At 43.5% G+C, this 144,179-nt stretch overlaps 6 protein-coding genes across 39 annotated transcripts in view; 1 reads left to right on the top strand and 5 right to left on the bottom strand.

Annotated features, from left to right (window-relative positions):
• The window catches only part of LOC118393744 (phosphoglucomutase-1), a 14,051-nt gene extending 4,103 nt beyond the window's left edge, over positions 1-9,948 (bottom strand). The window contains exons 1-9 of one of the 5 annotated variants that reach the window (XM_052462526.1): positions 9,806-9,948; positions 9,057-9,418; positions 6,702-6,864; positions 5,107-5,250; positions 4,493-4,618; positions 3,595-3,785; positions 3,171-3,325; positions 2,864-2,979; positions 769-904 (exon numbers count right to left, since the gene is read on the bottom strand). In XM_052462526.1, coding sequence (XP_052318486.1) covers positions 769-904; positions 2,864-2,979; positions 3,171-3,325; positions 3,595-3,785; positions 4,493-4,618; positions 5,107-5,250; positions 6,702-6,864; positions 9,057-9,302 — 1,277 coding nt within the window. In that variant the 5' untranslated portion in view covers positions 9,303-9,418; positions 9,806-9,948. Of the gene's footprint in view, positions 1-768; positions 905-2,863; positions 2,980-3,170; positions 3,326-3,594; positions 3,786-4,492; positions 4,619-5,106; positions 5,251-6,701; positions 6,865-9,056; positions 9,741-9,770 lie in introns of those variants that run through there. The other 4 variants (XM_052462527.1, XM_052462528.1, XM_052462530.1 and 1 more) reach the window with 4 other exon arrangements.
• Positions 9,949-15,751: 5,803 nt separating this feature from the next.
• Positions 15,752-35,533, bottom strand: efcab7 (EF-hand calcium binding domain 7). Its single transcript, XM_035786804.2, has 14 exons — positions 35,397-35,533; positions 35,025-35,170; positions 34,511-34,722; positions 32,167-32,253; positions 31,814-32,006; positions 30,211-30,332; positions 27,581-27,722; positions 25,772-25,881; positions 24,784-24,944; positions 24,160-24,293; positions 23,725-23,873; positions 23,288-23,497; positions 17,583-17,690; positions 15,752-16,349 (listed from the first exon to the last, which is right to left on the bottom strand). Exons 2-14 carry the CDS (start codon positions 35,167-35,169, stop codon positions 16,269-16,271), a joined length of 1,854 nt encoding a protein of 617 aa, XP_035642697.1. The 5' UTR covers position 35,170; positions 35,397-35,533; the 3' UTR covers positions 15,752-16,268.
• A 73-nt stretch (positions 35,534-35,606) lies between these two features.
• itgb3bp (integrin subunit beta 3 binding protein) lies at positions 35,607-49,161 on the top strand. Of its 4 annotated transcripts, XM_035786855.2 has the most exons (9): positions 35,607-35,801; positions 36,058-36,094; positions 36,285-36,375; positions 36,558-36,627; positions 38,813-38,891; positions 39,122-39,209; positions 40,442-40,498; positions 47,408-47,465; positions 47,694-49,161. In XM_035786855.2, the coding sequence occupies exons 1-8, from the start codon at positions 35,740-35,742 to the stop codon at positions 47,461-47,463; spliced, it is 540 nt and encodes a 179-aa protein (XP_035642748.1). In that variant the 5' UTR covers positions 35,607-35,739; the 3' UTR covers positions 47,464-47,465; positions 47,694-49,161. The 4 variants fall into 4 exon arrangements, with proteins under 4 accessions (XP_035642748.1, XP_035642756.1, XP_035642730.1 ...); XM_035786863.2 differs by lacking the exons at positions 47,408-47,465; positions 47,694-49,161 and adding an exon at positions 44,226-44,310; XM_035786837.2 differs by lacking the exons at positions 38,813-38,891; positions 39,122-39,209; positions 47,408-47,465; positions 47,694-49,161 and adding an exon at positions 44,226-47,399.
• Positions 49,162-49,316: 155 nt separating this feature from the next.
• Positions 49,317-76,782, bottom strand: alg6 (ALG6 alpha-1,3-glucosyltransferase). Of its 2 annotated transcripts, XM_052462544.1 has the most exons (15): positions 76,576-76,782; positions 76,164-76,248; positions 75,971-76,060; positions 75,737-75,825; positions 71,629-71,711; positions 71,405-71,469; positions 67,925-68,110; positions 60,636-60,771; positions 57,945-58,030; positions 55,068-55,152; positions 54,914-54,984; positions 53,468-53,536; positions 51,532-51,724; positions 49,697-49,915; positions 49,317-49,659 (listed from the first exon to the last, which is right to left on the bottom strand). In XM_052462544.1, the coding sequence occupies exons 1-14, from the start codon at positions 76,655-76,657 to the stop codon at positions 49,712-49,714; spliced, it is 1,524 nt and encodes a 507-aa protein (XP_052318504.1). In that variant the 5' UTR covers positions 76,658-76,782; the 3' UTR covers positions 49,317-49,659; positions 49,697-49,711. The 2 variants fall into 2 exon arrangements, with proteins under 2 accessions (XP_052318504.1, XP_035642710.1); XM_035786817.2 differs by having other exon boundaries at positions 49,317-49,915.
• On the bottom strand, positions 64,157-67,904 carry LOC127907366 (toxin B-like). 26 transcript variants are annotated; one of them, XM_052462601.1, is made up of 6 exons: positions 66,512-67,904; positions 65,854-66,153; positions 65,255-65,374; positions 64,722-64,781; positions 64,483-64,602; positions 64,157-64,308 (listed from the first exon to the last, which is right to left on the bottom strand). In XM_052462601.1, exons 1-6 carry the CDS (start codon positions 66,790-66,792, stop codon positions 64,200-64,202), a joined length of 990 nt encoding a protein of 329 aa, XP_052318561.1. In that variant the 5' UTR covers positions 66,793-67,904; the 3' UTR covers positions 64,157-64,199. The 26 variants fall into 26 exon arrangements, 12 of the variants coding, with proteins under 12 accessions (XP_052318561.1, XP_052318567.1, XP_052318576.1 ...); XM_052462607.1 differs by lacking the exon at positions 64,722-64,781 and adding an exon at positions 64,842-64,901; XM_052462616.1 differs by lacking the exons at positions 64,483-64,602; positions 64,722-64,781 and adding an exon at positions 65,614-65,853 and having other exon boundaries at positions 64,157-64,382; positions 65,149-65,314; positions 66,094-66,153.
• A 10,427-nt stretch (positions 76,783-87,209) lies between the features above and the next one.
• Positions 87,210-89,077, bottom strand: foxd3 (forkhead box D3). The gene has a single exon (XM_035786888.2). It carries the CDS (start codon positions 88,774-88,776, stop codon positions 87,682-87,684), a length of 1,095 nt encoding a protein of 364 aa, XP_035642781.1. The 5' UTR covers positions 88,777-89,077; the 3' UTR covers positions 87,210-87,681.
• Between the last annotated feature and the right edge of the window lie 55,102 nt (positions 89,078-144,179).

Raw genomic sequence — 144,179 nt, forward strand, 5'->3', positions numbered from 1 at the left:
GTTTTTCAGTCTCTCGGTCCCAGCTTTGATGCACCTGTACTGACCTCGCCTTCTGGATGATAGCGGGGTGAACAGGCAGTGGTTCGGGTGGTTGATGTCCTTGATGATCTTTATGGCCTTCCTGTAACATCAGGTGGTGTAGGTGTCCTGGAGGGCAGGTAGTTTGCCCCCGGTGATGGGTTGTGCAGACCTCACTACCCTCTGGAGAGCCGTACGGTTGAGGGCGGAGCAGTTGCCGTACCAGGCGGTGATACAGCCCGCCAGGATGCTCTCGATTGTGCATCTGTAGAAGTTTGTGAGTGCTTTTGGTGACAAGCCAAATTTCTTCAGCCTCCTGAGGTTGAAGAGGCGCTGCTGCGCCTTTTTCACGACGCTGTCAGTGTGAGTGGACCAATTCAGTTTGTCTGCGATGTGTATGCCGAGGAACTTAAAACTTGCTACCCTTTCCACTACTGTTCCATCGATGTGGATAGGGGGGTGTTCCCTCTGCTGTTTCCTGAAGTCCACAATCATCTCCTTAGTTTTGTTGACGTTGAGTGCCGTCTGACCATCGCTCATCCATATATTTATATGTACATATTCTTATTCATTCCTTTACACTTGTGTATGAGGGAGTTGTTGTGAAATTGTTAGATTTTACTGCACGCTCAGAACTAGAAGCACAAGCATTACACTACACTCGCATTAACATCTACTAACCATGTGTATTTGACCAATCTGCTTTGATTTGACTGCACCACTGGAGGGCAGCAGAGTTCAACCACTAACCTGGTGAAGAAGTTCCTGCCAAATTTGTTCCAGTGGTCTTTCATGATCTCTTCCACACTCTGCTTCCTGTGGGCTAGGATGGACATCCAGGCCAGCACCGCCCACAAGCCGTCCTTCTCACGGATGTGATCAGAGCCTTTGGTAAACAATGAAGAGAGGAGGGGAAGATATGTACAAACACAATGCCTTGCCCAACTGACTGAAACCATGTACAGTGCCTTGCGAAAGTATTCGGCCCCCTTGAACTTTGCGACCTTTTGCCACATTTCAGGCTTCAAACAAAGATATAAAACTATTTTTTTGTGAAGAATCAACAACAAGTGGGACACAATCATGAAGTGGAACGACATTTATTGGATATTTCAAACTTTTTTAACAAATCAAAAACTGAAAAATTGGGTGTGCAAAATTATTCAGCCCCTTAAGTGCTGCGATTACAGCTGTAAGTCGCTTGGGGTATGTCTATCAGTTTTGCACATCGAGAGACTGAAATTTTTTCCCATTCCTCCTTGCAAAACAGCTCGAGCTCAGTGAGGTTGGATGGAGAGCATTTGTGAACAGCAGTTTTCAGTTCTTTCCACAGATTCTCGATTGGATTCAGGTCTGGACTTTGACATTCTAACACCTGGATATGTTTATTTTTGAACCATTCCATTGTAGATTTTGCTTTGGATCATTGTCTTGTTGGAAGACAAATCTCCGTCCCAGTCTCAGGTCTTTTGCAGACTCCATCAGGTTTTCTTCCAGAATGGTCCTGTATTTGGCTCCATCCATCTTCCCATCAATTTTAACCATCTTCCCTGTCCCTGCTGAAGAAAAGCAGGCCCAAACCATGATGCTGCCACCACCATGTTTGACAGTGGGGATGGTGTGTTCAAGGTGATGAGCTGTGTTGCTTTTACGCCAAACATAACGTTTTGCATTGTTGCCAAAAAGTTCAATTTTGGTTTCATCTGACCAGAGCACCTTCTTCCACATGTTTGGTGTGTCTCCCAGGTGGCTTGTGGCAAACTAAACAACACTTTTTATGGATATCTTTAAGAAATGGCTTTCTTCTTGCCACTCTTCCATAAAGGCCAGATTTGTGCAATATACGACTGATTGTTGTCCTATGGACAGAGTCTCCCACCTCAGCTGTAGATCTCTGCAGTTCATCCAGAGTGATCATGGGCCTCTTGGCTGCATCTCTGATCAGTCTTCTCCTTGTATGAGCTGAAAGTTTAGAGGGACGGCCAGGTCTTGGTAGATTTGCAGTGGTCTGATACTCCTTCCATTTCAATATTATCGCTTGCACAGTGCTCCTTGGCATGTTTAAAGCTTGGGAAATCTTTTTGTATCCAAATCCGGCTTTAAACTTCTTCACAACAGTATCTCGGACCTGCCGGTGTGTTCCTTGTTCTTCATGATGCTCTCTGCGCTTTTAACGGACCTCTGAGACTATCACAGTGCAGGTGCATTTATACGGAGACTTGATTACACACAGGTGGATTGTATTTATCATCATTAGTCATTTAGGTCAACATTGGATCATTCAGAGATCCTCACTGAACTTCTGGAGAGAGTTTGCTGCACTGAAAGTAAAGGGGCTGAATAATTTTGCACACCCAATTTTTCAGTTTTTGATTTGTTAAAAAAGTTTGAAATATCCAATAAATGTCGTTCCACTTCATGATTGTGTCCCACTTGTTGTTGATTCTTCACAAAAAAAATACAGTTTTATATCTTTATGTTTGAAGCCTGAAATGTGGCAAAAGGTCGCAAAGTTCAAGGGGGCCGAATACTTTCGCAAGGCACTGTAACACCACTGACTCTCTTTATCAAACTACTAGAGCTGATATAATGCATACAAAGCTACATTATGCTGTACAACTAGAATGCTGGTCTTTGGAGAAGAGAGCAATGCTCACTATGTAGGCTGCTAAGCTTAACAAAAATCATGCCATGTGGCTGGAGGCTGGTAATAACAAAGTTCATAACACAACTGACAATGTAAACATATGTGTGTGTTAATTTAGTGAATGTCTACCGTCTTTTGTTCTGCCATGGCCCTGGTCAGCTAACGTTAAGATCCCAGTCCTCCTAACTCCGAACTCACCTGTGCCGAAGCTCTCCTCTCCGCACAGAGACAGCTTGCCAGCGTCCATCAGGTTGCCAAAGAACTTCCAGCCAGTAGGAGTCTCATACAGATTCATCTTCAAGGCTTTAGCCACACTGAGGCACAGCGATAGGATATTCAAATGAACTATTTAGCTAACTCCGCCAGTTAAACATTAATGAGGAATCTGAAATGCTGATTAATGTGCACTGTCCCAGTAAAATAAATATCATAAACAAACTAAATTAAAAAGGTACAATCAAGAAGAAGCTAGGAATGGACTGCGTGGAGTGGACGTTAGGCTCACTTGTCCAGAGCTCCGCTGGTGGGCATGCTGCGGGCCAGACCTTTGACCCCAGTCTTCTGGAAGTAGGGGATGCAAGTGATGTTGGCTGCAATGATGGCCACAGAGTCAGAAGGGTTGACAAAGAAGCCATGCTTTCCAAGGACCATGTTACGATCCTGAGGAGAGGGTAGGAGTAGAGAGCAGAGGGTAGGAGAACAGAGGAGTGTTCAGCATCTGAACAGACTGCAGGAGATATAGAGGTTAGGATTGTGGGATGATTCAAGGACTGGTACTATGGACACGGGTCATGCATGGAATAGCCTCGATTCCAAGCTGCCTTCAGCCGAGTGATGAACGAGACCTGGAGCCTATATTTGAACTATGGGTGAGATGGGGATGAGATCGGGATGAAATCTTCAACTGGTTCCCCCGACTGTCAACTTACACCGTCACCATCAAAGGCGGCTCCGAGGTCGTAATCTCCCCCCTTCATGGCGTTGACCAGGTCAGAGGCGTAGGTCAGATTGGGGTCAGGGTGATGACCACCAAAGTCCTCCTTGGGGACACAGTTGAAGGCACCGTCGGCAGCAGCGCCCAACTCCTCACAGACAATCTTCTTCACGTAGGGTCCAACCACTGAAGGGGGTAAAGGTTATCATGAAGGGAGGCGTGGCTGTACAGGGCATTGCGTGGCTGTACAGGGCATTGCGTGGCTGTACAGGGCATTGCGTGGCTGTACAGGGCATTGCGTGGCTGTACAGGGCATTGCGTGGCTGTACAGGGCATTGCGTGGCTGTACAGGGCATTGCGTGGCTGTACAGGGCATTGCGTGGCTGTACAGGGCATTGCGTGGCTGTACAGGGCATTGCGTGGCTGTACAGGGCATTGTGTGGCTGTACAGGGCATTGCGTGGCTGTACAGAGCATTGTGTCTCTGCTGGGAATCTATCTGAAAACAGCATTGTTGAGAAATCAGACTATTGGACAATAAGTCACGCAGCACTGAAGGTACAAACATTACTGAGAGCAGGAATCTAATTCATTACATTTTAGTCAATTAGCAGACGCTCTTATCCAGAGTGACTTACAGGAACAATTAGGGTTAATTGCCTTGTTCAAGGGCACAGACAGATTGTTCACCTAGTCGGCTCTGGGATTCGATTACTGGCCCAACGCTTGTAATCGTCAGGCTACCTACCACCATCTCTACCTTGTAGCTAATGCTATAGCACAAACATGTAGACAAGGCATTACAAGCACACTGAGCATTGTCAATAGAGGGACCTGTGGTATCATACAGCAGTCAGCTGAGCAGATCAGTGATCTACAGTATATGTAGAGTACCTCCGTGCATGGCATCCAGACGGACTTTAATGTGACTGGCTCCAGACACAAGCTGTTTTAGGGCATTGAAGTCGAAGATTCCCCTCAGCATCTCAGCGTAGGACTCCACAGAGTCCACGATCTCCACTGTAGAGGACAAACAGCAGTTATAATAGTTAGTACATCTAATCTATCCTAAACTGGGTGGTTCGAGCCCTGAATGTTGATTGGCCGAAAGCCGTGGTATATCAGACCATACACCAGGTGTATGACAAAACATTGGTAACCAGTTTATAATAGCAAGAGGGCACCTCGGGGGTTTGTGGTATATGGCTAATATACCATTGCTAAGGGCTGTATACAGGCACTACGCATTGTACCTAAGAACAGCCCTTAGCTGTGGTATATTGGCCTTATACCACACCCTGTTGTGCCTTATTGCTTATGTAGCCTGTTTCTAGACTTAGGAGAAGACATACAACTAGAAGACATACACATACTTTACTGATTGCAATAATACACCTGAACTTGGGTGCCTTGCCCAAGGATTTGTACCAGTGAGCTTCTCCCAGGTTTGGTCTCCAAGCTAACCCATCCCTGTCAGTTGAGAATAATTCCTGCCCATCCTGCTGTACCTGTCAAGGGCTTGAATGTGTCCACCTCAAAGGTCTGCTTGCCGATCTTGGAGATGTCAACCTTGAGGTCGGGGCAGATGTGGTACTCTGTTAGGCTCTTGCTGATCTGGAATATTTTGTCTGTGAATCCCTCGGGCGCAGGACCTGGAGACAGACACATACAATAAGGAGAGGAGAATAAAGAAGAGGCTAGAGAAATATTATGTAAAACAGCCACGCTCCATCACTAGGCATCCTAAACCTTGTCATAAAATTACTGATTGGATTGTGTGCTTATTCTATCCTGAAACGTCCTCCATCTTCATTACAAAGGCAGGCTAAGTAAAGTTTAAATGTTACCCCATCGCTCCCTGGCCTTTCTCCCCCTATGGCTTTCCCCTTTTTCCCCCCCTTCCTTGCCTCCCTGGCCTTCCCCCTATGGCTTTCCCCTTCCTTGTCTCCCTCCTCTTCCCCATGTCTCCCTGGCCTTTCTCCCCCTATGGCTTTCCCCTTCCTTGTCTCCCTCCTCTTCCCCATGTCTCCCTGGCCTTTCTCCCCCTATGGCTTTCCCCTTCCTTGTCTCCCTCCTCTTCCCCATGTCTCCCTGGCCTTTCTCCCCCTATGGCGTTCCCCTTCCTTGCCTCCCTCCTCTTCCCCATGTCTCCCTGGCCTTTCTCCCCCTATGGCTTTCCCCTTCCTTGTCTCCCTCCTCTTCCCCATGTCTCCCTGGCCTTTCTCCCCCTATGGCTTTCCCCTTCCTTGTCTCCCTCCTCTTCCCCATGTCTCCCTGGCCTTTCTCCCCCTATGGCGTTCCCCTTCCTTGTCTCCCTCCTCTTCCCCATGTCTCCCTGGCCTTTCTCCCCCTATGGCTTTCCCCTTCCTTGTCTCCCTCCTCTTCCCCATGTCTCCCTGGCCTTTCTCCCCCTATGGCTTTCCCCTTTCTTGCCTCCCTCTTCCCCATGTCTCCCTGGCCTTTCTCCCCCTATGGCTTTCCCCTTCCTTGTCTCCCTCCTCTTCCCCATGTCTCCCTGGCCTTTCTCCCCTATGGCTTTCCCCTTTCTTGCCTCCCTCTTCCCCATGTCTCCCTGGCCTTTCTCCCCCTATGGCGTTCCCCTTCCTTGTCTCCCTCCTCTTCCCCATGTCTCCCTGGCCTTTCTCCCCCTATGGCGTTCCCCTTCCTTGTCTCCCTCCTCTTCCCCATGTCTCCCTGGCCTTTCTCCCCCTATGGCGTTCCCCTTCCTTGTCTCCCTCCTCTTCCCCATGTCTCCCTGGCCTTTCTCCCCCTATGGCTTTCCCCTTCCTTGTCTCCCTCCTCTTCCCCATGTCTCCCTGGCCTTTCTCCCCCTATGGCGTTCCCCTTTCTTGTCTCCCTCCTCTTCCCCATGTCTCCCTGGCCTTTCTCCCCCTATGGCGTTCCCCTTTCTTGTCTCCCTCCTCTTCCCCATGTCTCCCTGGCCTTTCTCCCCCTATGGCTTTCCCCTTCCTTGCCTCCATCCCTCCCTCTCCTGTCACTATTTCCAGTCTCTCTCCTCCCTTCTCCATTTATCCCCTTCCTGTCTTCAACCTCTTCAATTCATCTCTCTCCCTCTCCTCTCCCCCCTCCTGTCCCATCTCACCTCCGGAGGAGATGTTGTACTTGATGCCAAAGTCTCCTTTAGGGCCACCGGGGTTGTGGCTGGCCGTGAGGATGATTCCTCCCACGGCTTTGAGCTTGCGGATCACACAGGACACAGCGGGGGTGGACATGATGCCATTCTGACCAATGACCAGGTGGCCTATCTGCATGGAGACAGGAGAGAGAGGGAGGAAGGGATGGAGAGAACAATGGGTAAATTATCATTCTCCGATGTCATGTTTTATATATTAAACTGTAAGTCATATTACATTAACCTATCCAGTCGACACAGGTAAGGATGAAAATAGAAGAGGAGTGCACAGATTCAAAACAATTCGCCATTGGTGAGGTCAGGCTGCTATGTGGGCGCTAAACAAGCAGCTGAGTGACATGGGAGAGTATGGAGGGTAAACCATGTCTAGGGCAGGGTTTTCCTAAACCCCCCAGGTGCATGTTTAGTTTTTTGCCCTAGCACTAAAACAGCTGATTCAAATAACTAACTCACCATCAAGCTTTGATTATTTGAATCAGTTGTGTAGTGCTAGGGCAAAAACTAAAACATGCACCCAACAGGGGCCCCAGGACTGAGTTTGGGGGGGGGGCAGCCAACCAGTGCACAGCATATGTGGGAACTCCCTGGAAAAGCATTCCAGGCGAAGCTAGTTGAGAGAATGCCAAGAGTATGTCATTAAGGCAAAGGGTCGCTACTTCGAATAATCTCATATAAAATACATTTTGATTTGTTTAACACTCTTCTGGTTACTATATGATGCCATGTGTTATTTCATAGTTGATGTCTTCACTATTATTCTACAATGTAGAAAACAGTAAAAAGAAAAAACCCTTAAAGGAGTAGGCGTGTCCAAACGTTAGACTGGTACTGTAGGTCGCAAATAAAAGAAGCAATATGTTATACATCATGAATAAGATGAGAATAAGAAGAGTTCTGATGATCATGTTCCTTTTGTGCAGGATTATATGGGACAGATCATAGTGGCGCTATATGGTGTGATAATGACCTTGGTCTGTCTGAACATTGTGTTCAGCCCGGAGGTCAGTGTCGCGAGTGCTCATGTCATGCCTGGGCTCCGTGACAGAATACCACCACACCGACCTTTCCTCTTAAAGTTGCAGAGGGAATGAACAGAACCCGGCTGTGCCACTGACAGTCTCCTTATGAAACAAGCCCTCAATGCTGCACTTTTTCCAATTATTACAACCTTGCAGAGAACCGCTGTCTTTGTTCGTATACTAAACATGCATGGCAAGGAAGTGTCCACTGACTGTTTAGGCTACATAATGGGAAAGGAATGGTGGCGTTTTTCGTAAACGTGGGAAAGGGCACCAAGCCATCTCCACTCTGTGCACTTCATCAAAAGATCAGCAAGGTCAGTAAGCACAACTTTTATTTGGAAACTATCAGACCAGGGTTGAAATAACCTAAGGTAACAGGGCTTAAAAGAAACGCCAGAGCGGAGTTCCCACGTCCGGTTTTCAGCGAGAAGGGCGCAATTGTGGCCCGCTATTCAGGGCGCTCCTGCTAATGGGCCTTCCTGCAGCTACCCCTCATTATACTTAAGATTGGACTCCGGTACACAGACAGGAGGCGGGGAGGGCTCCAGTAAATTAGATGGAAGTAATGCACCATAACTTTGAATGCCAACTGCTGATAAACCCCACAGAAGAAGAAGCGGGGGTGACAACGGAAGCTAGCAAGGACAACGGTAGACAGCGTTCTTCACCCACAGCGTGTCGGACAATGCATTCCCACAGTTCTGTTAACGAAGGAGAGACCAGGTCAGCCCCCCATCTAGCATATGATAGCAACATTTGTAGAATTGCTGGAAATGTGTTTTGAATCTGCTAAATGTTCTCTCAGCCTCATGGCAAACTGTGAATAAAAACATGAGCTCAGCTATAAAACAACAAAACAAATGCACTATACCATGAAAAAAAAAAAGTGTGAAATTGTAGGAAATTAGCATTAAAATGGCGAAACTCTCAGCCTCATGACAAAATGTGTAGAATAGCATTATAAAACTGCACATTTCTCTGCACCATGGCAAAAATGTGTTATTGCAGTAAATTCGCTAATTTCGTATTTTTTTTTGTATCCTACAAAATTATTTAGGGTGGTGGGGCCCCAACTGTGGTAGTCCGACAATGGCAATAAGTTAAATGTCATTTTATTATAAAATGGAATTGCCATCTGTATCCAACATAAAATAACGTATCGGCATTGGCAACAATGTATCCGCCAAACTTCAAAAATGATGAAGCGCTACAATGTACCACTGATTGCGGCTAGCTGCTAATGGTATACGTGTTTGGGGGGGGCATGGTAGTTATTACTGACCCCATTAGCAGCGGCGATCTGGATGATCAACTTAATGGCATCTTTCATGAAAAACCTTCCATCGCCTCCCACTACGAGCAGTCCAGGCTGACGCTCCGCTGGTTCGATGCAAGAGATAATGCTTTGAATGAAGTTCTCCGCATAGTGCTCATTCGTTTGAAAGACTGTCACTCTTTTCCTCAGTCCACTCGTGCCAGGCTTCTGGTCGGGATAAGCCTTGGTTTTGACTACTGTGATTTTCGTCATTTTCCACAAAAGGTTGACAGCCCGTGTGATCCGCGTATTCGGTTGAGCCGAATGCACCGCACAGCTGCCACACGTACACACTCGCAAGCTCCCCCTTGGTTAGGTACTTCCCACCTCTAGATTTAAACGGACAGTACTGGACTGTGATTCAAGGCCTGGCACATAAACTAAACAATATTCAAAAGAAGTCTGATGCCACAATGTATTTGTGCCTCAAGCCAAGCATGGCATCATGGCAACATTAGGACCAAAATAAAACTGTAAGATGCAGTATCTAATGGTTTGGCTAATTTCAGTTTGTGACAAAACAAGCAAGTATAGTGTAGAGAGAATCATTGTACCATCTAAATCGCTGTTAAATATATTCTCTATAACCAATATTGTATTTTCAGATTTTTGAAGCTTGTGTAAAAAGCAAAAGCCAAAATTAAGAAATAACAAACAGAACAGATTTACCGCTTCTTATACCTGCTTTCAATGAGAATGACAGATCTATAACTCACACTTCTATGTGAATTTGGTCAGTCTCCCAAAAAGTTAGATATTGCCGCTTTAAATGAATAAACAACTTTTTTGTCTCAGATACAACGGTAGGCAACCCTAGTCTTGAAGTTAATGTTTTTTGATTTAACCGACATGGAAGACCAGGTGTGTTGAATTTAGGCAATCAGTGAATAGATCAATTAACTCAGTTGGTCAGGTGTCAAATCAAATGTGATTGGTCACATACACGTGTTTAGCAGATATTATTGCGGGTGTAGTGGAATCATTGTGCTTCGATCCAGGTGTTGTCCCAAGTTGGAACAAAATCCTGCAGTCCCTGTGGCACTCCAGGAACAGGGTTGGCTACCGCTGCCCTAGGACCATTCTGTTTTTTATTTTATATGTAACCTTTATTTAACCAGGCAAGTCAGTTAAGAACAAATTCTTATTTACAATGATGGCCTACACCGGCCAAACCCGGACGTGTGCACTGCCCTATGGGACTCCCAACCACAGCCAGATGTGATACAGCTTGGATTTGAACCAGGGATTGTAGTGACGCCTCTTGCACTGAGATGCAGTGCCTTAGACTGCTGTGCCACTCGTGTGTCTGTCTACAACACATGGGTTCATTGACACTGTAGGTTGTGTTTTCTCAATGAGGATTTTATTGATTCTGTACAGCACATATGTCAGAGTCAAGGCCCGCGGGCCACATCCGGCCCGCGAGAAGGTTTTTTACGGCCCCTGGGATGATCTTGATTTATTATTAGAACCGGCCCGCAGACCGCAGCAAGCCGGCAGCCCGCAGATCTTTTACACGCACCAATACTACATTTCCCACAATGCAACGGTGACGCACCGAGCAGTAGGCTGCTTCATTTCAATATTTATTGGCACAGCAGTTGTCAGCATCACAGTAAAATTAACTTTCAGATACCCATCAAAAATGGCAAAACGGAAGGTGGACACTGAGAACCGGGGTTTCAAACAAGGTGGGAGTCGGAGTATTTGTTCACGGAGGTAGCTGGAAAACCTGTGTGTCTTCTGTGTGGAGAAAGTGTGGCGGTACTGAAAGAGTATAATCTGAGACGACATTATGAAACGAAACACGCGGACAAAAACAAGAATATGGACATGGAACAAAGGCTACAAAAGGCAGAGGAATTAAAACGAGGCCTCAAATCTCGACAGGCTCTGTTCAAAAAAGCCAAATCACAAGGCCAGGCTGCTGTCAAGGCCAGTTTTATTTTGGCAGAAGAGATCGCTAAATCAGCCCGGCCATTTACGGAGGGGGATTTCATCAAAAACTGCATGATTAAAGTTTGTGACGAAGTTTGCCCAGAAAAAAGGCAACTCTTTTTAAATGTGAGTCTGAGCAGAAACACCATTGCCGAGAGAGTAGACCAGTTGTCCATCAATCTAAAAGAGCAGCTTGTGAAAAAGGGAAAAGATTTCATTGCATATTCCTTGGCTGTGGATGAGAGCACCGACATTTCTGACATTGCCCAGTTGTCAATTTTCATCCGCGGAGTGGACTCCAGCCTAAGCGTGACAGAGGAGTTTTTGGCTTTACGTCCTATGCATGGCACAACTACGGGGCATGATTTGTATGAAGAGGTGTCAAGATGTGTAAATGAGATGGAGCTGCCTTGGGAAAAACTCGTGGGTTTGACAACCGACGGAGCACCTGCGATGTGTGGACACAGGAGCGGACTGGTGGCGAAGATACGGGAAAAGATGCAAGAGGAAAACGCGACAGGTGAGCTGACAGCTTATCATTGTATCATACACCAGGAAGCGTTGTGCGGTAAAGCCTTGAAAATGGAGCATGTAATGAGCATCATCACGCGCACAGTTAACTTTATCAGAGCCAAAGGTTTGAATCACCGCCAGTTCAAGGCATTTCTGACGGAGTTAGAAACGGAGCATGGTGATTTGCCTTATCACACAGAGGTGCGATGGCTAAGCCAGGGAAAGGTGCTTCAAAGATGTTTCGAGCTTCGTGAGGAGATTTGTCTGTTCTTGGACAGCAAAGGGAAAGACACAACACAACTCCGAGACGAAATGTTTCTGTGTGAAATGGCTTTTCTGTGTGACATTACGAGTCATCTGAATGCAATGAACTTGCAGCTGCAGGGTCGGGATCGTGTCATCTCTGATATGTACAGTACAGTGAAGGCATTTAAAACCAAACTGACTCTGTGGGAGACGCAGATGCGGAAAGAAAATTTGAGCCACTTTCCCAGCTGCCAGACCATGAAAGAGAAGCTCTCTACCAGTGCGTTCCCGAGCGCACAGTTGGCTGATAAAATAGGTATGCTTGCCGCTGACTTTCGACGCCGATTTGCTGACTTTGAAGCACAAAAAGCAGGTTGGAACTGCTCGGTAACCCATTTGCTGTTGACGTGGAAAGCTCACCACCAAACCTCCAAATGGAGTTGATTGACCTCCAATGCAATGATGCACTGAGGGCAAAATATGCGGCAGTGGGTGCTGCGGAGTTCGCCCGTTTCCTCCCGACACAATGCCCCAGCTGCGCATCCAGGCTGCTCAAACGTTGTCTATGTTTGGCAGCACATACCTGTGTGAACAACTGTTTTCTTTGATGAACTTGAACAAAACATCACACAGAAGTCGACTTACTGCTGAACACCTCCACTCAATTCTGAGGATTTCCTCAGCTCAGAGCCTTACCCCGAACATTGATGAACTTGTGGAAAAGATGGGACACCACCAAGTATCACCCTCAACCTCAAACAAGTGAACATTACTGTGCAATCACATATTTAGAGTTTTTACTCAGTTCAAGTTTAAAAGTTAAAGTTTAATATTTGTTTTCACTGCATGTTACTTCTCCTTAAACAAAGTGTTGTTTTTGATTAATAGATTTTTGCACTTTATTTTATTGTATTTCAATCCAATTATATTTTAAAAATATTTCAGTTGAGTGGATGATAGAAAATTGCTATTATTGTTTTTTTCTTTGAAGTAAATTTAGCCCACTTTTGCTAAAATAGAAAATATAGGCTACTGATGGTGCCTTGAATACCGGTTTCTTTCATTTAATGTTCATGTTATGGGGATTTTTATATAAAGGAAATTTGTCTTTTGTGTCTGTTGAAAATTAAAGATTACTGACAGAGCCATAAGAAAATATTGCTTTATTTATCTGATCATATTGGAATATATTTGTTAGGTTTTCAGTAGGTTCAATTAGGTTCACTAGACTATATGCGTCATTTAAAAAATTTTCAATGAACATTGAACAGTCCGGCCCTCGGCTTGTAGCTAAATTTTTATTTGGCCCTCCGTCCATTTGACTTTGACACCCCTGCTGTACAGCATCAAATAATGAGATGGAATTAGACAAAACATTTCCATGCATCTCCTAGAGCATATAAATCAAATCAAATTTATTTATATAGCCCTTCATACATCAGCTGATATCTCAAAGTGCTGTACAGAAACCCAGCCTAAAACTCCAAACAGCAAGCAATGCAGGTGTAGAAGCACGGTGGCTCGGAAAAACTCCCTAGAAAGGCCAAAACCTAGGAAGAAACCTAGAGGAACCAGGCTATGTGGGGTGGCCAGTCCTCTTCTGGCTGTGCCGGGTGGAGATAACAGAACATGGCCAAGATGTTCAAATGTTCATAAATGACCAGCATGGTCGAATAATAATAAGGCAGAACAGTTGAAACTGGAGCAGCAGCACAGTCAGGTGGACTGGGGACAGCAATGAGTCATCATGTCATAACAGGTTGGGACAAATTTAACAGATATATAAAACATGTTTAACCTTTGACTTTGCGGTGAACCACTCTTAAAACTGCAAGTCAGTAAAGCAATGAGCAAACATGCCATAGCACTTGAGTCAGCCCATGTTCCGAAGAGACAACACCCCCCCCCAAAAAAAAACATGCACAAAAAAATAAAAGCAAGCTACTGAGATTCTTGGGGGAATGTTTCAGCTACTTCTTGCCCAGGAATTGTGTTACAACCAGCCCAACAATCAGAAGCACATGGGGTATGCGGTTGTTGTGACAGAGGCCAGGCGAGGTCACCGTCTAGTTTCTCTAATGCATCAATCACTGTTTGAACACCACATCAAGTAAAAGCAGTGCAGTTTATCAACAGGGCCTGGCTGTCATCGTGACGCAGCGCTCTTATTTGATAAATCGAAAAAATAACATGCAAGAGGACAGTGGTGAGGTCATCGAAAGTTGCAATCAATCGTTGAAACACTTGAAAAACATGTCTATGTCAAGTGTCCATGTGCAGCGGTTAGGACAGAATCAGGCGCAGGATACAGAACTGAGTAAAATACGTACTTTACTCGAAAATAAACAATTTCCACGCAGGGAAAACACACCAGCTCACAGAAGTCTTGAACACTAAACAAAGAACAAACACACACAAAACCATGTGGGAACTAGAGGGTTAAATAGGGAATAAATATTAACGTAATGGGAACCAGGTGTGTACAATCAAGACAAAACAAATGGGGAAAAAAACATAGATCGGTGGCAGCTAGAAAGTCGGTGACGACGATCGCCGCCCGAACAAGGAGAGGCACCAACTTCGGGCGGAAGTCGTGACAGTCTAAATGAACATGTATGTAGAAGGAATTAGCCCATTGTGACATTTAACTGCTCAGAGTAGTTGCTACACTTTCTGAAACTCTTTCATTCACAGCCCATTATTAACAAGGTATTACCTAAGACATTACCCATTAGTAATGACATAATTGCTTTCTTGGGGATTAACTGAAACCAGAGCCACTTGGTTAAGGTTTGATACCAGGCAAGAAGGCCTACCAGAGAGCATGCATTACTACCGCAGTACCATCACTGTTCCAGCTAAAAGAGGACTGTGAGGTAAAACGTTACTAAACATTTGATAGTGAGAAAGGAAGAGTGGAGTGGCACTCAGCAGATTAAATACAGCTCACATCATGTGACATTTACCGGTGAGTTCTACGGTTACGGTAGAAAAAAAGTCAAAGGGCAAAGTAATGGCCTGCAAGCTATTAATAGGAGGTCAAGAAGACTGTGCTCAGCGCTAAAGGAGAATAAAGTGCAGGCCTCAGTGAGGAGCACAGGAATGTAGCCGACTGCTAGGCAGGCCAGGCAGCAGCAGGGCTCTCGCAGCCACCCGTGTCAAATTATCATCCAAACCTGAACTGTACCGTGCTGGCCTTTCCAGCATGATTACAGCAACTAGGCCAGTGCAGTACAACTCTGATCAGCAGTGTCAAACGTTGAGGCCTAAGGGGAGAGCATACAGGCGTGTCTGACTGCCAGGCAACTCTCACAGGGCTCTCACACCCTTGTTGCACTATCAAGACAACCTGAACCGTTCTGTGCTATTTTCTTTTCACATTATTCTTTGAAACATGGTTCCAGCAGCTATGGTGGATGTGTAACCAGGCCAGTGCTCAGTAGTGTGAAAATGGTGCAAGAACAAGTCTCCAGAGCAGTGTGGTGAACAAGGCTCCAGAGCAGTGTGGTGAACAAGTCTCCAGAGCAGTGTGGTGAACAAGTCTCCAGAGCAGTGTGGTGAACAAGTCTCCAGAGCAGTGTGGTGAACAAGGCTCCAGAGCAGTGTGGTGAACAAGTCTCCAGAGCAGTGTGGTGAACAAGTCTCCAGAGCAGTGTGGTGAACAAGGCTCCAGAGCAGTGTGGTGAACAAGTCTCCATAGCAGTGTGGTGAACAAGTCTCCAGAGCAGTGTGGTGAACAAGTCTCCAGAGCAGTGTGGTGAACAAGGCTCCATAGCAGTGTGGTGAACAAGTCTCCAGAGCAGTGTGGTGAACAAGTCTCCAGAGCAGTGTGGTGAACAAGGCTCCAGAGCAGTGTGGTGAACAAAGCTCCAGAGCAGTGTGGTGAACAAGGCTCCAGAGCAGTGTGGTGAACAAGGCTCCAGAGCAGTGTGGTGAATAGGCATCTCACAATGTCTACAAGTTAATCCATTATTTTAAATTTGAGATTTATTTTTTTAGTTTTGACAGACATACGTAATAATGTAATAATGTTATATACCATATTGTTTGTAAATATGACACTTGAGCACACTTGTTAAAACACGTTACAATGCACATCATATTCGTATATAAAGGCATGTGATAAAACGATGTACTATTGCAAAATTATACACATTATTATAGGAGTCACAGTACAATAAATTGAGTGTTAAAAATATTATAAATCAGTGCAAATATTAGTTCAGTATCATTATCTACAGTATCTCTATTATAGTTCCATTTCCATTAAAGATTTTTCAAAATCAACATAATTTCATACAATTCCATGGAAAAACACAACTACACACCACTATCACAAAGGCACATGTTACATACATATAATATTATTCATTAATTCAGTTTCCCGTTGGCTATAAATAGCTGTTGGCCCACTGTCCCTTTTCTATTAGTATGTTTTATAAAGTACCATGGTAATATTAGGGTTGCTGTCTTATCACTGTTTCACTGGCATGGTATAATGCTCTCCACACAGCTGTAGGTCCACTCCTGGTGCTCGTTGATGGGCAGGACATGCTGGCACACCTGAGAGACATGACAAAGACCATTTCAAGTGAAAAACATTATTACACTTGCCCCATTGAGAAACGTGAATGCTTCTTGAAGTAACGTGTTGCTCCTGTTTCCTCTTAAGAGAGAGCAAGTGTGGTTGATCTCTCCTTTACACCCATCAACATATGTTACACAACAGGAGAAATAGAGCATTAAGTGCTCAATGGAGGTCAAATCTGTCTATTTAACATACACTATATATACACAAATGTATGTGGACACCCATTCAAATTAGGGGATTCGGCTATTTCAGCCACACCCGTTGCTGACAGGTGTATAAAATCGAGCACACAGCCATGCCTGTGCCATGCCTGTGAGCTGCCCCAGTCAACTGTAAGTACTGTTATTGTGAAGTGTAAACGTCTAGGCTTCATGAAATGGGTATCCGTGGCCAAGCAGCCGTACACAAGCCTAAGATCACCGTGCGCAATGCCAAGCGTCGGCTGGAGTGGTGTAAAGCTCGCCACTATTGGACTCTGGAGAAGTGGAAACGCGTTTTCTGGATAAATGATTCACGCGTCATCATCTGGCAGTCTGACAGACAAATCTGCCCGAATGCGTAGTGCCAACTGTAAAGTTTGGTGGAGGAGGAATAATGGTCAGGGGCTGTTTTTCATGGTTCGGGCTAGGCCCCTTAGTTCCAGTAAAGGGAAGTCTTAATGCTACAGCATACAATTATATTCTAGACGATTCTGTGCTTCCAGCCTTGTGGCAACAGTTTGAGGAAGGCCATTTCCTGTTTCAGCATGACAATGCCCACGTGCACAAAGCGAGGTCCATACAGAAGTGGTTTATCGAGATCGGTGTGGAAGAACTTGCCTGGCCTGCACAGAGCCCTGACCTCAACCCCATCGAACACCTTTGGGATGAATTGGAACGCCGAATGCGAGCCAGGCCTAATTGCCCAACATCCGTGCCCGACCTCACTAATGCTCCAACAACTAGTGGAAAGCCTTCCCAGAAGAACGGAGGCTGCTATTGCAGCAAAGGTGGGACCAACTCCATATTAATGCCCATGATTTTGCAATGAGATGTTAAACGAGTAGGTGTCCACATACTTTTGGTCATGTAGTGTACATCCCACAAACTATGAAGCCTAAAAATAATGATAAACTAACATTTTGCTGAATCAAGCAGAAGAAAGAATAGGAGACAGCTCAACCTCTGTCCTATGGGACAGTGTGTTCTGTGAGTACAGTATCTCACCATCTTGGTTCTAGCAGGGACCTCCACAGCGAACACACTCATCCCTCTGCTGCTGCTGCAGTTCTTACTCTGCTCGTTGTTCACGTGCACCGTCACCTTCTGGTTGGTCTGCAATAGTATAGAGGGGAGATTTTACATTAACTGTTACATAAAGAACAATAGGTAATGTCATGGTAGCCTGGTCAAGCCAGACTGAGTCTTTAGCCCATTGCGAGTGCAGCGTTTAGTCTGGTTTAACCAGGTTAACATGATGGCCCAGGGTCTGGGGAAATGGGCTGGTGGTAGCCTAAGTAGGTGGACAATTCAAACAAGTTCATTTAACCATGCATATGGATTGCTACATTTCCTTTACGAGTTGTGATACCAAGCTTGCTACAGTATTTCCTTACTAAACCCTCCACCCAGACCCTTCACTGCTGGCTGCTTTCACTACTAAGCTAATTTGAAAAAGTATAACACATACCTCCTACAGTATAGTATTACCAGGTACATGGAGAAAAACAGTACTAAATCAAAAAGAAAATGCAGCACTCTGATGATCTTAATGCTCCACACAAACTATTCTGCCCACTATGTGTGACCATAAATGCTCACAGTGTGGATCCTGTTGCCATGTGAATTGAGGTGTAAGCTGCATATCAATTACAGCATTATGTGATAATGGACTCACTCCTCAACAGTTCTAGACTAGCAGCAATGTATGACGTTGGAGGTCTAATGTACACACATTTCTCAAATCAAATGTTATTTGTTACATGCGCCAAATACAACAGGCGCAGCAGACCTTAGCATGAAATGCTTACTTACAAGCCCTTAACCAACAATGCAGTTCAGAAAATATTTACTAAATAAACTAAAGTAAAACTTTTTTTATTTTTTTTAAGTAACACAGTAAAATAACAATAACGAGGCTATATACAGGGGGTACCGGTGCCGAGTCAATGTGCTGGGGTACAGGTCATTTGTACATGTAGGTAGGGGTAAAGTGACTATGCGTAGATAATAAACAGCATGTAGCAGCAGTGTAAAAACAAAGGGGACGGGCATTTATTTAATTGTTCAGCAGTCTTATGGCTTGGGGATATGGGCCTTTTGGACCTAGACTTGGCACTCCGGTACCACTTGCCGTGCGGTAGCAGAGAGAAGTCTATGACTTGGGTAACTGGAGTCAGACAATTCTTTGGACCTTCCTCTGACACCACCATATCTAGGTCCTGGATGGATGTGATGTACTGGGACGTATGCACTACCTTCTGTAGCGCTTTACGGTTGGATTCCGAGAAGTTGCTATACCAGGCGGTGATGCAACTGGTCAAGATGCTCTCAATGGTGCAGCTGCATAACTTTTTGAGGATATGGAGACCCATGCAAAATCTTTTCAGTCTCCTGGGGGGGAAAAGGCATTGCAGTGCCCTCTTCACGACTGTCTGGGTGTGTTTGGACCATGATAGTTTGTTGGTGATGTGTAAACCCTCGATCCTTTCCACTACAGCTCTGTCGATGTGAATGGGGGGGGGTTCGGCCCTCCTTTTACTGTAGTCCACGATCACCTCCTTTGTCTTGCTCACATTGAGGGAGAGGTTGTTGTCCTGACACCACACTGCCAGGTCTCTGACCTCTTCCCTATAGGCTGTCTCATTGTTGTCGGTGATCAGGCCTACCACCATTGTGTCGTCAGTAAACTTAATGGTGTTGGAGTTGTGCTTGGCCAAGCAGTCGTAGCTGAACAGGGAGTACAGGAGGGGACTAAGCACACACCCCTGAGGGGCCCCCGTGTTGAAGATTAGCGTGGCAGATATGTTGTTGCCTACCCTTACCGTCTGGAGACGGCCCGTCAGGAAGTCCAGGATCCAGTTTCAGAGGGTGGTGTTTAGTCCCAGGGTCCTTAGCTTAGTGATGAGCTTTGAGGGCACTATGGTGTTGAACGCTGAGCTGTAGTCAATGAACAACATTCTCACATAGGTGTTCCATTTGTCCAAAGTGCAGTGTGGAGTGCGATTGAGATTGCGTCATCTGTGGAACTGTTGTGGCGGTATGCAAATTGGAGTGGGCCTTGGATTTCCGGGATGATGATGTTGATGTGAGCCATGACCAGTCTTTCAAAGGACTTCATGGCTACCAACGTGAGTGCTACGGGGCGGTAGACATTTAGGCAGGTTACCTTCACTTTCTTGGGCACAGGGACTATGGTGGTCTGCTTAAAACATCTAGGTATTACAGACTCGTTCAGGGACAGGTTGAAAGTGTCAGTGAAGACACTTGCTAGTTGGTCCGCGCATGCTCTGAGTACACGTCCTGGTAATCCGTCTGGCCCCGTGGCCTTGTGAATGTCGACCTGTTTAAAGGTCTTCCTCACATCGGCTATGGAGAGCGTGATAACACAGTCGTCCGGAACAGCTGGTGCTCTCATGCATGTGTCAGTGATGCTTGCCTCGAAGCAAGCATAAATCAAATCAAATGTATTTATATAGCCCTTCGTACATCAGCTGATATCTCAAAGTGCTGTACAGAAACCCAGCCTAAAACCCCAAACAGCAAGCAATGCAGGTGTAGAAGCACGATGGCTAGGAAAAACTCCCTAGAAAGGCCAAAACCTAGGAAGAAACCTAGAGAGGAACCAGGCTATGAGGGGTGGCCAGTCCTCTTCTGGCTGTGCCGGGTGGAGATTATAACAGAACATGGCCAAGTTGTTAAAATGTTCATAAATGACCAGCATGGTCAAATAATAATAATCACAGTAGTTATCGAGGGTGCAGCAAGTCAACATCTCAGGAGTAAATGTCAGTTGGCTTTTCATAGCCGATCATTAAGAGTATCTCTACCACTCCTGTTGTGTCTAGAGAGTTGAAAACAGCAGGTCTGGGACAGGTAGTACGTCCGGTGAACAGGTCAGGATTCCATAGCCGCATGCAGAACTGTTGAAACTGGAGCAGCAGCACAGCCAGGTGGACTGGGGACAACAAGGAGTCATCATGCCAGGTAGTCCTGAGGCATGGTCCTAGGGCTCAGGTCCTCCGAGAGAAAGAGAGAATTAGAGAGAGCATACTTAAATTCACACAGGACACCGGATAAAACAGGAGAAGTACTCCAGATATAACAAACTGACCCTAGCCCCCCGACACAAACTACTGCAGCATAAATACTGGAGACAGAAGTGGTCAGGAGACACTGTGGCCCCATTCAATGATACCCCCAGACAGGGCCCAACAGGAAGGATATAACCCCACCCACTTTGCCAAAGCACAGCCCCTACACCACTAGAGGGATATCTTCAACCACAAACTTACCATCCTGAGACAAGGCCGAGTATAGCCCACAAAGATCTCCGCCACAACACAACCCAAGGGGGGGGGTGCCAACCCAGACAGGAAGATCACGTCAGTGACTCAACCCACTCAAGTGACGCACCCCTCCTAGGGACAGCATGAAAGAGCACCAGTAAGCCAGTGACTCAGCCCCTGTAATAGGGTTAGAGGCAGAGAATCCCAGTGGAAAGAAGGGAACCGGCCAGGCAGCAAGGGCGGTTCGTTGCTCCAGAGCCTTTCCGTTCACCTTCAGACTCCTGGGCCAGACTACACTCAATCATATGACCCACTGAAGAGATGAGTCTTCAGTAAAGACTTAAAGGTTGAGACCGAGTCTGCGTCTCTCACATGGGTAGGCAGAGCATTCCATAAAAATGGAGCTCTATAGGAGAAAGCCTTGCCTCCAGCTGTTTGCTTAGAAATTCTAGGGACAATTAGGAGGCCTGCGTCTTGTGACCGTAGCGTACGTGTAGGTATCAGAAAGATAGGTAGGATCAAGCCCATGTAATGCTTTGTAGGTTAGCCGTAAAACCTTGAAATCAGCCCTTGCCTTAACAGGAAGCCAGTGTAGGGAGGCTAGCACTGGAGTAATATGATCACATTTTTTGGTTCCAGTCAGGATTCTTGCAGCCGCATTTAGCACTAACTGAAGTTGATTTAGTGCGTTATCCGGGTAGCCGGAAAATAGAGCATTGCAGTAGTCTAACCTAGAAGTAACAAAAGCATGGATTAATTTTTCTGCATCATTTTTGGACAGAAAGTTTCTGATTTTTGCAATGTTGCGTGGATGGAAAAAAGCTGTCCTTGAAACAGTCTTGATATGTTCGTCAAAAGAGAGATCAGGGTCCAGAGTAACACCGAGGTCCTTCAGTTTTATTTGAGACGATTGTACAACCATCAAGATTAATTGTCAGATTCAACAGAAGATCTCTTTGTTTCTTGGGACCTAGAACAAGCATCTCTGTTTTGTCCGAGTTTAAAAGTAGAAAGTTTGCTGCCATCCACTTCCTTATGTCTGAAACACAGGCTTCTAGTGAGGGCAATTTTGGGGCTTCACCATGTTTCATTGAAATGTACAGCTGTGTGTCATCCGCACAGCAGTGAAAGTTAACATTGTTTTCGAATGACATCCCCCAAGAGGTAAAATATATAGTGAAAACAATAGTGGTCCTAAAATGGAACCTTGAGGAACACCGAAATTGACAGTTGATTTGTCAGAGGACAAACCATTCACAGAGACCAACTGATATCTTTCTGACAGATAAGATCTAAACCAGGCCAGAACTTGTCCGTGTAGACCCATTTGGGTTTCCAATCTCTCCAAAAGAATGTGGTGATCGATGGTATCAAAAGCAGCACTAAGGTCTAGGAGCACGAGGACAGATGCAGAGCCTCGGTCTGATGCTATTAAAAGGTAATTTACCACCTTCACAAGTGCAGTCTCAGTGCTATGATGGGGTCTAAAACCAGACTGAAGCATTTTGTATACATTGTTTGTCTTCAGGAAGGCAGTGAGTTGCTGTGCAACAGCTTTTTCTAACATTTTTGAGAGGAATGGAAGATTCGATATAGGCCGATATTTTTAAATATTTTCTGGGTCAAGGTTTGGCTTTTTCAAGAGAGGCTTTATTACTGCCACTTTTAGTGAGTTTGGTACACATCAGGTGGATAGAGAGCCGTTTATTATGTTCAACATATTAGGGCCAAGCTCAGGAAGCAGCTCTTTCAGTAGTTTAGTTGGAATAGGGTCCAGTATGCAGCTTGAAGTTTTAGAGGCCATGATTATTTTCATCATTGTGTCAAGAGATATAGTGCATAAAAGGCATTTAGCCTGTCTGGTTGGCTCACGTCACTGAGCAGCTCGCGGCCTGGTTTCCCTTAGTAGTCCGTAATAGTTCGCAAGCCTTGCCACACCGACGACTGTCAGAGCCGGTGTAGTAGGCTTGTAAAGAATTCCCTACAGGTCAAATTTACATACAGAAATATGTAAAAACAGACTTGGTTGAAAGCGGATCAGATAAATGAAGATACCTTCATGTTTTTTTCTTCAACAGGCTAGTGTGTATCAAAAATATGAAGGAATCACAATTTATTTTACCTTTATTTAACTAGGCAAGAACAAATTCTTATTTTTAATGACGGCCTAGGAACAGTGGGTTAACTGCCTTGTTCAGTGGCAGAACGCCAGATTTTTACCTTGTCAGCTCAGGGATTCGATCTTGCAACCTTTCAGTTACTGGCCCAACACTCTAACCACTAGGCAACCTGCCACCCCATAGAGCCCCACAATCATCAGAGTAAATACAGAACATCCCCTCTAGTAGCTGATCATCTTGTTGGTTCAATAAAACCTCAAACACAATGCAAAAAAATCCAATAGTATTTATTCTAGTCCTTCACCTTGTTGGCGATGACGGTGGAGATCCTATGTTCTCCTCTGTAGGTGTAGACCAGGATGTTCTCCTGACCCCTGAGGGTTTTGACCTCTGACCTGGCCGTGATGGACCTCTGCAGGGCTGTGTTCAGGATCCTGTGGCCTGACTCCAGACTGACCGGCTGCAGAGTACACTGACCCTCCTCACAGTAAACATCTATCAGGAACGGACATGCCTAGGGAAGGATGAGAAGGATGGATTTATTTATACCGCACTTGTTAGACAATATTGTTAGCCAATTTGTGATGATTCAATGGATGTATGTATTAGTCTGATATTTGATGTGCTATGGTACTGCTGAGTGCTACTGCTCTGTGTGCTGCTACTACCAGCAGCTAATACACACAAAGGATCAGTGTGTGTGTGTGTTTGTGCGTGTGTGTGTCTAGCACTAGGACCCACCTCCACCATCTCCAGATTGCGGTTGTAGCCCATGGCCTCCAGCGTTACCCAGAGGTCTGTGGGGTCTCCCCCCCTCTCGCTGGCCTCCATCAGGTTGAGCTCCATGAAGCCCTGACGACTGAGCTGGTTCTTCCGGGTGTCAAAGTTCTCTGGGAGGGAGTCACATAGAGGAGTCATGAACCACTTGAAGAATCAATTGAACCAAATTCAACTAATACACCGGACAGGTAGTGTGTTCTTTAAGGCCGAGTCAAACTGCCATCAGACTTAATCTAAACAATAATCATTTCATTTTCAAAACAGCCTGGTTTGACTCTAGCCAAAGCATTGATTAAAGAAAACACGATCAGCACGAAGCTGGAACAACACATGACCTGGTGGCATACGATAGCAGTCTACTATATTATCCATTTGTATAGATCAGGTATATTTCACCTTTGCAGACAGCCCATGCTTCCTCATCACAGTTCTCTCCACTGGTCCTGAGCTCAAAGAAGTTGTACTCCTCCAGACTGAGGAGGCCGTTCCCATCCAGGTCTATCACCTCAAAGATATCAGACAGCGCCCCCCTGTGTTAGGAAGGAAGCATTGTCCAGGTCAGCTCCTGTCTGAATCCTCTTCATAGATATAGAGCGGCACATTTGATATGTACTGTGGACATTAATACACAACATCTGGCACCTTTCACAATAATATAAATATTTTGCCTCTGATAATGAGTTTAAGGTTCACATTGTACAGGGCAACTACTAGGGCCAGGACGATACCAGTACTGCTATACTTATTAGTATCGTGGCTAGGAAACAAAACATGAAGCGGCCCTAATGTTGGAAACAAACATCATTATGTTGTCTTCCAGAGTCAAATGTATTTATTTTCTAACCTATAGCACACAATACTTTACATACAGCAAGTTTTTGAAGGACCAAAGAGTTTGGTCTGCTTCGAGTGTTTTAATTTTGCAATGGAAAAAATATAGTGATACTGGTATTAATACTGTATAATATTACTCCTCATCATTTCTAGCAGGTGTATAACAGTTAGGGGTGTATAACTCACCTGAAGTCCCTAGTGAGGTCCAGCTCCCCCGTGTCAGTCCTGTTGACCAGCGTGACAGGTTTAGACACACTCTTCCTGGTCCTCTTCCTCAGCCTACAGCTCGTGGTGAAGGGAAGGAGGCAGTAGGTACCAGCACTCAGCTCCCCCTTCCAGCAACACTTCTGTTTTCAGGAACAATGTTTGTTAGGTTTTTCAATTTAAGTTTTGTACACAATCACTGGAGATGAACGGTATCACAGCTGGCCACTAGAGGCCAGTAAACATTTGAAAGAGACAGTTTGAAAGGCTATTCTCATACTATACTTAAGCAATCAATAGGCATGAGGGGGTGTGATATATGGCCAATATACCACGGCTACGGGCTGTTTTTAGGCACGACGCATCACTAAGGGCTGTGCCTGGACACAGCCTTTAGCCGTGGTATATAAACCATATACCACAAATGTCTGAGGTGCCTTATTGCTATTATAAACTGGTTACCAATGTAATTAGAGCAGAAAAAATAAATATTTTGTCATACCCGTGGTATACGGTCTAATATACCATGGCTGTCAGCCAATCAGCATTCTGGGCTCAAACCAACCAGTTTATAATTCAAATTAGAGGTTTTCACAGGTCCAAAAAGTTGCACCCGGACAGGCCGGAGGACAATTAGACCCTAACGGATCTGGGTCTCGACCAGACTCGATTGGACCGGAGTGACAAAAAAAAGTATGTTCATCAGTTAAGCTGGCTAGGCCTTCTAGAAGTCAATAAATTCACCTTGTTAGAGTAAAATAAATATGCTATGCAGAACCGTGGTCGATAATCAAACAGGACACGTCCCGGACCAGAGGAACAAGTTAGAATTTCAGACCCGAATCCAATCGAGTCCACCCGGACCCATGAAGACCTCTACTACAAATATACTCTCTCGCTCTCTAAATTGGAGGTTGTTTCATTTGAAAATGGTCATCATGCATGACATTTACAATAATTAAGGACTGACCTCTTTGTCTCTTGACTCAGTGAAACACACCAAAGTGGAGTCCTCTTTAGTGTCTTTTCCTGACACCACAAAGACAGCTGTGTCCACCGACATCCAGGATGAGGGCTTTTCTAAGAAACAGGACAAAAAGGTTACATTCCAAAAAGGTTACATTCCGGTCCTCAATTGCAAATATCAAAACATTGGGGGGGGTCTGATGGTCAGGGTTGGGGAGTAACGGATTACAATAAAACTAACTGTAATCTGTCACCAGCTAAAATATCTATGATTACTTTTAAATTCAGAAAGGATGTTTGCGAAAAAAATATTTATGACACCTTTCTATTCTCAATGACATTCAAATCAGCATTGAAAAAAGGCTCAAGTTTAAGTTTGTTCACCCGAAGCGAGTCTGACCACCAGTCACAGACCACTATGATGACACACAGAATGTGTTTGATAGATCACGGGAAAAGAGCTGGATTAAGGCTTTTGCAGGCTCCAGTCCAAGCTACGTCTTCCAATGGTGTAACTGCTGGCGGCATCCAAAGATTATACATCCAATTTGAATAAACGCTTGGAGGCATGGACAACAGCAGTGGTGTAACTGACAGGCGATCTGGATATCACTTATTATTGATACAGTATCAACATAGCGCAATGATGTGGTGCTCCCGAGTGGCGCATCAGTCTAAGGCACTGCATCTCAGTGCTAGAGGTGTCACTACAGACCCTAGTTCGATTCCAGGCTGTATCACAACCAGCCGTGATTGGGAGTCCCATATGGTGGCGCACAATTGGCCCAGCGTTGTCCAGGTTAGGGTTTGGCTGGGGTAGACAGTCATTGAAAATAAGAATTTGTTCTTAACCGACTTGCCTAGTTAAATAAAGGTGAAATAAAAAAGAAATAAAACATGTGAATCAAACTGTTGCTCACTCATAGCTATTTGGGCCTTACAGATTGTGGTCGTATGTGTATTTTAACACAATAATGGTTGAATTGAGGAAGTTTAAGGTGCCTATAAATCCTTGTTTTTTGCAACCAGTGGACAGCCAGTGAAAAATAAGCGGTCCACGTGGATCCTAGCCTATGGAATACAAGTTTGAGGGAGTGTCTCTCTTCTAAACTCCTCCATGGTATTGTGATCCATACTGTCAAAAACTAGTTGAATGTAAGACCACGAGTGGGGATTTTATTGCTCAACACATTTTTTACTGATTTAAAAAAACAAAAAAGTCCATAGGCCTAATGGCTAAAGTTGAGAGTATGATGGTGAGGTAGACTTACCAAGTCTCTGATGGTGAGGTAGACTTACCAAGTCTCTGGCTAAGGTTGAGAGTCTGATGGTGAGGTAGACTTACCAAGTCTCTGGCTAAGGTTGAGAGTCTGATGGTGAGGTAGACTTACCAAGTCTCTGGCTAAGGTTGAGAGTCTGATGGTGAGGTAGACTTACCAAGTCTCTGGTTAAGGTTGAGAGTCTGATGGTGAGGTAGACTTACCAAGTCTACCTCTGGCTAAGGTTGAGAGTCTGATGGTGAGGTAGACTTACCAAGTCTCTGGCTAAGGTTGAGAGTCTGATGGTGAGGTAGACTTACCAAGTCTCTGGCTAAGGTTGAGAGTCTGATGGTGAGGTAGACTTACCAAGTCTCTGGCTAAGGTTGAGAGTCTGATGGTGAGGTAGACTTACCAAGTCTCTGGCTAAGGTTGAGAGTCTGATGGTGAGGTAGACTTACCAAGTCTCTGGTTAAGGTTGAGAGTCTGATGGTGAGGTAGACTTACCAAGTCTACCTCTGGCTAAGGTTGAGAGTCTGATGGTGAGGTAGACTTACCAAGTCTCTGGCTAAGGTTGAGAGGTCTGATGGTGAGGTAGACGGTGGCTGTCTGGGGGACGGTGAGACGGTATTGCAGGGACGTGATGCCTCCATCCTCCTCAAGGAAGAAACTGCCCTTCATACAGGTGTGATGCCAGTCCTGGCAAAGGGGAGATGTTTTTTTATTATCAAAAACTGCTTTAATATCCCAGTGGGCCTTTTAACTGACATAATGTATGAAAAGCTCACAGAATGGCCTACAATCCTTGAACAATGCATTAGTGCAGGTGGTTTCAAAACAAGAGGAAACCGACACCTTGAGAAGTAAATATTAAAAGGGATGCATCATGTTGAATTTTTCACAAATATAAATGATAACTCACTTGGAAATCCGTTAAACAGACAGATATAAATGGGCATGATGGCCCCACATTAAGTATGCTAATTCAGAGAGCATATTCACAATGTTATGCTTCCGCACCTTGCTTCAGTACCCAACACCAACAAGTAGACCACTAAATACAACCACCAGATGGCAGCATGGAGACAACAGCTTGAAAACAAAGGCCTCATCTAATGGGCCAGATTATTGGAAAATTGCATTGCTTTGATATATATATTTTTTCAACAAAATAGTTTAAATAGTTGTCCTCCCAAAACATAACGTGATTATTGAACAATGTTTATGAATTCCATTTTTTGTTCCCGCCTGCTTTTTATGGGTGTATGGGTGGTCCTTCTGGTCCTTCTGTAGCTCAGTTGGTAGAGCATGGCGCTTGTAACGCCAGGGTAGTGGGTTCGATTCCCGGGACCACCCATACGTAGAATGTATGCACACATGACTAAGTCGCTTTGGATAAAAGCGTCTGCTAAATGGCATATATTATTATATTATTATATTATTTTAAATCTCTATTACAACTGTGATCAGAATCACCTTTATTCGACAAGTACATTTAAACACACAACATTGTTGGCCTAATATTTGGGAAATTGTATAATTTGAAAGAGAGCACAAACATCCATCCCAGATGCAGATATGTACAGCATAAAAGCTTTCTCATTCCTAACCCATAGAAGACACATTCAATGAAACACAACTGCTGGTGGTCCTTACAGTCTGGAATGGCATCTTTTTAGGTGACCTGTCAATCACCAAGTTAAAGAAACAAACAAACTGTGTCTGGACAGAAAAAAAAAGAGTCAGCTCTTAAAACCAAAGCTATTTCCTCAAAGTATTTATGTTAGGTTGTAAAACATACAGCAGATCAAACCATAGAAGTCCCAATATCAAATCAGGCCACCTGCCCCGGGCGCATGTCACGTCCACTACTTTAAGGGGTCTGAAATAATTCCCCCCACAGAGAGAGATCAGCTTCAGCCCAATACAGGCCCCTGTCACTCAGTCACTCTACTCTGGCCCCAGCCCTAATTTACATGGCCTCTGAGGGCCACAAGGATTCTTGCCTCCCTTTAAAACACATTCTTACCTTCCCTAAGACATGGCTCTAGACACCCTTACCCATTCCCAACGATCAACCCAGAACAGGCCTGGAGCAACATACTGTACAATGAGGACCTTCCAGCAGGTAATCTCCAGACACACATTGTTTAACCTTCTCCTCCATCTGGCACTTTCCAATTACACTCCTCTGACCAGGAAGGTTCAGGGAGCACAGCTATTGTTTTTCTCTCTTTTGTTTTGTTGCAGTAAAGAAAACGAGCCACGGTGAAGTCAAAAAGAGTGCAAACAAAGAGAATGGGATCAATACCAACACTCTATACTTATCGACTGACCCAGAGTAAATTTGCCACCAAAAGGAATCACACAACGACAACAAAATAGCAACAACAATGCTGCCTGGCTCCAGGCCCTGATATCTACTAGTGGACTAACACCAGAGCAGAGCAATGGACTTCAGGGCTGTTACTGAAGGGACCTAAGGTGGATCCTTGCTCTGCTCCGATATGAGTGGGTAGGCCTAATGGGTGCACAATGAGGAACTCAGGAGGAGAACTCAAAGACAAAAGACCCCGATCTTGGTCTAACTGCAGTTACACTACCGTTCAAAAGTTTGGGGTCACTTAGAAATGTCCTTGTTTTTTTAAAGAAAAACACATTATTTGTCCATGAAAATAACATCAAATTGATAATGCGCCTCTCTACACCTTTGTAGATATTCCATTAAAAATCTGCCGTTTCCAGCTTCAATAGTCATTTACAACATTAACAATTTTTTTATTTTATTTTACATTTATTTAACCAGGCAAGTCAGTTAGGAACAAATTCTTATTTTCAATGACGGCCTAGGAACAGTGGGTTAACTACAGGGGCAGAATGACAGATTTGTACCTTGTCAGCTCGGGGGTTTGAACTTGCAACCTTCCGGTTACTAGTCCAACGCTCTAACCACTCAATTTGATGTTATTTTAATGGACAGAAAATGTGCTTCTCTTTCAAAAACACAGACATTTCTAAGTGACCCCAAACTTTTGAACGGTAGTATGTATATACATCGTCCCAACCATCTCTCGGACAATTAATTATTAAGCCACATTATTTCGGTCAGAGAAAACAGACAGGTTAACCATAACCCAGTGTGTGATCGATGTACATGTGAGTCCAGACTGTTCCAGGGCTGTAGTACCTGTATAGATGTGGGCTCTGCCAGCTTGACGCTCTTAGTGTTGCTGGCTGCCATGGTGATGGCGTTAGACAGTGACGACCGTCTACTGCGAGCTGAGGAGGGCCGGGACGACGATCTGCTGTCTGAGAGACATACAGACACACACAGGAGAAACACATCTGTAACTTAAACAGATAAACCCAGCTAGAAGAAACCCACCAGAAACCCAGCCTTGGGCCAAGGACACCTGAAAAATATGAGCTACTCAAGCACCATCATTAAAATGTGAGACGTGATCTCAAGTTCAAACACGTTAGTTAGTTCATTTGTGTCTAAATTACAAATTGTGCAATCACAGTCCTTCCAATCCATTATCTTGTACAACTTTCCCTCCATTGCTAATTAAAAACAGGAAATATAAATTCAATAATCTAGGGCTTGATTGTTTCTCAGACCATCGAAGAGAGATGCAGAGTAATGTGATCCGCTATACCGTCTTAACATACCAGTTAAATGAATGGCTCTACTATTAAGGTATTTGTCAAAGATCTAATGTGTATTAATCACATGGATCTATTTTAAAGGACCAAATCACAACTGTTTAGGAAAACGGAGACAATGATGTATTGTTGAAATTTAAATTTAACCAAGCTGTTTTATGTGGGGGTAAAAACAAGACTTCTAGTCAGAAGAAGCTAGTCGAACAACATCAGTTTAAAATCAACTCCAAATAACCAGTCAAAACATTTGAAGCACAAGAAAAGCCTCACATGGCCTTGGTCACATGCAGACTGTGTCAGAAGCGTGTTAACACGTAAAGGACAGATAAATCAATAGATGGATAATCCAGCCAGTATCTCACAACTCATTTATTTTTGCAGCTCTGGTTAGAGAGGCCTTCCCCTAGATGACTGTTTAATCCCTCATGGTCTCAGAGAGCAGTTGAGGGATCTCCCCAATCAATAACATGAACACAGACTGACCACTTAAAGCAACCCACTCCATCTTCCCATCCCTGGCCCACCCTGCCTGGCCCTAGCTCAGACCTGGGTTCAAATACTATTTGAAATCTTTCAAATACTTTTAGCGTTCGCGTACGCCTGACTGGAACGCCAGATGGGCGGGGTCTGCAGTTTTGCAATGTCTCTATTGGTTCCATTATGCCAGGCAAACTCAATGACATTCAGTTAAAGTATTTCAAATTATTTCAAATAGTATATGAACCCAGGTCTACCCTGGGTCTCTCAGTGGGGGACGTTACACACACACCCCCCCCTCCCAACCCTCCCTCTGTTACCTACCTCATAATGGAAGATATGATTACCTAAATCACAATGCTTTAGAATCCCCTCCCTACAAACAAACTGGTGTAATGGTGTGGAGATGATGATCCATGGAGTGTCTTAATGAGGTGATTTGTCATCAGGGGAGGAAAATCAATCAATAACAGACCTATTACTTATTCCTTAACACTACTCCAGAAGAGAGCGTGTGTGTGTGTGTGTGTGTGTGTGTGTGTGTGTGTGTGTGTGTGTGTGTGTGTGTGTGTGTGTGTGTGTGTGTGTGTGTGAACATGCATAGTACTGTTCTAGGCTAGCACTCCTCTACCAGAGATCTGTAGTACCTTTCTTCAGTGTGATGTCCGGCTCGGTTTTGTGAGGTGGCTGGGGGACAGTCACAGCGGTGGACGCTAAGCTCTTTGGAGGGCTGTCTAACTCATTGCCAAAGTTCTGCCTCTTCAGCTTGGCATCAGCCTCCAGTCTCTCCAGAGCTGCAATCTGACACTGCTCTGCCGTGGACTCCAACAGTCTGCAGAACTGGGACAAAAGCAGGCAATGATATAGTGCTGTTATGTTAAGGCTGTATAATACATGAACGTGCACGCTAAAGAGTACAATTAGAGTAATACATGTAGGCCTACAGTAAAGGGCAAGGAAAAAGTATGGTAAAAATAGCAAACTCTCATCCCAATCTCACCTCGGCATAGTCCAATTTGCCATCTTTGTTGGTATCAGCTAATGAAAAAATGGCATCCACCTCCTTGGCAGCCATCTTTTCACCTCTCTAGAAGAACAAGAAAGTTAATAATCAATTTTGAGCAACATACCATTGACTCAATTGGGCCTTTGATCTCAGTGTAAGTAACTTGTGATGACCTAACACCCTTTACAGACAGACTTGTTTTTTAGAACACAATTAATTCAGTCCCATTTTTACCACATTATTTTTGGGACATGCCTTTTCTATCTCCCGTGCACATGCCGGCAACTGTAGGAGAGGGAGTAGTCGTGAGCCCATGTGGGTGGACGTCGATTTTAATAAATCCATTGAATATACACCATCACAAAGAAATCCATTATTCATTTGTTTTCGGTCCTAAGAAACATTTTAAGACTAATACAATATATTTGAAAAAGAATAGAACAGCATATTTTGAGTTTAATGATGTTGCTGGTCTGTGCAGCCTATAGGCTATATGGCCATCCACATGAAATCATTAGTTATTATGTTCACAGACAAGGCACGATGTTCACATTCAACATATATATTTTAGAGTAGATTAAGAGTACCATGAAATATAAACAGAATAAAATACACCAAATATTTTTCCCACACAACTTGCATCACTGCAAAGTGTGAAACCGCTTTGAGTGATAAAGTGATATTTTGAAAACAGAGCCAAAAGCAAGCCCATGATTTTTTAAATCCACGTTTAATGTCTTTCCTAACCTTCCTCCGCTTTGTTAGGAGCAGCCGCAGGACTTTACAATGAGAGTATCTTCATCATGATACCCATATAAAATAATAGCAATCTATATGTTTTCAAAAGCACGCGAGTGTCGTGTTTATATTTCACAACCTCCGCAGGCTTTTGAAGTTGCCTATACGCGATGAAGCAAAATAATAGGTCTGCACTTGATTTAGGCCACATTAATGCATGCTAAATGTTTCTGATCAGTGATAGATGAGGAAACAAATAGACGTGCTATACCACCTCCACTGATTTGCCCAGCCAGAGAATGAACCAAATATACAAACGACAATTCAGAGAAACAAAATCACATTGACTGATTAAGACAAGTCACAGGCTTTTGACCAGGAGTAGGCCTAGGTTACTTAGCCGCGAGTGAAGAGCAAAATAATCCACTTGTTAAGCTACACAACATGCTGGCAAAATGTTCTGTTCAGTGCTAATGAATGAACCAACTAGAGAAGATGATCATGAGCATCACTCACCTCAACTTATTTAACATTTCCACTGCCTAAATGTAGCCTAACCAATATCCAAACTGAGATTCTGTGAAGAAGAAAAATAAATGTAACAAAAATCAGACATTGATTGACTTATAAGTCACCAGGCTTGTCTCAAAGAAGCATAAAAAGGTGCTGAAATAGTTGACCACACGCAGGTAGGCTATTCTCACTGGGCATAGATGTCAATTCAACGTCTATTCTACATTGGTCCAACCACAGTCTGCCCAGTGAGTTGCTTCAAATGTATTAGAACAATTCGATGACTTTGGGAGTTTCAGTATAAGCAACAATTTGATGCCTTCAATTGCATCAGCCTACTTTATTTCCATATTTTCATCATTCGGTGATATTTTTTACCACAGTAATTCTTTATGGATCCATCAACTTGTGGTTAAGAAAACAGTGCAGGCATGGGTGAGGTGACATGCCGCGTGTCAACGGTATGAAATGGCTAGCTAGTTAGCGGGGTAGGTGCTAATAGCGTTTCAATCGGTAAAGTCACTTGCTCTGAGACCTTGAAGTAGTTGTTTCCCTTGCTTTGCAAGGTCTTCGGCTTTTGTGGAGCGATAGGTAACAATGCTTCGTGGGAGGCAGTTGTTGATGTGGTTCGAGCCCAGGTATGGCCGAGGAGAAGGACGGAAGCAATACTGTTACACTTGCAAAGTTTAGAACTGCCATGAGGATAGTAGTAATGGCCGCTGCCTAGCATAGTGCATGTTAATGCCGCCTCAGCATTACAGATACATTTCACACTAAGGCGTAGGCAGAACTTTACCACAACCATGACTAGGTCAGTTTGTGGAAATACAAGTTTATGCTTTGATACCGGCAACATCTTTCAGATACAAAGAAAAGCCAAAAAAGTTGGCATGATGCTAAAGTTAGCGGGAAAACATCTTGGTTTGAAAGGTGTATAAGTTGGAGCTATTCATGTACATATCTGCAATGTATCACACTTTCATTTCAATGTATTATACTGTACCTAGAAATATCTGGATGATGTAGAATGACTTCAATGACTTACTCAATGACTTCAGAAATATCTGGATGATGTAGAATGACTTACTGAAGTGAGGACTATGTGTAGTTCATTGTGTGAGATATAGCCATCTCCATTAATGTCCATCTTTCTGAAGGCTCTCATCAACTCGTGCACCTCTGTCGGCCTCTCATTCTTCACTATCTCACAGAAATCATCAAAGTTCAGCTTAGTGGTACTTGGGGTCCAGTGTTTGTTGAGAGTTGCCTGGGATGGATTTCTGCCTGCCTGCTGGAGAACTAAGATAAATAGAAAAATAATGAATTGACATATTTTCATAAGTTGGCAATGATGATGGCTTGTTGTTCAGTAGCTACAACATTTAATGGAGTGTAACTTCCACTAGATGTTGCCTATTCACATTCTAAGCAGGCAGTATTATGTGGTGGAGGAAGAATTCACTGATATGCATTATTTACTTAGCTACTGACTGTATGTGAACGTGATAATTGCTACTTCAGCCAGTATCACGCTAGCAGCTACACAAATGATTGCTCTCTGATTCTAAAACGAATGACTAATGATGAGAACGTTTACTTACCACGGCATAGCTGATGTTTGGAGCTGATACTGGCCAGACTAGACCTAAATACAGTCAGGTAGGCAGCTCTGCAGTGCATGTAGAACGTTTCCTCATCAGTACATTTCTGCATCCCGATAGACTGAGAAGATGCCTGTAGAGACATTCTGTCGGAAATATATGTCAATCACACAGTTTAGTTTTCTATCTATCTAATTATCTATATATCTATCTATCGAAATCAGCTAACCGGCTTACTTAGCCAGACAGAGAACTCAGCACTGACTGCAGCATCCAGATTCTCAAAAATATGGTGGTTCGTAATAATTCAAGTCGACCAGTAACAACTAAAACGCAACAACTAAAACGCACTTCATATGTAAAGATGTTTACCTCGTTGAAAAAAGGACTGCTTCCAACAGTTTGGACCAGAAATAACGGTAGTTTAGTTGCTATGTACACAAACATTTCGCGACGCACTGAGAAAAGGACATCGGAAGGAACAAGAAATGTGAAAGGTTCCCATATATTTTCACTTATAATGTAAATAAAACAATCATTTAAAACATATATTTAAAAATAGGTGTATTTAATGATACATATTTTTTAATCAATACTATATGCGAATACTTTGATATTAAAGATAAGAGATGTAATTATGACCGGCAGATAAGAATTTCGTGTTGCTCATGTTTCCGGAGGACTCAAATTCTCTTGCAAACGCTGTACGCGCCAAATGTGTTACCATTGGACTGGGCCTCTCAGAAGTTGTTTGTCAACTATCAACAACAAAATGCCGTAAGTATCTTACTATCTATTCCTTTGTGTTAGCTAGCTACACATTTATCAACATTATTAATCATACAATGTAATAACTGTGCAAATTAAAGTTTGATGTGGAAGTAGTTGTTCTCGATAAACTAGCGAGCTCGCTACAGTAGCTAACGTTGGCTAAACAAGCCAGTCTGGGGGGGGTACTAATTAAGCTAACAGTACTATAGTTTCTAATACACTTTCTTTCATATTTCTAAATTATCTTCACTGTCTTTCACAGAGTCAAAAGAACACTCCGAATGGAGAACAATGACAACGTGAGTTAATGTAGAATACATCAGTGATTGTCATAAGGGAATTTGAGCCTAACTTGCTGTAGCTAGCTGAATTGAACTGGCAATTTTTGGGTGTGTGAGTTCTGTTCTGCATCATAACGTTAGTGCTAATAAGCATAACCAGCAGAAAATGCAATGGGTAAATGTAGTATTTGTATGTCTATGCACAAAGCAGACACCAGCCAAGAGACCTGCACCAATCAGGAACTACTCCCCATTGACTGGTACCTACCAGATGAGTCCAAGTGCATCTCCCCAAGCTGGTACAGTAAGGTTCCACATCATGACAAAGAAATGACCTCAGAAAATCAACAAACAAAACCAAAAATATTTGTCACATACACAGTTTACAGCCAGTATAAAAGGTGCAGTCAAATGCTTGTTAGCTCCCTCAACAATGCAGTACATTGTGCAATTTCCATTGCGACATTTTGTACTTCAACAGGTAAAGCCAAAGCCAGTGGGAAAACTGCTAATTCCCATAAACCACAGGTGCCACAGACGGAAGTAGAAATGTGAGTACTGTAAATATCACGATGTCTCCATGTACACAACAGTAATACTGCTAAGCTAGCTATATATACACTGAACAAAAATATAAACGCAACATGCAACAATGTCAAAGAGTTTACTACGTTACAGTTCATATAAGGAAATCAGTCAATTGAAATAAAATCATTAGGCCATAATCTATGGCTTCATCTGTTGGTCACAGATGCCTTTTAACCTCTGGGATATGTGGGACGGTAGTGTCCCACCTCGCCAACAGCCAGTGAAAGTGCAGGGTGCCAAATTCAAAACAACAGAAATCCCATAATTAAAATTCCTCAAGCATACAAGTATTTTTACACCATTTTAAAGATAAGATTCTCGTTAATCCAGCCACAGTGTCTGATTATTATTTTTTTGTAAAAAATGCTTCAGTGAAAGCACCACAAATGATTATGTTATTAGGTCACCACCAACTCACAGAAAAACAGCCATTTTTCCAGCCAAAGAGAAGAGGTAAAATGAATCACTAACCTTTGATCTTCATCACATGACACTCATAGGACTTCATGTTACACAATACATGTATGTTTTGTTTGATAATGTGCATATTTATATTTTTAAAAATCTCATTTTACATTGGCGCTTTACGTTCAGTAGTTTTAAAACATGCGGTGATTGTGCAGAGAGCCACATCTATTTACAGAAATACTCTATTATAAATGTTGATGGAAAATACAACGGTTATACGTGGAATTAGAGATATACTTTTCATTAATGCAACTGCTGTTTTTTTTTTAATAAAAAAAAGCAAACCATGCAATAATCTGAGTCTAGCGTTCAGACAACAAAGCAGTAAATAAGATATCCGCCATATTGGGTGGTCGACATTAGTCAGAAATAGCATTATAAATATTCACTTACCTTTGATTTTCATCAGAATGCACTCCCAGGAATCGCAGTTCCACAATACATTTTTGAAAATGTCCATTTATGTCCAAATACCTTCTTTTGTTATGGCGTGGGGTAAATAAATCCAAAAGCGCGTTTTTATCATAAATGTTCAATAATGTTCCAACCGAAGAATTCCTATGTCTGTAGAAAAGCAATGGAACGAGAGCTAACTTTCTCGTGACCGCGCCTCAGAGCCTGTGGCAATCTGCCAGACACCCGACTCATTCCTCTCTCGTTCGGTCCCACTTCACAGTAGAATCAACATAACAATAAGAAACATAACCAATATCCCACTGTATCTACAATAGGGACTGAGTTAAAAAACTACAAGCCTCAAATTTCCCACTCCCTGGTTGGATTTTTCTCAGGTTTTTGCCTGCAATATGAGATCTGTTATACTCACAGATATCATTCAAACAGTTTTAAAAACTTCAGTGTTTTTCTATCCAAGGATACTAATAATATGCATCTATGAGCATCTGGGACAGAGTATCAGGCAGTTTACTCTGGGCACCTTATTCATCCAAGCGACTCAATACTGCCCACCTGTCACCAAGAAGTTAAAGGGAGGGATGTGGATCAGAAAACCAGTACGTATCTGGTGTGACCACCGTTTGTCTCATGCAGCGTGACATATTTCGGGAACTGGAACATGCTGTTGCGTAAGAGAGGAGCATTTATATATTTTTTTTAGTATGGAGAATTTCTGGGATCTTTTATTTCAGCTCCTGAAACATGGTTCCAAAACTTTACATGTTGCGTTTATATTTTTGTTCAGTATATAATAACGTCCTGTTTGTTGAAGATGTCTCCTTTTTTATTAAGAAGGGGGATATATTTCAATTGCCACACTTGGCTGATGGTCATTATGACAAATCTTAATTTAATGACAGGAGACATGCAACAAAGTGGATTCATCATTGGCCGAATTATCAGTGATTTACATAGCACTAAAAATAGTTGGATAAGAGTACTTTAAGACTAGGGCAATTTCCTTCCCCAAAGCATACCCATTCTGAGTCTGTTCTATCCATCAAGACAAGCATTAGTTTTGAATTTTATAGTGCAGTCATTTTAGAGGGATCTATTTAAATGTTACCATTCAAGTATGGTCATGGTGTATTTGATAGACTAGACGTGCTGTCATTATGGGATATTATGAGTTTTAACTATAGCAGTAGTATAATCCTATATCTCTAACCTATGATTTGAATGTATTTAACACTTCATTTGGACATTTTAATTCATTTGGACCAGACTACATGCCATCAGCTCTAAACTGGAAGCATCAGTTGGAGCATTTATCAAGGCAAGGCAAGAGCTGAAGAAAATAGTGGTGAGTAAAAAATGTTTTGTCAAATTTCCCTATCGAAGAAAAAATACATTTAGTGCTTCCATCATAGCTCCAGTTTGAGTTACAGTATATGATAGCCTTAACCTTGATTTTTGCTCTGGCATTCTCAGGTCATTGCATGCACTGTAGGGACAGTTTATATTTGATGTTAAGGAGCTGCTCACCCTTTAAATATCAATCTGAGAAAAGTGATGTATTGTTTTTGGCATCAGGCTGCAGAGGGCAGCAGTGAGCTGAAGAGTTTCTTTTCTAGAGGCTCTGCTGACCTGAAGACCGAACTGAGGAGGCACAGAGAACTTGGTCAGTGGGGTTTTAACCACTTAGTATAACCATACAGTATATGGTATGATGGCAAGGGCCATTCAATAAGCTATTGTGCAGGTGTGGGCAATTAGATTAAGCAGCAAGCCGATTTTTGTCGAAGCAGATGGTCAGGGGGCCGGAACATAATTATACTGTACAAAAATATAAACGCAATGTGTAAAGTGTTGGTTACATGAGCTGAAATAAAAGATCCCAGAAATGTTCCAAATGTGCTAATTTTTCTCAAATTGTGCACAAATTTGTTTACATCCTTGTTAGTGAGCATTTATCCGTTGCCAAGATAATCCATCCACCTGACAGGTGTGGCATATCAAGAAGCTGATTAAACAGCATCATCATTACACAGGTCCACCTTGTGCTGGGGACAATAAAAGGCAACTCTAAAATGTGCAGTTTTGTCACAACACAATGCCATAGTTGTATCAAGTTTTGAGGAAGCCATTGTGTTGTGACTAAACCGCAATTGGCATACCGGAGCAGTTTCCACGGAATGTAATGTTAATTTCTCTACCATAAGCCGCCTCCAATGTTTTTTTTTTGAGAATTTATCAGTACGTCCAACTGGCCTCACAAATGCAGACCATGTGTGACCATGCCCGCCCAGAACCGCTACATTCGGCTTCTTCCCTGTGGGATCGTCTGAGACCAGCCACCCGATCAGCTGATGAAACTGGGGGGTATTTATATCTGTAATAAAGCGCTTTTGTGGGGAAAAACAAATTCTGATTATCTGCGCTTTGCTCCCCAGTGGGTGTGCCTAACTCCCAAGTTTGTTGGGCCAATGCCCACCCAGATTTACTAAATTAAACCCATTTGAGCTGGTGATTTTATGGTCTTTTTTTTTTTTTTTTTTTTTTTTACCCCAAAATTGAAATCTACCGATTTTATTATTATTTTTACTAAACTTTTTTGGGGGACCAAACAAATCACTCGCAGGCCGGTTTTGGCCCGCTGGCCACCTGTTGCCAACCCCTGCTATAGTGGAACTAAGTTAAGTAATACACTGAAACTTCTAGGGACTATTGCTTTTATGTGACAAATGTTAGTTTGGTTTGTAAACTAGATTTAGTTAGTTACTAATGAATAGTTAGTTGGGGCCAGGGGTTACTTAGAGCAAATAAATGGTTGTCAGATATTTTGTTTGTTACATTCTATTTGTCGGTGTGCTTGTTGTCCAAAATGTTATGATATTTGGAACATATTTTCAGCATCCAAAGCAGAGTCCAGCCTCCGCGTGAATGGTGCTTGCCAGAGCCATTTGCAAGGTACGTGCTACTCTAATTACGTAATAAAATTAAGTGTTTAGGATAAACAATACTTTATTGACACAATCATATCTCAAGATGATTTACTAAGTGTGGTAGACACTTGTAAACTCAGAAGAAAAAGAAACGTCCTCACTGTCAACTGTTTATTATCAGCAAACTTAACGTGTGTAAATATTTGTATGAACAATAAGATTCAACAAGTGAGAAATAAACTGAACAGGTTCCACAGACAGGTGACTAACATAAATTAAATAATGTGTCCCTGAACAAAGGGGGGATCAAAATGAAAAGTAACAGTCTAGTGTGGCAACCAGCTGCATTAAGTTCTGTAGTGCATCTCCTCCTCATGGACTGCACCAGATTTGCCAGTTCTTGTTGTGAGATGTTACACCACTCTTCCACCAAGGCACCTGCAGGGTCCCGGACATTTCTGGGGGGAATGGCCCTAGCCCTCCAAATCAACTGGTCCCAGACGTGCTCAATGGGATTGAGATCTGGGCTCTTCGATGGCTGTGGCAGAATGCTGACATTCCTGTCTTGCAGGAAATCACGCACAGAACGAGCAGTATGGCTGTTGGCTTTGTCATGCTGGAGAGTCATTTCAGTATGAGCCTGCAGGAAGGCTACCACATGAGGGAGGAGGATGTCTTCCTGTAATGCACAGCGTTGAGATTGCCTGCAATGACAACAAGCACAGTCCAATGATGCTGTGACACACTGCCCCAGACCATGACGGACCCTCCACCTTCAAATCGTTCCCGCTCCAGAGTACAGGCCTCTGTGTAATGCTCATTCCTTCGCCGATAAACGCGAATCCGACCATCACCTCTGGTGAGACAAAACCGCAACTCATCAGTGAAGAGCACTTTGCCAGTCCTGTCTGGTCCAGCGACAGTGGGTTTGTGTCCATAGGCGATGTTGGTGCCAGTGATGTCTGGTGAGGACCTGCCTTACAACAGGCCTACAAGCCCTCAGTCCAGCCTCTCTCAGCCTATTGCAGACAATCTGAGCACTGATGGAGGGATTGTGCGTTCCTGGTGTAACTCGGGCAGTTGTTGTTGCAATCCTGTACCTGTCCCTGTCCCCCAGGTGTGATGTACTGATCCTGTGCAGGTGTTACACGTGGTCTCCCTGTAGCGCTGTCTTAGGTATCTCAGACATTGCGATTTATTGCCCTGGCCACATCTGCAGTCCTCATGCTTCCTTGCAGCATGCCTAAGGCACGTTCACACAGATGAGCAGTGACCCTGGGTATCTTTCTTTTGGTGTTTTTCAGTCTCAGTAGAAAGGCCTCTTTAGTGTCCTAAGTTTTCATAACTGTGACCTTAATTGCCTACCGTCTGTAAGCTGTTAGTGTCTTAACGACCGTTCCACAGGTGCATGTTCATCAATTGTTTATGGTTCATTGAGCAAGCATGGGAACCTGTGTTTAAACCCTTTACAATTAATATCTGTGAAGTTATTTGGATTTTTACAAGTTATCTTTGAAAGACAGGGTCCTGAAAAGGATGTTTCTTTTTATGCTGAGTTTAGCTTTGAAATAACTTTTTTTATGATGAGATCATGTGTTCTGAGGAAGGTCAATGGGGCCAAAACATTAGCAGCATCTAAAATGAAAAGCGTATCAGTGCGTGGGCTCCTCTCCTTTTGACCAATCCTATAACACCATAAAACTAATAGTTGCGTTTTCTTGTCCATACATTCAGATGAGATATTTCCTGCATTGAATTGGGTTGTAATTAGATTATCATTCGTTATTATGATGGTGACTTTTCTCTAGTATTCCTTAAAGGGAATATCTACAGTTCAAACAACTACAAAGCAATCACCCAGCCAGTGTTTTGGTAAATAGCTGAGGGATGGGGCTAGAGAAATGTAACCACTGAAATTTACAGAGCAATTGATGCAAGGACTGACCATCCATGAAATCAAAATGATAGTATTACCCATGTTTTTAGGCATGTTTTGTTTACAAACGATGGAGTAAAACAAGCTTGTATTTTGAGTTCTGATGGGATATGAACTAAGCTCACGAGGCATTCATAATTTCTATTCAATCAATTGGTATATGGATGTAGCAGTTGCAGATTTACCCTTTTTAAATGAAGGGATAGTAAGAAAACAACATGTTTTGTTTATGAGCTGGTTGACATGGGTGTGATGGGTTTGAATGCAGTCACATGGACAGGCTTGGGGCTACTAGGCTTTGATCTGATCTACTACTGGGCCTATTTATCACCATTTATCCACTATTCATTCAATGTGTTTGTCTGTCTCCATTTTCCAATAGAAAAACTATAATCTTTGGAGAAAAACAACATTTTGTTTTCCCAACACAAACACAATTTCCCAGGCAGAGAATTAATTTGATTATTTCAGGCACACATTATGCCTCCAGCAAAGCTATACTTGTGATCCAATCACATAATGGTGATTTGTGGGAAATGAATAGGGGGATTGTCAGGGAAGTCGGGCTTGTTTTCTGATAAGGTCGTCGAAAATTGTTTTAATTAGTTACAGTGAAGAAGCGTAACATATGTGTTGCCTTGTGGCCCCACACCAGAGGAACGTCACATTTTCTATCACATGGTGGAGCATGAAATTTATCGGTTGTGTATAAACCCCCTTACAACAACTAAGTTCGCATCGTCAAACTAGATAGCTAGGGGAAGATAATAGCTCCTCTGTTGCTTTGAGACACATTTTTAAAGTAAACAAGCTTTTTATTCAAGACAGTGGACAAGGCGAGCGGAGCGCTGGCCCATATCTGTGCTGTGGAGGGAGCGTGAAATCCAGACCAATGATGGTGATCGTGTCATGGAGGCATGGCTCTGCTTCCCAGTGTAAAACGTTTTAGACTCGCTGGCTATGGCATTCAGGCCCTGCATTCATGTATGGAAAGGTGTAAGATGCTCTGAAAAATGTAACTGCTTTGTCAGGGTGACTGCGTTCTTCTCAACCTGCATTACATTTATAGTTTGTTTTATTTATTTAGCAGTTCTTACTTCAGTTCTGACCCGTAGGCTAGATTTAAGAGTGCACTCAATTGCTTTATAATTGATCTAAAGTGTAACAGTCCTGTCGAATATGGTAACTGCTGTGACAGATTGTTTATGTAAGCCTGCATCCTCGAGGCTAGTATAAGTTTGGGTATGTGTTTCACGGGGTGATGGGTAAAATATAGTGTTTTACAACTGTAGTAGATGAGAATGTAAATCTGACCTAATATCAGGCCTTCCCGAGGAGGTCACCAGAACGATTGATTTATAGATTTGATAAGTTCTCTCTTCTAATTAACTGTCAGCTTTTTGTGTAGTCAGTCCACAATGAATGCAATGTCATACAAATCCGATTTGGTGATTGGATTATTCTGCCTGCACTCTCCAGGGAAAGCTGATAGGCTGCCGTAAAACAAACAAACAGTTGTAGTTAAGGGGGAAAATGCTCAATTTGGGTCAAAACAATGCAGTTCAAAGACACTGTTAACTAATTCACAGAACTAAGGGTCATATTCTGTGGCTGGAAAAGTAGAAAACGTCTCCTGAGTTGTGAGCTAAGCTTCCTGTTTTCAGTGTCGACACTCCAGTGTTCCAGAGAGCGCCTGGTAAAAGGGAAAGCCCTAGGCATCCTCCTCCTCTGCTTTGTGACTAGAGCATGACTCAACACGGGGGGCCCCACAAGGATGCGTCCTAATGCCCCTTCTGTACTCCCTGGCCTCACACAGTTCCAACTCCATTATCAAGTTCGCTGACGACATGACCGTAGTAGGCCTGATTATCAACAACGACGAGACGACCTACAGAGAGGAGGTAGGCACTATGACGGCACGGTACCAGATAAACAACCTCAACATCAGCAAAACAAAGGAGCTGATTGAGGACTTCAGGAGGAACCAGGCTGGCCACGACCCAATCCTCACCAACGGGGCCGCCGCGGAGACGGTCAAAAACAAAGTTTGAGCTGAAATGGGCAAACCACTTGGACACCATGGTGAAGAAGGAACAGTGACTCTTCAAACTCAGGAGGCTGAAGAAATTCTGCCTATCCCCAAGGGCTCTCCCAGTGTTATTTTCTACATTGTTGAATAATAGTGAAGACATCAAAACTATGAAATAACACATATGGAATCATGTAGTAAAAAGTGTTAAAAATATATATATATATATATATATATATTTTTGACTTTCTTCAAATAGCCGCCTTAGTGACAGCTTTGCACATTCTTGGCATTCTCTCAACCAGCTTCACCTGAAATGCTTTTCCAACAGTCTTGAAGGAGTTCCCACATATGCTGAGCACTTGTTGGCTGCTTTTCCTTCACTCTGCGGTCCAACTCCTCCCAATCCAGCTCAACTGGGTTGGGGTCGGGTGATTTGTGGAGGCCAGGTCATCTGATGCAGCACTCCATCACTCTCCTTCTTGGTCAACTAGCCTTTATACCGCCTGGAGGTGTGTTGGGTCATTGTCCTGTTGAAAAACAAATGATAGTCCCACTAAGCGCAAACCAGATGGAATGTCATATCGTTGCACAATGCTGCGGTAGCCATGCTGGTTAAGTGTGCCTTGAATTCTAAAGAACTCACCAACAGTGTCACCAGCAAAGCACCATCACGCCTGCTTCATGGTGGGAAACACACATGATGAGATCATCCGTTCTACTCTGTATTACAAAGACAGTGGTTGGAACCAAAAATCTCAAATTTGGATTCATCAGACCAAAGGACAGATTTTCACCGGTCTAATGTCCATTGTTTGTGTTTCTTGTCCCAAGCAAGTCTCTTATTATTGGGGTCCTTTAGTAGTGGTTTCTTTGCAGCAATTCAACCATGAAGGCCTGATTCACGCAGTCTCCTCTGAACAGTTGAAGTTGTCTGTTACTTGCATTTATTTGGGCTGCAATTTCTGAGGCTGGTATCTCGAAAGAACGTGTCCTCCTGCAACAAAGGTAACTCTGGGTCTTCCTTTCCTGTGGCTGTCCTCATGAGAGCAAGTTTCATCAAAGCTCTTGATGGTTTTTGCGGCTGCAAAAAGTTATTGAAATGTTCATGTCTTAAAGTAATGATGGACTGTCGTTTCTCTTTGCTTATTTGAGCTGTTCTTGCCATAATTTGGACTTGGTCTTTTACCAAATAGCCCTATCTTCTGTATACCACCCCTACCTCGTCACAACACAACTGATTGGCTCAAACGCATTGAGGAAAGGCGCATGTGTTAATTGAAATGCATTCCAGGTGACAACCTTGTGAAGCTGGTTGAGAGAATGCCAAGAGTGTGCAAAGGGTAGCTACTTTGAAGAATATAAAATGTATTTAGATGAGTTTTTTTGGTTACTACATGATTCCATATGTGCTATTTCATTGTTTGTCTTCATTATTTTTCTACAATGTAAAAAATAAAAACCCTTGAATTGAGTAGGTTTCTTAACTTTTGACTGGTGCTGTATTTGTATTCTTGTTTCATTCACTTATTTTTGACCTGCACTGCTCGGCGCTTAAGAATTTCACTGTACCCTGCATTTACATCGGCGACCCTGTGCATGTGAATAAACTCACCTCATTGTTACCTGCGCCGTGTTGAGAACACCAGCTCTTAGATCTGGGCTTTGAGACTGATGCTGTCTCAGGGGCCAAGCAACGCCTCAAACAGCGTAGCTCAGTACAGCGCCAGGCCAAACACTGCCAAGACAGTGGAGTCAATTGACAATAATATTTTAACTTTGACGTTATAACCTCTGAACCCGCTCCCTTTCTCTTTCTTCAACGTGCCTGCTGAGGTGTTACGCAGCGCTTACGACCATTATTTAAGTTTAGCAAAAGTTTCGGTAAGCATTCTGGAGAAGTCACTTTTTGTGAGCAATCAGGGTTCAGGCAGACATAAATCCACAGGGTTGTCCAGGCATTACAAATACCCCAGTAGGGAGGACTCCTGCCTGTATGTGCTGATGACTACAGAACTGTAAAGCGAAGGCCATAATAATTCTGAGGCAAGTTTCCCTCAGCAGAAGGTATTGATTATTTGTGTGTGGTGAGAGATTTGGAAAATTCAATTAAAGGAGTTGTGCAAAGGATTCGTAAATTCTCCCTCCGACCTGTACAGAGACATTTGTTATGATCTAAATCAATGTTGCACTTCACAATATATTTTCTTAGAAGCATAAAAATAAATAACATGTAAACAGATCTGCTTACTACAGAATTACATTTTATTTTCTCAGAAGCATTTAGTCATGGGCAACCCAATGACACGTGCACATCTTCTGGGCAGTAACACATTTTTATTGCCATTTTTCCATAAGAAAATCCTATATAATGTGAATTTTGAGGTGGGGGGGAAAATGGGGAGAAAGGGGACTGCTCAGCAGTATAAAAATTGATCAGGCCATAGATGGGTCCATGTTGGGGAAGATTTGTATGTCAGCACAGCAGTAATGGGGTGTATTAAAGACAGGATTTCATAAATGTAATCAAAGCGCTGGGGTGGTTTCCCAGGGCTAAGGCCCAGGCCTCACCACGATCTAACGCATCAATCCTCTCATCAGACACATGGCACCTGCTTGGGAGGAGTTTTATGCTTTTTGATTAAACACACAACTGTAATTAAAGAGCAGTGATATAAATTATATTACAGACTATTGTGGTGACAACTGAAGCCGGGCTGCACTGCTGCAGCCTCAGACTACGCATTCCTTCAGATATGATTTCAGTCGTTTTGGATTTTGTCCTCCAGTGAAAAATTATTACCTCTGGTAATATTGTTAACTTTTAATCAATTAGGCAAGTATTTAGTAACATCTGTATTTCACTTGTAAATCAAACCACTTAAGCCAACAGATTTATCTGTTTGTGAATGGCAGTGCTCTGAGAGAAGTTAGTACTGTATTCTCTGAATTATTCATTTTCTCTACAGGTGTTGTCCAGACTGGCAGCTCCTCTGATTTCCTGAAATCCATAATGGCCTTATAAAGGTACAACAACTCAGATGGAGCCTATAGCTTTGTCTTTATGAATCAGGTTTAAAGATCCATTATACTGTAACACATTGTTCAATTGTCATCACACGTTACCTGTTTGTTTCCTTCTAGTAGAGCGACATGAGTCAGTATGTCTTCCTATTGAGTCTGGTGATATTGCATTACTGTGTAACAGACAGCAGGGTTGCACTCATGGTTTCCCCTCTGACGTCCCCCTTGTAGGTTTCTGCTTAGGGAGCCCCTCAACTCAACTCTCAACAGACCGACGGCAAATGGAATAGCAGCTCTGCCTTCTCTCACGCGGTGGTGTACATGTTTCCTCTTCGGAGACGGCTGGGTGATGAATATAGAATCTAAGCTGTCATTTGTGAGGCAGAGGGATGTCTCGGAGGCTGCCTGTCAGTCATTGGGGGGAATGTGTCAAAGTAAAACGCCTTAGACATCAGACAGGTTTACGCCGAACCCTCACCACTGACAAATGTTGACTCTACAATAACTGCCGCTATACAGTGCTGAGAAAATGTTCTTTCAGTGAGCGAACGCCCTCGTCCCATTAGACCTGATGCTATATGAAATTCACCCCCACAATGTCCTCCAGCTACCCTGAAAGGTGAAGGAAACTGGAATATAGGCTCTGAGAGGCTAGTGCACACACACTTCATTCTTTTTGGCTCTTTCTTTCCTTCTCTCTCTTTGGCTGTGCCAGGGAAGGCAGAGGGCCTCTTACTGAGAGACCTAAGCAACAGCTGGTGTGCACAGACACATTTCCTATTTCTGCCCAAGAGTGAGAGTTACATGATCCACCTATCAGCCTTGGAGGCCGTGTGAAGGACAAAGCGAGCACATCCATAAACAAAACTAATGTTTTCATACGGGCCCTCTGGCGGTAAAAGAGGGGACCCTTGGCGGTCTTACACCCGCCACCTCTCCCGCTACTTCAACCCACCTTGCCTTCTACCCCCATCACCTCTTAGACCTCTACCCCACTAACCCTTTCCTCCTAGAGGGTCCCACTCTCCCTGGGTCTCACCCCCCCCCAGCGCTCCACTCTTCATTTGACTGTGGTGCATGAAGCGGATGCGACAATGACGTTACCTGTGACTCGTCCTCCCTGTCCCAACTGACACAGACGTGTTAACTGGAGCATCGCTACATTGCTGCAAGCAACCCATCTGTCTAGAGACTACCTTCCTCCCAGTCGATCCACAGTAGTCATTTTAAAGCCACAGGCCCCTGGTTGTCCCACCCTTCGTATTATAGGATGCAGGGCCAGCGGCTGCAGATATACAGTGTAGCAGCGGCCCTCGGTGACCCGATAACATTTATAGAAGTAATGGATTTTTTTAATGGCTGTCATTAACTCACAGCCAGAGAGGGGAAAGATTGCTTGTACTGTTTTTTTTTTTCCTGTGGTATTTCAGCTTTATGACATTATGTTCAGATATGTCATCTTCCATCATCCTTGTTTGAGGGCCTGTCTGACCTGCCACTGCTTTTTTGTGTTGAAATGCATAGCCCTTTGGACTCCTTGTTTTCTAATTGGCTCATTAATCCCCCTTCCTCTCCCCTGTAACTATTCTCCAGGTTGTTGCTGTACATGAATGTGTTGAGTCAACTTACCTGGTAAAATAAAATTGTCTAGGTTTTGTAATTAATATTTTTTTCAGCTAAATTAAATGGTTGGAAGACATGGTTTGGCTCATTGTCTGGCTACAACATACACTGTTACAACCAGTGATTTGAGCTAGCTTGGAGAAGATGGACACTGAGGATTTTATTGAAACTGCTTTTGACAGATCGAGTCTGTGCTGGCAATATGGCTGTAAAGTAAGGGTTATTCAAGAATTCATATCAGGTGATTTTATTTTAAGACAAATACTCTATTGGTACAAAATAAATGTAATGCTGTTACATACATTTGAAAATATTGCAAAACAGTAAAGTAAAAAATAATCATGCTTGATGTACATAATTAGGCATTGACAAAACAGCAACCATTCATATTGACAGGAGGGTTCTCTAGAGAATAAAGAATCTAAATGATTGGCCCTAGACTGGTAGTTGGTCCATGGGCCTTATTGCTAATTGACTGAAGCACTGTGCTAAGTTAGTTTTTCTGTTGGGTGGTGACCACCCAGTTCTGTTTTTTTCCACCCTCATAATTACTCAGTTATCATCTGGTCCCTACCTCCCTAATGATTACTCAGTTATCATCTGGTCCCTACCTCCCTAATGATTACTCAGTTACTTTTCTTCTGGTTCTTCCTCACAGATTGTGGTGGCTCGGCTATCTGGACAATGTTGAAGTAGAGGAGGAGGCCCAGGAAGTGTAGGTAGGAGAACACAGACACCAGGAGGGGAAACAAATCAGGCAGCTGATCCGGAGGGGCCAAAGCCACGCTCATAAAGCTCAAACCAGCCATAGCCGTGATGGAGAAATAGAACTGCAGGAGAGATGGACAGAGTTCAGTTCATTCTTTTTCAAGGGAGTTGAGCCAAGTCCCCCCCCCCCTCAGCCCAGAAGTGGGGCTCAAAATTCGATATAAATTCCAGTCAAATCAGAAAGTAAATTTGACAAGGGATTCAAATTGATAAATTAAGCTAATCTAAATAGATAATTCAAGTATTTCCTTGGCCCAAGTCATAACTATTCAAACTAGACCAGACTGAAAAACATTTTTTTTAGACCTCACATGACCATCCCTCATCACAAGCTGACGTTTATTTTAGTCCTGACCGGTGCGTCCAGAACGGAAAGGCAAACAGTGTTAGTAGCAGGATCAACATGAACATGTCTATTTGGGACCTGCGGACCCAGGGATCAGTGAGGGTAGGTGTCGTAAGCACCTCCGTATGAGACCAACCCCATGAAACCCTAGCCCCATCACCGGGCCTCCTTATTTACGCCTCTTGTGTAAATAAATGTATCTAAGCAAACCTGTGTTAATGACTCTATAAAAAGACACCTTCCTTCTGATCTCACACAGCTCTGTCTGGTGGCGGTGTCTGGCTACGTCCCCATCCCATACCCTATAGAGTGCACTACTTTTGACCAGGGCCCATCCTATTCTCTATGTAGAGCCCTATGAGGCCTCTGGTCAAAAGTAGTGCAGTATATAGGGAATAGGGTGCTATTTGGGATCCCCCTGCCCATATGTCACTAAAGGAGGGGAGGGTGCAGAGCTGGCCGGGGCCAGGCACTTCAGAGATGCCTGTAACTTAAATAAGTGATAAATAATACTTGGGGCCTGGCAGTGACTTTCATCTGGCAGTTAGCCTCACGGTTAAGCGCATTGGGCCATTAACTGAAAGGTTGCTGGTTTGAATCCCAGAGCCGGCAAGGTGGAAAAATCTGCCCTTGAGCAAGGAAGTTAACCCCCAACAACAACTGCTCCCTAAGCACACATTTCGGTTGAATGTATTCAGTTGTGCAAATGACTAGGTATCCTCTTTCCCATCCCAGACAGCCTACACAGCTTACAGTACAGTGGCACATGATCTTTATTTATACAGTTGGAGAGATATCCATATCTTCTCACGCTGATGCCATTCAGGTTAGAGCCGCCGTGCTCCTGGATGTAGATACCACTTAAGACTATTAGAAACACCAGCCATAGAGACAGGCAGCTATGAAATCACTCTGACAACAACCTGATTGCCAGTTAATAGAGGACCACAATGGAAAGTCTTGACTTTGTGTATATAAAATGGTCATAAAATCTAAATGAGCTCATCTCCCTACTTACGTGTGCAAGGTAAATGTAACTAGACAGACAATATTGCAACTATCTTCCTGGTAAAGCAAACTGGGTCACACTTTATTTGGATAGTCTGGATTTTTCATCCTCATACGATCTGTTGATAAGGGTTATGGTTAGGATAACGGCGAGGGTTAGTTGAAATGTTACTGATTAGTCTGTAGAGCATCTACAGATGTACTATCCAAATAAAGAGTTTGCTTTGCAATCTGATACATTTCTTGCTATGAATAAATGATGACAGGCATATGGGGTAGTGCAATGTGAAAGGGAATTTGTTTACACCACCAGGCCACACTTACTTTCCACTTGGTGACTCTGCCGAGGTCCATGCGGGGCATGCAGATGAGAAGGCGGCGGTAGGGCCCCAGACGCAGCTTGTCCTCTGAGCAGTGCTCAAGGGCTGAGAGCAGGTAGATGGAGAAGAACAGGAAGGCCAGGGAGGTGACCACGTACGGCACCAACAGGCCATCCTTCAGAAACAACGGCAGCATGCTGCAGAGGGAGGGGAGGACGGGGAGGGAGAGAGTACAAGAACAATGTAGCCTCAAACACAGCTGTACTAAGGACTACTTAAATCCAACAAAACCCCATCTATTCATTGGCAAAACACAAAAAAAATTATAATAACTGCTTAAGCAACCATTTGACTAAATTATGAAACTATGTCTTCAATTTACCCAAATAAGATGTACACTATATACAGTGTATTCAGACCCCTTGACTTTTTCCAAAACATTTGACGTATACAGCCTTATTCTAAAATGTATTATTGTTTTTCCCCCCTCAATCTACACACAATAGCCCATAATAACAAAGCAAAATGTTGGTTTTTTTTTTAAACATTTTTGCAAATGTATTCAAAATAAACTATCACGTTTTACAAAAGTAGTAACATCTGACAAAAAATATCTAAAGACACTGAAACAGCCAACTTTGTGGATATTAATATTTGTGTCATTCTCAAAACTTATGGCCATGACTAAGTGCTGTTATTGTGAAGTGGAAACGTCTAGGAGCAGCAATGGCTCAGCCTCGAAGTGGTAGACCACACAAGCTCACAGAACGGGACCACCGAGTGCTGAAAGCGCGTAAAAAATAGTCTGTCCTCGGTTACAACAGTCACTACCAAGTTCCAAACTGCCTCTGGAAGCAACGTCAGCACAATAACAGTTTGTCGGGAGCTTCATGAAATGGGTTTCCATGGCCAAGCAGTCGCACACAAGCCTAAGATCATGCGCAATGTCGACTGGAGTGGTGTAAAGCTCGCCGCCATTGGACTCTGGAGTAGCACTGAAAATGCCTTCTCTGGGGTAATGAATGACGCTTCACCATCCAGCAGGCCGATGGACAAATCTGTTAAGTTTGGTGGAGGAATGGTCTGGGCCTGTCTTTCATGGTTTGAGCTAGGCCCCTTAGTTCCAGTGAAGAGGAATCTTAACACTACAGTATACGCTGACATTCTAGACGATTCTGTGCTTCCAACTTTCTAGTAACAGTTTTTTGGGAAGGCCCTTTCCTGTTTCAGCATGACAATTCCCCGTGCACAAAGCGAGGTCCAGACAGAAATGGTTCGTCAGAGATTGGTGTGAAAGACCTTGACTGGCCTGCACAGAGCCAATACCTCAACCCCATCAAACACCTTTGGGATGAATTGGAATGCCGACTGCAAGCCAGGCCTAATCGCCTGACCTCACTAATGCTCTTGTGGCTGGATGGAAGCAAGTTCCTTCAGAAATGTTCCAACATCTAGTGGAAAGCCTTCCCAGAAGCGTGGAGGCTGTTATAGCAAGTGTCCACATACTTTTGGTCATAGTGGAGTTTGGAGTGTGACTGTTTGAGGTTGTGGACAGGTGTCTTTTATACTGATAACAAGTTCAAACAGGTGCCATTAATACAGGTAACGAGTGGAGGACAGAGGAGCCTCAAAGAAGAAGTTACAGGTCTGTGAGAGCCAGAAATCTTGCTTGTTTGTAGGTGACCAAATACTTATTTTCCACCATAATTTGCAAATAAATTCATAAAAAATCCTACAATGTGATTTTCTGGATTTTTTTCTAATTTTGTCTGTCATAGTTGAAGTGTACCTATGATAAATTACAGGCCTCTCTCATCTTTTTAAGTGGGAGAACTTGCACAATTGGTGGCTGACTAAATACTTTTTTGCCCCACTGTATGACCCTTAACCTGGTCTGTTATTATTGGTTCACCATAGTTTCCCCTACTGTAGCTTCCTACCTGAAGGTGGAAGCCTGTAGAAACCAGATGGCTGGCAGAGGAAGGTCATTCAGTAGCAGGCAGACTGGCCTAGAGGCAGAAAGACAAGAGGGCGGTCATTCAGTAGTAGGCAGACTGGCCTAGAGGCAGAAAGACAAGAGGGAGGTGATTCAGTAGCAGGCAGACTGGCCTAGAGGCAGAAAGACAAGAAGGAGGTCATTCAGTAGCAGGCAGGCAGAAAAGGTTACACACACTTAAATTATACACACTTTATTTAACAACAAACAACATGGGTCAGAAGTAGTGCACCATATAAGGAATAGGGTACCTTCAGACACAGCCCATCGCTCCCCGGGCTTCTAATTACAGAAGTACTCTTTGCGTGCAGTGGTTTGAAGCAAAATTGTTTTTCAATCGTTTCGTTCTGAACAGAAGCATTATTTTTTCTGTTTCGTTCCACTGTTCCAAAATAAAGTTCTTGACCGGTCGAACCAAAAAAAAATACCGGTTTATATAATTCCTTTTTACATTAGCTTGACATTCAATTACTTCACAAATCACTGCGAATAGAGCAGCTTGCTATGGAGCAGGAAATATATAGTTGTTTTAGCCTGCATGGGTGCTATCAGCTGTCTCGGCTATGGCTGTTTAGATGCGCGATGGACAGACAAGTGTATGACACGATATGCAAATAAAATTTTGCGGGTGGGGAGAAGGTGGAGGAGGAGGCTTGGCTTGAAGCGCTGGGCATCTTTTGATGACATGCATTATCTGAATTAGGCTCACAGAATTATACCTATGGAGTAGCAGATTCTACGGAGGAACTTTTAATGTCTTTGGACTTCCAAGAGTTGGCTTACCGTTGGACCAGAGCTAGCTAACAAGCTTGTGTGTAAAGGCTTTGCATAGGTGCCTCGTGGGACCCCCACAAAATGCCCGGAACATGAAAGAACGTTAAAAGGTTCCTATGCTTTTAAAATTAAAGTTCGGTTCCAGAACAGCATAGATCCCTTTCATTCCCAGGTATAATTGTGTTCCAACAATTCCAACAAAAAAAAAGATTTCTGTTCCCTGAACTGGTTCCAACTCCTGTTTGTATGTCCAGTTACACCCATTCCTATAGTCCCAATAATTGATTCACCACAAACAATGCCCTCCTCCTTTTCTCCACAGTCTGGCGTTCCTCCCTAAGCCCTGACATGCATTACTGATTGATTCAGGGACAGACATGTGGGAGATATATCTCAATAGTTAATAAAGCAACAATCAGCCTAATTTAGATGAAAAGATCAGCAAAATCTGTAACCAAATCCCACAGCGCAGTAAAACCTAGATAGCCTAGCGATTACAGCTGCCTGTTGCTTTTTATATACTGCACTGCAGTCGGTGAGGTAAATTATTAGGAACCGCAGGCAGGAAGGCACACACGCATGCGAACACACACTCCTAATCCTCCCCTCTACTCACAAGGCAGGCAGGAGGATTGATTTCTCATGGACTTGAAAGGAGAAGAGGAAGAATGCCAGAGAGGAGTTGACCTGAAATGACATTTTACACAGGTTGGCATTACATCATTCTCTGTTATCAAACATCAGTAAACTGTACAAAAATACTCACTTACCAAGGCAAGTTTGAACTGCCACAATGTAGGTTTCATCAAAAGTTTTATAGACGAAGGTAGGATAGCCAGGAGAGTGGTGGTCAAACTGAAAACAAAACAAAAACAGAATAATTATGTAATCTATCACAAAACAAAAACAGAATAATTATGTAATCTATCAACGATGATCAATCTGACCAAACAGTGAATGGCCCAGCCCTGAAACCTAACCCTCGGGGTTAAACTGAACCTTGCGGCTGCTCTGCTGCCGGCTTGTTTTAACCCAGCATGGTCAAACCATAAGACCCCAGCTACAGTGGGGAGAACAAGTATTTGATAACCTGCAAAATCGTCAGTGTTTCCTACTTAAAAAGCATGTAGAGGTCTAATTTTTATCATAGGTACACTTCAACTGTGAGAGACGGAATCTAAAACAAAAATCCTGAAACTCACATTGTATGATTTTTAAGTAATTAATTGGCATTTTATTGCATTACATAAGTATTTGATACATCAGAAATGCAGAAGGCAGACTGGCCTAGAGGCAGACAGAAAAGGTTACACACACTTATTTGGTACAGAAACCTTTGTTTGCAATTACAGAGATCAGACCTTTCCTGTAGTTCTTGACCAGGTTTGCACACACTGCAGCAGGGATTTTGGCCCACTCCTCCATAGACCTTCTCCAGATCCTTCAGGTTTCGAGGCTGTCGCTAGGCAATATGGACTTTCAGCTACATCCAAAGATTTTCTATTGGGTTCAGGTCTGGAGACTGTCTAGGCCACTCCAGGACCTTGAGATGCTTCTTACGGAGCCACTCCTTAGTTGCCCTGGCTGTGTGTTTCGGGTCGTTGTCATGCTGGAAGACCCAGCCACGACCCATCTTCAATGCTCTTACTGAGGAGGTTGTTGGCCAAGATCTCACGATACATGGCCCCATCCATCCTCCCATCAATACGGTGCAGTCGTCCTGTCCCCTTTGCAGAAAAGCATCCACAAAGAATGATGTTTCCACCTCCATGCTTCACGGTTGGGATGGTGTTCTTGGGGTTGTACTCATCCTTCTTCTTCCTCCAAGCACAGTGAGTGGAGTTTAGACCAAAAAGTTCTATTTTTGTCTCATCAGACCACATGACCTTATTCCATTCCTCCTCTGGATCATCCACATGGTCATTGGCAAACTTCAGACGGGCCTGGACATGCACTGGCTTGAGCAGGGGGACCTTGTGTGCGCTGCAGGATTTTAATCCATGACAGCGTAGTGTGTTACTAATGGTTTTCTTTGAGACTGTGGTCCCAGCTCTCTTCAGGTCATTGACCAGGTCCTGCAGTGTAGTTCTGGGCTGATCCCTCACCTTCCTCATGATCATTGATGCCCCACGAGGTGAGATCTTGCATGGAGCCCCAGACCGAGGGTGATTGACCGTCATCTTGAACTTCTTCCATTTTCTAATAATTGCGCCAACAGTTGTTGCCTTCTCACCAAGCTGCTTGCCTATTGTCCTGTAGCCCATCCCAGCCTTGTGCAGGTCTACAATTCTATCCCTGATGTCCTTACACAGCTCTCTGGTCTTGGCCATTGTGGAGAGGTTGGAGTCTGTTTGATTGATTGTGTGGACAGGTGTCTTTTATACAGGTAACGAGTTCAAACAGGTGCAGTTAATACAGGTAATGAGTGGAGAAGGGCTTCTTAAAGAAAAACTAACAGGTCTGTGAGAGCTGGAATTCTTACTGGTTGGTAGGTGATCAAATACTTATGTCATGCAATAAAATGCCAATTAATTACTTAAAAACCATACAATGTGATTTTCTGGATTTTTGTTTTAGATTCCGTCTCTCACAGTTGGAAGTGTACCGATGATAAAAATTACAGACCTCTACATGCTTTGTAAGTAGGAAAACCTGCAAAATCGTCAGTGTATCAAATACTTGTTCTCCCCACTGTATGTGGGAAATGTACCAAACACTGTCTCCGCTTAGGGCACCCCAACATTAGTCTAACCCTTCAATTGTCACTCACAGGGGATAGAGACACAGGAAAGGAGGGGGGCCAGGGAGGTACCTCCACTCTGACTGAAGGGGTAGGGTAGGGCAGCTGTATCAGGCCTAAAGGGCCCCTGGGGAGAGGGGTATCGGGACCCCCAACATGGGGCAAGAGGGGTGTGCTAGGGAGGTGGGGAGGGCCATGGTGATTTTAGGATACAGTTCCCAGATAATGTCCCACAGGTGATCCATCATGACATTTCTGTTGAGACATTTTACAGAAACGTAGTAGTAACAAGCATATACATAAATACATGATCCAGTAGTCCACTTCTATTGTAACAAGGAGTGATCCATTGTTTTATGACACATTCTACAGCAAGGTATCCCTCCCCTAAAACATGTCTATATTCACCCATGGACAAAAAGCTCTAGTGTTTTAATTTGTTTTAAATACACTACAGTCTTAGAAGTCCAAGTTAAATCCTGGTCTTAACAGTCGGGCAGAAACGTGTCCATCCTGTGCAGAATGCACACAGCACCCCTAAATATAGCCCCATAGGTTATTCAAGCACGTACCACCATGACAACATGAGAAGGGTTCTATGACTGACTGTCTGTGTAGCATCTTCTCATTCATAAGGACCTTGGAGGAAAATCAGCTTTGACTGAAATAACACCTCATGTCAACACAGAGAAGTTAGCTAACTGCTGTTTCTCAAGCGGAAATGGTTCAAATAGTTTCTACTGACATTCCAAATCTGAAATCTCATCAGCAGATTTCCAATAGTTGTCAGATTGCCCATAGCAGCTGGTAGTGATCAGTATCTCAGTGTTCAAGGGATAATCTTGTTTTCACTCTGCAAGAGAGCATGAGATGGAGAGCGTGAGATGGAGAGTGAGAGGGGGATTACCTGAAGTAGAGCTGGGTATCAGTGGACAGGATGGTCTTGATCTTTATCAGGACATTCAAGCTGCACCACGTGTTGGCCACTTTATCCTGTCAACACACTATCCTGTCAACACACTATCCTGTCAACACACACACACTTTTTAATAAGAAAATAAATACGTTTCATAGCTCACTTCCTATAACGATGCAGAACCAATAGGTTGATCATATTCCTTATTATTAGTGAAGTGTTTATTATCGATGTGAATCATTTAAATGAGTTATAAAACTCATTACAAGGGTTTCAAATTTAGAAAACCACATATGGTATGCCAGTACGCTGCTTTAAAAAGCATTCGGTTTTGAAGAGAAGGCTAATAAGTGGCATTGCTCCAAGTAATCATTTCCCAACTGAAAGTGCAATAAGAATTCCTTCTTTGCATTCCATTGTATTTGTACAGGAGCGCTTTGGAAGGTATTACCAGCCTCATATATCGCCTGTCAGGCCATATGGAACGGGATGTCACTAGAAGCTATGCACTTTCTGTAAACTTGGGGACACAGGGTTAAATGTTCAGAGATAATCACATTACGATAATTTCTGCATACTTCGGCACATTCAGACCACCCCATAGAAGAACACTGTCACAGTGTGTCCACCCACCACACCACCCAAATCATAGTTATAAACATTGGGAAACAGATCCAAACTGTCAGCCTTAACGACGGTCTTTGCGGTTGGGGTAGCTAGCAGGAAATGGAGGACGGAGGACTGACCGTGTAATTAATGTGATTTAAGACCTTAGCAGTTGTTCTGAGATCAGATGTTAAGACCCCCTGCTGCTTCTACTGGCTGTGATATGACACAAAGTAGATATACAATGCATAGATCACTGTAGTCTAATCATGTCTCGTAATAGTGTGGTCTTTTCTATAGGGTGAATTTCTATGCGGTCCACTGGGCTTGCTACAGCTGCTCAGAGCACAGCTGTGTGTGTGTGTGGAGGTTACAGACAGGCCCAGTCAGCAGGCTGTCCGTCCTGCAGACGTCGAGCCCCCATCTCTCCTCAAACACACCCCCTGTAGCCCCCCAAATAACGACCCTATCGGAATGTCCTCCAATGCCGCCTCGGCTGAGGGCTACACAGGAACCTGGGGTTCGGCTGCAAATGTGGGTAAGTGCCGATGGCGTCACTCTTCACCTATAAACCAGCTTGGAATTTCATAGGCTGCAGCATTTGGTGCCATTTTTGTGAAGCAGGAAAACAGGCGGTCAGAGTGCTGCGTGGTGGGTAAACATACAACTTACCCTCCTCACCCCCTCAACCTTCCCCACCACCCCTTCTCGCCCTGTCTGCTTGTCCCCGTCCGGCTTCTGCTTACGTGCACAATTTCACAATTAGTTCAGGCAGGCTTCTCCTGGAGACCCTCGCACCACGGGGTATAGAGTCACCCACACTTTGTGTATTATGTTTGTATCATTTCATAAATAAATAACTGTCAGGCATACTGCCAGCATGACCAACATCACATAGCCTTTTTGGGTGGGGTATTGTAAGATTTCTACCAATATTGCCCTACAGTTAAATACTTTACCCAAGATTATAATGATATATCCCATTGACTGATCGTGGTTTACAGTTTGCAGGTCCATCGGAACCCTGGTATTATGACATAACAACCATTCCTGGACCTGACTCCAAAAGCGAGCCACCGTTGGACAGTACCAGAAAATACATTTTATTGATTCTGTTTCCTTGTGACAAGAGACTGCACAAGGCTTACTGTTTAATTTTCAATTACTTCTCACATCACTGCACCTTGGGGAATGGGTGCAGGGCACAGGGCAGGCTTCCAAAACTAGAGCAGCTGGCCTTGGCCTCTGAGCTGCCAACCACCTCTACACCGCCCCTGTAACAGTGTTACCTCAGCAGCTCAACCGTGACATGCTTTCAATATGTTCTAACTAATGTCCCCAGTGTGAGCCATCACTGTCCATCAGTTTTTCATTTCCCCCCTCTGCACCTCTCCTCCTGTGTGGCCTTGCTGTGTGTACATACACCCGTGTAAGTTCACTTTTCAAGGACGCAGCAGTTTAGCTGCCAACGTTTTGCACAACGAATGGATGCACTCTGACACGCATAGTGTTGGCCCTTGGCACCGAACCATGCATCACACGGCTAAAACATGGCCCCGCAATGATGTGCTGAAAATACCCTGGCAGTAAATGTGTTAGATTTATCTTTACCCCCCCCCAGTCACTACGACCCCCCCACAGATAGAGCAAACCTGATCTTCTGACCTTTCACCATTTTATTCCTCTGTTTTCTTTGATCCTGCAGGAGATCCATTTCCAATTGGCTAAGCACAGAGGAATTGATGGAGGGTAGCAGGTTGTGTGTGTGTGTGTGTCTGTAAGAGCATGTAGGCTGTGAAGAACAGGAGGCGCAGCATACCACTCCTGTCTACGAGGGCAGCACTTTGTTGACTACCATAAACCTCCTCATCTTTCTAACACCAACTGATTTTGACTTGGCAGATAATGTGGTCTCTCAAAATTGGGCTGTGGGTGGAGAATCTGGTTTGGGTTACTCTGTTGGTCTCCAGAACATTCTACAAGCTTTAGGTGACTCACGTCGCAGAATGTTAGGGAAACCACTTGACTTGATAGTATGACTAATTGCCTTGAATACTGAAACCTTTTTGTACGTACCTCGAATAGGCCTCGCCCCACAGGGAAAAGGCGGTGCAGCACCTGCAGGATCTGGCCAGGGTCAGACAGGAAGGGCAGCCAGCAGAGGGCAAAGGTCACCAGGACTGTTACAGCGATCTTGACTAGCAGGAATAGCCTGGGTGGGTGGTGGATGAGAAAACAAATGATAAAGTACACTGAACCTTTGAAACGGTCAAATACCCAAAACGTAAACTAACACACGGTCTAAGATACCCAAAACTGGCTACGTTGATATGTACTGTAAAGCAGTGAAACATGATCATTCATATTGTAAACAGTATTAATTGGCTGAATCTCACATTACAACAGCTGTGAGTGGAACTATCCACATCCCAAGTTAGTCAATATATGTTGGGAAAACCATGCGTCAGCTAAAAGTCTTTCACAGTAGGTCAGCTGTAGTAGCTGTGTGGCGGTAAAGTTGCACACACAGGAACAGCCGAGGAGCTTGGGCATGGCCATAATGTCATCTGGACATATCATCCCCTGCCCATCTAATCTAGCTATCCATTAGCCCTTGGTACATTGTTACTAGATAAACAAATGTGGGGACACTAGAAACAGTCATCCAATCTGATTGGCTCGCCTCAGTAACTCTGCTACTCTGTTTTGGAGAAAATGTAGGCTACTTTATGGGGCCATGTTTTGTGGGAAGGGCTATACAGACTTTTCTGGCTTGCAAACCGACTAGCGTTAACTGTAGCCTAAACCCAACCCTTAATCCTGACCCTAACCTAATTTTAACCAATTCTGAAATTAAATATTGATTTGCATTTCAGAAACGTCTGCATAGCCCTTTCCATGTTTTGTCCACAGGCGACAGAAAATGATTGATTCTGGGTATTACTTTAAAAACAATCATGCTGATTCAGTGAATGATGAATATAATATAATCTGATGTTTAATGCTTTTGGGAGGGATCTTAGACCATTCCTCCATACATAATACTTCCTTGATATCCTTTATCTGCGCTTATGGACTGCCCTCTTCAATTCACAGACCGAGTTCACCTTGTATCTTTATTGACCTTTTATCTCCATATTTGCATTCTATGCACACTCACAGGGCCCTACACACACACACACACATACACACACTCCATCTTCTGACTCACACATAATATGCACATACAGTACCAGTCAAAAGTTGACATACCTACTCATTCAATGGTTTTTCTTTATTTTTACTATTTTCTACATTGTCTAATAATAGTGAACACATTAAAACTATGAAAAAACACATATGGAATCATGTAACCAAAAAAGTGTTAAACAAATCAAAATTCTTCAAAGTAGCCACCCTTTGCCTTGAGAGCTTTGCACACTCTTGGCATTCTCTCAACCAGCTTCACCTGGAATGCTTTTCCAACAGTCTTGAAGGAGTTCCCAAATATGCTGAGCACTTGTTGGCTGCTTTTCCTGCACTCTGCGGTCCAACTCATCCCAAACCATCTCAATTGGGTTGAGGTCAAGTGATTGTGGAGGCCAGGTCATCTGATGCAGCACTCCATCACTCTCCTTCTTAGTCAAATAGCCTGGAGGTGTGTTTTGTCCTGTTGAAAAACAAATGATAGTCCCACTGGAGATGGGATGGCGTATCGCTGCAGAATACTGTGGTAGCCATGCTGGTTAAGTGTGCCTTGAATTCTAAAGAACTCACCAACAGTGTCACCAGCAAAGCACCATCACGCCTCCTCCATGCTTCACGGTGGGAACCACACATGCGGAGATAATCCATTCACCTACTCTGTCTCTCACAAAAACCTGCCAGTGTTTTTGTGAGGACAGATTTCCACCGGTCTAATTCATGTCCATTGCTCATGTTCTTGACCCAAGCAAGTCCCTTCTTCTTATTGGTGTTCTTTAGTAGTGGTTTCTTTGCAGCAATCCGACCATGAAGGCCTGATTCACAAAGTCTGCCCTGAAAGGTTGATGTGTCTGTTACTTCAACTCTGTGAAACATTTATTCGAGCTGCAATTTCTGAGGTTGGTAACTCTAATGAACTTATCCTCTGCAGCAGAGGTAACTCTGGGTCTTCCTTTCCTGTGGCGGTCCTCTTGAGAGCCAGTTTCATCATAGCGCTTGATCATTATTGCGACTGCACTTGAAGAAACTTTCATGAGTTTGATTGACTGACGTTCATGTCTTAAAGTAACAATGGACTGTCGTTTCTCTTTGCTTATTTGAGCTGTTCATGCCATAACAATGAACTTGGTCTTTTACCAAATAACGCTATCTTCTGTATACCAACCCTACCTTGTCACAACACAACTGATTGGCTCAAATGCATTAAGAAGGAAAGAAATTCCACAGATGAACTTTTAATTGAAATGTATTCCATGAGACTACCTCATGAAGCTGGTTGAGAGAATGCCAAGAGTGTGCAAAGCTGTCATCAAGGCAAAGGGTGGCTACTTTGAAGAATCTCAAATATAAAATAGATTGATTTGTTTAACACTTGTTTGGTTACTACACGATTCCATGTGAGAGTTGAAAGTCCGTGTTGCCCAGCAACAGCCCCAAAACATCACTGCTCTAGAGGAGATCTGCATGGAGGAATGGGCCAAAATACCAGCAACAGTGTGTGAAGACAGAAAACAGAAAATGTTTGACCTCTGTCATTGCCAACAAAGGGTATATAAACTGTTCGCTGCTCTGGCTCCCCAATGGTGGAACAAACTCCCTCACGACGCCAGGACAGCGGAGTCAATCACCACCTTCCGGAGACACCTGAAACCCCACCTCTTTAAGGAATACCTAGGATAGGATAAAGTAATCCTTCTCACCCCCTTAAAAGATTTAGATGCACTATTGTAAAGTGGCTGTTCCACTGGATGTCATAAGGTGAATGCACCAATTTGTAAGTCGCTCTGGATAAGAGCGTCTGCTAAATGACTTAAATGTAAATGTATATAACAAAGTATTGAGATAAACTTTTGTTATTGACCAAATACTTATTTTCCACCATAATTTGCAAATAAATTAATTGAAAATCCTACAATGTGATTTTCTGGATTTTTTCCCTCATTTTGTCTGTCATAGTTGAAGTGTACCCAAAGATGAAAATTAAAGGCCTCTCTTATCTTTTTAAGTGGGAGAACTTGCACAATTGGTGGCTGACTAAATATTTTTTTCCCCACTGTATCTACTTCCATCACTCCAGTATCCCTGAACCTGTATATAGTCACCTTACCCCTATACATATCTACTTCCATCACTCCAGTATCCCTGAACCTGTATATAGTCACCTTCCCCCTATACATATCTACTTCCATCACTCCAGTATCCCTGAACCTGTATATAGTCACCTTACCCCTATACATATCTACTTCCATCACTCCAGTATCCCTGAACCTGTATATAGTCACCTTACCCCATACACATCTACCTACATCACTCCAGTATCCCTGAACCTGTATATAGTCACCTTCCCCCTATACACATCTACTTCCATCACTCCAGTATCCCTGAACCTGTATATAGTCACCTTACCCCTATACATATCTACTTCCATCACTCCAGTATCCCTGAACCTGTATATAGTCACCTTACCCCATACACATCTACCTCCATCACTCCAGTATCCCTGAACCTGTATATAGTCATCTTACCCCTATACATATCTACTTCCATCACTCCAGTATCCCTGAACCTGTATATAGTCATCTTACCCCTATACATATCTACTTCCATCACTCCAGTATCCCTGAACCTGTATATAGTCATCTTACCCCTATACATATCTACTTCCATCACTCCAGTAAACCTGTATATACTCACCTTGCCCCTATACATATCTACTTCCATCACTCCAGTATCCCTGAACCTGTATATAGTCACCTTCCCCCTATACATATCTACTTCCATCACTCCAGTATCCCTGAACCTGTATATAGTCATCTTACCCCTATACATATCTACTTCCATCACTCCAGTATCCCTGAACCTGTATATAGTCACCTTACCCCATACACATCTACCTCCATCACTCCAGTATCCCTGAACCTGTATATAGTCATCTTAGCCCTATACATATCTACTTCCATCACTCCAGTATCCCTGAACCTGTATATAGTCATCTTACCCCTATACATATCTACTTCCATCACTCCAGTATCCCTGAACCTGTATATAGTCACCTTCCCCCTATACATATCTACTTCCATCACTCCAGTATCCCTGAACCTGTATATAGTCATCTTACCCCTATACATATCTACTTCCATCACTCCAGTATCCCTGAACCTGTATATAGTCACCTTCCCCCTATACATATCTACCCATCACTCCAGTATCCCTGAACCTATATAGTCATCTTACCCCTATACACATCTACTCCATCACTCCAGTATCCCTGAACCTGTATATAGTCACCTTCCCCTATACATATCTACTTCCATCACTCCAGTATCCCTGAACCTGTATATAGTCACCTTCCCCTATACATATCTACTTCCATCACTCCAGTATCCCTGAACCTGTATATAGTCACCTTACCCCTATACATATCTACTTCCATCACTCCAGTATCCCTGAACCTGTATATAGTCACCTTAACCCTATACATATCTACTTCCATCACTCCAGTATCCCTGAACCTGTATATAGTCATCTTACCCCTATACATATCTACTTCCATCACTCCAGTATCCCTGAACCTGTATATAGTCACCTTACCCCTATACATATCTACTTCCATCACTCCAGTATCCCTGAACCTGTTTATAGTCACCTTAACCCTATACATATCTACTTCCATCACTCCAGTATCCCTGAACCTGTATATAGTCACCTTACCCCTATACTTATCTACTTCCATCACTCCAGTATCCCTGAACCTGTATATAGTCACCTTACCCCTATACATATCTACTTCCATCACTCCAGTATCCCTGAACCTGTATATAGTCACCTTACCCCATACACATCTACCTCCATCACTCCAGTATCCCTGAACCTGTATATAGTCATCTTACCCCTATACATATCTACTTCCATCACTCCAGTATCCCTGAACCTGTATATAGTCATCTTACCCCTATACATATCTACTTCCATCACTCCAGTATCCCTGAACCTGTATATAGTCATCTTACCCCTATACATATCTACTTCCATCACTCCAGTATCCCTGAACCTGTATATAGTCATCTTACCCCTATACATATCTACTTCCATCACTCCAGTATCCCTGAACCTGTATATAGTCACCTTCCCCCTATACATATCTACTTCCATCACTCCAGTATCCCTGAACCTGTATATAGTCACCTTACCCCTATACATATCTACTTCCATCACTCCAGTATCCCTGAACCTGTATATAGTCACCTTACCCCTATACATATCTACTTCCATCACTCCAGTATCCCTGAACCTGTATATAGTCACCTTCCCCCTATACATATCTACTTCCATCACTCCAGTATCCCTGAACCTGTATATAGTCATCTTACCCCTATACATATCTACTTCCATCACTCCAGTATCCCTGAACCTGTATATAGTCACCTTACCCCATACACATCTACCTCCATCACTCCAGTATCCCTGAACCTGTATATAGTCACCTTACCCCTATACACATCTACTTCCATCACTCCAGTATCCCTGAACCTGTATATAGTCACCTTCCCCCTATACATATCTACTTCCATCACTCCAGTATCCCTGAACCTGTATATAGTCACCTTCCCCTATACATATCTACTTCCATCACTCCAGTATCCCTGAACCTGTATATAGTCACCTTACCCCTATACATATCTACTTCCATCACTCCAGTATCCCTGAACCTGTATATAGTCACCTTAACCCTATACATATCTACTTCCATCACTCCAGTATCCCTGAACCTGTATATAGTCATCTTACCCCTATACATATCTACTTCCATCACTCCAGTATCCCTGAACCTGTATATAGTCACCTTACCCCTATACATATCTACTTCCATCACTCCAGTATCCCTGAACCTGTTTATAGTCACCTTAACCCTATACATATCTACCTCTATCACTCCAGTATCCCTGAACCTGTATATAGTCACCTTACCCCTATACATATCTACTTCCATCACTCCAGTATCCCTGAACCTGTATATAGTCATCTTACCCCTATACATATCTACTTGCATCCCTGAACCTGTATATAGTCACCTTACCCCTCTATATATCTACCTCTATCACTCCAGTATCCCTGAACCTGTATATAGTCACCTTCCCCCTATATATATCTACTTCCATCACTCCAGTATCCCTGAATCTGAACCTGTATATATGGTATTGGAACTGACTTTTTAAATATTTCCTGTTTGTAGTATGCTCACTCACTGACTCTTTCATATTTCTTACTCTTATTTCTCTTGTTATTGTTTTCTAGTAATACATTGTTATTGATTATTGCAATGTTGGGTTTTGGGTTAGCAAGAAAGGCATTTCACAGTACTTGTGCATGTGACATTAAAACTTGAAACAAACCACAGGTTTTCAATGGGGTTCAAGTCTGGAGACTGAAATAGCCATTGCAAAATGTTGATTTTGTGGTCAATTGACCATTTATTTGGGGATTTTGATGTATGTTTGGGGTTATTGTCTTGCTGGAAGATCCACTTGTGGACAAGTCATGGCAGAGACAACCAAGTTTTTGGCTGAAATGTCCTGATACTGGGTAACGTTCATGATGCTGTTGACCTTAAAGGCCCCAGGACTAAAGATCCACCACCATATTTTACAGTAGTTATGGTGTTATTTTCTGCTCATACATTGTAATTTTGACACCAAATCCACCACTACTGTGTGTGGCCAAAGAGCTCTATTTTCATGTCGTCCAACAAATGTAAACGCCTGGAGTTTGCTAAAGGGCATTGGCACTTGGATTGGAACCAGTTCTTTGGTCAGATGACATGAAAATTGAGCTCTTGGCCACACATATCCCTCCCAGCGGGTTCTCCGGCTCATAAAACATTTTTAAAAAGGCTCAGTGTGGTTATCCTCACAAGGTAAGGTATTGAAAATGGGTGTCAATTTTGACCCCTACCTCTGTGAGCAATTGTATTAGTAAAAAATAATATATATTCCCAATTGTTTTCAGCATACAATATAGTTCAGTATTTTTCTAATTTATATATTTTATACAGTCATATTTGCTCATCTTTATCAGGGGTGTCAATAATTTCGGACCCCACTGTATATCATCTCGCCACACACTCAGTCCCATTCAAACAAACCCTCTTAGCCAGGGGTATAAGTCTAAGTCAGCTAACTCACCCTCGGCCTGCCAGGCCCTGCTTGAAACACTTGCCCAGTAAGTAGCAGAAGAAGGGTAGGGAGTGGTAGAGCTCCATCTGTTTGTAGTTGAGGGACAGGACGAAGGCCAGAGAGCCCAGCACGTCCCAGCCCAGACCCAGAACCGCCACACCCCATAGGGCCAGCCCCAGGCTTATACTGTTATATCTGACGCCCAGTTAAAGAATACATAGTCATGATGGTACTGTTACCGGATGCTCTGCTATGCCTCATTCATACAAATCCTGGTCTCCAATCAAACTGCTTCTACCATGATTCATCTCATTTATATTCACACAGGCTGAACATAAAGTGCTTTCTGAAAATATTTTCAGACCCCATGACATTTTCCACATTTTCTTTCATTACAGCCTTATTCTAAAATAAATTACAGATTTCTTTCCTTCATCAATATACACTGCTCAAAAAAATAACACATCCTAGATCTGAATGAATTAAATATTCTTATTAAATACTTTTTTCTTTACAAAGTTGAATGTGCTGACAACAAAATCACACAAATGATCAATGGAAATCAAATTTATCAACCCATGGAGGTCTGGATTTGGAGTCACACTCAAAATTAAAGTGGAAAACCACACTACAGGCTGATCCAACTTTGATGTAATGTCCTTAAAACAAGTCAAAATGTGGCTCAGAAGTGTGTGTGGCCTCCACGTGCCTGTATGACCTCCCTACAACCCCTAGGCATGCTCCTGATGAGGTGGCGGATGGTCTCCTGAGGGATCTCCTCCCAGACCTGGACTAAAGCATCCGCCAACTCCTGGACAGTCTGAGGTGCAACATGGCGTTGGTGGATGGAGCGAGACATGATGTCCCAGATGTGCTCAATTGGATTCAGGTCTGGGGAACGGGCGGGCCAGTCCATAGCATCAATGCCTTCCTCTTGCAGGAACTGCTGACACACTCCAGCCACATGAGGTCTAGCATTGTCTTTCATTAGGAGGAACCCAGGGCCAACTGCACCAGCATATGGTCTCACAATGGGTCTGAGGATCTCATCTCGGTACCTAATGGCAGTCAGGCTACCTCTGGCGAGCACATGGGCTGTGCTGCCCCCAAAAGAAATGCCACCCCACACCATGACTGACCCACCGCCAAACCGGTCATGCTGGAGGATGTTGCAGGCAGCAGAACGTTCTCCACGGGGTCTCCAGACTCTCACATGTACTCAGTGTGAACCTGCTTTCATCTGTGAAGAGCACAGGGCGCCAGTGGCGAATTTTCCAATCTTGGTGTTCTCTGGCAAATGCCAAACCTGCACGGTGTTGGGCTGTAAGCACAACCCCCACCTGTGGACGTCGGGTCCTCATACCACCCTCATGGAGTCTGTTTCTGACCGTTTGAGCAGACACATGCACATATGTGGCCTGCTGGAGGTCCTTTTGCAGGGCTCTGGCAGTACTCCTCCTTGCACAAAGGCGGAGGTAGCGGTACTGCTGCTGGGTTGTTGCCCTCCTACGGCCTCCTCCACGTCTCCTGATGTACTGGCCTGTCTCCTGGTAGCGCCTCCATGCTCTGGACACTACGCTGACAGACACAGCAAACCTTCTTGCCACAGCTCGCATTGATGTGCCATCCTGGATGAGCTGCACTACCTGAGCCACTTGTGTGGGTTGTAGACTCCGTCTCATGCTACCACTAGAGTGAAAACATCAGCCAGGAAGCATAGGAACTGAGAAAAGTGGTCTGTGGTCACCACCTGCAGAATCACTCCTTTATTGGGGGTGTCTGGCTAATTGCCTATAATTTCCACCTGTTGTCTATTCCATTTGCACAACAGCATGTGAAATTTATTGTCAATCAGTGTTGCTTCCTAAGTGGACAGTTTGATTTCACAGAAGTGTGATTGACTTGGAGTTACATTGTGTTTGTTTAAGTGTTCCCTTTATTTTTTTGAGCAGTGTACATACAATACCCCATAATGACAAAGCAAAAACAATTATTTTAACATTTAAAAAAAAACTGAAATATAACATTTACAAGTATTCAGACCCTTTATTCAGTACTTTGTTGAAGCACCTTTGGCAGCGATCACAGCCTCGAATCTTCTTGGGTATGACGCTACAAGCTTGGCACACCTGTATTTGGGGAGTTTCTCCCATTCTTCTCTGAAGATCCTATCAAGCTCTGTTGGGTTGAATGGGGAGCGTCTCTCCACAGCTATTTTCAGGTCTCTCCAGAGATGTTTGATCAGGTTCAAATCTGAGCTCTGGCTGGGCCACTCAAAAACCTTCAGAGACTTGAAGCCTGCATTGTATTGGCTGTGTGCTTAGGGTCGTTGTCCTGTTGGAAGGTGAACCTTCGCCCCAGTCTGAGGTCCTGAGCGCTCTGGAGCAGATTTTCATCAAGGATCTCTCTTCTACTTTGCTCCGTTCATCTTTCCCTCAATTCTGACTAGTCTCCTAGTCCCTGCCACTGAAAAACATACGCACAGCATGATGCTGCCACCACCATGCTTCACCGTAGGGATGGTGCCAGGTTTCCTCCAGACGTGACGCTTGGCATTCAGGCCAAATAATTCAATCTTGGTTTCATCAGACCAGAGAATCTTGTTTCTCATGATCTGAGTCCTTAAGTGCCTTTTGACAAACTCCAAGCGGGCTGTCATGTGCTTTTTACTGAGGAGTGGCTTCCGTCTGGCCACTCTATCATAAAGGCCTCATTGGTGGAGGGCTGCAGAGATGGTTGTCCTTCTGGAAGGTTCTCCCATCTCCACAGAGGAACTCTGGAGCTTTGTCAGAGTGACCATCGGGTTCTTGGTCACCTCCCTGACCAAGGCCCTTCTCCCCTGATTGCTCAGTTTGGCAGGGCGGCCAGGTCTAGGAAGAGTCTTGGTGAATCCAAACTTCTTCCATTTAAGAATGATGGAGGCCACTGTGTTCTTGGGAACCTTCAATGCTGCAGAATTTTTTTTGGTACCCTTTCCCAGATTTATGGACAATTCCTTCGACCTCATGGCTTGATTTTTGCTCTGTCATGCAATGTCAACTGTGGGACCTTATATAGACAGGTGTGTGCCTTTCCAAATCATGTCCAACCAATTGAATTTACCACAGGTGGACTCCTAACAAGTTGTAGAAACATCTCAAGGATGATCAATGGAAACAGGATGCACCTGAGCTCAATTTCGAGTCTCATAGCAAAGGGTCTGAATACTTATGTAAATAGGGTATTATTATTTTTTGGTAATAAATTTGCTAAAAATTCTAAACCTGTTTTAGCTTTGTCATTATGGGTTATTATGTGTAGATTTCATGAAAAATGTGTATTTAATCATTTTTAGAATAAGGCTGTAACGCAAAACAAAATTTGGAAAAAGTAAAGGGGTCTGAATACTTTCCGAATGCACAGCACCTGGGATGACAAGAGATGGTCATGATTTTGACATAAGAATAATATGATCTAGTGATAGAAACAGCTTGGGTTTTTTAAGGATACTGGAAATGCCCGTAGTCGATTAGAATAAGGCCTGGATAGAGCAGGATACAGAGGACTGTGCAGACCTAGGCAAGAAGAGAACACAACACACATTATAGTGAGACGGGCAGGTAATGCCTATCTAATACAGTATCTTTGTTTTTGTAATTCTCAAAACTGAGACTGCACTTATTTTGAGTTATAAATCAAATAGAGGGAATGTAAATGTCAGAAGTCTGACATACCTTCTTTTTGTTTGATCCTTCACTGAGGTAAAAACTGTAAAGAACAACAGCAGGAATGTATATCAGCAGATCTGCAACAAGAACTGAGCAAAGATACATATATTCAGTCCCACACCCTCTGCGTTGGTGTCTCACTCCTATGTGATGCTCGTCACTCAACCAACAGTCCGTGCGGGTGGTGGGGGGGTTCTTTAACCTGTACTATTATTTAAACTGGCTGTCAGTAGTGTTAATGTGTACTGTTCTTTAACCTGTCTGTCAGTAGTGTTAATGTGTACTGTTCTTTAACCTGTCTGTCAGTAGTGTTGATGTGTACTGTTCTTTAACCTGTCTGTCAGTAGTGTTGATGTGTACTGTTCTTTAACCTGTCTGTCAGTAGTGTTGATGTGTACTGTTCTTTAACCTGTCTGTGAGCAGTGTTGATGTGTACTGTTCTTTAACCTGTCTGTGAGCAGTGTTGATGTGTACTGTTCTTTAACCTGTCTGTCAGTTGTGTTGATGTGTACTGTTCTTTAACCTGTCTGTCAGTTGTGTTGATGTGTACTGTTCTTTAACCGGTCTGTGAGCAGTGTTGATGTGTACTGTTCTTTAACCTGTCTGTGAGCAGTGTTGATGTGTACTGTTCTTTAACCTGTCTGTCAGTTGTGTTGATGTGTACTGTTCTTTAACCTGTCTGTGAGCAGTGTTGATGTGTACTGTTCTTTAACCTGTCTGTCAGTAGTGTTGATGTGTACTGTTCTTTAACCTGTCTGTGAGCAGTGTTGATGTGTACTGTTCTTTAACCTGTCTGTCAGTTGTGTTAATGTGTACTGTTCTTTAACCTGTCTGTCAGTTGTGTTGATGTGTACTGTTCTTTAACCGGTCTGTCAGTTGTGTTGATGTGTACTGTTCTTTAACCTGTCTGTCAGTTGTGTTGATGTGTACTGTTTTTTAACCTGTCTGTCAGTTGTGTTGATGTGTACTGTTCTTTAACCTGTCTGTCAGTTGTGTTGATGTGTACTGTTCTTTAACCTGTCTGTCAGTTGTGTTGATGTGTACTGTTCTTTAACCTGTCTGTCAGTTGTGTTGATGTGTACTGTTCTTTAACCTGTCTGTCAGTTGTGTTGATGTGTACTGTTCTTTAACCTGTCTGTCAGTTGTGTTGATGTGTACTGTTCTTTAACCTGTCTGTCAGTTGTGTTGATGTGTACTGTTCTTTAACCTGTCTGTCAGTTGTGTTGATGTGTACTGTTCTTTAACCTGTCTGTCAGTTGTGTTGATGTGTACTGTTCTTTAACCTGTCTGTCAGTAGTGTTGATGTGTACTGTTCTTTAACCTGTCTGTCAGTTGTGTTGATGTGTACTGTTCTTTAACCTGTCTGTCAGTTGTGTTGATGTGTACTGTTCTTTAACCTGTCTGTGAGCAGTGTTGATGTGTACTGTTCTTTAACCTGTCTGTGAGCAGTGTTGATGTGTACTGTTCTTTAACCTGTCTGTCAGTTGTGTTGATGTGTACTGTTCTTTAACCTGTCTGTGAGCAGTGTTGATGTGTACTGTTCTTTAACCTGTCTGTCAGTTGTGTTAATGTGTACTGTTCTTTAACCTGTCTGTCAGTTGTGTTGATGTGTACTGTTCTTTAACCTGTCTGTCAGTTGTGTTGATGTGTACTGTTCTTTAACCTGTCTGTCAGTTGTGTTGATGTGTACTGTTCTTTAACCTGTCTGTGAGCAGTGTTGATGTGTACTGTTCTTTAACCTGTCTGTGAGCAGTGTTGATGTGTACTGTTCTTTAACCTGTCTGTCAGTTGTGTTAATGTGTACTGTTCTTTAACCTGTCTGTCAGTTGTGTTGATGTGTACTGTTCTTTAACCGGTCTGTCAGTTGTGTTGATGTGTACTGTTCTTTAACCTGTCTGTCAGTTGTGTTGATGTGTACTGTTTTTAACCTGTCTGTCAGTTGTGTTGATGTGTACTGTTCTTTAACCTGTCTGTCAGTTGTGTTGATGTGTACTGTTCTTTAACCTGTCTGTCAGTTGTGTTGATGTGTACTGTTCTTTAACCTGTCTGTCAGTTGTGTTGATGTGTACTGTTCTTTAACCTGTCTGTCAGTTGTGTTGATGTGTACTGTTCTTTAACCTGTCTGTCAGTTGTGTTGATGTGTACTGTTCTTTAACCTGTCTGTCAGTTGTGTTGATGTGTACTGTTCTTTAACCTGTCTGTCAGTTGTGTTGATGTGTACTGTTCTTTAACCTGTCTGTCAGTTATGTTGATGTGTACTGTTCTTTAACCTGTCTGTCAGTTGTGTTGATGTGTACTGTTCTTTAACCTGTCTGTCAGTTGTGTTGATGTGTACTGTTCTTTAACCTGTCTGTCAGTTGTGTTGATGTGTACTGTTCTTTAACCTGTCTGTGAGCAGTGTTGATGTGTACTGTTCTTTAACCTGTCTGTGAGCAGTGTTGATGTGTACTGTTCTTTAACCTGTCTGTCAGTTGTGTTGATGTGTACTGTTCTTTAACCTGTCTGTGAGCAGTGTTGATGTGTACTGTTCTTTAACCTGTCTGTCAGTTGTGTTGATGTGTACTGTTCTTTAACCGGTCTGTGAGCAGTGTTGATGTGTACTGTTCTTTAACCTGTCTGTGAGCAGTGTTGATGTGTACTGTTCTTTAACCTGTCTGTCAGTTGTGTTAATGTGTACTGTTCTTTAACCTGTCTGTCAGTTGTGTTGATGTGTACTGTTCTTTAACCTGTCTGTCAGTTGTGTTGATGTGTACTGTTCTTTAACCTGTCTGTCAGTTGTGTTGATGTGTACTGTTCTTTAACCTGTCTGTCAGTTGTGTTGATGTGTACTGTTCTTTAACCTGTCTGTCAGTTGTGTTGATGTGTACTGTTCTTTAACCTGTCTGTCAGTTGTGTTGATGTGTACTGTTCTTTAACCTGTCTGTCAGTTGTGTTGATGTGTACTGTTCTTTAACCTGTCTGTCAGTTGTGTTGATGTGTACTGTTCTTTAACCTGTCTGTCAGTTATGTTGATGTGTACTGTTCTTTAACCTGTCTGTCAGTTGTGTTGATGTGTACTGTTCTTTAACCTGTCTGTCAGTTGTGTTGATGTGTACTGTTCTTTAACCTGTCTGTCAGTTGTGTTGATGTGTACTGTTCTTTAACCTGTCTGTCAGTTGTGTTGATGTGTACTGTTCTTTAACCTGTCTGTGAGCAGTGTTGATGTGTACTGTTCTTTAACCTGTCTGTCAGTTGTGTTGATGTGTACTGTTCTTTAACCTGTCTGTCAGTTGTGTTGATGTGTACTGTTCTTTAACCTGTCTGTCAGTTGTGTTGATGTGTACTGTTCTTTAACCTGTCTGTCAGTTGTGTTGATGTGTACTGTTCTTTAACCTGTCTGTCAGTTGTGTTGATGTGTACTGTTCTTTAACCTGTCTGTGAGCAGTGTTGATGTGTACTGTTCTTTAACCTGTCTGTCAGTTGTGTTGATGTGTACTGTTCTTTAACCTGTCTGTCAGTTGTGTTGATGTGTACTGTTCTTTAACCTGTCTGTGAGCAGTGTTGATGTGTACTGTTCTTTAACCTGTCTGTCAGTTGTGTTGATGTGTACTGTTCTTTAACCTGTCTGTCAGTTGTGTTGATGTGTACTGTTCTTTAACCTGTCTGTCAGTTGTGTTGATGTGTACTGTTCTTTAACCTGTCTGTCAGTTGTGTTGATGTGTACTGTTCTTTAACCTGTCTGTGAGCAGTGCTGATGTGTACTGTTCTTTAACCTTTCTGTCAGTTGTGTTGATGTGTACTGTTCTTTAACCTGTCTGTCAGTTGTGTTGATGTGTACTGTTCTTTAACCTGTCTGTGAGCAGTGTTGATGTGTACTGTTCTTTAACCTGTCTGTCAGTTGTGTTGATGTGTACTGTTCTTTAACCTGTCTGTGAGCAGTGTTGATGTGTACTGTTCTTTAACCTGTCTGTGAGCAGTGTTGATGTGTACTGTTTTTTAACCCGTCCGTCAGTAGTGTTGATGTGTACTGTTCTTAAACCTGTATTTCAGTTGTGTTGATGTTTACTGTTCTTAAACCTGTATTTCAGTAGTGTTAATGTGTACTGTTCTTTAACCTGTCTGTCAGCAGTCTTACCTGTGGCTCTCATAAACAACTTATGTCCATAGCTTTCATGACCTCGAGACGCATGCAACTCCACCCAGTCTGGGTTTATCAGCTTGGCCCTGCAGGAAAGCACAACAAAGTAATATAATAATGATAACATTCATAATATATATTGCAGTACTGTGTGCATACATTTTCATACGGTGGCACCAGCGGAAATCAAACCCATGATCCTGATGTTTGTGTGTGTGCCCTCAGACTTACACATATGCACAGAGCAGGCTGTGGTAGGCTGTGAGAGGGGGATAGTCCAAACCCCAGTAGTTTAGGTTGTTGTCTGTAGTGTTGAAGTACCTGAAGGATGAAAACAACATTAAGTTATCCTAACTATTGCTTAGAAACTTTATAAAACACACAAAGATGCAAGACAGGACCATAGACAGCTGCATAGACCAACCATTCATGAACAGGCAGATTGTATGTCACTTCTTGCCAGTGCCTTTGAGCTTCGTAGTCCCCGAACATGGGTGGTTTGCCTGCCCCTGAAAATAAGAGGAATGGGTAAAAATGCTGCTGAATAATAATAGCTAGCCAGCTATATGAAATATGCAGAGAACGAGATTACAGTCCTGAACAGTGGCTAGCTCGTAAGCAGACTCGTGTTTATGTCTCTAGCAAGCTAATGTGCATAATCATTTCACCAAAATACCGGTTGCATTTTACCACTCAAAATCAACAATTTGACCAGTTTACAATGCAAGCTGGCTAGGACTTCTAGCTATCTATGTAGCTATGAAACAGGGGGCTGTCAGTGAGCCATGCAGGTGCAACATTAGCATAAAGCTAGCTAGCTACGGTCCACTTCCTACCTGAATAAGAGTTCAAGGATACAGCCCATCTTGCCGTAAGACCGAACAAAACACAAATGGACACAAGGCTCCAATTCTCCATGACCGATACTATACAACAGCTTTATTATTGGCAACGAAATGCTATTATTCTCGATGCACGTTGCAGCTTCCGTGCAGGATTGTTGTTTACACTTCCTGAACACGTCAGCGCAGGCGCCGGTTGATGACGTATCGTGGTAACTCGGTTCTTTTTTGGTCAGAGCTCGATGATGCTGGCGATAGAGAATATTCGATTTCAATCAAAAGCAGAATAAACCGAAACCGACATTATCACATTATATGTCAATATGCACAAATAGTGACGGAAAGAAGATTGATAGTGAAGGATTTAGCTACTTTGGCTATTTGTTCAAATATGTGATTTGGACATTGAAGGAACCAGTTGTTCCACAAGTAGGCAAACCAATACACTCTTAGAAAAAGGTGTTATCTAGAACCTAAAAGGTTTCTTCGGCTGTCCCCATAGAGGACCCATTGAATAACCCTTTTTGGTTCTGGGTATAACCCTTCTGGGTTCCATGTAAAAACCCTTTCCACTGAGGGTTCTACCTGTAACCCAAACGGTTTCTACCTGGAACCAAAAAAGGGTTCCACTATGGGGACAGCTGAAGAACCTTTTTGGAACACTTTTTTTTCTAAGGGGCTCCCGAGTGGCTTAGCAGTTTAAGGCACTGCATCTCAGTGCAAGTGGTGTCACTACAGTCCCTGGTTCGAATACACGCTGTATCACATCCGGCCGTGATTGGGAATCCCATAGTGCGGCACACAATTGGCCCAACATCATCAGGGTTTAGCCGGGGTAGGCCGTCATTGTAAATAAGAATTTGTTCTAACTGACTTACCTAGTTGAATGAGGGTTAAATAAAAGTAATTGGCCACGTGGGCTTAGGCAGTTGGTTTGAGGTTACATTAACTAGTAGACAGTAATTTTAGCCATTATTTTGACCCACATGATAAAACAATGCCTATAGTCTGAGACTTCAGTGAGTGCTATGACAAGGCATGATTCTCTATGAAGGATTGACAAACAAGAGAGGTAACAATATGTGACAGCAATAGGAGGTAGTTTATGAATATGTAAATTATGTCGCACAATATCAGTACCAAGGTGCTTGTTGTCACCCCCAGTATACTGTCTATCTGCCCAGAGGCACATCCTGTATGACCTTTCAGTCTAGTGACATCTACAACCATGTCTATGTTTCCATTCCGAGGGGTGGGGAGTTGTTGGATGAAACACATCACTTCTTTGTGGTTCATGCATCAATTATTTATAAATAATAATAACCTTGGACAACTGCTGATTTGCAATGACACTTTCATTACAATGAGAAGCCTATAACTCATTGGTGGCCATTAGTTATTAATACCCTGGTGTGCCAGCTTTACTCTGTCATTTATTGCTTAATCTCTGTGCCTTTTAAATATTCAATAACTGCTGTATCTACATTTACTGTCTATGATCTGGCCTGGCTTGTCACCCCTGCTATAATGCTATAATGAAGGCTTTCCACGTCTTGCTTGACAATGCACAATGTCCAAACTGGCACCCTATTCACTAGTGCACTATATAGGGAATAGGATGTCATTTCAGTCACAGACCCAAGCTTTGGTTGTTTCTTTACCTTCATGTTTGGAATGATACATGAAGGTAGATAGATAGATGGATAGAGAAATGGATAGATAGAAAAATTGATAGATACAGTTGAAGTCGGAAGTTTACATACACCTAGGTTGGAGTCATTAAAACTTGTTTTCAACCACTCCACAAATTTCTTGTTAACAAACTGCAGTTTTGGCAAGTCGGTTAGGACATCTACTGTGTGCATGGCACAAGTCATTTTTCCAACAATTGTTTACAGACAGATTATTTCACTTATAATTCACTGTATCACAATTTCAGTGGGTCAGAAGTTTACATAGGCTAAGTTAACTGTGCCTCTAAACAGCTTGGAAAATTCCAGAAAATTATGTCATGGCTTTAGAAGTTTCTGATAGACTAATTGACATCATTTGAGTCAATTGTAGGTGTACCTGTGGATGTATTTCAAGACCTACCTTCAAACTCAGTGCTTCTTTGCTTGACATCATGGGAAATTCAAAAGAAATCAGCCAAGACTCAGAAAAAAATGGTAGACTTCCACAAGTCTGGTTCATCCTTGGGAGCAATTTCCAAATGCCTGAAGGTACCACATTCATCTGTACAGACAATAGTACGCAAGTATAAACACCATGGGACCACGTAGCCGTCATACCGCTCAGGAAGGAGACACATTCTGTCTCCTAGAGATGAACGTATTTCGGTGCGAGAAGTGCAAATCAATCCCAAATCAACTGCAAAGGACCTTGTGAAGATGCTGGATGAAACAGGTACAAAAGTATCTATATCCACAGTAAAACAAGTCCTATATCGACATAATCTGAAAGGCTGCTTAGCAAGGAAGACGCCACTGTTCAAAAACCACCATAAAAAAAAACAGACTATGGTTTGAAACTGCACATGGGGATAAAGATCATACTTTTTGGAGAAATGTGCTCTGGTCTGATGAAGCAAAAATAGTTAAAGCTTGGTCACAAATGGGTCTTCCAAATGGACAATGACCCCAAGCATACTTCCAAAGTTGTGGCAAAATGGCTTAAGGTCAACAAAGTCAAGGTATTGGAGTGGCCATCACAAAACCCTGACCTCAATCCCATAGAAAATTGGTGGGCAGAACTGAAAAGGCGTGTGCAAGGAAGGAGGCCTAGAAACCTGACTCTGTTACACCAGCTCTGTCAGGAGGAATGGGCCAACATTCACCCAACTTATTGTGGGAAGCTTGTGGAAGGCTACCCAAAACGTTTGACCCAAGTTAAACAATTTGAAGGCAATGCTACCAAATATGAATTGAATTCCCGCTGGGAATGTGATGAAAGAAATAAAAGCTGAAATAAATCATTCTCTCTACTATTATTCTGACATTTCACATTCTTAAAATGAAGTGGTGATCCTAACTGACTTAAAACCAGGAATTTTTGCTGGGATTAAATGTTTGGAATTGTGAAAAACTGAGTTTAAATGTATTTGGCTAAGGTGTATGTAAACTTCCAATTTCAGCTGGAGATCGATGGATGGATGGATGGATGGATGGATGGATGGATAGATGGATAGATAGATAATAGTTTTATTTACACCAACACATGTGCCATAGAGAGGGCCATGGTTGTGGAGAAGGAGATGAACCAATTCATCCTTGTGCTTTGTGTGCAAATGCCACTGGAGTCTATGGTTTTTACTTGACCTATGTTTCCTACCAATCCTATATGGAGTGGGGAACGGTTGTGGAGAAGGAGATAAAGGCATGAAGTACCCTCATCATCATCATCATCATCATCATCATCAGGCTGACCAAAGACTGATAATGTTTCTGGACTTTACTGGATGAAGAGATGAATTAAGTAAGTAGCTAAGTAACTAACATAGTATCATGACATTAGCAACATTTTAATAGCAAAATGGCAGTGGAAGTTAAAGCAACAACCAGGTATGAAACCATAATAATAATGTGTAACAATTTTGTTGTATTTGCACAGGTAACAAACACAGTTCATTATTGACCATTTGTCATAGATCACAGGTAATAAACACAGTTCATTATTGACCATTTGTCATAGATCACAGGTAATAAACACAGTTCATTATTGACCATTTGTCATAGATCACAGGTAATAAACACAGTTCATTATTGACCATTTGTCATAGATCACAGGTAATAAACACAGTTCATTATTGACCATTTGTCATAGATCACAGGTAATAAACACAGTTCATTATTGACCATTTGTCATAGATCACAGGTAATAAACACAGTTCATTATTGACCATTTGTCATAGATCACAGGTAATAAACACAGTTCATTATTGACCATTTGTCATAGATCACAGGTAATAAACACAGTTCATTATTGACCATTTGACTAGATCACAGGTAATAAACACAGTTCATTATTGACCATTTGTCATAGATCACAGGTAATAAACACAGTTCATTATTGACCATTTGTCATAGATCACAGGTAATAAACACAGTTCATTATTGACCATTTGTCATAGATCACAGGTAATAAACACAGTTCATTATTGACCATTTGTCATAGATCACAGGTAATAAACACAGTTCATTATTGACCATTTGTCATAGATCACAGGTAATAAACACAGTTCATTATTGACCATTTGTCATAGATCACAGGTAATAAACACAGTTCATTATTGACCATTTGTCATAGATCACAGGTAATAAACACAGTTCATTATTGACCATTTGTCATAGATCACAGGTAATAAACACAGTTCATTATTGACCATTTGTCATAGATCACAGGTAATAAACACAGTTCATTATTGACCATTTGTCATAGATCACAGGTAATAAACACAGTTCATTATTGACCATTTGTCATAGATCACAGGTAATAAACACAGTTCATTATTGACCATTTGTCATAGATCACAGGTAATAAACACAGTTCATTATTGACCATTTGTCATAGATCACAGGTAATAAACACAGTTCATTATTGACCATTTGTCATAGATCACAGGTAATAAACACAGTTCATTATTGACCATTTGTCATAGATCACAGGTAATAAACACAGTTCATTATTGACCATTTGTCATAGATCACAGGTAATAAACACAGTTCATTATTGACCATTTGTCATAGATCACAGGTAATAAACACAGTTCATTATTGACCATTTGTCATAGATCACAGGTAATAAACACAGTTCATTATTGACCATTTGTCATAGATCACAGGTAATAAACACAGTTCATTATTGACCATTTGTCATAGATCACAGGTAATAAACACAGTTCATTATTGACCATTTGTCATAGATCACAGGTAATAAACACAGTTCATTATTGACCATTTGTCATAGATCACAGTAATAAACACAGTTCATTATTGACCATTTGTCATAGATCACAGGTAATAAACACAGTTCATTATTGACCATTTGTCATAGATCACAGGTAATAAACACAGTTCATTATTGACCATTTGTCATAGATCACAGGTAATAAACACAGTTCATTATTGACCATTTGTCATAGATCACAGGTAATAAACACAGTTCATTATTGACCATTTGTCATAGATCACAGGTAATAAACACAGTTCATTATTGACCATTTGTCATAGATCACAGGTAATAAACACAGTTCATTATTGACCATTTGTCATAGATCAATAAACACAGTTCATTATTGACCATTTGTCAATAAACACAGTTCATTATTGACCATTTGTCATAGATCACAGGTAATAAACACAGTTCATTATTGACCATTTGTCATAGATCACAGGTAATAAACACAGTTCATTATTGACCATTTGTCATAGATCACAGGTAATAAACACAGTTCATTATTGACCATTTGTCATAGATCACAGGTAATAAACACAGTTCATTATTGACCATTTGTCATAGATCACAGGTAATAAACACAGTTCATTATTGACCATTTGTCATAGATCACAGGTAATAAACACAGTTCATTATTGACCATTTGTCATAGATCACAGTTCATTATTGACCATTTGTCATAATAAAAACACAGTTCATTATTGACCATTTGTCATAGATCACAGGTAATAAACACAGTTCATTATTGACCATTTGTCATAGATCACAGGTAATAAACACAGTTCATTATTGACCATTTGTCATAGATCACAGGTAATAAACACAGTTCATTATTGACCATTTGTCATAGATCACAGGTAATAAACACAGTTCATTATTGACCATTTGTCATAGATCACAGGTAATAAACACAGTTCATTATTGACCATTTGTCATAGATCACAGGTAATAAACACAGTTCATTATTGACCATTTGTCATAGATCATTTGTCAGGTAATAAACACAGTTCATTATTGACCATTTGTCATAGATCACAGGTAATAAACACAGTTCATTATTGACCATTTGTCATAGATCACAGGTAATAAACACAGTTCATTATTGACCATTTGTCATAGATCACAGGTAATAAACACAGTTCATTATTGACCATTTGTCATAGATCACAGGTAATAAACACAGTTCATTATTGACCATTTGTCATAGATCACAGGTAATAAACACAGTTCATTATTGACCATTTGTCATAGATCACAGGTAATAAACACAGTTCATTATTGACCATTTGTCATAGATCACAGGTAATAAACACAGTTCATTATTGACCATTTGTCATAGATCACAGGTAATAAACACAGTTCATTATTGACCATTTGTCATAGATCACAGGTAATAAACACAGTTCATTATTGACCATTTGTCATAGATCACAGGTAATAAACACAGTTCATTATTGACCATTTGTCATAGATCACAGGTAACAAACACAGTTCATTATTGACCATTTGTCATAGATCACACAGGTAATAAACACAGTTCATTATTGACCATTTGTCATAGATCACAGGTAATAAACACAGTTCATTATTGACCATTTGTCATAGATCACAGGTAATAAACACAGTTCATTATTGACCATTTGTCATAGATCACAGGTAACAAACACAGTTCATTATTGACCATTTGTCATAGATCACAGGTAACAAACACAGTTCATTATTGACCATTTGTCATAGATCAGAGGTAATTATTGAAATGTATTTGTAGATGTCATTACACACACACGCACGCACACACACTCCCAGTAAATTGCGCTTTGGATCAACTCAAACACTTGTCCTCGGACAAGGGAAATGAATCAATAAAGTAGTCTGATTTTTGAAAGAAACAGTGGGAAATAGGTCTACAAAACAGAGAGGTTATTGTGGGAATGCCTCACCTGGAATTTAAGCAATGTGTCATCTGGAAAATGGATGAATGAAGTATTCTTCCTTGTAAAAATAAAGGTAGATAAAATTAACATTCCCAACTGAAACACGTTTTATAGCTAACAAAGATTATAGGCCGTAGAAAATAGAGTGGGAATGTGTCATATCATCTGCAATATTTGAGATATTTGAGCTCCATATTAGAGAATTAGTTTTTTTGTGAGTCTCCAATGTGTTTGCTGTCCACCAGATGAAGAAGGCCTGTAAAGTCCCTCTTTCTTTGTGTACTTATCCTAATTGTCTTGTGTTCTTTGTTTTATGTATTGTAGGCCTAGTAGATGTGAAAAACAAACATTTAGGACATTTATACACATGACACAACTGTGCATAAACATCCATTTACAAAAAACGTGTCTAACAAAATGAAGAATAGACTAATGTGTAAATATTATTCGATTTTTCACTCAAAATGCCTTTGCTGATGCTGCTCAGCAAAGATTTCGTTTAAAGTCCAAATGTACCTTCTGTAGTAATTAAAAACTATTTATGTTATGTCAAGTAGATTATGAGAACCTCTGTGGTGGTCCATGCTGTTTGTGCTGTCAGTGTTGAGTGTGTTTCGGGGGTTGTGGGAACCGCTTGTTCTCACTACCCATACAACCCACCTGTGCAGCGCTCGAGAGCAGGTGCAGCTACAAAGGTCAGCGTTGTGTGTGAGTGTGAGCGCCGCGCTATCTACAAAGCCCAGAAACTTTCAACAGAGCTCTCTATACAGCCCCCGCATCTTTCGGATTTAGAGGGGTTGGGTTAAATGCGGAAGACACATTTCAGTTGAAAGCATTCAGTTGTACAACTGACTAGGTATCCCGCTTTCCATTTCCCTATGCTGTAGGCTTTTAGGCCTCCCTAAAACGGAAATGCATCCAAACATTTGACTACAGGTCATCATCCTTCGCTTGTTGTAAGCCATTTCGTTGGAGAAGATGTAGCATATGTCAGTATGATTATTAGCCTCACCACATTTGAGATAGTAGTCTACTAGAATGTTATTAATACAATGTTCTCGTTATTATTTTCCATAAATAGGCTTTTTTGTGTCTTATTTCAAGTCAAAATAGTCTAACTTCATATGGGCTCCCATTTCGTTCCATTTCAAATCATGTATTATGGGAAAGGCAATTCTGTCTTTGGGCACAATATGAAACAACTTACAAATCCTACACAGCAGTCCGTCCAAGCAACTTGAGACTGTACAAGAATACAATGTAAAGGTATCAACTTTGTCCTAATATTTAGGCTTACATTATGCAGCCAATTACTTTGAGGATTGTGAAATGCCAAAATGAGTTTGCAGCCCCGTCAGTGTGTCTCTGTGAATATGCAGAACTTGATAGGCTACCTAGGTAATAACTCGAGGAGCTCCGGATGTCCACAGTTGCAATACCCATCGAAGGTTATTACTTGACGTCAGGTATATAAAAAGCAGGGATCTATTATAACCTTGCACTTGTTAAAGAGTCAACTCTTTCCCACCAGCTGCCCCTAAAATAGACACACAATTAAAACCCGTTGAATCTAAACAGTTTCAGTGTCCTTACTTCACGATAAATAAGATCGACCCAAACCACTCAGTATAGCCCACTTACGCCAACTGATGTCTGATAGTCGCCCATGTAATGCTCCTGGAAGGATATGTAGGCCTGATGTTTCTGTGTTTAAATCGCTTTGCACAAGAATAAAGGTGTCAATAAACGCCACCTAGCGATTTTCACAAGTCATTTCCGTGACACGGTTATGTGTGTGTTATTGTGGGCTACATTACATTGTTTGAACAGTAAATTAACAGAATGTTTGAGCAGAATGTCTCCATTGAATAAAGATATCTTCTTAACAAACTAATACCGTAATTGCATGGCATATATTTTCTCAGGTGTTTTGGTTTCGCTAGAGAGCAAATGTTATAATGTCTACTCAATGATCATGTATTGCTTTTACCTAAGACATAAAGGAGATTATGGTAGTAATTATGAGACACATATGTCTATATGTGTCTCATAATTACTACCAAAATCTCCTTTATGCATTTGTTAGTCATAGTTTTGTTGGAAAATAACCAGCTTGGCAATTAAAAATGATGTAAACATTTTAATGAACAACCGTCGGTTGATAAGCAGCATTTATTCACATTTCGATTAGACATTGCATTATGATATTATGGGATCAACAGCCTATCGAAGTGAACGTAGGCCTAGCTCCCTTTACAAATCTCCCCTCACAAAGAAGCCCGAAGGTCTACATTTCAATACATTATTTGTCCTCGCACGCCAGTAGGCCTGGCTATGAATGCTTGTATGCCGTCATATTAGATCTATAGCTGGGCTTTATTTAAAAGAGAAGCCCCTGCATCGCTACGTCCTGTAAATCACCGGCGGTATGTGATATCAAACTGTGCTTTGACGCGAGGCATCGGAGCAATGCGCATAAAAATGTAGTCTCATCTGAAGGAATAAGGAGCCAGTCGTAGAATGGGCGCCCCGTTATCCAGTGTCATTGAGAAGCACTGCCTCAGCAGCTTCTTCAGACTGAAAGTGAATTCAAGAAGAGGGTCCTTTCTCTGTTCCCATGAGTATCAGTTAAAAATAGCCCCCTAGCCCCTGTGCATTGACACCGGCCACACACACCATCGACCATTTGCTGTTTGTGTAAAACTGATTAGCCAGACACAACTGTGAAATTAAGTGTTACTTTTATAGTAGCAACATGCAAACATATTTTATATCTTCTCGGTTTCTCTTGTAATATGATACCATAATGTCTCGGCATTTACCAGTTAGGCTAAAGAGCATCTGCACTGCATCTAACATTTCTCATGAGTGAATCCACTCTCATTTTCATGTTAGTAATGTTAGTGAAAACATTATTAACAGCTTATTGATCATCAAATGTTTTGCTATTTTGATCCACCAAAATCATTTTCATACCAGTTCTAATGATTTCATGTTTGTTTTTATGTTTTGTCTGGAATAAAATAACGAGGCAGAATCCTGCGTTCTGTGGCCTTATAAGTAGCCTAATTCCTGATTAGTATTTAGGTCTATATGGTATTCAAAATAAAATCTATTTAATTGTTTTGACATCTGTAAATAAGCCATCATAAGGTAGTAGCAGAAAACGGCTATAATGATGTAGCCTAGTTATTGTCATGCCAAATGATAACAAGATTATATCATAATAAACAACAAAATAACTTTAAAACAGTTGAATGTAACTCTAAATTGAAATGTATAATGAATTGATATTAAACTAAAGTAAACATTTCCTAATTTGTAATATCAATAGCCATATTTTATATTAAGAGATATTACATTTGAACTAGGCCTATGGGAAATGGCCTGTGTTTCAGTTGATTCATTCATTACTTGCTCGCGGTAATAAACACGTCATTACACTCTCACTTAATTGTCGTAGCAATAAAAATATTCAAGTTTCGAGTTTCAGAGGCCTACCTTTATTATTGGCCTTAAATTAAATGCACCTGGTTTGTAATCTTGTTTTGATTGTTTAATGTGGTAACATTTATACCTATTTGTTTACAAAACCTGTACTGATATTTTGTCATATCCCAGGGACTTTTCCGATTATTTCCTACTATTAAAATGGTTTCAATTAGAAACGTTTCAATAACTATCACAAAGCAGACCTATCAGACATTTCAAAAACTACATATAGAAAATGAATACTGCTAATGCTTCTTTCTTTAGATTTATTAACAAATTATTCCAGTTTACAACACAATAGAGATACATAGAATACATATATTTCAATTTATTAACAGACCATTTGTCCAGACTTAGAATAAGAACATGTTGTATCAGGTATGAAAAATCAAAGCAAAAGTGTTGATTATTTTAAACTAACAGTGAGCTAGCTACCAGTTACAAAATCAAATATAAAATAATATCAGGAAAGCTCGTCTATAACTACAATTGTTGTACAGTTCAAACAACGAAATAAAATAAGTAAAAGTCAAACAAGTAAAAGTATTTATTTTTACAAATATGTACAAATATTACCTGTACAGATAGCATTCCTTTGCTGTTGTCTCTTTGTTTAGTCTTTACATGGCTACAGATTGGTGGACACCTTCCAGCGCTGCATGCCTATTTCGTGCTGTACAGCCCCCCCCAAGTCTCTAGAAAAGTGAGTATTTTATTGAGATTATTGAGGCCATTTGGACACTGCCGTTACTGAGGGTAAAAACTGTCCCGACATGATATTAGATGGCATGCTAAGAATTGGTGCAATAGCTGCTGTTGTCCTGGTTAGGCCATGTGCGCTCAACAACGCAGACTGAACAGTCACCGGAGGCCGCATGAAAGTCTGTGCACTAGAGGAAGTGGATACCCCGATTATGTTTTCTATACTGAAAGACGGTCTACTGGAGGGCTCGGACTTGATCATAGACGCGGTGCTCAGACTGTTCAGCTGCATCTGTAGGCTGGGGCTGAGCTGAGAGTTGAAGGCTTTTCTGTTCAGCTCAGCGGAGGACAAGAGAGGGACAGTCGGGGGAAGCATGGGACCTACTGGGTGCATGTAAGGGTACATCCCCGCTGGATGGGTGTAGGCTGGGTGAATTCCATAGTGACGTCCGTAAGGATTCCCAATACTGTAAGCCCCAAAACTTTGCATCATGAGGGCTGTCTGGTCCCTGAGAATGTCTGGCTGGTGCCTCTTGAATCGTTTCCTTCTCCTGAGGAAGCTGCCGTTGTCAAACATATCTTCCGATTGTGGGTCCAGGGTCCAGTAGTTGCCCTTACCAGGGTTGCCCGGCTCCCGGGGGATTTTCACGAAGCAGTCGTTCAGCGACAGGTTGTGGCGGATAGAGTTCTGCCAGGCTGGAAACTTCTCTCGGTAATACGGGAACCGGCTGCTGATAAACTCGCAGATCCCGCTGAGTGTGAGTTTCTTCTGCGGGCTCTGGAGTATCGACATGGTGATGAGCGCGATGTAGGAGTAGGGGGGCTTCACTAGACTGTTTTTCGGCTTGCTGCTCATGGCACCCGACGCGCTCTCAGTGCCGTCCGCTTTGGTCTCTCCCTCCCCGGCGCTCTCGCAGGGACTCCCGGACCTGTCCTTCACTTCTATCTCTTCCACCTCCTCCGAGTGGTCGTGCATGCCCCCCTGGCTGTCGCAGTCGCTGTCTCGCTCCATTCCCTCATCGCCTTCGCCGACCACGTCGATATCCACATCCTCGGCAGTGAGCACCGTCTGACCGGACATGTCGTTGGCACTGTTGCCACCAGACAGGGTCATCACAGCTTACTTTACCGAAGAACAACCAGGGATCTAGGTGAGGGTGCGCGCGCGGCCCGTCCGTTGCGGTCAGATCGGATGTCGCCGGATTCTAAATGCAGGTCAGACCGGCCTGCCAGAGAAACTTAAACTTCAGAAAATATTTCTCCAGTCAAGTAGCCTAGTCGTCTTCTTAAGGGTTTTGGTGTGTGCGCTTCACGCCTCGATGTCCTTCGATCGCTATTTCCTAGTAAGAGTGGTTTAAGAGTGCGAAGTCAAAATGACATATGCTTTTAAAGCCGGTTTTAAGGACTGTCTGATAGATTACCTTTTCAGTTTAAGATATACTATCAGTGCCGCCACGTGATTGGGTGACGTCAGACGTCCCCTGCTAAACCATGCAAACTGAAGTTGTTTCATGGATTTGTCAACAAAGGGACAACAGTAATGCTGCTTTCCACTACTTTCTGTCTGTGTTCGTCCGTCATAGACCATTTAACGGTAGTGGGTGGTTTGGTGGGTGGGTGGGGGGTGAAAAGTGGCCTACATGATTGAAAGATCTGATGCGCATTATATCTCCCGGCTGCACTAAAACCAAATCTTAACTTTGCTTAAACAAATTGCTTGTGTTGAAAGCGGCGGAATGAAAACGTCGACAGCTAAGTTAATTGAATATCTTCTAGTTATTATTGTGTGCTCGTCTTTATGTTGCATGGGATATAATCATTTTTATTAAATTGGAAAAGAGAGTCTATAATTCTTAGTTGCCTTCTCCATACCCAAATGACTTCACGTGTAATTATTACTTTAAGCATAAGACCCTTTGGTGAAAGACAGCCTACTTAGTATTATTTTTTACTATTATACCAACTAAAATCTAGTTTAAATTTCACCATGGAATGTAAGGCTATATTCAAACGATTAATTCCGTGGATTTGTCGAAGGTGAGAAGGATACTGAAAACAACCATGGAAAAGAATAAATAAATAATTGTCAACGGGTTTTGCCAGAGGTGTTAACGACCTAATCATTGCATGTGTTAGCATATGAAAAAAGTAGGAAATGCGGGACCGGGTGAATGCAAAGGCCCCATTCACAACCATGAAGGTGCGCAGTGTATGTGGGCTGTTCACAAGAAAGGATGTAGAAACGAATACAGAAGTTTAAACGTTTCCTGCGTTGTGTGAGAAATGTTGTCCGATGTCATTGTAGTGGAGTGGAGTGGAGGGGGTCAGGAGAAGTATCATTACCATCCCTGCTCTGATAATAGTCTGCAAATAGGCTGATGATGGTCGGGCAGACACGTAGCACTGTTTATCTATTTAAAATAGGACATGTTCATTGCTAATTTACAAAAGCTGCCGTTGCTTTGTTGTGAATAAATAAAACAAGAGTATCTTCCTATCTTAGATTCTCGCCACAAAGCAATATAACTTCCTATTGATTCCGTCTGAAACACCTCCTGTCGTAATGAAAATATATTTTAATTGACAACAGAAGCAATTATTCTTATCACCCCTCTATTAGAACTAACAAAAATGTGTAAATTACTTTACAATGGGAACGGAGTAGCAGTTAACCATGACAAGTTTTGCTCAGTTCAAAGCTCCTCTTCTGGTCTCCATTGAAAAGCTAAACAGCAATCTGTGCACATTGGCATTGTTCTGTGAGGATTTCGCTACCACTAACCACAAGTCCCTCAGACACCACCACAAATACTTAGATTATTTGCTTATAAACACTATTATGTAGATCACATCATCTTTATTTAAGTCAACAAATACAACTATTGTAATAACTCAATTAGGCCTAAATTAATACAAATATTATGATTATTTTAATTTGATAATTGTTCAATATTATTACAATATTATAACCATTATATTTGAAATATTTTACGTTGCTAGAAATAGTCCAGATTATAGCTATGTTGTTTATAACAATTTCCTCGGATAACATAGGCTAGGTACATCGAAAATGGGCCTTTACTAATACATATTTGACAATTTCAGTATCTAATATTACATCAATTCTAATATAATTAAATTCCTCATTCCCGAGCCTGTATTTTGTTATTGAGGGTTTGGATGACATTTAATCTGAAAACAAGCGCCGCGCGGCCGCGACCTCCACGTTCTTCTATCTCTATCCTTTAATTCTACCTGGCATAGGGGGCTCGTGCCTAGTGCTGCACCTTTGACGTGGCTGCTCCTTTTGTTTGAATAAAAGTCGGCTTAATTAAATCATATCGTTAATAATGGTGTCGCAGTGAAAAGGGACAAGGCCCCCGATTAGACATGCATTGTGCTAATCTCTTGCTCAGGCATGCACCCGGTGACCTGTGTGATGTGGAGTCTATCAATACCGGGCTACTTAGCAGATGAAATCACAGCTCACCCATTCAGTCCTATATATAATTTACACTGACACTACTACGCAACTGTTTGCGTAACATGTTTGTTTCATTTTTCACTATATTGTGTATATATATATATACATCATATTGTTTGTTTGGGGGAGTAATACTATGTTATGTTATTTTGATTTGGGCACCTCAGAAACGTTTAGAAACAGGTGTAGGCTATCCTAAAAGGCTCCTTCGTCTTTAAATCCGAGATGCAGCGTGTCGTGAAAGACAGACAATGTAACTAGGTGATAGGAGATCGAACCCGTCCTCCCTGTGATCTTTTGAAGCCTCACAAATCCGCTTTTATATCTTTGCAGTTTGTTAATGAAATGTACATTTAAGCACACATGCACGGCTTAGCCCGACAAAAACCTTTTAGAATAATAAGCTAACTCTCCACCATGAACCATTAGAGGACGCGGTAGCGATAGCAGATAGCAGGTGACAGAGCGGATACAGTCACCGCGTCGCCGCGTTGCAATGTGATTACCACAGGAAGGTCAGAAACAAATACCTCCCAGATAGCAAAACGGTATAGAATTTCTGCCTAATTAAATTGCTTAAATAAAAAGAGACGAGGATGAAATTGAAAGGTGTGGCAGAAAGATGGAGAGCGAGAGAATGTGGGCTCTGAAGGAAAACAGATTCCTAGAATGGGAACGGGACGGAAAGACGCGGCTGCAATTGAAACCAATAATGGGGCGTATAATTACGCATGGCCATATATTAATTACGCACAAACATATATTCATCCTCGGTACTTGTATAAGACATACTGCTGCATTATTTCCACTGTTACTGAATAAAAACACAAAAATAAAACTGCCTAAACGCCCTAGACATCGAATAATGTGTTATTTTCCACAGAGGAACGCGAATCATTGACAGAAGACTCAGTGCGTTCTTCTTGGTTATGATTCTTGGGCAGAATCAAAGGATGCTTTCTCATAATTTTAAACCATTTCCTTCCAGTAAATAAGTTATGTAAAACTTGGAGCTGTTGCGGATTAAGAGCTAAGGATCCTGGCATCATCAGCACTATGCCTGTGTCTGTTTGGCACTCGCCACAGCTCGTTTCGGAATGTATTTGGTGATTTCTTTATGTAAGGTTGAGATGAGTTTAACCACGCTAATCAAGATGGTTTAAACAAAAGCCTAACGTGAAAACTATTAGTTTGAAAACAGATTTTTGAAAGGCAACTCATTTAATTAATTATGGGAGAGTAGTTGGGTCAGAAAGTTAGTAAAACGTTATGATGAATTAATGGAATTGTTAGCGCGCTTTTAATTACGGCTATTATGTTAATTATTTTACGTCACCGAATGATCAGCACGCCACATTTAAGAAAAATGAGCCATTCTCTGTAAAACTGTTCTTTTCATCTAGGAAGAGGGAAGTGTCCACGTCATACTTGAGTTAAAAAATGACTTTTCATTTAAATGCGAGCTCTAATTAGATTTTTCACGGTCGACACCGTGATTCCCTCAAGGCTATACCCACCAGAAGGCAGGATCTCAGCCGTTTTTTGGGAATTCGCCATTTTCACCCCCTTGAAGAATCCACTCTATCAACCTGCAACTTTCTGTCAAACAATATGATGTAGCTCATTTTTAACCGTCCCTTTTGTAGAATCATCCTGGAGCCTCGTGCAGTCACAACAATGCACAAAGGGGCCAAACTGAGAATGCGAGTCGCGCTCTGCAGATGCGCCAGAATAACGACATAATTGCTTTGGTATCCAAAATCCAAAATGACAGGAAGATACGGTTAAAAGCCAAGAGGAAACAACATGGACAATATCACTGCCTGGTGGCTATAGGTCTATAGATGATTTATCGAATGGACACCTGAGTTCGAACACCTGAGATGTGGAGCTGGCGCTGCTGATGGATATGAAAGGGATTGGCAATGAATAAATTATCAATTCATTTTCTTCGTATTGCTCCTCTTCAGTATATTTCGATAATGTCCTTCCTAAAAAATAAGCGGCCAATCTGTTATTTATTAAATAAATTATTTTTTTCAAAACAGAAATGTTTGTGAAGTAAAATTGGAAAAGCAATGTTTTTGTTTTTCGTGTTATGCCAAAAGATTGACAAGACCATTGCTAGATTTTTGTAACGATTTTTTTCTTGACCTTTTCGACCATACAGTGATGCGATTATCAACACCTAACCCATGGATTCAAGACAACTGAGAGTTGTGTAGACCTAATCAACATACAGTTTACTGTAGGTCTTGGCTATAGATTATTGAAGGTGCCCTCAAATGCAGTATCTAAATTTCACCTTTTCACCTAAATGCTGAACAAGGTCCAATAGGTGATATAGACTCCAACACCGTGAGAGACTGGTGAGATATGTTAGTAGCCTACACATCATAATTACTGGTGTACAACGATTAGGCCTATGCTGTTATCATCTTGGGGGAATAACAGTCTGTATGTGAAGCTTTTTGGCGAATATTGTTTTAACGTTATTTATCCATTTAAAAAAAATAAAAAAATAATTAGGCCACTCAAAAGCACATAAAATACATATTTCAGGGACATTTGTTATGGGCTTTTTAGTGAGATTGTCATTCATTAGTTTGCCTACATATTTCGATAAAAAATAGTAGGCCTATGTTTAACCCACGCGCATTATGTACATTAGTGATATACTTACATTTGCATTGAAATGGTTCTCATTTCTAGGCTACATTAAAACGTCATGTGTCGAGATCGTGCTTTCAACATCGAATAATTGCTTAATTGATTATCCGGGCAACGTATTAACATGCAACAACATGGAGATCTTATTGACATTGATTGAAATGTTGTTGGTTTGTTTTCATAATGCATCTGCTATCGTCCCACATTTCCAAGATAGTAGCCTGTCGAGTAAAAGCAACGCAATGGTTGCAGTCTCTCTGCTCTCTAAAGACTCATCATTAGTTCGAATACGAAAGTGTTCGATGCTTGGAGTTCCCCATGAAGGCTCGCGATGTGGAATGGTGCGAGGGTGGGAAAGTGACACCTCCTGCTAAATGTAAGATGGATTAACATGCCAATGTGTCTTGTTAAGTATGTGCAATGTCACCCGGTTTGTAGATTTTATTGTCATTTAGATGAGGGCTCAAGTTGCACATTAGCACTACCAGAAAGTGTTATTTGAGTACAGTAGGTTGTAAACAGCACAAATTACACGTCATACGCAATGTCCCTCGTCGCACCACCTTGGCTAAAAATGCTGCTAACTAGAACAGACCTGTAGACGGATAAAAATACATTGAAATCTAATACACTTAACAGAAAATTATTTTAATACAAATTTAAGAGAAACAGTACAGTATCTAATATTGAAATGCAGACATGCTGTTTTGGATTGTGTGATCTTTGGGAGACAATTATTAATTGAAAATTAACACATACATTTATTTACCGTGTAATATAAATAATTCCCAAGTACAAGAGGGGTTCATGTGGAGGTTTGGTAGTTATTGGGTTAGGGGTGTCGTTTTGGTATTTATTCCGTTGCACTTTGCCTCCTGTGAATAAAGGGATATATTAATCTGATGATATTTATAAATGGGGTGATTGAAACACTTGGATTTTATATCGAATGAATGACTCTGCGAAACTCCTACTGCACGTTGTCTATGTCCAGGCCATTTTAATGTTTACATTTGAGACAATGCCTCTTTAAAGCCTTTACAAGATAGCCAAAGATAAAACGACAACTCCCATTACCTGTAATTTATGTTAAAGGAAACTGTCATTCTTTAGCTTGGTAATGTAGTGTATTCCGCATGGCACTTGTACTGACCCTTGAACTCAATCTCGTCTTGCGTATTGATGCACACATATATCTGTAACAGTAAATTACCTTCTCCAAGAGGTGGCTGCTTCTAATAATCTATCAGATTCTCTGCAGAGCCACGTTTTAACCGGATTTACCTTGCTAGCTCCAAAACCCAATTACCTGGATTGGGGATGATGAGGGGAAATCTTTGTATATGAAAGCACGTGCTGTAATCGACTATTGAGGGGTGTCACTGGGGGCCTGTAACGATAGATCCATGGTGCCACTGAGGAGCAGATTCCCTTGTGACTGTGAGAATAGACTGCTGATGTTGTTTCCATTATGAGATCAAAACAACAACATCTAAATCACTTTCAATAAGATTTCCATACTGTAGGCCGTTTGCCTACATATTTCCCGTTGTTGTTGCTTGTTGCTTTATAAAATATAATTCGTCTAGTATTCCTTACCTGGGAAATCCTAAAACGGAAATGCCATGTTTAGTTTTGTTTTATGTACATGGCAGAGGAGGCTGGTGGGAGGAGCTATAGGAGGACGGTCTCATTGTAATGACTGGAATGGAATCACAGGAAGGTATCAAACACATCAAACATATGGAAACCACACGTTTGATTCCATTCCATTGATTCCATTCCATCCATTGCAACGAGCCCCTCCTCTACAGGTAGCTCCTCCTCTGGTGCATGGTGACGTTAGATCTCCATTGCTTCGATAAACTAATGTAGTTAATTAAAATGAGAGTAGAGGCTTAATATGGTAAAATGTCATGTTGGTTCAAGAGATGAATGATTATTGGTCAAGTCAGACAAGGCTAAACTTTTCATTTTCAAGACTGTTGAAGAGTTTCATCAAGGTAAATCAAATTAACATAATTGTCATTGTTTTGCTGATCTTTAAATCTTGTTCTGCAGTTCGGCAAAAATATAAATGAACATCAGGGTGAAAACATAAATATAAATGAACATCAGGGTGAAAACATAAATATAAATGAACATCAGGGTGAAAACATAAATATAAATGAACATCAGGGTGAAAACATAAATATAAATGAACATCAGGGTGAAAACATAAATATAAATGAACATCAGGGTGAAAACATAAATATAAATGAACATCAGGGTGAAAACATAAATATAAATGAACATCAGGGTGAAAACATAAATATAAATGAACATCAGGGTGAAAACACAAACAGCCTAATAATGCATGATCCAAAATACGTCAAAGAAAGACTGACAAATGTCCACTGTCCCACGGCGTGTTTGTTTAATATATTGATTCAGAGATTTTGTATATGTATTTATGGAATGTTTATCTATATGTACATGCATGTACTTATCCATATTGCATATACATATCAATAACAATATAAATATTTGAGTCCAAAGTCACGCATAAGAACATCAATATTTTACACATCCCTCCATATTTCTCTTTAAAGATGCAATCAATGGCTTCAATTCATTACCCATGTGTGTGTCTTAGGTATGGGCTTTGCGATAAACAATAATTCTCCTCTCTTCAGTCTCACATAACTTCACTGGCTCTGTACTTTTACAAATGCCTCTAGGCTATAAATACTAATGGAATCTCTTTGCTTAATTAGATTTTGCTGATACACTTGCAGTTATGGCTGAACTTTCCCACGAGAGCAGCTGACTGAACGGCTCTCCAGTCCGTATGGAAGCGCGACAACATTTCGCAGAGCCGGGGAGATCATTTCCATAATTACCCCGGTCTATCTGCAGCCTTAACGACCTTCTGCAACAATAAAACGATCCCTTGTTAATTCCATCTCCGTCGCTGACATTCAAGAGATTTCTATCTTTTATATGTTTGAGGGGTTCACAAGATAACAAGTGTACTTCTTTTTCTTTTTTTCTACACCATTTTCAGCCCCAAAGAGAGCAGTCGATTTAATTAGCCCCAACACTTCACAGCCAGGGCCGGTGCTGGGGCTACTGATGGCGGATATAGGCTATGAAAGAGATCCGCTTGTGTCTCCACATCCACGCCTTGTCCCCTCTATGCCCCAAAATTGGATAATTTATGGGCCTGGGAGAGATTATAAAGATGGATCTTCAAGGCAATCAATTTTCATGTTGCGTTTTGAATGGTGGGATAGAAATGAAGTACAGAATAATTAAAAAGATCACAAGTCCCCCCGTGCATGTAATTATGTGTAAATCCCATATGGCACCTTTTTCCCTATTTAGTGCGCTACTTTTGCGCGTAGCCCTCTGGTCAAAAGCGGTGCACTATGTAGGGAATATGGTGCCATTTGGTATGCGCTCTAGCGGTTCGACCATTCATTGTGCCGCTGGAGGATTGCCTTTTGATTTGATGGTGAGGGAGAGCACCCTCGGTCCAGTCCAGTCTCACACCAACACAATAGGGAGTTTCAGCACTAAGGATGCATTTAACAATGGTCTCTCACTGCGACTTTGACTTATGGGACTATAGTGGACTGTGTTCTTGTCCACCACAAGATCATAGCAGATAGCCTGTTGTCTGTTTAGTAGAGGAGGTTACATGGATGACTAAATTGGAATGAGTCAGTTGGCACAAAAAGTGAGAGGCGTTGGTTGTTTTGAATTTTTAATATGTTATTTAGTGTGACTACAATGTTTGGTGTGTTTGAGCTTTGGGACCAAAATAAAATGCTTCCCTTTTGCATATGAATGGCTGTCAAGATGTACTGTTAGTCTACTGCATGGGTATGTCTATGGCCTTTATTGTTTTTCACAATCTTTTCTAATAATCAAATAGCCTTATTCTACCTCAAACAGTATGACAGTGTCAATGTATACATCTTATCCTTCAGATTTTCCAGCACACATGCAGTTTTACAAAAGTCAATGTTCTTTTCTCCTCTCTTTACATTTAAAGCCATGCTATAAAAGACAAGAAACACTGGTTTTATTCTGATAGGATACCATGATACATGAACTACCTTTCTAATACTTCCTGGTTGTCTTAGAGTATTCTTTTTCAAAATTGCATATGCAGTATTTGTTATGAATAAGTTATTTAAAAAAATCCTAAACACATTGAAGCCTCTCAGCCGGTGCATTGTGAAGGCATCAAGGCATATGGCCACACACAATGCATTTGGAAAGTATTCAAACCCCTTGACTTTTTCCACATTTTCTTAAATTCTAAAATTGTTTTAATTTTTTTTATTCATCTATCTACACACAATACTCCATAATGACAAAGCGAAAACAGGTTTTTAGATATGTGTGAAAAAAAACAAAAACAGAAATACCTTATTTACATAAGAATTCAGACCCTTTGCTATGAGACTCGAAATCGAGTTCACGTGCATCCTGTTTCTGTTGATCATCCTTGATGTTTCTACAACTTGATTGTAATCCACATGTGGTAAATTCAATTGATTGGACATGATTTGGAAAGGCACACACCTGTCAGTAAAAGGCACATGACTGCCCACTTGGAGTTTGCCTAAAGGCACCTAAAGACTATCAGACCACGAGAAACATGATTCTCTGGTCTGATGAAACCAAGATTGAACTCTTTGGTCTGAATGCCAAGCTTCACGTCTGGAGGAAACCTGGCACCATCCCTATGGTGAAGCATGGTGGTGGCAGCATCATGCTGTTGGTATGTTTTTCAGCCGCAGAGACTGGGAGACTAGTCAGGATCGAGGCAAAGATGACCGGAGCAAAGTACAGAAAGATCCTTGATGAAAACCTGTTCCAGTGCGCTCAGGACCTCAGACTGGTGTGAAGGTTCACCTTCCAACAGGACAATGACCCTAAGCACACAGCCAAGACAACACAGGGGTGGCTTCGGGACAAGTCTCTGAATGTTGTTGAGTGGCCCAGCCAGAGTCCGGACTTGAACCCAATCGAACATCTCTGGAGAGACCTGAAAATAGCTGTGCAGCAACGTTCCCCATCCAACCTGACAGAGCTTGAGAGGATCTGCAGAGAAGAATGGGAGAAACCCCCCAAATACAGATGTGCCAAGCTTGTAGTGTCATACCCAAGAAGACTCGAGGCTGTAATCGCTGCCAAAGGTGCTTCAACAAAATATTGAGTAAAGGGTCTGAATACTTATGTAAATGTGATATTTAAGTAGTTTTTTGTATAGTTTTGTAAAAATGTCTAATAACCTGTTTTTTCTTTGTCATTATGGGGTATTGTATGTAGATTGATGAGGGAAAAAACGATTTAATTTTAGAATTTGGCTGTAACGTAACAAAATGTGGAAAAAATCAAGGGGTCTGAATACTTTCCGAATGCACTTTACACAGTGTGACTGCTCTGCTCTCTGTGCTTGAAGGGTAACGTTATCTGGCAGTGTCTCACATTGGATATCATTCTGCCGGTCACTTACTGTAGCTAACTTAACATCAGTATCAATGCAGAACGAGAGAGAAAGGATACAGATTAAATACCACTCACAGCTTTACATCATTCGCCAGCTCGGACAGTGCCGTTAGCAGTCGCTAATTTAGTGTAGATTCCCTTTTAAAGATATTGACATTTGGTAATTGGTAGCCTGAGATTGATTTCTACAGCAGAGCAGCAGTATCTCTCTCTCTTTTCTCTCTCTCTCTCTAGACCTTATCAGTGAGATGAAATCGCTGTCTTTTTTTACAAGGAGAGAAGGCAGAGAAAGAAGTGTATTATATTGTACAAAATAAAACATGTAAAATATGTAAAATATGTATATACTGTATATACAGTATAAGTCCATCCTCCTAGATGAATTGTGTTATGATATATTCACCATAGTAAACGGACATATTATCTAAATGGTTCGATTACTAAGGATCCACACAAAAGATAATCAATAAGACTGTTGAATGAACTACCTGTCAGTATGGTCAAATGTAATTATTATACAGGTTGAATAAACTAACTTGCAAATAGGCGTACAGGAAAATTCAATGAACATGTTCCAATAGTTCTAAAAGGAAATATCGGTATAGCCTTCAGTGGGGCTGGAAGCAAGGACTGTTTTATCTCAGATGCTGCGAGAGGTTAGTCAATTGGAAGAACTATGTAGTGTTTCCCTGTATAAATGTCAGAGCTATGGTTCGTTTACACGGAGTTCACTGTGATTCGCCATCTGTTATTTTTTTATTATTATAATGTTTTAAAATGTAACCTTTATTTAACTAGTCAAGTCAGTTACATATAAACACACTGACAACACAGAGGACGTCCACGGAATGTCCAGCAATAACGAGGATCTCTTTAGATGAAGGAGTGGTGATGTATGATAATCATATTGTATCTTTGAAAGTTGTTGAGGTCAGATGGCATAAGATGGCATGCTATCAAATTGCATTGGACTCACACATACCGTGTGTAGCATGTAGCATGTAGCATGTAGTTCCAAGCCCATACACGTCAAATGTGTCATATGAAAATCTCTGTCTCAAATCAAATCAAATTCTATTTGTCACATGAGCCGAATACAAACTTACAGTGAAATAAATGCTTACTTACAGGCCCTTAACCAACAATGCTTTAAGAAGTTAAGAATTTAAAAAAAGTGTTTAAGTAAAAAATATATAAAATAAAAGTAACAAATAATTAAAGAGCAGCAGTAAAATAACAAGTGAGAGTATATTAAGGGGGTACTGGTACACGGTCAATATGCTGGGACACCGGTTAGTCGAGGTAATTGAGGTAATATGTACATGTAGGTAGAGTTAAAGTGACTATGCATAGATTATAAACAGAGAGTAGCAGCAGTGTAAAAGAGGGGTCTGGGTAGCCCTTTGATTATCTGCTCAGGATTCTTATGGCTTGGGGGTAGAAGCTGTTAAGGAGGCTTTTGGACCTAGACTTGGTGCTCCGATACCGCTTGCCGTGCGGTAGCAGAGAGAACAGTCTATGACTTGGGTGTCCGTGGTGTGTCCGTGGTGTGTCCGTGGTGTGTCCGCGGTGTGTCCGCGGTGTGTCCGCGGTGTGTCCGTGGTGTGTCCGTGGTGTGTCCGTGCTTCAGTTGCACTGAAGGTTGTTCAGTGATATTTTGTGAATGATGACTATCTGTGGGTGTTGTTGGTTAGTCCTGCTGTTTTCACTGAGTGAGTGGCCTCTGGTTAAACTGCAGAATCAGACTATTTGTATTATTTCAACACATAATAAAATCATCAAAGTGCGGTGGCAAATTGCAAATTGGCCGTCTCTTCCTCTTAGACCCTGTAATCTCCTACACATTTCTTACAATGAACCAGAGTGAACCAAAGGACCTGCTAACCAACTAATGTGTCCATGTGACTGGACTTCAGGGAGTGGAGCTCAGAACAGAAAACTCAATTATCATGTTAGAATTCTGCATGAAAACAATCTATTCTAGAAATTAGAGGTATTCCTATCAGATGACTTGCGTTACAGGGGTAATCTCATTTGGAACAACCACCCCCGTTCTTTGAATGTTATCAAATGTTTACAAAGTGCTTAATGTGTCTAAATGCAATCAGAGAAACCATTGGTAATTGTGTGTCCGCCCGGCGTCATGCAGCACCCAGTGCTTTACCGTCAGTTGCCTTGATGTTACTGGGGATCAGAGACTATATGTGCCTTAACAAACCTTAGCTCCACTTTGGAATGTGTTTGTGTGAAAGACCAGGGTTCGAATCCACAAGACTGGGTAACCTAACGAGCTAAATCCCAGGCATTCGTTTGGGGAGTTCCCTTTCCACATAAGCTCCACATATGACATCTTTCTAGTTTTGTGTCTGTGTCTCCTTAGCAGTAACTGCTGTTGTTTCTTACCATGCCCTACAGTGGCACGTCTATTAGGACCCTGTTTTGCTGCATCCTGCAAGGGGCCTTCAAACTTTAGGAAGCTCACAAAGGCTCCTTTCTCCTCTGTGTTGCTCTTCTTTATCCTCAGCCCCAGGGCACAGCAGAGCCCTCAAACCCCAGTATTGTCTGACCAAAACCACATATTACATTTGCTCTGCATAACCCATTTCATTGAGCTGTGCTGCAGGAATTCCTTGCTGGGTCATTCATCTATGTACATGGTTTAGATGCAAAGAAAGCCAGTGAAGGATAATATTAAGGAAGTTAGATATATTTCATGTTTGCCATTCATTTCTCTTCTGTATGCCTTGGTGTCGTGTTGGGTATGTTGACAGGGATTGTTGCAGAGAGAGAAATGGGGATGTTTGGGACATTTGCTCCGAGCATCTCTGGATTTCTGCCTGTATCTGTAATGTTCTAAAGCTCATTAGGAATTCTGGGCTTTCCCATCAGGAATGTCAATTGAATGGAGCTGAATGGAAACCAAGAGGCTTCTATATCCACTCCAACAATTAACAATGAATAAGAAAACCCATTTTTAAGAACTCTCCACAAGCCTAGCAATTCACTGATCACACTGTTTGGTGATCCACTGTCTCCAAATGCTAACTTATTAATGCTAATTTATTATTAAAATGTTAGCATTTGGATACAGGGGCCAGGTAAACAAAAGCAAGTGTGGATTATGTCTTACCTTGTCCATAGACTGCGTACAGTGTAAGGAAAGTAATATATCACTTTGTAATTTGGGTGAACTACTCCTTTAATTTGGACCTATTTCCAAAATGATGGCATAGTTATTTGAGTTCCCACAACAATTCTACAGTAGGCCTAGCTGTTATGCAGTTATCTCTTATTTCCATACACTCTATGACCCACGGTTATCATCCCCCATTTAACCCGTTAGGCGCTCTGTAAATATTTGATTCATTTCAAAGAAGGTCCAGTTGTCTCAAATTGCATTTACTGAAACCAGAGTCATCTGGTAGGAATTAATTCGGCTAATCTCCCAGACAGGATAGAGTGTTGTCCAAGCGGAATTATTCTGATACAATCAAATGAAGCCTTTGCATCCCCATTCTGATGGGAAGACAGCTGCTGAGAGATTCGTTTTTTAAAATGTATTTTCACCATGACAAATCTCCTCTGATAATCGCAGCATGTGGTTAACTGACTGTTGTGTTTCGATGTAGGCCTAACAGGTCACTGCCGTTTCTCCTGGCCGATATGCCTATTCATGTGACCTAAGACCCTTCTTCACTTTCTAAACCCACCAATCCTACTCAATGGGAAAAAACTGCTTGAATCAACATTGTTTCCACGTCATTTCAAACCTAAAAATCAATGTGATGATGTTGAATCAATGTGGGAAACTGATTGGAATTACAAAAAGTAATCAACGCATTTAGTTTGAACCTAAATCCAATGACTTAGTGAATTTAGAAGAAAAATTCACGTTGAATTCACGTTAGTTGACAACTCAACAAAATGTAAATCAAAACTAGATGTTGAACTGACGTCTGTGCCCAGTGGGTAACTTGATTACATTTGACTGAGGTTAGTTCTGTGTAACTCAATGGAGTTTATCAGAAGAGACCTCTACCTAAGTAATCCCAATTACAAAACCTTACTGGAAGTTTACGTAGGTTTAGGGGCCAGTTTGTGGGCAAATATTCCACACTACAGTAAATCTTGAACCGCACAGCAAGGTCATGGCAACAGAGATGCAATAGATATCTAATGCAGTCATCAAAAGTCATGATAGCATCAGTAAATCATGAAGGGGACACATCTCTCGTTCCAAGTCTGTGTCAAATGGCACCCTACTCCCTTTATAATGCTCTACTTTGGACCATGGCCTGGTAGTGCACTATGTAGGGAATATGTATGCATTTTGAGACAGTCGTACAGTCTCTGAGCATAACTGTCCGATCCCCTGCTGTGTCCATCTCCTAGCCCCTGTCTGCCCAGCCTCCATGTCCCAGTGGCCTGGCATCTGTTTGGCAGTCACACAGAGTCACCCAGAGTCACCCAGAGTCTAAAGGTCACCCTGCCTTTTGAGTGGTTTACTGTGTCTGCTAGGCTGGATCGCTGTCTGTCCGTATGCTTGATGTCAGGGCCTGCCCTACCAGTGTATAGTGTATAGTGTGTGTGTGTGTGTGTGTGTGTGTGTGTGTGTGTGTGTGTGTGTGTGTGTGTGTGTGTGTGTGTGTGTGTGTGTGTGTGTGTGTGTGTGTGTGTGTGTGTGTGTGTGTGTGTGTGTGTGTGGGACAGCGGGACACCATAAACACTGTCATTATACACTCTGTCTGTCTGTCTGTCTGTCTGTCTGTCTGTCTGTCTGTCTGTCTGTCTGTCTGTCTGTAGTGTGCATTTCTTTCTCTCATCCTAACAGCACTTCCCTGCTGTGTGTAAATGGGTTCTGTACTGTACCGTGTGTGTCCAGGTGTGTGCATTCATATCTGTAGTTTGTGTGTGACTCAATTCACCATGTTCCAGGGACAGAAGCAGCTACACAGACAGGCAGGACAGACAGGCAGGACGGACAGGACAGACAGGACAGACAGGCAGGACAGACAGGACAGACAGGCAGGACAGACAGGCAGGACAGACAGACAGGCAGGACAGACAGGACAGACAGACAGGATATACAGGACAGACAGGACAGACAGACAGGATATACAGGACAGAGAGGACAGACAGGCAGGACAGACAGGACAGACAGGCAGGACAGGCAGGACAGGCAGGACAGACAGGACAGACAGGCAGGACATACAGGACAGAGGCAGGACAGACAGACAGACAGGATATACAGGACAGACAGGACAGACAGACAGGATATACAGGACAGACAGGACAGACAGGACAGACAGACAGACAGACAGACAGACAGACAGACAGGACAGGCAGGACAGACAGGACAGAGACAGACAGACAGACAGACAGACAGACAGACAGACAGACAGACAGACAGGCAGGACAGACAGGCAGGACAGACAGGCAGGACAGACAGGCAGGACATACAGGACAGACTGGCAGGACAGACTGGACAGACAGGACAGACAGGCAGAACTGACAGACAGGACAGACAGGCAGAACTGACAGACAGGACAGACAGACAAGACAGACAGGACAGGCAGGACAGTACAGACAGTACAGACGGGACAGACGGGACAGACAGGACAGATAGACAGGACAGACAGGACAGACAGACAGGACAGACGGGACAGGCAGGTCACCAGTGTATTTTAGGTTCCTCACTCACCCCTCACATGAGGAGGATTTCAGGATTCTGGTTTCATAGTAAAATTAGGATGACATCAGGGGAGTCACACAGGTCACTGCATGACACCCCACTGTCCCCACTGTCCCCTCTGTCCCCACTGTCCATACTGTCCCTACTGTCCCTACTGTCCCGATGGTCCCCTCTGTCCCAACTGTCCCCGCTGTCCCCACTGTCCTCACTGTCCCCACAATACACACTGTCCCCACTGTTCCCAGAATACACACCGCACCCACCCTACTGTCCCCACTGTCTCCACAATACACACTTCAGCATGTCCCTAATGTGTTAAAACGGGACATCTGGACCATATTAATAAAGTATGTCAGAGTAAGAGGGCTGATCTAGGATCACTGTCCATGTAATCTGATTTATTATGATCTAAAAGGCAAAACTGATTCTAGATCAGTGCTCCTGCTCTGAGACACTTTATGAATACAAGCCCTGATAATGATCAAGATGATGCATAATTGATGCTGTGATATTTTCTAGCAGAAGGCCAATCAGAGCAACCATTACTGAATCAAACCTGTTATAGCACTGAAACACAGGAGAACAGAACAGAGGTAGAGGTAGAGGTAGAGGAGAACAGAACAGAGGTAGAGGTAGAGGAGAACAGAACAGAGGTAGAGGTAGAGGAGAACAGAACAGAGGTAGAGGTAGAGGAGAACAGAACAGAGGTAGAGGTAGAGGAGAACAGAACAGAGGTAGAGGTAGAGGTAGAGGAGAACAGAACAGAACAGAGGTAGAGGTAGAGGTAGAGGAGAACAGAACAGAACAGAGGTAGAGGTAGAGGTAGAGGAGAACAGAACAGAGGTAGAGGTAGAGGTAGAGGAGAACAGAACAGAGGTAGAGGTAGAGGAGAACAGAACAGAGGTAGAGGTAGAGGAGAACAGAACAGAGGTAGAGGTAGAGGTAGAGGAGAACAGAACAGAGGTAGAGGTAGAGGTAGAGGAGAACAGAACAGAGGTAGAGGTAGAGGAGAACAGAACAGAGGTAGAGGTAGAGGAGAACAGAACAGAGGTAGAGGTAGAGGAGAACAGAACAGAGGTAGAGGTAGAGGAGAACAGAACAGAGTGTGGCTTCAAATAAGTAGTTGTGTTGTGTAGCTTTGGAAACTGTTGGCGCTAGCGCTGAGTTGTGGCCCCTCCCTGGTAGGATCATTTGTTTCTGATGGTGAACGCCTCTTGTTTCCCGGTCTCTGGCAGGACCAAATTAAGAGGTGCACTCAGGATGGATGAGTGTTAGGTGAATGAGGGATTGGAGGACAGGCCAGATTTGTCCAGGTTTTGTTTCTTCTTTTTTCTTTCCCTCCTTTCTTCAACTGCAGGCTGTCAGACAGATGTGCCTGAAGGAAAACAGGATTTGTTTGTCTTCAGTGTTTGTTTAGTGTTTTCCTCCTTGGTGTTGCTATCTCAATTTCCCTTTACACAACAAATCAAGAAAGAAACAACAAGGCTACTGATAGTGAAATACTTGGAAATGCCAGGAAACTGTGCTTGGAATTCAGAATATCTCCATAATGTAAACATACTTGACTTAGAATTTTGAATGAGGTAAAGCAGAGGGGAATAGCTGGCCTACGATCTAGGACACAGCAAGAGTCAACTATACCATGTGTGAGTGTGTGTGAGAGAGAAAAGAAGACACAGAGACAGAGAGAAAAATAAACCAGGCTGGAAAGAGAGAGACAGAGAAGAAGAGAGGGAGGTGTCAGTTGCCACCAACATTGTGACAAGTGGGGAACAACTTCCTGCCTGTGTTTACTGGCTATGATGGAGCTGGATGCCCTGAGGAGCCTATAGGATTGCTAGCTGGGGCCCGAGCAGCGGACAGGTCAGAGGTCACGGGTCAGGGTCGGCCCAGATGAAATACTTCATACGCTGCTAGATTTCCTGCCTGGCCAGACGGGTTAGGTCACCAAATAGATATTGATTGTGTCTAACAATGTCTAACACGTCCCATGGAGGGGCTTGTGTGGTGTTGCTGTTATGGTGAGGTCGGGGGAGGGGGATTGTCTCAAAACCACCACAGGGCCGAGAGAGAGAGAGAGAGAGAGAGAGAGAGAGAGAGAGAGAGAGAGAGAGAGAGAGAGAGAGAGAGAGAGAGAGAGAGAGAGAGAGAGAGAGAGAGAGAGAGAGAGAGAGATAATGAAATAAAGAAGTCCACATTTAATTTGATAAACAATCAGCTGTGAAATTAGATGTAAGTGTACACATAGACTGTACATCTAAATATCCAGATGGTGCTTCTCCATATTCAGCAAACCTGGTGGCCAACTACAAGAAACGTCTGACCTCTGTGATTGCCAACAAGGGTTTTGCCACCAAGTAATAAGTCATGTTTTGCAGAGGGGTCAAATACTTATTTCCTTCATTAAAATGCAAATCAATTTATAACATTTTTGAGATGCGTTTCTCTGGATTTTGTTGTTGTTATTCTGTCTCTCACTGTTCAAATAAACCTCCCATTAAAATTATAGACTGATCATTTCTTTGTCAGTGGGCAAACGTACAAAATCAGCAAATACTTTTTTCCCTCACTGTAACACACAATGCCATTTCTATTGAACAGAGTCAAACAAGAGGATATGTTCCATATTTTACAACGGCAACCATCTAGTTTCCTGTGAAGCTATGTTTTGTTGGGAAAAGTGTCCTGTTTTGTTCAGCTGACTGTATTAGTGTTGTTCCTAGAAGTCTCAGTAACAGTGGTCAGAAGTTTCATGTGACAGACTTCTTGTTGCGGCGCGGGGTGACTAAGTCACAGACCTATGAGGTCATCATGCTATAGAATTATAGCCGAGAGCAACTCCCCCACATACCACACAGAGAGGAGGTCACCACCACCACCACCCACGTCTCTCCCTATCTCCATCAGAGAAGAAGGTAGCCATCATCCTCACCACCCTCGTCTCTCCCTATCTCCATCAGAGAAGAAGGTAGCCATCATCCTCACCACCCTCGTCTCTCCCTATCTCCATCAGAGAAGAAGGTAGCCATCATCCTCACCACCCTCGTCTCTCCCTATCTCCATCAGAGAAGAAGGTAGCCATCATTCTCACCACCCTCGTCTCTCCCTATCTCCATCAGAGAAGAAGGTAGCCATCATCCTCACCACCCTCGTCTCTCCCTATCTCCATCAGAGAAGAAGGTAGCCATCATCCTCACCACCCTCGTCTCTCCCTATCTCCATCAGAGAAGAAGGTAGCCATCATCCTCACCACCCTCGTCTCTCCCTATCTCCATCAGAGAAGAAGGTAGCCATCATCCTCACCACACTTGTCTCTCCCTATCTCCATCAGGAAGAAGGTAGCCATCCTCACCACCCACGCCTCTAGACATCATCGTCACCACCCACGACCTCCCTATCTCCATCAGAGAAGAAGGTAGCCATCATCCTCACCACCCACGCTCTCCCTATCTCCATCAGAGAAGAAGGTAGCCATCATCCTCACCACCCTCGTCCATCCCTCAGAGAAGAAGGTAGCCACTATCCTCACCACCCACGCCTCTCCCTATCTCCATCAGAGAAGAAGGTAGCCATCATCCTCACCACCTCGTCTCTCCCTATCTCCATCAGAGAAGAAGGTAGCCATCATCCTCACCACCCACGCTCTCCCTATCTCCATCAGAGAAGAAGGTAGCCATCATCCTCACCACCCACGTCTCTCCCTATCTCCATCAGAGAAGAAGGTAGCCATCATCCTCACCACCCTCGTCTCTCCCTATCTCCATCAGAGAAGAAGGTAGCCATCATCCTCACCACCCACGTCTCTCCCTATCTCCATCAGAGAAGAAGGTAGCCATCATCCTCACCACCCTCGTCTCTCCCTATCTCCATCAGAGAAGAAGGTAGCCATCATCCTCACCACCCTCGTCTCTCCCTATCTCCATCAGAGAAGAAGGTAGCCATCATCCTCACCACCCTCGTCTCTCCCTATCTCCATCAGAGAAGAAGGTAGCCATCATCCTCACCACCCTCGTCTCTCCCTATCTCCATCAGAGAAGAAGGTAGCCATCATCCCACCCCCACGACTCTCCCTATCTCCATCAGAGAAGAAGGTAGCCATCATCCTCACCACCCACGCCCTCCCTATCTCCATCAGAGAAGAAGGTAGCCATCATCCTCACCACCCTCGTCTCTCCCTATCTCCATCAGAGAAGAAGGTAGCCATCATCCTCACCACCCACGCCTCCCTCTCCCTATCTCCATCAGAGAAGAAGGTAGCCATCATCCTCACCACCCTCGTCTCTCCCTATCTCCATCAGAGAAGAAGGTAGCCATCATCCTCACCACCCACGCCCTCTCCCTATCTCCATCAGAGAAGAAGGTAGCCATCATCCTCACCACCCACATCTCTCCCTATCTCCATCAGAGAAGAAGGTAGCCATCATCCTCACCACCCTCGTCTCTCCCTATCTCCATCAGAGAAGAAGGTAGCCATCATCCTCACCACCCACCCTCGTCTCTCCCTATCTCCATCAGAGAAGAAGGTAGCCATCATCCTCACCACCCTCGTCTCTCCCTATCTCCATCAGAGAAGAAGGTAGCCATCATCCTCACCACCCTCGTCTCTCCCTATCTCCATCAGAGAAGAAGTTAGCCATCATCCTCACCACCCTCGTCTCTCCCTATCTCCATCAGAGAAGAAGGTAGCCATCATCCTCACCACCCTCGTCTCTCCCTACTCCATCAGAGAAGAAGGTAGCCACCATCCTCACCACCCACGCCTCCCTATCTCCATCAGAGAAGAAGGTAGCCATCATCCTCACCACCCACGTCTCTCCCTATCTCCATCAGAGAAGAAGGTAGCCATCATCCTCACCACCCACGACTCTCCCTATCTCCATCAGAGAAGAAGGTAGCCATCATCCTCACCACCCACGCCTCTCCCTATCTCCATCAGAGAAGAAGGTAGCCATCATCCTCACCACCCTCGTCTCTCCCTATCTCCATCAGAGAAGAAGGTAGCCATCATCCTCACCACCCTCGTCTCTCCCTATCTCCATCAGAGAAGAAGGTAGCCATCATCCTCACCACCCTCGTCTCTCCCTATCTCCATCAGAGAAGAAGGTAGCCATCATCCTCACCACCCTCGTCTCTCCCTATCTCCATCAGAGAAGAAGGTAGCCATCATCGTCACCACCCACGACTCTCCCTATCTCCATCAGAGAAGAAGGTAGCCATCATCCTCACCACCCACGCCTCTCCCTATCTCCATCAGAGAAGAAGGTAGCCATCATCCTCACCACCCTCGTCTCTCCCTATCTCCATCAGAGAAGGTAGCCACCATCCTCACCACCCACGCCTCTCCCTATCTCCATCAGAGAAGAAGGTAGCCATCATCCTCACCACCCTCGCCTCTCCCTATCTCCATCAGAGAAGAAGGTAGCCACCATCCTCACCACCCACGCCTCTCCCTATCTCCATCAGAGAAGAAGGTAGCCATCATCCTCACCACCCACATCTCTCCCTATCTCCATCAGAGAAGAAGGTAGCCATCATCCTCACCACCCTCGTCTCTCCCTATCTCCATCAGAGAAGAAGGTAGCCATCATCCTCACCACCCACGTCTCTCCCTATCTCCATCAGAGAAGAAGGTAGCCATCATCCTCACCACCCTCGTCTCTCCCTATCTCCATCAGAGAAGAAGGTAGCCATCATCCTCACCACCCTCGTCTCTCCCTATCTCCATCAGAGAAGAAGTTAGCCATCATCCTCACCACCCTCGTCTCTCCCTATCTCCATCAGAGAAGAAGGTAGCCATCATCCTCACCACCCTCGTCTCTCCCTATCTCCATCAGAGAAGAAGGTAGCCATCATCCTCACCACCCACGCCTCTCCCTATCTCCATCAGAGAAGAAGGTAGCCATCATCCTCACCACCCACGCCTCTCCCTATCTCCATCAGAGAAGAAGGTAGCCATCATCCTCACCACCCACGTCTCTCCCTATCTCCATCAGAGAAGAAGGTAGCCATCATCCTCACCACCCACGTCTCTCCCTATCTCCATCAGAGAAGAAGGTAGCCATCATCCTCACCACCCTCGTCTCTCCCTATCTCCATCAGAGAAGAAGGTAGCCATCATCCTCACCACCCTCGTCTCTCCCTATCTCCATCAGAGAAGAAGTTAGCCATCAACCTCACCACCCTCGTCTCTCCCTATCTCCATCAGAGAAGAAGGTAGCCATCATCCTCACCACCCACGACTCTCCCTATCTCCATCAGAGAAGAAGGTAGCCATCATCCTCACCACCCACGCCTCTCCCTATCTCCATCAGAGAAGAAGGTAGCCATCATCCTCACCACCCTCGTCTCTCCCTATCTCTATCAGAGAAGAAGGTAGCCACCATCCTCACCACCCACGCCTCTCCCTATCTCCATCAGAGAAGAAGGTAGCCATCATCCTCACCACCCTCACCACGTCTCTCCCTATCTCCATCAGAGAAGAAGGTAGCCACCATCCTCACCACCCACGCCTCTCCCTATCTCCATCAGAGAAGAAGGTAGCCATCATCCTCACCACCCACGTCTCTCCCTATCTCCATCAGAGAAGAAAGTAGCCATCATCCTCACCACCCTCGTCTCTCCCTATCTCCATCAGAGAAGAAGGTAGCCATCATCCTCACCACCCACGTCTCTCCCTATCTCCATCAGAGAAGAAGGTAGCCATCATCCTCACCACCCTCGTCTCTCCCTATCTCTATCAGAGAAGAAGGTAGCCACCATCCTCACCACCCACGCCTCTCCCTATCTCCATCAGAGAAGAAGTTAGCCATCATCCTCACCACCCTCGTCTCTCCCTATCTCCATCAGAGAAGAAGGTAGCCATCATCCTCACCACCCTCGTCTCTCCCTATCTCCATCAGAGAAGAAGGTAGCCATCATCGTCACCACCCACGACTCTCCCTATCTCCATCAGAGAAGAAGGTAGCCATCATCCTCACCACCCACGCCTCTCCCTATCTCCATCAGAGAAGAAGGTAGCCATCATCCTCACCACCCTCGTCTCTCCCTATTTCTATCAGAGAAGAAGGTAGCCACCATCCTCACCACCCACGCCTCTCCCTATCTCCATCAGAGAAGAAGGTAGCCATCATCCTCACCACCCTCGTCTCTCCCTATCTCCATCAGAGAAGAAGGTAGCCACCATCCTCACCACCCACGCCTCTCCCTATCTCCATCAGAGAAGAAGGTAGCCATCATTCTCACCACCCACGTCTCTCCCTATCTCCATCAGAGAAGAAAGTAGCCATCATCCTCACCACCCTCGTCTCTCCCTATCTCCATCAGAGAAGAAGGTAGCCATCATCCTCACCACCCACGTCTCTCCCTATCTCCATCAGAGAAGAAGGTAGCCATCATCCTCACCACCCTCGTCTCTCCCTATCTCCATCAGAGAAGAAGTTAGCCATCATCCTCACCACCCTCGTCTCTCCCTATCTCCATCAGAGAAGAAGGTAGCCATCATCCTCACCACCCTCGTCTCTCCCTATCTCCATCAGAGAAGAAGGTAGCCATCATCGTCACCACCCACGACTCTCCCTATCTCCATCAGAGAAGAAGGTAGCCATCATCCTCACCACCCACGCCTCTCCCTATCTCCATCAGAGAAGAAGGTAGCCATCATCCACCACCCTCGTCTCTCCCTATCTCTATCAGAGAAGAAGGTAGCCACCATCCTCACCACCCACGCCTCTCCCTATCTCCATCAGAGAAGAAGGTAGCCATCATCCTCACCACCCTCGTCTCTCCCTATCTCCATCAGAGAAGAAGGTAGCCACCATCCTCACCACCCACGCCTCCCCTATCTCCATCAGAGAAGAAGGTAGCCATCATCCTCACCACCCACGTCTCTCCCTATCTCCATCAGAGAAGAAGGTAGCCATCATCCTCACCACCCTCGTCTCTCCCTATCTCCATCCGAGAAGAAGGTAGCCATCATCCTCACCACCCACGTCTCTCCCTATCTCCATCAGAGAAGAAGGTAGCCATCATCCTCACCACCCTCGTCTCTCCCTATCTCCATCAGAGAAGAAGGTAGCCATCATCCTCACCACCCACGTCTCTCCCTATCTCCATCAGAGAAGAAGGTAGCCATCATCCTCACCACCCTCGTCTCTCCCTATCTCCATCAGAGAAGAAGGTAGCCATCATCCTCACCACCCTCGTCTCTCCCTATCTCCATCAGAGAAGAAGTTAGCCATCATCCTCACCACCCGTCTCTCCCTATCTCCATCAGAGAAGAAGGTAGCCATCATCCTCACCACCCTCGTCTCTCCCTATCTCCATCAGAGAAGAAGGTAGCCATCATCCTCACCACCCACGTCTCTCCCTATCTCCATCAGAGAAGAAGGTAGCCATCATCCTCACCACCCTCGTCTCTCCCTATCTCCATCAGAGAAGAAGGTAGCCATCATCCTCACCACCCACGTCTCTCCCTATCTCCATCAGAGAAGAAGGTAGCCATCATCCTCACCACCCTCGTCTCTCCCTATCTCCATCAGAGAAGAAGGTAGCCATCATCCTCACCACCCTCGTCTCTCCCTATCTCCATCAGAGAAGAAGTTAGCCATCATCCTCACCACCCTCGTCTCTCCCTATCTCCATCAGAGAAGAAGGTAGCCATCATCCTCACCACCCACGTCTCTCCCTATCTCCATCAGAGAAGAAGGTAGCCATCATCCTCACCACCCTCGTCTCTCCCTATCTCCATCAGAGAAGAAGGTAGCCATCATCCTCACCACCCACGTCTCTCCCTATCTCCATCAGAGAAGAAGGTAGCCATCATCCTCACCACCCACGTCTCTCCCTATCTCCATCAGAGAAGAAGGTAGCCATCATCCTCACCACCCTCGTCTCTCCCTATCTCCATCAGATAATAGCCAATTAAATTACTTTGATTTGAGCCAAAATGGCACATAAAGGAGTTTCTGCACGCGTCATATCAGTCTCTATCGGGTTATTTATCCGTGAATGGCGGATCCTTAGCATTTGGTGGCATTTGGTGGTATCTGTATCATGGGTTAAGTGCAGGTCATTTGTATGTTAATGGATCATTGGCATGTAGTTAAAGTAAGTGTGTCTGAACGCCTCAGTGGAGCTGCAGCAGAGCTGTCGACGGAGGCTGACAGCAGCGTGATGTCAGACACGGTCATAGAAATTGTCTGGATAGAACAACAAGTAACAGTGTTTTAACGCAATGCCAGGGGATTTGTAAGTGATCGCTGATCTAAGCGTTTGTTCACATATGGTTGCCACCACAAACACTTTAATATTCTGTGTTTTTACAGTGTTCCAGTGTTCTAGCTATTAGGTATAAGATTTACCATGATGTTGGAACATTGCTACATGATTACCTAACACAATGAAAACATAAAATACAACAATAAATATGCCCTAGATTTTTTAATCGAAACATTTCCCCAATGTAATTAAACAGACTGTTGTCCCATCACAATAAACATACAACATCTCTCATCCCTTATAGGCCTATAGCTCTTCCTATAAAGAGATGCAGGAAGTTGTATATCTTATGTTCTATGCAAATGTTTCGGGTATTAGCACACACAGCTGTAATTAAAGCATAATTACAGAGACAAATGGTTCTGTGATGCTCTGAGACTCGCTGCCTTGGCACCTCTACTCTACTCTGTTTATCAGCCTCTCCTTGTTTAGCCGGCTAAAACAGGTTTATGAAACAAGCATTGGAGCCGAGTGGAGCATCAATTGTTATCATTGCCTTGGAAAGCAAATAGGTACCTATGCTGCAGCCGCTGTGGTCCGTCTGCGTCTCAATTGGCACCCTAATCCCTATTTACTACCCTACTTTTGACCACAGCGTAGTGCACTTCATAGGGAATAGGGTACCATTTGAGATGCAGCCCCGGTGTTAGAGGAGAGGAGAGAAAGCCGGAGAGGGACCCGGACAAATGAGTGGTGAAAATGAGAGTGTGGAAATTGGAGAGGGATTAGCGTGGACGATAATGAAGCAATTAAAGAGAAACGCTGAGCACTCAGGTGCCTTTACCCAGGCAGTCGCTCCTTCACCAGCTGCTTTCAGAGCTCTACAACGCAAATATATCCCCACTGGTGAGGGGAGGCAACACTAATGTGTCATTCATGCAGGGAGGGAGGAGAAGAGACAACACAACACAAAACAACGCAAATATATCTCCACCGGTGAGGGGAGGAGAGTAAACAATGTATCACTCATAAAAGGAGGAGGAGGCAACACAACACGACGCAACAGAAAGTGGTAGAAAGTGGAAAGCATTTCAGACAAATGTATTCCTACTCCATAAGGAGGACAAGATGTCGATATTGCTCCCTTAACATTTTGTCTGAAAGAGGAGTTGCTGAGATCTGTGTTACTTTACATTTATCGTTATTGTTAATATTGATGAATGTACTACATTGTTGAGGAAGCTAGCACACAAGCATTTCGCTGCACCTTTTATACCTGCTGTAAACTATGTGATTAATACAATTTTATTTGACCAATAAAGTATTTTTTATGCACACTTATGCAGAGCAACTTACAGGAGCAATTAGGTTGAAGTGTCTTGCTCAAGATGTTTTACCTCGTCAGCTTAGGGATTCAAACCAGTGACCTTTCGGTTGTTGACCCAACCTCTAGGCTACCTGCCGTTCCATCCTCTGTGCCTATCCGGAGAGGCGGAAAGAGGAATCAGAGTACAGAAGAGGAGAGAGGCAGGGTTGATCAGAAGAGAAGACAGAGGCAGAGTTGATCAGAAGAGGAGAGGAGAGAAGCAGAGTTGATCAGAAGAGAAGAGGAGAGAGCCAGGGTTGATCAGAAGAGAAGAGAGGTAGGGTTGATCAGAAGAGAAGAGGAGAGAAGAGGAGAGAAGAGGAGAGAAGAGAAGCAGGGTTGATCAGAAGAGAAGAGGAGAGAGCCAGGGTTGATCAGAAGAGAAGAGGAGAGAGCCAGGGTTGATCAGAAGAGAAGACGAGAGAGGCAGGGTTGATCAGAAGAGGAGAGGAGAGAAGCAGGGTTGATCAGAAGAGAAGAGGAGAGGCAGAGTTGATCAGAAGAGAAGACGAGAGAGCCAGGGTTGATCAGAAGAGAAGAGGAGAGAGCCAGGATTGATCAGAAGAGAAGAGGAGAGAGGCAGGGTTGATCAGAAGAGAAGACAGAGGCAGGGTTGATCAGAAGAGGAGAGAAGAGGAGAGAAGAGAAGCAGGGTTGATCAGAAGAGAAGAGGAGAGAGCCAGGGTTGATCAGAAGAGAAGAGGAGAGAGCCAGGGTTGATCAGAAGAGAAGAGAGGCAGGGTTGATCAGAAGAGAAGAGGAGAGAGGCAGGGTTGATCAGAAGAGAAGAGGAGAGAGCCAGGGTTGATCAGAAGAGAAGAGGAGAGAGCCAGGGTTGATCAGAAGAGAAGAGGAGAGAGCCAGGTTTGATCAGAAGAGAAGAGGAGAGAGCCAGGGTTGATCAGAAGAGAAGAGGAGAGAGCCAGGGTTGATCAGAAGAGAAGAGGAGAGAGGCAGGGTTGATCAGAAGAGAAGAGGAGAGAGGCAGGGTTGATCAGAAGAGAAGAGAGGCAGGGTTGATCAGAAGAGAAGAGGAGAGAGCCAGGGTTGATCAGAAGAGAAGAGGAGAGAGCCAGGGTTGATCAGAAGAGAAGAGAGGCAGGGTTGATCAGAAGAGAAGAGGAGAGAGGCAGGGTTGATCAGAAGAGAAGAGAGAGGCAGGGTTGATCAGAAGGGAGAGAAGAGGAGAGAAGAGAAGCAGGGTTGATCAGAAGAGGAGAGAAGAGGAGAGAAGAGAAGCAGGGTTGATCAGAAGAGAAGAGGAGAGAGCCAGGGTTGATCAGAAGAGAAGAGGAGAGAGCCAGGTTTGATCAGAAGAGAAGAGGAGAGAGCCAGGGTTGATCAGAAGAGAAGACAGAGGCAGGGTTGATCAGAAGAGGAGAGAAGAGGAGAGAAGAGAAGCAGGGTTGATCAGAAGAGGAGAGAAGAGGAGAGAAGAGAAGCAGGGTTGATCAGAAGAGAAGAGGAGAGAGCCAGGGTTGATCAGAAGAGAAGAGGAGAGAGCCAGGTTTGATCAGAAGAGAAGAGGAGAGAGGCAGGGTTGATCAGAAGAGAAGAGGAGAGAGCCAGGGTTGATCAGAAGAGAAGAGAGAGAGCCAGGGTTGATCAGAAGAGAAGAGGAGAGAGCCAGGGTTGATCAGAAGAGAAGAGGAGAGAGCCAGGGTTGATCAGAAGAGAAGAGGAGAGAGCCAGGGTTGATCAGAAGAGAAGAGGAGAGAGGCAGGGTTGATCAGAAGAGAAGAGAGGCAGGGTTGATCAGAAGAGAAGAGGAGAGAGCCAGGGTTGATCAGAAGAGAAGAGGAGAGAGCCAGGGTTGATCAGAAGAGAAGAGAGAGGCAGGGTTGATCAGAAGAGAAGAGGAGAAGCCAGGTTTGATCAGAAGAAAGAGGAGAGACAGGGTTGATCAGAAGAGAAGAGGAGAGAGGCAGGGTTGATCAGAAGAGAAGAGGAGAGAGCCAGGGTTGATCAGAAGAGAAGAGGAGAGAGCCAGGGTTGATCAGAAGAGAAGAGGAGAGAGGCAGGGTTGATCAGAAGAGAAGAGGAGAGAGCCAGGGTTGATCAGAAGAGAAGAGGAGAGAGCCAGGGTTGATCTGAAGAGAAGACAGAGGCAGGGTTGATCAGAAGAGAAGACAGAGCCAGGGTTGATCAGAAGAGAAGAGAGGCAGGGTTGATCAGAAGAGAAGAGGAGAGAGCCAGGGTTGATCAGAAGAGAAGAGGAGAGAGGCAGGGTTGATCAGAAGAGAAGAGAGAGGCAGGGTTGATCAGAAGAGGAGAGAAGAGGAGAGAAGAGAAGCAGGGTTGATCAGAAGAGAAGAGGAGAGAGCCAGGGTTGATCAGAAGAGAAGAGGAGAGAGCCAGGTTTGATCAGAAGAGAAGAGGAGAGAGCCAGGGTTGATCAGAAGAGAAGACAGAGGCAGGGTTGATCAGAAGAGAAGAGGAGAGAGGCAGAGTTGATCAGAAGAGAAGAGAGAGGCAGAGTTGATCAGAAGAGGAGAGAAGAGGAGAGAAGAGAAGCAGGGTTGATCAGAAGAGAAGAGGAGAGAGGCAGGGTTGATCAGAAGAGAAGAGAGAGCAGAGTTGATCAGAAGAGGAGAGAAGAGGAGAGAAGAGAAGCAGGGTTGATCAGAAGAGAAGAGGAGAGATGCAGAGTTGATCAGAAGAGAAGACAGAGGCAGGGTTGATCAGAAGAGAAGAGGAGAGAGGCAGAGTTGATCAGAAGAGAAGAGAGAGGCAGAGTTGATCAGAAGAGGAGAGAAGAGGAGAGAAGAGAAGCAGGGTTGATCAGAAGAGAAGAGGAGAGAGCCAGTGTTGATCAGAAGAGGAGAGAGAGAAGCAGAGTTGATCAGAAGAGAAGAGGAGAGAGCCAGGTTTGATCAGAAGAGAAGAGGAAGAGGTTTGATCAGAAGAGAAGAGGAGAGAGGCAGGGTTGAGAAGAGAAGAGGAGAGACAGGTTTGATCAGAAGAGAAGAGGAGAGAGGCAGGGTTGATCAGAAGAGAAGAGGAGATAGCCAGGGTTGATCAGAAGAGAAGAGGAGATAGGCAGGGTTGATCAGAAGAGGAGAGAGAGGCAGAGTTGATCAGAAGAGGAGAGGAGAGAAGCAGAGTTGATCAGAAGAGAAGAGGAGAGAGACAGGTTTGATCAGAAGAGAAGAGGAGAGAGGCAGGGTTGATCAGAAGAGGAGAGAGAGGCAGAGTTGATCAGAAGAGGAGAGGAGAGAAGCAGAGTTGATCAGAAGAGAAGAGGAGAGAGCCAGGGTTGATCAGAAGAGAAGAAGAGAGAGAGGAGAGAAGAGAAGCAGGGTTGATCAGAAGAGAAGAGGAGAGAGCCAGGGTTGATCAGAAGAGAAGAGGAGAGAGACAGGTTTGATCAGAAGAGAAGAGGAGAGAGGCAGGGTTGATCAGAAGAGAAGAGAGAGCAGGGTTGATCAGAAGAGAAGAGAGACAGGTTTGATCAGAAGAGAGGAGAGAAGCAGGGTTGATCAGAAGAGAAGAGAATCAGAAGAGAAGAGGAGAGACAGGTTTGATCAGAAGAGAAGAGGAGAGAGGCAGGGTTGATCAGAAGAGAAGAGAGAGGCAGGTTGATTTGATCAGAAGAGAAGAGGAGAGAGCCAGGGTTGATCAGAAGAGAACAGAGGCAGGGTTGATCAGACGAGGAGAGAAGAGGAGAGAAGAGAAGCAGGGTTGATCAGAAGAGAAGAGGAGAGAGCCAGGGTTGATCAGAAGAGAAGAGGAGAGAGCCAGGATTGATCAGAAGAGAAGAGAGGCAGGGTTGATCAGAAGAGAAGAGGAGAGAGGCAGGGTTGATCAGAAGAGAAGAGAGAGGCAGGGTTGATCAGAAGGTTGATCAGAAGAGAAGAGGAGAGAGCCAGGGTTGATCAGAAGAGGAGAGAAGAGGAGAGAAGAGAAGCAGGGTTGATCAGAAGAGAAGAGGAGAGAGCCAGGGTTGATCAGAAGAGAAGAGGAGAGAGCCAGGGTTGATCAGAAGAGAAGAGGAGATAGAGGGTTGATCAGAAGGGAGAGAGAGGCAGGGTTGATCAGAAGAGGAGAGAGCCAGGGGATGAGGCAGGGTTGATCAGAAGAGAAGAGGAGAGAGGCAGAGTTGATCAGAAGAGAAGAGGAGAGAGCCAGGGTTGATCAGAAGAGAAGAGGAGAGAGCCAGGGTTGATCAGAAGAGAAGAGGAGAGAGCCAGGGTTGATCAGAAGAGAAGAGGAGAGAGCCAGGGTTGATCAGAAGAGAAGAGAGCCAGGGGATGAGGCAGGGGAGAGAAAATGAGGACAGAGAGAGAGAGGGAGGGTAGAAAGTCCCTGTCTACTCTCCAGTGACTTGAGACATCATGGTTTGGGTAAGAAAGACCCTCTCAAAGTCAACAGTTCAGAAAGTCCTTTGTCCTGCTAAAAGAGTGTTTAATTTTTAACACAAACTTGCACTTAGGTATGCATGAACTTTGGTACAATTCAGAGATGTGTATAGCGGGTAATGAATGACGGTCATGTGTTCAGTAATGATGTCAGCTCTCTGCTTGAGCTCAGCACCGCCTAGTCCTCTGATAGAGGAGGGCCTAATGTACATTTAATTTGGACTGATGTATGATGGGGATGTGAGAGGGGTGTGTGAATGAGAGAGGGGGATAGGGGCAGGGGGTTGAGCTGCTCCTGTTGGAGGAGCTGAGGGGTTTGGGGGACAGAGGAGGGGAAAGAGAGGAATGGAGGGAGGGAGGTTTAGAGGGAGGACGGGAAGGATGGGGGTAGAGGGGGGAACAGGGGGTAGGTAGAGGGGGTCTCTATGAAGTGTCTCCACGGGAGGAGCAGCTGGATTGGGGCTCTGCCACTCTGCCAACACTGTCTGCTTAACCAGGATTAATGACACACAAACACATGCACACTCTTACACACACAGAGACACACACACACATATACACCCCACAGTCCCCCACTATGCCACATCTACCCCTGACAATGTTGAGGGGAGGGATGGTTGCTTTTGGTTTTCAATGAGAGGGCAAAAACCTGAATGGAGAGGCTAAACACCCCTCTCTGCCTTTTCACAGACCACCCCCCCTTCAAATGAAGTGGATGAATGCTAAATCAATGTTTTTAGTGGTGCTCATCACCCTCTTTATCCCCCCTCTCATTGTTTTGTGGAAGATTGAGAGGATATTGATAGCCACGACTGTGGCTATCAGGGGTCTTAATACCGCTGGGACTCTGTCCAGGCAAGAGATTGATAAGGGGATGTGTTAGGGGAATATGTTACAGATTCAGATTGGGATTTCATAAAGAAAATGTAAAAAAATATGTTGTAGAGACATTTTTGAGCCTTTCCACAGCTACAATGTAACATTATTTTGAGCAGAAATACACTCTGAATCTTTCCTTTCACGTTGCTCTTTATCCTTTCATCTCACTTATGATCTTTACACTGTGTCTCCAATCTCCTTATTGCACCTATCTCCTTACCTCCTTATCGCTCCTATCTCTCTTATCTCATTATCTCTCCTATCTTCTTATCTCTCCTATCTCTCCTTATCTCTCTTATCTCCCTATCTCTCCTGACTCTCCTATCTCCTTATCATCTATCTCTCATTTTCTCTCCTTATCTTGCCTATCTCCCCTTATCTCTCCTATCTCCCCTCCCTCTCCTATGTCCATCATAGTTATTGTAGACTTACATCAACCCCGAAGGCCTGCCACACAGCTTTTCAACCCCTCAACCAAGATTACAGTTTCATTTTATTATCCTTAAAAAAAAGAAGCATCGAATGAACACTGAGCTAATTACAAACTCCTTCTGTCATCATCACCATCACCATCATCATCACCACCATAGTCTCCTGCTCATCTCAGAGTTCATAATAAATGGGTCTGGGGAAGATGAGTGCAGGGCGAATGAATAGTGAAGGGTATTCATCAGGCAGGCAAGGAGGGGCAAGAGCTGCGGCCAAGATCCAATTATATATATTCATTAAGTGATAATGATATCATGGTCTTTTAAATGGGAAGAAAAGAGCGTAATTGAATAATAACAGTTGTACAATCCCAGAGGAGGGGGCCTGGGGGCCGGGAGGGGGGCCGCTCCATCCCCGACACAGTGACCCCTGGGGGGGGGGGGGGGATTGATGCTATTCTATTAGTCCCTGATAGATGTATTATGAAGGCCTGAGTGGACTCGGTGCGCCACTTTGTCACTCACACTAATCAGCAGGCTAAGGCTACATGTGAGTGAGGATGCTGTGACTGTCTAACCATCCTTTTGTATGTGGTGGGGGTGGAGGGTGTAGGGGGGTGTGGGTCTCCCCCTCTCTCTGACGGTCTCCCCCTGTGTCTCTCTCTCTCTTCCCCCCCACCCCTCCACAAAGACAAGGTTAGGGGCGTTTGACATGACGGCAGATGGGACGGCCCTGTTGAGCCCAGAGTCGTGGCCCGACACAAATGGGCCAGCTGAGCACCCTGACCTGCGGGTTGAGCCCTCATTTGTTTATTAATTTCGGGCATTTGCAACACCATAAGGGTGTGTGTCACTGGGATCAACAGCCCCAGCCCTGGGAAACAATTTGTAAATATTTAGGAAGAGGAGACGAGAGGAGATCTCGTTCCCTTTCGGTTGACATTATGCGTGTGTTGGGTTGAAGGGCTGCCAGGAGGCAGGTACACTGACAAACAGACACACACTAACAGGGTCAGGGACAAACACTTAGGCCAATGTGCAAGTGCAAACATACGCACGCACAATTTAATACTTCTAGTTTACTGTAGATTTCATGTGTGGATAAGATATTGATGCAGTATGAAAAATGAACTTTCAACCACTTAAAGCAGTATGGAATGGATCAAACTGCTTGAGTGAGGTTTAAATTGAGATATTTCCATGCACCCATGCACACAAAAGCAAAACAATTGCTGAAATTAAAATTTTTCAAACGTAACAGTGTTAATAAATGAACCCTCGTGTCAAACCCTATTTCTGTATCAACATCTGTATCGATCATTACACAATGATATATACCTGCAGTCTGTGTGGGTATATACAGTGCCTTGCGAAAGTATTCGGCCCCCTTGAACTTTGCGACCTTTTGCCACATTTCAGGCTTCAAACATAAAGATGTAAAACTGTATTTTTTTGTGAAGAATCAACAACAAGTGGGACACAATCATGAAGTGGAACGACATTTATTGGATATTTCAAATTTTTTTAACAAATCAAAAACTGAAAAATTGGGCGTGCAAAATTATTCAGCCCCTTTACTTTCAGTGCAGCAAACTCTCTCCAGAAGTTCAGTGAGGATCTCTGAATGATCCAATGTTGACCTAAATGACTAATGATGATAAATACAATCCACCTGTGTGTAATCAAGTCTCCGTATAAATGCACCTGCACTGTGATAGTCTCAGAGGTCCGTTAAAAGCGCAGAGAGCATCATGAAGAACAAGGAACACACCAGGCAGGTCCGAGATACTGTTGTGAAGAAGTTTAAAGCCGGATTTGGATACAAAAAGATTTCCCAAGCAAACATCCCAGACCACTAATATTGAAATGGAAGGAGTATCAGACCACTGCAAATCTACCAAGACCTGGTCGTCCCTCTAAACTTTCAGCTCATACAAGGAGAAGACTGATCAGAGATGCAGCCAAGAGGCCCATGATCACTCTGGATGAACTGCAGAGATCTACAGCTGAGGTGGGAGACTCTGTCCATAGGACAACAATCAGTCGTATATTGCACAAATCTGGCCTTTATGGAAGAGTGGCAAGAAGAAAGCAATTTCTTAAAGATATCCATAAAAAGTGTTGTTTAAAGTTTGCCACAAGCCACCTGGGAGACACACCAAACATGTGGAAGAAGGTGCTCTGGTCAGATGAAACCAAAATTGAACTTTTTGGCAACAATGCAAAACGTTATGTTTGGCGTAAAAGCAACACAGCTCATCACCCTGAACACACCATCCCCACTGTCAAACATGGTGGTGGCAGCATCATGGTTTGGGCCTGCTTTTCTTCAGGAGGGACAGGGAAGATGGTTCAAATTGATGGGAAGATGGACGGAGCCAAATACAGGACCATTCTGGAAGAAAACCTGATGGAGTCTGCAAAAGACCTGAGACTGAGACGGAGATTTGTCTTCCAACAAGACAATGATCCAAAACATAAAGCAAAATCTACAATGGAATGGTTCAAAAATAAACATATCCAGGTGTTAGAATGGCCAAGTCAAAGTCCAGACCTGAATCCAATCGAGAATCTGTGGAAAGAACTGAAAACTGCTGTTCACAAATGCTCTCCATCCAACCTCACTGAGCTTGAGCTGTTTTGCAAGGAGGAATGGGAAAAAAAATTCAGTCTCTCGATGTGCAAAACTGATAGAGACATACCCCAAGCGACTTACAGCTGTAATCGCAGCAAAAGGTGGCGCTACAAAGTATTAACTTAAGGGGGCTGAATAATTTTGCCCGCCCAATTTTTCAGTTTTTGATTTGTTAAAAAAGTTTGAAATATCCAATAAATGTCGTTCCACTTCATGATTGTGTCCCACTTGTTGTTGATTCCTCACCAAAAAATACAGTCTTATATCTTTATGTTTGAAGCCTGAAATGTGGCAAAGGTCGCAAAGTTCAAGGGGGCAAAGTTCAAGGGTGTGTGTGTGTGTGTGTGTGTGTGTGTGTGTGTGTGTGTGTGTGTGCGTGCGTGCGTGTGTGCGTGCGTGCGTGTGTGTGCGTGCGTGCGTGTGCGTGTGCGTGTGTGTATGTGGCAGTATGTCAGTTTCTGTATGTGTGTGTGTGTGCTGGGAGAGGGGAGTCTGCATGGGTTTGATCTCTGGCGTAAGCCTGGATTAGTGGGACAGACTGGAGAAAGCTAATTGTCACGACACTCCTCCCCAAAGACCAGCCTCTCCGTTGTCTGTTGTTTGTTAACTTATCGCTTGTCCCACACGTTCACTTGAAGGGTACAAGATAACATTACCACCTCCCAGCCCCCATCCACACACCACACACTCTCTGGAATAGGAGTGTGGTTGACATACATACTAACAGGTACTTAAACCCTGAGTGAGGGTGTGTGTGTTGTGTGTGTGTGTGTGTGTGTGTGTGTGTGTGTGTGTGTGTGTGTGTGTGTTTATGTAATCGCCACTGGTTCCCTTGTGTCTCAGTGTACAACCATTTTTAATCTCTTATTGGTGACAAGATGGTGACATAATCATTCCTGACAAATCATCATCATTACTGTTGATCTCTGATCTCTCTAGCTCCCCTACAATGAGAAGCCTCTCTAGCTCCCCTAAAATGGGAAGCTTCTCAAGCTCCCCTGCAATGCGAAGCCTCTCTAGCTCCTGTGCAATGGGAAGCCTCTCTAGCTCCGCTGCAATGGGAAGCCTCTCTAGCTCCGCTGCAATGGGAAGCCTCTCTAGCTCCCCTAAAATGGGAAGCCTCTTTAGCTCCCCTGCAATGGGAAGCGTCTCTAGCTCCCCTGCAATGCGAAGCCTCTCTAGCTCCTGTGCAATGGGAAGCCTCTCTAGCTCTGCTGCAATGGGAGCCTCTCTAGCTCCGCTGCAATGGGAAGCCTCTCTAGCTCCGCTGCAATGGGAAGCCTCTCTAGCTCCTCTGCAATGGGAAGCCTCTCTAGCTCCGCTGCAATGGGAAGCCTCTTTAGCTCCCATTTAGATAGCTCTTCATGACAGTGCCTGGTGGGTATATAAGGCATTAGCCAGTGCATTCCTTGTTGGATGTGTGCTCTTTTCTACAACAAGGAGGACGCACAACACATTCTCCAAACACCCCACAGGGCCGAAATACCCATTATTTGCAAGAGGAAGCGACGCAGGTACAGAGGACAAAGAGCCGGATGCCTGGTCAGGACCCGCAGAAGGCAAGTGAGAAAGCTGCCGTTATCGTCAATACTACTCGCCAACGTGCAATCATTGGACAATAAATTAGACGAGGTACGATCACGAATGTCAACGGGACATCAAAAACTGTAATATCCTATGTTTCACGGAATCGTGGCTGAATGACGACATGGATATTCAGCTAGCAGGATACACGCTGCACTGGCAAGATAGAACAGCACACTCCGGTGGTCTGTGCATATTTGTAAACAACAGCTGGTGCACGAAATCTAAGGAAGTCTGTAGATTTTGCTTGCCTGAAGTAGAGTATATTGTGATAAATTGCAGGCCACACTACTTGTCTAGAGAGTTCTCAGCTATACTTTTCGTGGCTGTTTATTTACCACCACAGACAGATGCTGGTACTAAGACCGCACTCAGTCAGCTGTATAAGGAAATAAGCAAACAGGACACCACTCACCCAGAGGCGGCGCTCCTAGTGGTCGGAGACTTTAATGCAGGGAAACTTAAATCAGTTCCACCAAATTTCTATCAACATGTTAAATGTGCAACCAGAGGTAAAGAAATTCTAGATCACCAGTACTCAACACACAGAGACGCATACAAAGCTCTCCCTCTCCCTCCATTTGGTAAATCCAACCACAACTCTATCCTCCTGATTCCGGCTTACAAGCAAAAAGTTAAGCAGGAAGCACCAGTGACTCAGTCTATAAAAAAGTGGTCAGATGAAGCAGATGCTAAACTATAGGACTGTTTTCCTATCACAGACTGGAACATGTTCCCGGGATTCTTCTGATGACATTGAGGAGTACACCACATCAGTCACTGGCTTTATCAATAAGTGCATCGAGGACATCGTACCTACAGTGACCGTATGTACATACCCCAACAAGAAGCCATGGAATAAAAGCAACATTCGCACTGAGCTAAAGGGTAGAGCTGCCGCTTTCAAGGTGCGGGACTCTAACTCGGAAGCTTACAAGAAATCCTGCTATGCCCTGCGACGAACCATCAAACAGGCAAAGAGTCAATACAGGGCTAAGATTGAATCATACTACACTGGCTCCGATGCTCGTCAGATGTGGCAGGGCTTGCAAACTATTACAGACTACAAAGGGAAGCACAGCCACGAGCTGCCCAGTGACACGAGTCTACCAGACGAGCTAAATCACTCCTATGCTCGCTTTGAGTCAAGCAACACTGAGGCATGCATGAGAGCATCAGCTGTTCCGGATGACTGTGTGATCACGCTCTCCGTAGCCGACGTGAGCAAGACCTTTAAACAGGTCAACATACACAAGGCTGCGGGGCCAGACGGATTATCAGGACGTGTGCTCCGGGCATGTGTCCCTGATTGAGTCTGTAATATCAACATGTTGCAAGCAGACCACCATAGTCCCTGTGCCCAAGAACACAAAGGCAACCTGCCTAAATGACTACAGATCCGTAGATCCGTGGTTATGGTTCACATCAACACCATTATCCCAGAAACCCTAGACCCACACCAATTTGCATACCGCCCAAACAGATCCACAGATGATGCAATCTGTATTACACTCCACACTGCCCTTTCCCACCTGGACAAAAGGAACACCTACGTGAGAATGCTATTCATTGACTACAGCTCACCGTTCAACACCATAGTATCCTCAAAGCTCATCACTAAGATAATGATCCTGGGACTAAACACCTCCTTCTGCAACTGGATCCTGGACTTCCTGACGGGCTGCCCCCAGATGGTGAGGGTAGGTAGCAACAAATCTGCCACTCTGATCCTCAACATTGGAGCTCCCCAGGGGTGTGTGCTCAGTCCCCTCCTGTACTCCCTGTTCATCCATGACTGCATGGCCAGGCATGACTCCAACACCATCATTAAGTTTGCAGATGACACAATAGTGGTAGGCCTGATCACCAACAACGACATGACAGCCTATAGGGAGGAGGTCAGAGACCTGGCCGGATGGTGACACATAACAACCTATCCCTCAACGTAACTGTAACGGATGTCGTCTGGAGATAGAGAGGAGGACCAAGGTGCAGTGTGGTAAGGGTTCATGTCTTTTTAATAAACAAACTGAACACTGGAACAAAACAATAAACGATGTGAACAAAACGAAACAGTACCGTGTGGCCCAAACACTCACACGGAAACAAACACCCCCAAATCAAAAGTGAAACCCAGGCTACCTAAGTATGATTCTCAATCAGGGACAACAATTGACAGCTGCCTCTGATTGAGAACCATACTAGGCCGAACTCAAAAACCAACATAGAAAAACCAACATAGACTGCCCACCCCAACTCACGCCCTGACCATACTAAAACACACACGAAAACAAAGGAACTAAGGTCAGAACGTGACAGTAACCAAGACTTCGTTATGATCTTGGAAATGATTGTGGACTACAGGAAAAGTAGGACCAAGCACGCCCCGATTCTCATCGACGGGGCTGTAGTGGAGCAGGTTGAGAGCTTCAAGTTCCCTGGTGTCCACATCACCAACAAACTAGTATGGTCCAAACACACCAAGACACTTGTGAAGAGGGCACAGGTCCTGAGATCCTCAAAAGGTTCTACAGCTGCAACATCGAGAGCATCCTGACTGGTTGCATCACTGCCTGGTACGGAAATTGCTCGGCCTCCGACCGCAAGGTACTACAGAGGGTAGTGCGTACGGCCCAGTACATCACTGGGGCTAAGCTACCTGCCATCTAGGACCTCTACACCAGGCGGTGTCAGAGGAAGGCCCTAAAAATTGTCAAAGACCCCAGCCATCCCAGTCATAGACTGTTCTCTCTACTACCGCATGGCAAGCGGTACCGGAGTGTCAAGTCTAGGACAAAAAGGATTCTCAACAGTTTTTACCCCCAAGCCATAAGACTCCTGAACAGGTAATCAAATGGCTACCCAGACTATTTTATTTTATTTTAATAGGCAAGTCAGTTAAGAACAAATTCTTATTTTCAATGACGGCCTAGGAACAGTGGGTTAACTTCCTGTTCAGGGGCAGAACGACAGATTTGTACCTTGTCAGCTCGGGGATTTGAATTTGCAACCTTTCGGTTACTAGTCCAACGCTCTAACCACTGGGCTACCCGGACTATTTGCATTGTGTGCCCCTCCTCAACCCCTCTTTTTACTCTACTGCTACTCTCTGTTCATCATACATGCATAGTCACTTTAACTATACATTCATGTACATACTAGCTCAATTGTGCCGACCAACCAGTGCTCCCGCACATTGGCTAACCGGGCTATCTGCATTGTGTCCCACCACCTGCCAACCCTTCTTTTACCATACAGATACTCTCTGTTCATTATATATGCATAGTCACTTTAACCATATCTACATGTACATACTACCTCAATCAGCCTGACTAACCGGTGTCTGTATGTAGCCTCGCTACTTTTATAGCCTCGCTACTGTATATAGCCTGTCTTTTTACTGTTGTTTTATTTCTTTACATACCTATTGTTCACCTAATACCTTTTTTGCACTATTGGTTAGAGCCCGTAAGTAAGCATTTCACTGCACACGTGACAAATAAACTTTGATTTGATTTGATCTTCAATCAATGACAGGCCTCTCTTTCCCACCGTACTCTAAACACCATCACCATCACCATCACCAGAGATAAAAAGACAGAGAGAGAGAGAGAGAGAGAGAGAGAGAGAGAGAGTCAGTCCCTCTGTTCAGATTTGATACAAACTCTTATTTGTTTTTTGTCTGGCCTCCCATCCCAGATACTATAGAGTTGATAAACATTTCGAAGCTTCATAAGAATAAATCATTGATTTCTGTTACACACCAAGCACGACAGCCAGTTCACACGGCCCGGTGGTGCTTTGATTTGGACCAGCGTACAGTAGAGAAATGTAAAGTGGAGAATAATTTTTACCCTGGTGGTATTGCAATTAGCTGGGGAAACATGCAGCGTACGTGTGTCCGTTCCCTGGCAGGACTGGCGTGAATTAAAGAGACATTGTGAACAAGCAAAACTCTGGCTTTTGTTTACTTCCCGCGGAGCGGAGCATTAAACATGCTCGCTCAGTGTGGCGTTTTGATATGATCATCTGAGTCAGTCATCAGTCAGATACTCCCCACTGCAGGCCTAATGACAAACAGACAGAGCCTCCCCACAGCCCAAATGACACACAGACAGACACACTCAGCTGGAAGACTTGATACACAATAGGGCCATGAAGGTACAGATACTGTGTGTCTGTCTGTCTGTCTGTCTGTCTGTCTGTCTGTCTGTCTGTCTGTCTGTCTGTCTGTCTGTCTGTCTGTCTGTCTGTCTGTCTGTCTGTCTGTCTGTCTGTCTGTCTGTCTGTCTGTCTGTCTGCCTGCCTGCCTGCCTGCCTGTCTGTCCCTGTATCACATCTTTCACTCACTCTCTGTCTGTCTGCCTGTCTGCCCCTGTATCACATCTTTCACTCACTCTCTGTATGTCTGCCTGCTTGCCTGTCTGTCTGTCTTTCCCTGTATCACATCTTTCAGTCTTTCTCTCCTACACACCGCAAGTCTCAAACACCACAACTCCCCCCGCTAGTCTTACACACCTTCATTAACCAAGTCTTCTCTCATTTAGTTCCTTAATGACATTCATAGATGAATAGGCCTCTGCTGATCCTGACTGGATTACTGATGACAGATCTCCATTCTGTGTGTGACAGACTCGTCTCTACTCTCCCCAGGTCCATCCTCCTCTCCTCTCATCCTCTCATTCTCCACAGAGCCTCAGGTTAAACCTATGGCTTCATTCTCCACAGGATCTAACCTGGGATCCCTGAGAATGAACCCAACCTGTCCTGAGGGGAAAGACCCAGAGACCCAGGAACTCAGAGAATCACAGAGTAACACAGTAACATCTCTGTTCATTCTCTCTGTGTTGAGGGCTTAATTTACCCCCATGTGTGGGGATATCCTCAGGGGTCCCCCCCGGAACATCCTTGTTAGAGCGTGTAACGCACCCCCTGGTTCTGGCCTGAGCCCCTCCAGTCTGCCCTAACTCATGATCCATCAGCCCTCCAGGCTGGAGCTGCCAGAGGCCCCCTGACCAGGGCTGGAGGGGCTTCTGGGGGAGCCACAGGATCCAAGCGGAACCTGAAGGGCTGCCTGCAAGGGCCGGGGTACACCGTCTGGAACACCCAGCGTGGCGACTGGAGGCCACTGAGACAGGGTTAGGATGAATTAGTGAACCCTATTAGGACTTTATTAGGAGTGGCTAGGCAGCTCATGCTAGGCAGCTCATCGAATCAAATCAAATGGTATTTGTCACATGCTCCGAATACAACAGGTGAAATGCTTACGTACAAGCCCTTACCAACAATGCAGTTTTAAGAAAAAAAGTTCAGAAAGCATTTACTAAAATAAACTGAAGTAAAAAATACATTTAAAAAAAGTAAAAAATGTCAATAAAAATAAGAAAACTAACAAATAATTAAGGAGCAACAATAACATAACAGTAGAGAGGCTAGTATATGCAGGGGGTACTGGTACAGAGTCAATGTGCGGGGGAACCGGTTAGTCGAGGTAATTGAGGTAATATGTTTATGTATGTAGAGGTAAAGTGACTATGCATGGTGAATAAACAGAGAGCAGCAGCAGCGTAAAAATGGGTTGGATTATGCAAATAGTCCGGGTAGCCATTTGATTAGCTCTGCATGAGTCTTATGGCTTGGGGGTAGAAGCCTTTTGGACCTAGACTTGGCGCTCTGGTACCGCTTGCCATGCGTTAGCAGAGAGAACAGTCTATGACTAGGGTGGCTGCAGTCATTGGCATTTTTTTGGGCCTTCCTCTGACACTGCCTGGTGTAGAGGTCCTGAATGGCAGGAAGCTTGGCCCCAGTGATATACTGGGCCGTACGCACTACCCTCTGTAGTGCCTTGTGGTCAGAGGCCGAGGTGTTGCCATATCAGGCGGTAATGCAACCAGTTCCATGTTCTCGATGGTGCAGCTGTATAACTTTTTGAGGATCTGAGGACCCATGCCAAATATTTTCAGTCTCCTGAGGGGGAATATGTGTTGTCGTGCCCTCTTTACAACTGTCTTGGTGTGCTTGGACCATTCTAGTTTGTTGGTGATGTGGACACCAGGGAACTTGAAGCTCTCAACCTGCTCCTCTACTGCCCCATTGATGAGAATGGGGGCGTGCTCGGGCCTCCTTTTCCTGTAGTCCACAATCATATCCTTTGTCTTATCACGTTGAAGGAGAGGTTGTTATCCTGGCACCACACTGCCAGGTCTCTGACCTCCTCCCTATAGGCGGTCTCGTTGTTGTTGGTGATCAGGCCTACCACCGTTGTGTCGTCAGCAAACTCAATGATGGTGTTGGAGTCGTGCTTAGCCATAAGGTCATGGGTGAACAGGGAGCACAGGAGGGTACTGAGAATGCACCCCTGAGGGGCCCCTGTGTTGAGGATCAACACCCCCCCCTCCTCCCCATGTGCCCAGTTGCGTGGCAGATGTGTTGTTACCTACCCCTACCACCTGGGGGTGGCCCGACTGGAAGTCCAGGATCCAGTTGCTTTGAGGGTACTATGGTGTTGAACGCTGAGCTGTAGTCAATGAATAGCATTCTCATGTAGGTGTTCCTTTTGTCCAGGTAGGAAAGGGCAGTGTGGAGTGCAATAGAGGTTGCATCATCTGTGGGTCTGTTATGCAAAATGGGGTGGGTCTAGGGTTTCTGGGATAATGGTGTTGATGTGAGCCATGACTAGCCTTTCAAAGCACTTCATGGCTACAGATGTTACGGGTCCGTAGTCATTTAGGCAGGTTACCTACGCTTTCTTGGGCACAGGGACTACAGTGGTCTGCTTGAAGAGCTGCTGGTGGTCTGCTTGAACAGCTGGAACAGCTGGTGCTCTCATGCATGCTTCAGTGTTGCTTGCCTCGAAGCGAGCATAGAAGTCATTTAGCTCATCTGGTAGGCTCGTGTCACTGGGCAGCTCGCAGCTGTGCTTCCTTTTCTAGTCTGTAATAGTTTGCAAGCCCTGCCACATCTGACGAGCGTCGGAGCCAGTGTAGTACGATTCAATCTTAGTCCTGTTTGATGGTTCGTCGGAGGGCATAGCGGGACTTCTTATAAGCGTCCAGGTTAGAGTCCCACTCCTTGAAAGCGGCAGCTCTACCCTTTAGCTCAGTGCGAATGGTGCCTTTAATCCAAAGCTTCTGGTTGGGGTACGTACGGTCACTGTGGGGACGACGTCATTGAGGCACTTATTGATGAAGCCACTGAATGATGTAGTGTACACCTCAATTCCATCGGGGGAATCCCGGAACATTTTCCAGTCTGTGATAGCAAAACAGTCTTGTAGCTTAGCATTTGTGTCATCTGACCACTTTCATATTGAGCGAGTATCTGGTCCTTCCTGCTTAAGGTTTTGCTTGTAAGCAGGAATCAGGAGGATAGAGTTATGGTCAGATTTGCCAAATGGAGGGCGAGGGAGAGCTTTGTATGCATCTCTGTGTGTGGAGTAAAGGTGGTCCAGAGTTTTTTTCCCTCTGGAATTAGGTCAAACGGATTTAAGTTTCCCTGCATTAAAGTCCCTGGCCACTAGGAGCGCCGCCTCTGGATGATAATTTTCTTGTTTGCTCATGACTTTATACTGTTCGTTGAGTGCGGTCTTAGTGTGAGCATCAGTTTGTGGTGGTAAATACACAGCTACGAAAAATATAGAGGAAACCTCTTTTGCTAAACAGTGTGGTCTACAGCTTATCATGAGATACTCTACCTTAATATTAGATTTTGTGCATCAGCTGTTATTTGCAAATAGACACAGACCGCCACCCCTTGTCTTACTGGAAGCAGCTGTTCTATCTTGCCGATGGACTGAAAACCCAGGCAGCTGTATGTTATCCATGTCATTGTTCAGCCACGACTTGATGAAACATAAGATATTACGTTTTTTATTGTCCCGTTGACAGGAAAGTCTTGATTGGAGCTCATGCATTTTATTATCCAATGATTGCATGTTGGCTAATAGGACTGATGGTAGAGGCGGATTACGTACTTGCCGTCAGATCCTTACAAGGCACCCAGACCTACGTCCCCGCTATCTCAGTCTCTTCTTAATTTGAATGACGGGATGTGGGCTTTGTCGGTTGTCTGAAGTAAATCCTTTGTGTCTGACTCGTTAAAGAAAAAGTATGATGTGAGTAATCACTGTCCTGATATGCAGAAGCTCTTTTCGGTCATAAGAGACGGTGGACGAAACATTATGTATTAAATAAGTTACAAATAACGTGAAAAAAACACATAATAGCACAATTGGTTAGGAGCCTGTAAAATGGCAGCCATCTCCTCCGGCGCCATAATAAAAATCTCATGCTTGACAGCTCAAGCTAGGCAGTTCATGCTAGGCAGCTCATGCTAGGCAACTTATGCTTGGCAAGGTAGCTCATGCTAGGCAACTCATGCTAGGCAACTCATGCTAGGCAGCTCATGTTAGGTAGCTACAGGACTTAATGACATGCAGGGACTACTACAATGTGTAGCACCCACCTGCAAGGAAGCAATGCCACTGATTCTTGTGTACTGTACTTGCAATGTAAATAACATTTATTTCGTGAAGGTTTCAGTATCACAGCCATATTTCATCATAGGATTTTAACAGGGGTGTCTGTCAGGTCTGTCCATCCCTCCGTCTATGGTTAGGTAATATACCCCCCCCCCTCCCCATGTGCCCTGGGCTGTGGGCTCCCTGGCTGGCCTGGCTCCAGTGACTAGTGGGTCTGCTCCCTGCTTTCAGCTCCACCACTCATCTCTCTATCTCTTTAATGTCATTTAGCTGCAGGGTGGCGGGCGCCTCGCTCAGCCATTAATCCCTTTCCAAATGCCATAACATTTCCCCAAAAACCCCTGCTTCTTAAAACCGATAATTAGAATGTCTATTTAAAGTTCAACACTCCCTGGCCATTATCAATTAAAAGACATTTAAAGGTGATCGGTAGCAATTGTCAACAAACTCAATTTCTTCCCTTCCTCACTTTCTCTGTTAAAGTAGGAACATTTGAGGGAATGAGTGCTTTTGGATATTTAAGAGGTGGTAGAGGTGGCCTGAGCTTCAAATACCACACTGGAATAAAAAAACGATTAGGAATGATTGGTACTTAATTTCTCTCTGAGTTTCTCCTCTGCAAGACTTCAATGCTGGCTAATCTGTTACCTCTTTTGTACTCTGTGTAACAGATATAGTAGTCTTGATGTTGTAAAAGATGAAAGCCATTGTTGGCAGTCAACATAAGTTCACATCTAAATTGAAACATTGTGAGACTGATTGTCAGAGCATTTAATCTGAATAAGATAAAATATGATAAAAGAATATAACAGAGAAAGGAAATATCATATTTGTGATAACATTATTTGGGTTCTGATTCTATTATATAATACAGACACAATACGGAGTTGATGATGATGCATTAGTGTCATACAGGAGATGTGTATTTTTCCCAAAGGAAGCCCCCACCTTATTGTTGGGAATGTACCATCTGGCTCTCTTAGGGGTTCTCAGACATCCATCTCCTTGCCTTGGACAACACTGAAGGAGACTCTCTCAGAGAGAGAACCAACCGTGGCTGGCTGACAAGACTAATTGGCAATAAATTGTGGATAGCATTAGTATATCATTATATTTGTTTGACGATGTGATTCTGAATGTTATACGTCCGGTTCGGTCGTGATCCTTTTATATTTTAATAGATTTGATGTATTTGTAAAATAAGCATGGGCCTGGATAAACTGCTATGTTTTACCATGATCCTTCAAATGTAAACGTTTTTAAACAGATGTGTAGTTACATGTTTTCATGTGTGTATACTGTATTTGTGGATTTATCTGTGTGTGTACATCAGTGTTCCCAGTATCCCCATGATTTCCCAGTCTCTCTCTATCTCTCCCAGCAGCAGTCTGCCTGAGGAGGTGTTCCCCTAATAAACCATCCAGGGAAAAGCTGTGTCCAGCTCCAGCAACAAGACTACTCTGACACCAGGAGCTCTTTTGAAGTTACCACCAGAGTCAGGCTCCCTCTGAGGGGGGCCATTGTCCTACAGAACCCCCCCTCCTCCACATTCCCTCCCACTCCATGGGTCCTCCTCAGTGCTAAAGTCTCACAGTGGTAACAGCTAGCAGCGACTTCAAAAGCCTGCCTATGAAAGGAGTAGTTTGACCTCTGTTCACTAAGCAGCAGCTAAATCGGGTAGATAGACCATCAGGGTCATTTGTATCAACTCAATAAGTTACTATTCCGCTAAACCGGAAGGTCATGACTTTACGCCGCGGCCACGGACCCGTTCCCATGGCAACAGGACATCAATGTACCATCAGTTTCCCCCAAAACACCGGCTCTGAGTCTGGCTGTAAACGCTGTGTGATGAACAAGGGTACGATTGTAGCCGAGACGACAGCACAAATTATATCAGCACTGATTGTGGCGGCATAGTCGGACAGGACAACAGAGGAACAGGAAGTGAGTGTTTCGGGTTGGGAGGGTGTATGAGGGTGGGGGGGTTCCACGCTGTCATGGCACAGAAGAATCTGCATGCATGAATGTCCTGGGAGAGAGGAGGATGATGATGGGGTAATGATTGCTGGGTTGAAGATGACTAGAGTTGATTGAATCAGGCCTGAGACCAAAGGTCGGAGGTCAGGGGTTTGGGAGGCTACTGGCTACTGTCAGGGGAGGATGACCCCCCCACCCCCCTCCCTCCTTCATCGTCCAGTTTTTACAGCTCAACCAAAATTCTCAGCACGGCTAAAATCAATGTTGCCATTGTTGGGCCAAACAGTGCGTTCTTACCATGGCCAATGCAAAGAATGTCTGAAAGTAGGGGCCACTGGTCCGTTGGGACATACAGATTTGATTATGAGAAGGGCTAGAGTTGTTTTTCACCCCTCAGAAGAAAGGGGTTTTGTTCCAGTAAGGGACAATGGGGCTTCTAAGTGGCATGTGAAACTGGGAGAACTCTGTGCAATAATTCAAGCCTTTGATTTGACAAATGTTTTTGCGCCTTCCTCCACATCTGCAAATACCTCCACTCTTTTTCTCTCTTCTCTTCTTTTTCTTTCTCCCTCCCGCTCTATTTTTTTCTCTGTCTCTCTTTCTCCATCTCTTCTCTTCCTCTACTAAGCACTGTGCCTTATTGCCTGCCTCTACCAATGCAAACTACCCACTGTTCTGCTTTATACACAGAAAAAAGACTAAATTGAAAAGAGAATAAAAAAGAAAACGTTTGAGGAAAGAGTTGGGCACGTACATAGCCTAAGTTTTGCTATTTGGTCTTTTGTTGTTTGAATTAGAATAAAGGTTTCCTTCTCCACTGTCACTTCTGGTTAGTGTGTTAGGGAGCTGCTATCAGGGCTGCTCCTGTGTGTGGAGTGAAGCTGACGGAGTGTGGAAACTAACACAGCCACTGTGCTGTGACCACGTCGCCTGCAATCAACCACAGCAGCCACCCAGATTAATCATGACAGTAGGCAATATTTCCAACATTATTAGAAGAGAAACCTAATATTTTGGGACATCAGGGAGCCTGGTGCTGGTGTCCATCAAAGTGAGGGCCTTCATCTAATACTCTTTGGATGGGTAACCCAGGCACTTAACCCCTTTTAGCTATTCCATCTCTTTCCCGTTTCCTCACCTCACACACGTACAGAGAGAAACAGACGGACACAGGTTCGTGTGGGGTTATGATGAGGGATTTCTCATAGCAGGGATGTAATGCATTTATTTCCAACACAATTCCACACCTATTATGCCATGATTTCAGAAAGCAAAACAATCACGTCACACATCGGGTCTGTTTGCTGTAGCATCAAGGAAAAGGCTTGGAGTTATTGAAAACAAAATGGACCTTCCACATTGCAATATCTGTGTTTGTGTGTATGTGTGTGCGTAGCTAGGATGTGGAGATTTGAAAGAGCTTGCAGTGCGGACATGCACCCTTGTATGTGTGGTCTGATTTTGTCTCTGTGTGTATTTTCTATGTCTCTTGTGTCCTTTTGTGTATGTGTGTGTGTGATATTGAGAGTGTGATTGGATGTGATTGTGTCTGGCATAGAGTGTGTGCAGGTGCTGTGAATCGTATAAAGGCCCTGGGCCGTGTGACTCATCTTCTCCTGCTCCCAGGACGTTTCACCTCCCAGCCAGCACGTCCATGGACAATGTGTTTGCATATGGATTACCAACACTCAGAGACATGGATCCTCCCCCAGGCCATTCCGTCTCCCCCTCTTACCCCCGGTGTGTGTGTGCCTGTGTGTGTGCATGTGCGTGTTGTGTGTGTGAGGTAGATGCATGACGACACAGGCAGACAGCATGGTTGGCTGAGCCCTCTGTTCGGAGACATTGATTGGCTGTGACACCTGGAGCCCTCCCCTGTCTCCTCACCCTATACCATGGGCACTGAGACAGGATCAATGTCACCAGTTTAACGGAGGTGGTTCAGTCAGTGAATCATCCTTGCGTGATGACTAACCTTGCCTGAGACATGAAGACTTGTGTTAGCTTCCCGAGCTAATGCCTGGGCTCAGAATGAACCACTTCCACAGTGGCAGAGACAGTGACCATAGCAGAATGATGCATCAATCAAATCGATTCAGAGAATTGGTACAGTTTATTTAATTCTCAAGACTCCACAGTGGCAAATAATGTAGAGATCGTTTTCCTCTGCCCATTGATTCCCAGCCTACTCTCTCTGCCAGACAGCATTGTGTCTTTGTGCATTGAGCTCTATTTAGGGAGGGAGCAGGCAAGAGCCCTATCCTCTATATAGTGCACTACTTTTGACCAGGGCCCATATTGGGAATTGGGAGCCATTTGGGACCCACTTAGGAAGACAATGTTGTCCTGCTGGTCGTGTGCCTCACTGTGCCTCTTCTGGCTGTGTGATTGTTCATCAGGGGTTTGGGGTGCCTAATACACCATGGCGCTCCCCCATTTGTTTAATTTGTAAGGCTCTGACATCAATTGTTGAGCTTCATTTGGCATGTCGCAGCGTCACATGTCATTGCTAATGGGGCGAGGTGTGTGTGTTTGCGGGGGGTGGGTGTGGGTGTGGGTTTGTGTGTGTGCATGCATGCATGTGTGTTGGTTTGTGTGTGCGTGAATGCGCGTGTGTGTGTTGGTGGTCTGTTGCTCAATTTCATCCAGAGGGATGGGAGCCAAATTGCCTCCTGGTGCTCCTCAATGAGGTGCAGAAAGACCGAGAGGGGGCTTGGTATAATAGGATAAATCAAAGTCTCTGGAAAAATGTCCAAAGTGTCTGTCAGGCTTCTGGCTGATGTCCACTTCCACATGTTAGGACGTACAATTACAGCATTATGGGACAGCTGGTCTGGTCCTCTCTACAATACACACAGCACTGTCCCCTAATAATCTGGTGGCCTTTATGTGCCATAGACTCATAGTGATGCTCTTTTAAAAACATGCAGATTTCAACATGGCAGCACAAAAGGATGTGTGTGTGTGTGTGTGTGTGTGTGTGTGTGTGTGTGTGTGTGTGTGTGTGTGTGTGTGTGTGTGTGTGTGTGTGTGTGTTTGAGATACTAAACAGTGGTCTTCACTCTATTGGAAAGATGACTTCACATCACATCACTGTGAAAGTCTGGGGTCTCATTCATTTTTAAGGCTCCCCTCTAACCATAGTTAAGATATGATTTAAAATGGACCAGCACAATGAGTGAAGGCCCACGCACCCCAACGATAACCCCGGGACATGAGTCACCCATCCACTATGCTCCATCACAATTAACAACCATCAGCAAATCTCGCATCACATGTTTGTGATGTAGCCGTCTGCTGAGTGGCTACTGTTTGTTCCACCATTCTAAAAGTCACAGGTCTCACAGTGTAATTATTCAGTGTCTCAATGACGCCCATTTATCCTGTATTTTTATGGCAATTCAGCTCTGGAAAGGATCCAAGCATAACTGCAGTTAAAAACCAGATTAATATTTTAAAAAGAAACGAAGGGATAGAGAAGGAGAGAGAGAGAAGGAGAGAGAGAGGAGAGAGAGAGAAGGAGAGGAGAGGAGAGGAGAGAGAAGGGGAGAGAGAGAGAAGGGGAGAGAGAGAAGGGGAGAAAGAGAGGAGAGAGAGAGAAGGAGAAAGAAGGAGAGAGAGAGAAGGAGAGAAAGAGAAAGAGAGAGAGAAAGAGAGAGAGAGAGAAGGGGTTAATTCTGTTGTGAAGGACTAATACATTCACACCCACTCAGATTGACTCACTCACCCCACAAAAGGACTATGTGTTGTCTATTCTAGAGTGCTGTGCAGGACGCAGAAACTTGGAATCCTTTGTAGGCCGCGAGGAGAAGTCATCCTTTGTGAAGTTTCATGGAGTATATTTTACCATACGCCTTTGCACGATCAGCAAGACATTTGGAGTTGCAACAGGCTAAAGAAAGTTTGCATAGATTAGCAGTGTTATTGCAAATGTTGAGCCCACTTATGTGTTAATCAAGCTAGTTGAAATGCAGGCCTTGTCCAGTTGGGCTTGTCGTAATGTGAAATGTACACTATTCTGACACTCAGACTGTTGACAAGGGTAAACTGTACAGAAGGCTAACTGGACAAGCCCTGTCAGGAATTAGATTATCTAAAAGACCAGGCGGGTGGGATTTGCACCATTGGGACTATTCTATTGGTTCCTTTGCGCCAGGCAAGCTCAATCAAGCACAGGTAATATATTTGAAGTCATTTTTAATTGCATTTGAACCCAGGTCTGGGTCAGAGACTCTTGGTTGAAATGAACCAACGCTGTCAAGGAGATGGAATACTGCATCTTCTTATTTCGTGACCAGTTAAAAGAGAGAAGCACAGCAGGGTATATTCACAATTACATTGACCAGGGCCCATTGGGCTCTGGTCAAAAGTAGTGCACTATATAGGGAATAGGGCTCTGGTCTAAAGTAGTGCATTATATAGGGAATAGGATTCCATTTGGGATGCGGAAAAGGTATTTTAATCTGAACTGAAACTTGTTAATCTTAAATGAGAAGCTTTAAAGCTACTACTATTAATCAATCAGTTATGATGCTGAGCCAATCATTGGCTGCTAATTGACTTCCTGATCAACACCCCACGACCCACCTGTTAGCAACGGAACGAGTCAATAACCAATCAGGTGGTGAAAGGGGGAGGGTCTTAGCTGTCAATCAAAATAAGCCTTTTGCCCTGAGTGAGGGCGGGGCTTGTTGTTGTTGCACTGAAGCATCAATGGATTTATTCAATAACTGTTCAGCTTAATACATATATATGACACAACATGAAATGACAGTGTATATCTGGGAGGTTTGTGTGTGTGTACGTGCCTGTGTGCACTGATAGTACAATAGAGCCAGTCATTAAAATACTGTAATTTCTGTATGTATTGGGTGCTGTATGTATTGGGTGCTGTATGTATTGGGTGCTGGATGTATTGGGTGCTGTATGTATTGTTTCCTGTATGTATTGGGTGCTGTATGTATTGTTTCCTGTATGTATTGGGTGCTGTATGTATTGTTTCCTGTATGTATTGTTTCCTGTATGTATTGGGTGCTGTATGTATTGGTGCTGTATGCATTGTTTCCTGTATGTATTGGTTCCTGTATGTATTGCTTGCTGTACGTGTTGGGTGCTGTATGTATTGGGTGCTGTATTTATTGCGTGCTGTATGTATTGTTTCCTGTATGTATTGGGTGCTGTATGTATTGTTTCCTGTATGTATTGGGTGCTGTATGTATTGGGTGCTGTATGTATTGTTTCCTGTATGTATTGGGTGCTGTATGTATTGTATCCTGTATGTATTGGGTGCTGTATGTATTGGTGCTGTATGCATTGTTTCCTGTATGTATTGGTTCCTGTATGTATTGCTTGCTGTACGTGTTGGGTGCTGTATGTATTGGGTGCTGTATTTATTGCGTGCTGTACGTATTGGGTGTTGTAGTATTGGATTCTGTATGTATTGGGTGCTGTATGTATTAGGTGCTGTATGTATTGGATTCTGTATGTATTGGATTCTGTATGTATTGTGTGCTGTATGTATTGGGTGCTGTATGTATTGGGTGCTGTATGTATTGGTTCCTGTATGTATTGCGTGCTGTATGTATTGGGTCCTGTATGTATTGCTTGCTGTACGTGTTGGGTGCTGTAGTATTGGATTCTGTATGTATTGTGTGCTGTATGTATTGGGTCCTGTATGTATTGCGTGCTGTATGTATTGGTTCCTGTATGTATTGCTTGCTGTATGTATTGGGTGCTGTATGTATTGGGTGCTGTATTTATTGGATTCTGTATGTATTGCGTGCTGTATGTATTGGATTCTGTATGTATTGCGTGCTGTATGTATTGGGTCCTGTATGTATTGCGTACTGTATGTATTGGTTCCTGTATGTATTGTGTGCTGTATGTATTGGGTCCTGTATGTATTGCGTGTTGTATGTATTGGGTCCTGTATGTATTGCATGCTGTATGTATTGGTTCCTGTATGTATTGCTTGCTGTATGTATTGGATTCTGTATTTATTGGGTGCTGTATGTATTGGGTGCTGTATGTATTGGTTCCTGTTTGTATTGGGTGCTGTATGTATTGGGTCCTGTATGTATTGCATGCTGTATGTATTGGTTCCTGTATGTATTGCGTGCTGTATGTATTGGATTCTGTATGTATTGGGTGCTGTATGTATTGGGTGCTGTATGTATTGGTTCCTGTTCTGGGTGCTGTATGTATTGGGTGCTGTATGTATTGGGTGCTGTATGTATTGGGTGCTGTATGTATTGGGTGCTGTATGTATTGCGTGCTGTATGTATTGGATTCCGTATGTATTGGGTGCTGTATGTATTGCGTGCTGTATGTATTGGATTCTGTATGTATTGGGTGCTGTATGTATTGGGTCCTGTATGTATTGCGTACTGTATGTATTGGTTCCTGTATGTATTGCGTGCTGTATGTATTGGGTGCTGTATGTATTGGGTGCTGTATGTATTGGGTTCTGTATGTATTGCGTGCTGTATGTATTGGGTCCTGTATGTATTGGTTCCTGTATGTATTGCGTGCTGTATGTATTGGGTGCTGTATGTATTGGGTGCTGTATGTATTGGGTGCTGTATGTATTGGGTTCTGTATGTATTGGGTGCTGTATGTATTGCGTGCTGTATGTATTGGATTCTGTATGTATTGCGTGCTGTATGTATTGGGTCCTGTATGTATTGCGTACTGTATGTATTGGTTCCTGTATGTATTGTTTCCTGTATGTATTGGGTGATGTATGTATTGGGTGCTGTATGTATTGTTTCCTGTATGTATTGGGTGCTATATGTATTGTTTCCTGTATGTATTGGGTGCTGTATGTATTGTTTCCTGTATGTATTGGGTGCTGTATGTATTGTTTCCTGTATGTATTGGGTGCTGTATGTATTGGTGCTGTATGCATTGTTTCCTGTATGTATTGGTTCCTGTATGTATTGCTTGCTGTACGTGTTGGGTGCTGTATGTATTGGGTGCTGTATTTATTGCGTGCTGTATGTATTGTTTCCTGTATGTATTGGGTGCTGTATGTATTGTTTCCTGTATGTATTGGGTGCTGTATGTATTGGGTGCTGTATGTATTGTTTCCTGTATGTATTGGGTGATGTATGTATTGTTTCCTGTATGTATTGGGTGCTGTATGTATTGGTGCTGTATGCATTGTTTCCTGTATGTATTGGTTCCTGTATGTATTGCTTGCTGTACGTGTTGGGTGCTGTATGTATTGGGTTCTGTATTTATTGCGTGCTGTATGTATTGGGTGTTGTAGTATTGGATTCTGTATGTATTGGGTGCTGTATGTATTAGGTGCTGTATGTATTGGATTCTGTATGTATTGGATTCTGTATGTATTGGGTGCTGTATGTATTGGGTGCTGTATGTACTGCGTGCTGTATGTATTGGATTCTGTATGTATTGCGTGCTGTATGTATTGGGTCCTGTATGTATTGGCTGTACGTGTTGGGTGCTGTAGTATTGGATTCTGTATGTATTGTGTGCTGTATGTATTGGGTCCTGTATGTATTGCGTGCTGTATGTATTGGTTCCTGTATGTATTGCTTGCTGTATGTATTGGGTGCTGTATGTATTGGGTGCTGTATTTATTGGATTCTGTATGTATTGCGTGCTGTATGTATTGGATTCTGTATGTATTGGGTGCTGTATGTATTGGGTGCTGTATGTATTGTGTGCTGTATGTATTGGGTTCTGTATGTATTGGGTGCTGTATGTATTGGGTGCTGTATGTATTGCGTGCTGTATGTATTGGGTCCTGTATGTATTGCATGCTGTATGTATTGGTTCCTGTATGTATTGCTTGCTGTATGTATTGGGTGCTGTATGTATTGGGTGCTGTATGTATTGGTTCCTGTTTGTATTGGGTGCTGTATGTATTGGGTCCTGTATGTATTGCATGCTGTATGTATTGGTTGCTGTATGTATTGGGTGCTGTATGTATTGGGTGCTGTATGTATTGGTTCCTGTATGTATTGCGTGCTGTATGTATTGGGTGCTGTATGTATTGGGTGCTGTATGTATTGGGTGCTGTATGTATTGGGTGCTGTATGTATTGCGTGCTGTATGTATTGGATTCTGTATGTATTGGGTGCTGTATGTATTGCGTGCTGTATGTATTGGATTCTGTATGTATTGCGTGCTGTATGTATTGGGTCCTGTATGTATTGCGTACTGTATGTATTGGTTCCTGTATGTATTGTGTGCTGTATGTATTGGATTCTGTAT

The sequence above is a fragment of the Oncorhynchus keta genome, chromosome 1, assembly GCF_023373465.1.
Source record: "Oncorhynchus keta strain PuntledgeMale-10-30-2019 chromosome 1, Oket_V2, whole genome shotgun sequence".
NCBI lineage: Eukaryota > Metazoa > Chordata > Actinopteri > Salmoniformes > Salmonidae > Oncorhynchus > Oncorhynchus keta.

Excerpts from the sequence above, each read along its gene's own strand:
- efcab7 (XM_035786804.2), bottom strand. The coding sequence starts at position 35,169 with ATGTCTCTACAGGCATCTTCTCAGTCTATCGGGATGCAGAAATGTACT. Across the intron at positions 25,882-27,580 it reads CAACCTTAGCCAGAGACTTG|AAAAGCCCTCATCCTGGATG; the intron begins GTAAGTCTACCT and ends CCTGTTTCTTAG. Across the intron at positions 16,350-17,582 it reads TCCCTGCTAGAACCAAGATG|GTGTGCCAGCATGTCCTGCC; the intron begins GTGAGATACTGT and ends CATGTCTCTCAG.
- itgb3bp (XM_035786837.2), top strand. The coding sequence starts at position 35,740 with ATGTGTTACCATTGGACTGGGCCTCTCAGAAGTTGTTTGTCAACTATC. Across the intron at positions 36,376-36,557 it reads AAGTGCATCTCCCCAAGCTG|GTAAAGCCAAAGCCAGTGGG; the intron begins GTACAGTAAGGT and ends GTACTTCAACAG. Across the intron at positions 36,628-40,441 it reads CCACAGACGGAAGTAGAAAT|CATCCAAAGCAGAGTCCAGC; the intron begins GTGAGTACTGTA and ends ACATATTTTCAG.
- LOC127907366 (XM_052462556.1), bottom strand. The coding sequence starts at position 66,792 with ATGCAAGTAGATATGTATAGGGGTAAGATGACTATATACAGGTTCAGG. Across the intron at positions 66,154-66,511 it reads GGTAAGATGACTATATACAG|GTTCAGGGATACTGGAGTGA; the intron begins GTTCAGGGATAC and ends GACTATATACAG. Across the intron at positions 65,315-65,613 it reads GGTAAGATGACTATATACAG|GTTCAGGGATACTGGAGTGA; the intron begins GTTCAGGGATAC and ends GACTATATACAG.
- alg6 (XM_052462544.1), bottom strand. The coding sequence starts at position 76,657 with ATGGAGAATTGGAGCCTTGTGTCCATTTGTGTTTTGTTCGGTCTTACG. Across the intron at positions 68,111-71,404 it reads ATCGACTACGGGCATTTCCA|ATATAACAGTATAAGCCTGG; the intron begins GTATCCTTAAAA and ends ACTGGGCGTCAG. Across the intron at positions 49,916-51,531 it reads GCAGAGTCACCAAGTGGAAA|TTCTATTTCTCCATCACGGC; the intron begins GTAAGTGTGGCC and ends TCTCTCCTGCAG.
- foxd3 (XM_035786888.2), bottom strand. The coding sequence starts at position 88,776 with ATGACCCTGTCTGGTGGCAACAGTGCCAACGACATGTCCGGTCAGACG.